Source organism: Gouania willdenowi, chromosome 10 (genome assembly GCF_900634775.1).
Source record: "Gouania willdenowi chromosome 10, fGouWil2.1, whole genome shotgun sequence".
In the NCBI taxonomy this organism is placed as follows: Eukaryota; Metazoa; Chordata; class Actinopteri; order Blenniiformes; family Gobiesocidae; genus Gouania; species Gouania willdenowi.
In genome coordinates, this window is record NC_041053.1 from 20004594 (window position 1) to 20129241 (window position 124648).

At 39.9% G+C, this 124648-nt stretch overlaps 2 protein-coding genes across 3 annotated transcripts; one reads left to right on the forward strand and one right to left on the reverse strand.

The window, feature by feature from the left end:
- The first annotated feature begins 17278 nt into the window (after positions 1-17278).
- On the forward strand, positions 17279-60656 carry atrx (ATRX chromatin remodeler). The gene is made up of 34 exons (XM_028459003.1): positions 17279-17473; positions 21154-21215; positions 22175-22224; positions 22323-22444; positions 22537-22617; positions 23316-23425; positions 23552-23619; positions 23803-26543; positions 27318-27387; positions 30867-31042; positions 31126-31290; positions 31394-31511; positions 31672-31774; positions 32667-32837; positions 33101-33242; positions 33343-33452; positions 33673-33819; positions 33908-34085; positions 36601-36738; positions 36854-37029; positions 37121-37238; positions 38111-38241; positions 38494-38588; positions 38752-38897; positions 39131-39281; positions 39387-39487; positions 45632-45740; positions 45900-46077; positions 46913-47104; positions 55248-55397; positions 56830-56943; positions 57486-57581; positions 57662-57790; positions 59157-60656. The coding sequence occupies exons 2-34, from the start codon at positions 21195-21197 to the stop codon at positions 59376-59378; spliced, it is 6819 nt and encodes a 2272-aa protein (XP_028314804.1). The 5' UTR covers positions 17279-17473; positions 21154-21194; the 3' UTR covers positions 59379-60656.
- A 4446-nt stretch (positions 60657-65102) lies between these two features.
- Positions 65103-75903, reverse strand: fgf16 (fibroblast growth factor 16). 2 transcript variants are annotated; one of them, XM_028459589.1, is made up of 3 exons: positions 74828-75903; positions 68997-69100; positions 65103-67339 (listed from the first exon to the last, which is right to left on the reverse strand). In XM_028459589.1, exons 1-3 carry the CDS (start codon positions 75123-75125, stop codon positions 67097-67099), a joined length of 645 nt encoding a protein of 214 aa, XP_028315390.1. In that variant the 5' UTR covers positions 75126-75903; the 3' UTR covers positions 65103-67096. The 2 variants fall into 2 exon arrangements, with proteins under 2 accessions (XP_028315390.1, XP_028315389.1); XM_028459588.1 differs by having other exon boundaries at positions 65103-67342.
- Between the last annotated feature and the right edge of the window lie 48745 nt (positions 75904-124648).

Sequence of the window (124648 nt, forward strand, 5' to 3'; positions counted from 1 at the left end):
CCTTTTTTGCAATCTTTTTTTTTTTTGCCACTCTTGACTGCTTTTGGCCCATTTTTAGTCACTTTTCACTCTTTTCTTGCCAAGTTTTGGCCACTTTTGGACCATTCTTTGCCACCTGTTACACTTTACGAGCAACTTCCTCTAATGACTGGCTGTGATTGGCTTGATCATCAGTCAATCAAAACTGGACCAATCTGTTTTCAATAATGAATCTCTCTGTGAAAAGTGAGGGGGATGAACTTTTGTTTTCATAAAAGTGTGGGTGTCGTACCCCCGCATCCCTCACGGGTGAGACGTGCCTGGTAGATTGTGTTTTAATTTGAAAAAAGAACATTTTAAAATGTATTATTTATTTTTCTAATCAACCTCTAGACATTTCAGGTGTCCCCACATGTGATCACGACCCCAATTTCGATTATAATTGAGCTGTTTTTATGATTTTAAAATGCAATTATAAATCCTTTTATTTTAATCCTATTTTTCATTATTTTAATTTGTGCCCTTTTTCCACATTTTGTGAATAAATGTGCTCCATATTGTTGCCTTGCTTTCTTGGACAAAATACAAAAAAATGACTATTCTGAATAAATACAGTTTTAAACACATAAACAGTATTGCCTTTATTGTTAATAGTATTCCTTTAAGCCATGTTTGTGAGATATTTTGGACGTGCTTCGTCTGCAACACTGAAGTCAGAGTTTCAAACTCGAAATGCAGAGTTCCGAGGGTCCTGGAACGCAGCATGAGTGAGTAGATTACCAGCAGCACCTGTTACAGCAGGTGATGCTCATTTCCAAACCTGATTGGCCAAACCTACTTAAGCTGTGGATGCGCAGTATCGCGTTTTTTTCTGAGCTGCAACGGACTGCTGCGTGACCTCGGTCGGGCGACCAACTAATGTCGCGGTTGTCAGAGTTACGTTCTGTGTCCTCGTTGATGCCGCTGACAAAAGACCATTGACGTCGTCAAACAGTCGTCGATCGACCCTAGACGTGGGTCAACGCTGGTCGTGGGTCAACGCTGGTCGTGGGTCAACGCTGGTCGTGGGTCAACGCTGGTCGTGGGTCAGCTCTTGCCGTGGGTCAACGCTGGACGTGGGTCAACGCTGGACGTGGGTCAACGCTGGACGTGGGTCAACGCTGGACGTGGGTCAATCCTGGTCTTCGTTCTCAATTCGTCGCATAGTGAGAATCGTTTTTATTAAACCAAGGGTGTCAAACTAATTTCACATCAGGGCCAGATGTATAAAAAAAATTCTGTAAATCAATTTAATTTTTAAATGCACAATATTACCAATTTAAGATGTTTAGGGTCTTTTAACTCAAAAGTTAACTTCAAGTTTGACACTCTTGGTTTTGCGGTTTAAATCTTCACCCTCTGACCCCATTTAATAATAAATAATTCATTTTATTTAAAAAGTGCCTTTCAGGCCACTTAAACTCAAAAATAAAAACAGGATAATAAAATAAGTAAATGATATTAGTTTGTAGTGTACACTAATTTAGTTGCATACTGTGTTGCTGGGTCATGGTTTGAGTAGCAAAAAAAATCCAAACATTGTCTTAGTTATTTATAGATGCCATAATGTTCATTTTTAATTTAGTGTTGACGAATTTATACCAAAACTTGACAAATTTTTATTGCGCGCCAACAAAATGGAGTCATGACTTGTTCATTCAAAAATAAGTCTTTATAAACCTTTATTTAAAAAACAAACACCTGTAAGGGTAAAACTGATTTAGCACAAACTAATTAATCTGAACAACCTATAAAATTTATAAAAAGTGGGAAAATGCTAAGTCATGCGAACAAAAAAAACTGCGAATTTTATGAATTGCGAAGTTGACAGTTTACGAATTTTCCATTTGAAGAATTTTCCATTTGAAGAATTTTCCATTTGAAGAATTTTCCATTTGAAGAATTTTCCATTTGAAGAATTTTCCATTTGAAGAATTTTTACAAAGCCACGTATGAAGATTACAATTTAACTACAAAAATCCAAAAGCCATCACAGCATCCAGACCAGAGATGGGAGCAAAACCCCATCCACTGAGAAGGACCAGGACCAGCCTCTCCAAGACCTGAGTCACATGGGATGTAGATTAATCTATTGTGCTGGTTTTATTATTGTAGTGTACCTATGTTGATTTTCTGTTCTAATGTTTAATATTTCTGTTGTACAAACAAATATTACTGTTCCAGCTAATGTTAAAATACTGTCAGCTGATGTTAAAACTAACTATTTTGCCAGCAAATGTTATATTCTGCATGAGGTAAGGTTTTATATTTCTATTGTGCTAGCTAAAACTACAATCTGCTCTAAGATTAAAATCTATTTTGCCGGCAGATGTTAAAATCTGCTCCGGCTGGGGTCAAATATAACGTTTTTGCCGGCAGATGTTAAAATTTGCTCCGGCTGGGGTCAAATATTTGTTATGGCGCAGATAATAAAATCTGCTCTGGCTGGGGTTAAATATTTATATTTTTCCGCAGATGTTAAAATCTGCTCCGGCTGGGGTCAAATATTTATTTTATGTTTTTGCCGGCAGATGTTAAAATCTGCTCCGGCTGTGGTTAAATTTACTTATTTTTTTTGCCGGCAGATGTTAAAATCTGCTTTGGCTGGGGTTAAATTTTTGTTTTGCCACAGATGTTAAAATCTGCTCTGGCTGGGGTCAAATATTTATATTTTGCCGGCAGATCTTAAAATCTGCTCTGGCTGGGGTCAAATATTTATATTTTGCCGGCAGATGTTAAAATCTGCTCTGGCTGGGGTCAAATATTTATTTTATTTTTTTGCCGGAATGTTAAAATGTGCTCCGGCTGGGGTCAAATATAACGTTTTTGCCGACAGATGTTAAAATCTGCTCCGGCTGGGGTCAAATATTTGTTATGGCGCAGATAATAAAATCTGCTCTGGCTGGGGTTAAATATTTATATTTTTCCGCAGATGTTAAAATCTGCTCCGGCTGGGGTCAAATATTTATTTTATGTTTTTGCCGGCAGATGTTAAAATCTGCTCCGGCTGTGGTTAAATTTACTTATTTTTTTTGCCGGCAGATGTTAAAATCTGCTTTGGCTGGGGTTAAATTTTTGTTTTGCCACAGATGTTAAAATCTGCTCTGGCTGGGGTCAAATATTTATATTTTGCCGGCAGATCTTAAAATCTGCTCTGGCTGGGGTCAAATATTTATATTTTGCCGGCAGATGTTAAAATCTGCTCCGGCTGGGGTCAAATATTTATTTTATTTTTTTGCCGGAATGTTAAAATGTGCTCCGGCTGGGGTCAAATATAACGTTTTTGCCGACAGATGTTAAAATCTGCTCCGGCTGGGGTCAAATATTTGTTTTGCCACAGATGTTAAAATCTGCTCTGGCTGGGGTTAAATATTTATATTTTTCCGCAGATGTTAAAATCTGCTCCGGCTGGGGTCAAATATTTATTTTATTTTTTTGCCGGCAGATGTTAAAATCTGCTCCGGCTGGGGTCAAATATTTATATTTTGCCGGCAGATGTTAAAATCTGCTCCGGCTGGGGTCAAATATTTATATTTTGCCGGCAGATGTTAAAATCTGCTCCGGCTGGGGTCAAATATTTATTTTATTCTTTTGCCGGCAGATGTTAAAATCTGCTCCGGCTGGGGTCAAATATTTATATTTTGCCGGCAGATCTTAAAATCTGCTCCGGCTGGGGTCAAATATTTATATTTTGCCGGCAGATGTTAAAATCTGCTCCGGCTGGGGTCAAATATTTATTTATTTTTGCCGGCAGATGTTAAAATCTGCTCCGGCTGGGGTCAAACATTTGTTTTGCCACAGATGTTAAAATCTGCTCTGGCTGGGGTTAAATATTTATTTTATTTTTTTGCCGGAATGTTAAAATGTGCTCCGGCTGGGGTCAAATATTTATTTTATTTTTTTGCCGGCAGATGTTAAAATCTGCTCCGGCTGGGGTCAAATATTTATTTTTTTTGCCGACAGATGTTAAAATCTGCTCCGGCTGGAGTCAAATATTTGTTTTGCCACAGATGTTAAAATCTGCTCTGGCTGGGGTTAAATATTTATATTTTTCCGCAGATGTTAAAATCTGCTCCGGCTGGGGTCAAATATTTATTTTATTTTTTTGCCGGCAGATATTAAAATCTGCTCCGGCTGGGGTCAAATATTTATATTTTGCCGGCAGATCTTAAAATCTGCTCTGGCTGGGGTCAAATATTTAGTTTTGCCGGCAGATGTTAAAATCTGCTCTGGCTGGGGTCAAACATCTGTTTTGCCGCAGATGTTAAAATCTGCTCCGGCTGGGGTCAAATATTTATATTTTGCCGGCAGATGTTAAAATCTGCTCCGGCTGGGGTCAAATATTTATTTATTTTTGCCGGCAGATGTTAAAATCTGCTCCGGCTGGGGTCAAATATTTATTTTATTTTTTTGCCGGCAGATGTTAAAATGTGCTCCGGCTGGGGTCAAATATTTGTTTTGCCACAGATGTTAAAATCTGCTCTGGCTGGGGTTAAATATTTATATTTTTCCGCAGATGTTAAAATCTGCTCCGGCTGGGGTCAAATATTTATTTTATTTTTTTGCCGGCAGATGTTAAAATCTGCTCCGGCTGGGGTCAAATATTTATATTTTGCCGGCAGATGTTAAAATCTGCTCTGGCTGGGGTCAAATATCTGTTTTGCCGCAGATGTAAAAATCTGCTCCGGCTGGGGTCAAATATTTATATTTTGCCGGCAGATGTTAAAATCTGCTCCGGCTGGGGTCAAATATTTTATTTTTTTGCCGGCTGATGTTAAAATCTGCTCCGGCTGGGGTCAAATATTTATATTTTGCCGGCAGATGTTAAAATCTGCTCCGGCTGGGGTCAAATATTTATTTATTTTTGCCGGCAGATGTTAAAATCTGCTCCGGCTGGGGTCAAATATTTGTTTTGCCACAGATGTTAAAATCTGCTCTGGCTGGGGTTAAATATTTATATTTTTCCGCAGATGTTAAAATCTGCTCCGGCTGGGGTCAAATATTTATTTTATTTTTTTGCCGGCAGATGTTAAAATCTGCTCCGGCTGGGGTCAAATATTTATATTTTGCCGGCAGATGTTAAAATCTGCTCCGGCTGGGGTCAAATATTTATTTATTTTTGCCGGCAGATGTTAAAATCTGCTCCGGCTGGGGTCAAATATTTGTTTTGCCACAGATGTTAAAATCTGCTCTGGCTGGGGTTAAATATTTATATTTTTCCGCAGATGTTAAAATCTGCTCCGGCTGGGGTCAAATATTTATTTTATTTTTTTGCCGGTAGATGTTAAAATTTGCTCCGGCTGGGGTCAAATATTTATATTTTGCCGGCAGATGTTAAAATCTGCTCCGGCTGTGGTTAAATTTACTTATTTTTTTGCCGGCAGATGTTAAAATCTGCTTTGGCTGGGGTTAAATTTACTTATTTTTTTTGCCGGAATGTTAAAATGTGATCCGGCTGGGGTCAAATATAACGTTTTTGCCGACAGATGTTAAAATCTGCTCTGGCTGGGGTCAAATATTTGTTTTGCCACAGATGTTAAAATCTGCTCTGGCTGGGGTTAAATATTTATTTTTTTGCCGGCAGATGTTAAAATCTGCTCCGGCTGGGGTCAAATATTTATTTTTTTTTGCCGGTAGATGTTAAAATTTGCTCCGGCTGGGGTCAAATATTTATATTTTGCCAGCAGATGTTAAAATCTGCTCCGGCTGTGGTTAAATTTACTTATTTTTTTGCCGGAATGTTAAAATGTGCTCCGCTGGGGTCATTTATTTATTGATTATTTTTTTTTTGCCGGCAGGTGTTAAAATCTGCTCTGGCTGGGGTCAAATATAATGTTTTTGCCGGCAGATGTTAAAATCTGCTCTGGCTGGGGTCATTTATTTATGTTTTGCTGGCAGATGTTAAAATCTGCTCTGGCTGGAATCATTTATTTATATTTTGCCACAGATGTTAAAATCTGCTCTGGCTGGGGTCAAATGTTTGTTTTGCCACAGATGTTAAAATCTGCTCCGGCTGGGGTCAAATATTTGTTTTTCCGCAGATGTTAAAATCTGCTCCGGCTGGGGTCAAATATTTATTTATTTTTTTGCTGGCAGATGTTAAAATCTGCTCTGGCTGGGGTCAAATATTTGTTTTGGCGCAGATGTTAAAATCTGCTCTGGCTGGGGTCAAATATTTATATTTTTCCACAGATGTTAAAATCTGCTCCGGCTTGGGTCAAATATTTATTTATTTTTTGCCGGCAGATGTTAAAATTTCCTCCGGCTGGGGTCAAAAAGTAATATTTTGCCGGCAGATGTTAAAATCTGCTCTGGCTGGGGTCAAATATTTGTTTTGCTGGCAGATGTTAAAATCTGCTCTGGCAGGGGTGACATATTTGTTTCGCGGCAGATGTTAAAATCTGCTCTGGCTGGGATTAAATACGTTTTTGCCGGCAGATGTTAAAATCTGCTCCGGCTGGGGTCAAATATTTATGTTTTGCCGGCAGATGTTCAAATCTGCTCTGGCTGGGGTCAAATATCTGTTTTGCCGCAGATGTTAAAATCTGCTCTGCCTGGGGTCAAATATTTATTTTTATTTTGCTGGCAGATGTTAAAATCTGCTTTGGCTGGGGTCAAATAGTTAATTATGCCGGCAGATGTTAAAATCTGCTCCGGCTGGGGTCAAATATAACGTTTTTGCCGGCAGATGTTAAAATCTGCTCCGGCTGTGGTTAAATTTACTTATGTTTTTTGCCGGAATGTTAAAATGTGCTCCGGCTGGGGTCAAATATAACGTTTTTGCCGACAGATGTTAAAATCTGCTCCGGCTGGGGTCATTTATTTATTAATTTTTTTGCCGGCAGGTGGTAAAATCTGCTCCGGCTGGGGTCAAATAGTTAATTATGCTGGCAGATGTTAAAATCAGCTTTGTCTGGGGTCAAATAGTTAATTTCGCCGGCAGATGTTTAAATCTGCTCTGGCTGGGGTCAAATATTTATTTTTTTTGCCGGCAGATGTTAAAATCTGCTCTGGCTGGAATCATTTATTTATATTTTGCCAGCAGATGATAAAATCTGCTCTGGCTGGGGTCAGATACTTATATTTTTCCAGATGTTAAAATCTGCTCCGGCTGTGGTCAAATATTTATTTATTTTTTTGCCGGCAGATGTTCAAATCTGCTTTGTTGGGGTCAAATAGTTATATTTTGCTGGCAGATGTTAAAACCTGCTCCGGCTGGGGTCAAACATTTATTTTTTTTGCCGGCAGATGTTAAAATCTGCTCCGGCTGGGGTCATATTTGTTTTGCCGCAGATGTTAAAATCTGCTCTGCCTGTGGTCAAATATTTGTTTTGCGGCAGATGTTAAAATCTGCTCTGGCTGGGATCAAATACAACGTTTTTGCCGGCAGATGTTAAAATTTGCTCCGGCTGGGGTCAAAGATAACGTTTTTGCTGGCAGATGTTAAAAGCTGCTCTGGCTGGGGTCAAATATTTATATTTTGCCGGCAGATCTTAAAATCTGCTCTGGCTGGGGTCAAATATTTATATTTTGCCGGCAGATGTTAAAATCTGCTCCGGCTGGGGTCAAATATTTATATTTTGCCGGCAGATCTTAAAATCTGCTCTGGCTGGGGTGAAATATTTATATTTTGCCGGCAGATGTTAAAATCTGCTCCGGCTGGGGTCAAATATTTATATTTTGCCGGCAGATCTTAAAATCTGCTCCGGCTGGGGTCAAATATTTATATTTTGCCAGCAGATCTTAAAATCTGCTCTGGCTGGGGTCAAATATTTATATTTTGCCGGCAGATCTTAAAATCTGCTCCGGCTGGGGTCAAATATTTATATTTTGCCGGCAGATCTTAAAATCTGCTCTGGCTGGGGTGAAATATTTATATTTTGCCGGCAGATGTTAAAATCTGCTCCGGCTGGGGTCAAATATTTATATTTTGCCGGCAGATCTTAAAATCTGCTCCGGCTGGGGTCAAATATTTATATTTTGCCAGCAGATCTTAAAATCAGCTCTGGCTGGGGTCATATTTATATTTTGCCAGCAGATGTTAAAATCTGCTCCGGCTGGGATCAAACATAATGTTTTTGCCGGCAGATGTTAAAATCTGCTCTGGCTGGGGTCAAATATTTATATTTTGCCGGCAGATGTTAAAATCTGCTCTGCCTGGGGTCAAATATTTATTTTTTTGCTGGCAGATGTTAAAATCTGCTTTGGCTGGGGTCAAATAGTTAATTATGCCGGCAGATGTTAAAATCTACTCTGGCTGGGGTCATTCATTTATATTTTGCCGGCAGATGTTAAAATCTGCTCTGGTTGGGGTCAAATAGTTATATTTTGCCGGCAGATGTTAAAATCTGCTCCGGCTGGGGTCATTCATTTATATTTTGCCGGCAGATGTTAAAATCTGCTCTGGCTGGGGTCAAATGTTTGTTTTGCCGGCAGATGTTAAATCTGCTTTGGCTGGGGTCAAATAGTTTATTTTGCCGGCAGATGTTAAAATCTGCTCTGGCCGGGGTCATATTTACCCACAGTGTTGACCATGTGGGTCTTGAACACGGATCCTGCATCCTTCTTTGACTCTGATTCCACCTGTTACGTAAAGTGGATCACCTGCATAGCTACAGAATCGACTGATGCACCCTTGCTAACCCTGATTTTTATTGTTTTAGATTTTGCTGATACAGACCTGCTGCTTTTGCTGTCAACGTCTCCTGTGCTCTTCGTTCAATCTACAACCAGGTCATTTTTCCCTTGTTCTGATCACTACTCGTGTCCTTTTTGCATTGACCAGGTCAGTAACGCAGGTTCTTTTTGCTTTTTTTCGGATTTACAAGCAGATCTTTTTCAATTGTTGCAATCCAGGTTGTTTTTGCATTGATCTTATCACTAATCAAGGTTGTTTTTGCTTTGATCTCATCACTAATCCAGGTCATCTTTGCATTGATCTGATCACTAATCCAGGTTGTTTTTTGCATTGATCCAATATAACCGGGTCAATTGTACAATGTTCTGGTTACTAACCCGGGTCCTTTTTGCATTGATCAATCAATAACCTCGGTTGGTTTTTTTTTTTTTTTTTTTTGCGTTGATCTGATCACTAACCCAGGTCCTTTTTACTTTGTTCTGGTTTACAAGCAGGTAATTTTTCAATTGTTGCAATTACAAACCCAGGTCGTTTTTGCTTTGATTTGTCACTAATCCAGGTTGTTTTTGCTTTCATCTGATTCCTAATCCAGGTTCTTTTTGCTTTTTCGGATTTACAAGCCGATCTTTTTCAATTGTTGCAATCCAGGTTGTTTTTGCATTGATCTTATCACTAATCAAGGTTGTTTTTGCTTTGATCTCATCACTAATCCAGGTCATCTTTGCTTTGATCTGATCACTAATCCAGGTTGTTTTTTGCATCGATCCAATATAACCAGGTCAATCGTACAATGTTCTGGTTACTAACCCGGGTCCTTTTTGCATTGATCAATCAATAACCTAGGTTGTTCGTTTTTTTTTTTTTGCGTTGATCTGATCACTAACCCAGGTCCTTTTTACTTTGTTCTGGTTTACAAGCAGGTAATTTTTCAATTGTTGCAATCACAAAACCAGGGCATCTTTGCTTTGATCTGATCACTAATCCAGGTTGTTTTTGCATTGATAGAAAAAATAAAACCAGGTCAATTGTGCATTGTTCTGGTCACTAACCCGGGTCTTTCTACATTTATCAATCAATAACTAAGGTCATTGTTGTATTGATTGATCAATATTACCCAGGTCATTATTACATTGATCGATCAATAACTGAGGTGTTATTTTTGCATTGAACTGATCACTAACCCACGTCGTTTTTGCATTTTTCCAATGTACAAGGTCATTTTAACGTTCTGATCACCAACCTATGTCTTTATGATTTGTTTTGATAACTAACCCAGATCCTTTTTGCATTGAACAGATCATTAACCCAGGTTATTTTTGCATTGTTCTGATCACTAACCCAAGTCTTTCATTGTTCCCATCATAAACCCAAGTCCTCTTTTTTTTAAATTACGATCACTAATCCAGGTCTTTTTTACATTATGGTTACCAACATCTTTTTTGCATTGCTCTGATCACTAACTCGGGTCCTTTTTGCATTGGTCCCATATGTAGCAAATCCTTTTTTGCGTTGTTCCAATGTACAACCAGGTCTTTTTTGCATTTATTTGAATCATAACAGCGTAGCATCAACTCACTAACAGAGAAAGCATCTGTTGATTTTTGTTAACAATCTTGAGGATTGCAGCAAAAGTGCAAACTGTAGAGTCTGGATGAGGTTCAAACGTTCCTGTTGCTTGCTGATCATTGCATTCCAAGAGCTGGATTGCTGTACTCTAGCAATTATACCAGCAGCAAATGGGAGCAAATGCATGCTCAAGGCTTCCACCGAACTTCTCTACGGTGTCGAAGTTGGACAAACTTAAGACTACCACTCAAGACCACAACGACTGGAATGGCGCTAACTGTAAGAATGTCACAGCTCTGTTTGTTTGAATTTTCATTAACCATTTGGCAATTAACTTTCTCTTTTAAAAAGTGACTTGAAAACCAGGGAGGGTGCCACCGAGTCGACCCCATCACCACAGTCGGATGCTCCAACAGCTTGACCACGTGCTTCCGATCACCTTCAGTGTCTGACACGTCCAGAGGTAGGTGCAGCCCCTTCCCTTGGAGTCTGTTCTTGGCAATACCACTAGAACCAAAAGAATGTTGATTGTAAGTAAACGAAGTCCCAAATTGGTTTCTTTTTAACATTGTCTTCCAGTCATAAAAATGTCATCACCATGATGCTCCAGATGCAAACATCTGATGTGAAGCAGCAGGAGCTGAATCGTGCACAGCGGGTAAGGCTCTAATGTTTCTCAATGTTGCTTACATTTCCACTGCTGAATCCCACAGCCCAGAGTAACATTTGTATTCTCATAAACAAACACCTAAGTATATATAAAGTTTTTATAGGCTAAGAATATATCTATTCTTTAAACGTTAATTTAGATTGTATGTGTATATTTCTATTTATAGCCTCTATGTTGTATTATATCTCCGTCATTGCGCTATTTTCTGTTGTATTTTGTTTTATTTTTTTGCACTTTATCTGAGCTGTAATGAGACATTTTCCCCACAGCAGATCAATAGTTACTCTGCTTTAAACTATTTGACAATTAAATGTATTCATATCTCTTTTCAAAGATGACTTTCAAACAAGTGAACACTAATGAGTTAACACCATCACTGCCGTCCAATGCCCCACCAGGTGCTTCACCTTCAGTGTGACACACCCAGAGGTTGGTACTGCCCCTTCTGTTGTAGTCTGTTCTTGGTAATACCACGAGAACCAGAGAAATGTTAACTGAAACTAATCAAAGTCCCAAAATAGGTGTTTTAATGAGACCTTTTTCTGTTTTCCAGTCAAAAGAAAGAAGACATCATGGTGATGCAGGCAGTAGACAACAGTGGATTAGGCTTCTTACTTTTGTAAATGTTTCTATATTTACCAGTTTGCTTTTTTTAATAAAAACACAATGGTGTAGTTTTTTCAAAGACTAATCTTCATGCATGTTTACTCAAATACTCTGGGTCAAAAATAAAAAACGCTTTATTTAAAATAGTTTAAGAATTACATTTTCTTTTAAACTATTTTTCATTCTCTGCCATAGATGCATGACATGTAACACTTAATACAATAAAATATTACAATTAACGATTGGCTAAAAGAAATACAGACTAAGCAGTGAAATACTCAATAGCACTCAAACACTTTCATATGATTACGGTAGATAAATACAATATAAAACTGTTAAGCATTAATTAGCATAAAATACATTTCATCAACCTAAAGCAATTCTGAATACTTTAATTTTGAAATCAATTTGCACATAAACCTTGATGAATTCTACCCAACAAGTATGATGTAAACATAAGTATATTAATCGGTAATCACACACTTCTGTGCACACTACAAACTAATCTGTGGCTTTACCACTAATGTGATTTTTCATATTCAGTGGAAAAATGATCAGCAAACATGTCAACTGCACTAAAGATTAAAATATAGGATAATTTATTAAAAAAAAAACATACAATGCATTTTTTACAATTTTCAATTATTGCACAAAATAACCTCAGAAATAATCAACCCGGAAAACCATGGATGACTAAGACTCACTTGACAATCTAAAAAAAATAAAAATAAAACATGGAACGTTCTAAACATTAAAAAAAGGAAATGAAATGCATACTATGCATACTAAGCTTAATGATGAGAGAAACTTATTTTGGTACTAGTAGAAGACCAAGAAACTTAAGTTTATAACTGTAAAACCGTGACATTGACTAAACATAAAGATCATAGATGCAAGTCACCTATGATTTTTTTAATTACTGATTAAAATGTTTTAGTTGTGTTTTTATCTATTTTGCACAATAAAAAACAATACATAATGCAGAAATAAACAGTGCTGAAAGGGCTTAAATATTGTTTTTCAAATTAAAACACAACACCCAACTGTATTCTAAATTTTCACAAATATAAATCTAGTTCAAATAAAATGCATTATAAAAATATCTGAGCTGGTGTATTTTGTCACAAATAGAGTAGATTAATGAACACAAATCAAACTAATTTTAGAAAAAAAAAAGTCTGAGGTCACCAGAAATTTGTAATGTAAAATTTGGGTCATGATCTGGAAAAGGTTGGGAACCACTAAAATCTGATTTACTAGGCTTCAAACTAACAAAGATAAATACAGATTTGATATGTTTTTGTATTAACTATCATAAATGTTTATTTTCACTGAAACATTGAGACAATTGTTTGAGTATCACAGATAGGATTTCATTAAAGATGCTGCAGATTTGGTGTTTACATTTTGATTTTTTTTTTCTAAAAAATAGTTTTAAAATAGTAAGTGTAGTTTTATAAAACCTTGAATAATTGTTCTATTGTAAGAACGTTTGTTGGTTAGTAAAAGAGTAGTTGATGGCTAGTGAAACGGAACATGATGATTCCCAATTAAATGTTTCAGAAGTGGTCATTTAAAAATGAAACAATGGCATAAATTAAAGAGTTTTGCTGTTGAAACAAATTTCCTAACTTTCTAAGTAGATCCAACTACTTCATTATCTTTCCCTCTAATTAAAGTGAAACTGGGAAAATGTAGTGGTATTTCTGTGTATCAACTTCAAAGTAGCTCACGATTTCAATAAGACCCCTAACTTAAACCAATCAATGACTACACACCAAGCCAGTGGTGGACTGGTCATCTGACATATCAGGCATTGTCCAGAAGTTGGTCCGTCTGGTTTGCTACGTTTCTTTTTTTTTTTTTGACGAGCGAGTGGAGGCAGACATGTTAAACAGTGGTAAAAAAAAATGGTGTAAGTGGCAAAAACATGGCAAGATAAGTTTAAGTAACTAAAATGGGCCAAAAGCAGTCGAGTGGCCAAAAATAAAGAGGAACCAGGAGGTATGTAATGGTAGAGTAGTTTAAATGGGCAAAATGTGGCAAACAATAGTGAAAAGGAACAAAATGTTCCAAAGAAAAGTGAAAAAAGCAAAGTTCTGGAACAAGAAGAGGCAAAACAAAGGAAAAAAGAGGAAACAATATTTATTGGTATTTAATTAGTTTATAGCTCATTTAGAGGAAAAGTGGCCAAACATTTTTAAGGAAGTACAAAAATTGGATGTCAAAAAAAATTTGCAAAAATATACAAATATAAAAAAAATTATATTTATTGTCAAAATAGCTCAAATCTGAAGGAAAAAAGTGTCAGAACTTTTTGAAAATGGGACAAATTAAGTGGCAAAAAGGTCAAATGAAGAGGGGTTAAAAAGTTTCCCCCCTTAAGGTTTTCTGATGGAATAATATTTAAAATTAAGACAAAGAGCCACATGTTGAGCATCTCATTTGTTTTTTTTTATATATTTATTTACTTTTTAATGTGTTTACTGTTTTCTTGTTGTTCTCCTTGGGTTAAAAAATAAACTGTTTTTTTGTTTGTCTCCTTGTTAAAAAAAAAAACAATTTACTGTTTTTTTAAATGTACTGTATTTGCTGTTTGTTTTCCTGTTTGTCTCTTGTTCTTTTTTTGTAATTTATTTTCTTTATTTGCTGATGCACCAGGCTATATTTTCCATAGACACAACTAAGTGATGGTGAACTCACCGTTTTAAATAGGGATTGACTGAAAAATTTTCTGTTCTACAACTGAATACAAGAAAGAACAAGACAAACAAAAAAATACAAAAGTCCAGTAACAAACGTGAAGCAAAAAGAGAAAATGTAAGTAACTTCCAACCAGTAAAATGTACCTAATCACATGATTAATTGGTGGGAATAGGACTTATCTACGACCACACATTATTTACGTAGACGCCGCATCGACCGTTGATGGACACGTCAACAGCGCCGCCATCATGGACCGGTGGTGGTGGAGGCAGCGGTGCATGGACATTATACGACATAAAGAGGTATTTCTCAATCTCTAAGTAAAATTATTCGTTGAATTTTGAACTGATTTCCAAACTTAAAATTTTTAAAACGTCTCACATGTAGCTATGATACAAGGTGCTTGGATATATTTAAAATGCTGGTTTTACCACTCAACACTTAATCTATTCTCCACACCCACGTTCTTGAATATTTTAGTTCTTTGGCTACAATAATTAATGATGATATAATAGTAATAGTGATACTAATAATATAAGAATCCAGTACCTATAATACAATACTAAAACAATATTAGTAATAAACAATATTTATTAATGATAATAACAATATAATAGTAATAGTAAAAACAGCAATAATACAATGAGAATACCACCACCTATAATATAAAGAATTAATGTTAATAAAAATACAATAATATAATATAATAAGAATAGCAATAACAATAATACAGTAGTACAATTATACAAGAATAATTGTCAAACGCAATATATAGCCTTAAAAAATGTAAATAAAAACCTGAGCACATCTGAACATTTTCTAGGTTCCTTTTGTTCTATTTATGTCTATCATGTGTGACGTTTGAAAGTGTCAGCATTTTGTGCGTTTCATAGCCCAAATTACTAAACGGCGCTATTTCCTGGAACGGCTGCACAGTCTCACTCCGCTGTAAGGCAGGAGGAGGCCACGCCCCCTCCCAAAAGCACATTGCTGCTGGAAGATAGCATAGCGTGTTTTTACGTGTTTGCGCTAGCGCATCAATGTTCGTATTTCCACAATGAGCTGGTTTAGGGCCGGGAGTTTCACAACTGAGTCACATTTGACGCAAATCTGACTGTATGATTCTGGACTTTCTGTGTGTATTCGTCGGCTCAAGTGGTACGATGCCTCATGAGGCCTAATCTCCCCATCAATACTTTTGTGCTGCCCAAAATCATGAGTCGAGTGTCCAACAGTTAGACAAAATGAGGTCATGACCACAGTAGGGGTGGGAACCTCATAACGATTCTCACAATATGACGATACTGCGATTATCGATGTATTTGTCAGAAATCAATCTACGATAATCTGACATAAGAAAAAAAAAAAAAAGATGAAGTGGAAAAATACAAATTTTATTTTATATCTCTGAAAGACAATAAATTGAAAGTGTCCTATGAACAGTGACACTATTTTAGTGCAATATTTCTGTAAATAAGTGTCAACATATCAATGTAAACGAATAAGTATCTCCAATAGTGCTTTATGTAAACAAAAAATAGGGTCTTTCTTACCAGTGACACCATTATAGTGCAATATTCCAGTCAACAATATATTGGTTCCTTCAACAGTGACAACATTTCTGTGAAGAAGTACCTGCACATTTTAGTGAAAAAGCAGAAAAGGTTTTAAAAAAATTTTAAAAAAAAATACGGGAGCATATCGATAATCGATCGTAAAAATATTGCGATACATCGCCGTATCAAGATATCGTCACACCCCTAGACCACAGTGATTTTGTCAATTAAAGTAATTTTTGCTGTGATTTACCATTTGGTTAGCCGGCAGTGATGCTGTCAGTGTTGCCAGATAGGTTGAGCAATTTCAGAGATTTCTTAAATGGTACCTGAGCTGAAAATCTTTAGGAACCCTGGCCTGTTCTACGTTAATGTGAGGACACTTTGTGAACCTCAGGTTATGAGATTTCCAAAGAATGACTATAAGACTGGCATGGTGAGCATTGAATCGTCTGAGAAAAATGGTTAGTTATGTGTATAAAATTAAAAATTTGAATCAGTTACAGGCAGGTGAAAGTGCCAGATTTAAATGCCTTTAGAAAAAGCTAATTTATTTAGAAATGACAATAAAACTCTATGCCATCTTTAGCATTGTGCACTTGGGTAGCTCAGAGAGAGACGTAAGGTCAATAGACTTTGTGGAGCAGGATTGAAAACAAGCCACCTTGAAAATGTGTTTCAACAGACAACTTAGAGACCAGAGGTATAAGTAATGGATTAGTATAGTTCTAATTCAGTAATTTTAATTGTACTTAAGTGAGTTTTAAAGAAGTAATTTGTTACATTTCTACACCCAACTGTTCCTGAGTAAATTATTATTGTTTGGTGATAATTCACTCCGTTTCATGGTCTCTTCATAAACTAGTTAATGAAGAGACATTGAACATAATCCATATGTTCTTAGTCGTGCCATTTCTGATCAACTCCCAGCCACTTTCTTGGATTTATATTGTTTCTACCTATTATATTGTTACCCACATAGCCCATTTGTCATGGCACTGAATTAGAGTTCATAAATGTATCCATACAGCCTGAGAATGTTTTTTTATTTTGAATTTAATTTATTGGCATTATTTTATTCTAAAAAATAATTTAAAATTTTGACAAACCTTTTATTTTATACAGATGCCTTTGTGGGAAATAAATTAAATTCCAATTGTGCAATATTTAGTTTATACATGATGTTTACTGTATGGGGTGGGGGGGTACTATTTAAGTGAGCTATAAGTTTTTTACTTGTACTTGAGTATTTTATGTATGACTTCATTGTACTTGAGTACAAATTCAATCAAGTAACTGTACTTGAGAAGGATGTATTAGTACTCATTACACCTCTGTTAGAAACTTATGCACCCGTAAAAGCTTCTTTGTTCTTTCAGACCAAGAAATACATGTTCTTTGCCCGCAAATTGAACGTGAAAACCGTCGAATTTAGGCCGGCTGCCGCCCAACCTGGCAACGCTGCATGCATTGCCTGTGGAGCTGATCAGCCAATGAGAAGGCGCAGAGGGTTGAGGCAAGATGCGCCATTTTACTGCGTCCGCCGCCATCCGGTAAGATGGTCCCCTCGCTTTGTCTGCCCTGACCGGAGCTTTTCTGCATCCATCGTGTATTTCCATCATCAGGTCGTGAACGAGCTGGTTCGAGCTGCTTCGCCCGTATTCCAACCTTTCAACTGTTAGTCAATGAAGACATGAGGATATTGATCAGCAGGTAAGAGTTCTGCCAGCGGTGTTTGTTTAGGAAACGCTTCGGCGGCGGTTGCTGCGCTGCACTCGCTACTTAGCAAGCTAGGCTAGCTTTGCTGGGGCTAACGGATACGCAGCCGGCAATCTTCAAGTACAGCAGACACAAAGCGTGTCATGTCATTCCCACTGATTAAAAAGGGATAAACTGGGAAACCTGGTGTGCCGTGCGTTTCTCAGCTTACTAACCGGCGTTGGAGGTGTGCGGATGCCGTGGAACGGTTCCAGGCTGCAGCTGGTCGGTGGTCCGTGCCCGCGAAGGAAAGGCCCATGCATGCAGCGGTGCATGAGCATGCAGCCGGTATTGCAATGTTGCCGAGGCAACATGTGTTAATGAGAGAATAAGTACTGTAGCGATAGTGGCTGTTCATCCAGCTACGGTTAGCAAATTGGACTTGGCATCCGCGAGTTCCCGTGTTGTCTAAACACAAGGAAAAGCTTTGAAGCGGATAGAAACAAGACTAAGCTTTTACTGATGGTGTGACCGTGCTGCTGTTTTCCAGGGCACTGAATGAACTGTCTGTGCCCTACATGTGTTGGAGGAGCAGACAGAGTCAGTGATGGGCTAATCAGCACATCATGATGACGCAAAACTCCTCAATAAACAGCGCTGCTGCGCGCTCTCACCAACAAAACAATGCGCTTAAAGAAACATGGGATTAAAACATAGCCTCACTCGATCGACCTAAAATTAGCTTTTAACGTGCATTTGTCACTGTGCCCTTTGTTTGCGGATCATGGTTCATGGTTCACAGGGCTTTGTGATGGTGAAGATGCTATCATATGAGGGCATGCTCATGGCTTCATGTGTTTAGGAACAGTGTATATGGATGTAGTCTTAGATGACCCAATGTATGAAACATTTTGGAAATTTAGTGCTCTTATTCCGAAAGTAAATATCTCCTTTTTTTCGTCTTGACTCATTTTGCACGTTATAATCTCATACAGAGAAAATGTATAAAGCTGCACCTCTTTTAATTAGTTTTAAGTTAAGTGTGTTAAATATTTTTTTTCTGCTGATTTTAACATTCTTATTGATTTTTAAGCTGTTGAATGTTTTCTGTTACACTTTTTGATCATGTAAAAATTATGCAAGAATTATTATACACTTAAAACTCAGTGTAATATATCTCAGCAGTTTTTTGTAATTGTGAATTATTTCCTTCTGTTTATTTTCTGTAAGGTCATGGCTTTTTTTTTTTTAGGGGGAGGGGGATGGGTGAGCAGTACAGTTACATAACAAATGTTTTCTCTCCTATATAACAGGAGTAAATACTTTAATTCTTATTATAATGAACACATGCATGTCCAGGGTTTATTAATTTTGATTTAGGTACTTGCTCTAGCCCTAGGGATTTTTTTTTCTCTTAACCTTAACCTTAATCAAAAATTCAATTTCTCTTTTGTTCCTCCAGTACTTTTGTTCCTGTTTTTACGTTGTTCTTTTAATATGGGAAAATGGAATAATGTAATTTTTTTTTTCTTCAACTGTTTTGTGTATTTGTGATGTATTTAGAGCAAAAAAAAAAATCCCAATAGAGTGTTTTCACAGCGCGTCATCAACCTGGAAGTCGCCATTTTGGAGATAAGCAGCCGGGTTACAAACAGCACACAAAGGAGCAAATCCCGAATATTGAGAGGAAATGGTGAACTATTGCCGTGTTTTTGGCTGTACTATCGCTGTATCGGTCAGACCGTGAAAAACGTGGAGTTTTATAGACTGCCAAAAGTTATAACAGATCAGGGAAGAACAATGTCTGCATTTAATAGTCAGTAGTTCTACATCTGGAGAGCAGTGACATGAGACTAGCTCACCATTGTTATTGATGTACATGCAAACACCGCCGCCCTCATCTCCCATCTTGCATTTAAATTCAGCTTCAGGTAGTCGAGTTTGTTCTCCAGGGAGCGGACATTAGAACACAGGATGGAAGGAAGTGACGTTCTCTGAGGATTAGCTTTTAGCTTGGTTGCTAGCCCCACTCCTGCTTCTGATCACACCGCTTATGTCTCCTCCGCTGGCGCACACCGCTGGTATGAGGCTTTGCTACTTTGTAGGCTGCTGGAGTAGCGGAGCCTCATACCAGTGGTATTCATTACAAAGTAGCGGAGTCTCGTACCAGCGGTGTACGCCAGCGGAGGAGGAGACGTAAGCGGTATGTAGGGATGGGCGATATTGACACAAAAAAAATCCCAATAATTCCTGGTATTTATCATGATAACGATAAAAATCACGATAAATTAAGCTGATGATTTAATCATTCAGTATATTTAGGTGTAATAATCTCAATAGTTGCATTAGTCTAATGGGACCAGCTTTATCTGTGAACACGTGAATTATAATTAGAAAATATTGCGTTTCACAAATTTGGACAGATGAATAGTGACATTGTTGTTTATGCTAATTTATTTCACACAATGTGTGACATGTTAGTTTTTATTTTTGCATACAAGTGTTAAATCTGACCATAAACAAGTCGGTGGCTCTTTGTGGCTTTATGACAGTAAGACATGTTCTTTTTACTTGGTCTATTATTCCTTATATGGAGTGGTTAGCATTAGCTCTAAGCCCCGTTTGTGTGTCGGTGGGTTAGCTTAGCATAGTTAGCTTTAGTTGAGTTTCCAGTTCATAATCATTGCTACAGGTTCATCTCTGTCCCCGTGTTTGTGGAACATTTGGTGGATTTGACAAAAAAACTTGAGTCGGTTCCCTTTGTCGGATGGTTGTCTGGTTTTAACCAAGTAGCGGTCCATGATGTATTGCAGCTTCAGGTAGCCATGACGAGCACCTCACACAGACAGACGGTGGTGTGTGAAGGTGGCGGTGTACGTCAGAGCTTCCGTATACAAAGTTTCGCTCCAGAGAATAATAAGTTGACAACAAACGGGCAGTTTTGGCCCGTGGAACAGTTTTTTTTTTTTTTTTTTTTTTTGGGGAGGGGGGGCATTCTTAGCTAAATTGAGGGACACGTGGCCCTCACTAATTTCCAACATGGGAATTTATTGTTTATATCGTGGGATGACAAAATCTTACCGAGGAGAATGTTTTTGACGATAAATAATAAACGATAAAATATCGCACATTTCTAGCAATGTGATCAGAAGCAGGAGCGGGGCGAGCAACCAAGCTAAAAGCTAATCCTCAGAGAACGCCACTTCCTTCCATCCTGTGTTCTAATGTCAGCTCCCTGGAGAACAATGTGGACGACCTGAAGATGGATTTAAATGCAAGAAACTCCACATGTTTTTCACGGTCTGACCAATTAGTACAGCCAAAAACACGGCAATAGTTCACCATTTCCTCTCAAAATTCGGGATTTGCTCGTTTGTGTGCTGTTTGTAACCCGGCTGCTTACCCATAAATTGGTGCCTTCCGGGTTGATAACGCGCCGTGAAAACCCTCTGTCTTATGAGTTCTGTATGAAGTGAGTCTGCTGGCTTAGCTGTCGTTTTTGCAGGCTTGTAGTTACACACTAATTATGATTAATGTGCTCTAGTTGATATTACTACCATGTATAATGTTGTTTGTAACCCTGTTCATCTCATCTAGACATTGTCACATACATTATCCAACTACACTTTTTTTGCCTATGTACCAAAATGAGCCTTCAGAAACTAATTGTGTGGTTTGTGACTTTTTTTATTTAGGTAGAATAATTTTGGTGTCCTCTGAAATAAATCGGGATCAAATGGCAGAAAAGGAGGAGGAGGTAAGTGTGTAATCCCACCTGTTGTCAATTTGTTTCTAATAAGGATGGATGTAATTGTGATAGGGATGTGAATCTTTGGGTATCTCACGATACGATTTGATTCTGATTCTTATGGTCGCGATTCGATTAAAAATCGATTCTTGATCTAACCGATTCGCGATTCAAAAATTGATTCAGTGCATAGTGTGTTGAGGCAAATTATGGCATCAAAACAATGCAGTTTTTATAAGATTTTAAATAAACTGATTTCAATAATGTAATCACACAAAGGCAAACTTAAGACAAAAGGTAACATTTACACACACACTTCTTGTGCTGTCTATGTAATACTTAGTAATTTGGGGTCACTGTTGTTTCTTTTTTTTTTTTTTTTTTTTAAAAAGTCACTGTTGTTTCCTGTTGAGATCGTGTCATCGCCTGTAAAGGTCTGGGTGACTTTGTGTGTTTTGGCCTAACGCTGTTGCTTGCCGTAGTAGTTGGAAATCACCATCTTGAAAGCTCATGGCCTACTGGTCTCTACTAACTAAGTTGTTGTGTTTTCGGCTTGAAAAGACATATGCTTATGAGTATATTTAAGTGTACTGTTTGATAACACTCCTAAGACTGCGTTTGTGAAAGTTAAGCATAAACGGTGTGTTACATAAATCACAGTCGATCGCGGTAAATGTTAACATGAGCATATATACGTGGTTTTTCCCATAGATGTTAGTATGAACCTACCAGACTTTTTGTAAAGTGGTATTTTCTATTTATGAGAACACTAATATGTATTTTTATGTCCAGTTTACAGTGTTTACTGAGTAAAGACTAAGTGGATTTACTGAATCAGTTTAAAAAAAAATAGTTTTTTCAAATTCATGAATCGATGAATTGTGGATGATGAGAATCGCGATTCTTTTTTCTTCTTTCCCCCGCCCCCATGTGATACGAACCTAAAATGTTTCTCTTTGCCGGCCCAGCCTTGTAGCTCAGCAGAAAGTATGAAAGCGTCTTGTTCTCGCAGCAAGAGGTGAGCATTTAACTTTTTTTTGCTGGTAACATTTTTCTGCTCTCTTAAAACAATGGACTTATATTATAATGAAAAACTTTGACATAAACCCCTTTTAGGAAGCCTAGCACTGCAACAATGCATGGAGCTCTGAATGACTCCGCCTCTTCAGTTGAAAGTGATGGTGAGAATTCCAGTTCTGATGATCCATCCGACAGGAATACAGGCAGCAGATCGAAAGGTATCAACCACATGCATGTATTCTGTGATTTTAGTGGTGACATTGATTCTGAAATTGGAGCTGATATGGAAAGCAATGTCTCTATTCCTCAGGCACTTTGGTGATCCGACCTGCTGGGAACGATAACAAAGGAGCCATGAAGCTCAAAGTGGATTTTAAACAGAAAAAAACAGGTAAGTTTAGAACTTTTATTAGGGCCCTATAAAATTTGCGTTAACAGAATCGTTTATATTATAATACTTTATTTTTTACATACATTTAGTTTTATTATTATTAGTATTTAGTTTCCTCACAGGAGTTAAAAACGAATTTTCTGAAAAAAAGATTGTTTCTTAAAAAAAAAAGGAATTTTAGGTGGAAAACATGGAATTTGAGGAAAAATAAAACAGATTTCATAGGGCCTTATTGTACCAATTTCTGTGCCAGTCTGACTATTTCCGTTTCAATGGCTTTACATGATTAGATGTGATGACTGGCCATTAAACTTCCCAAAATGGTGTCAAACATGCTTAGGAAGGTTAATTGAGTTAACTATTGTTATTAATTTCATATTTCTTTGCTGGAAGTAGGCGAGATCACGATGTAGTGCTAGATTTGATGTCCTGTTTTTGCTAGACTTCCTAGAGATTAGGCCATCTGTTTTAAAGTGAAGGATTGGGTGAAAATGCTTGAAAAATATGCCTGTGGGGGTATATTCAATACTGTATTGCAAACCCTGATTTTATTCCAAAATGTATTTAAAATAATTTTAGAAAATGGTCAATTTTGCCATTTTCGCTTCAGAAAGTGAATTCCGTAATTTCTGGAAAACAGAGGCCCTATACCTTTATTTTAAAGGAACTAAATGTGATTCTGATGTCTTCAATTTCAGATGATACCCTGCAAAAGAAGGTCAGCTGTACTGCGTGTGGTAAACAAGTAAACCAGTTTAACCCCAACACTGTGCATGAGCACCCTGCACTTAAAGTGCTAATTTGCAAGGTAAAAACTTCCTATGAACTTATATAATGCAATTACTTTAAATACCATTGTACTTTAAGTTGCATGTTACGTTTTTTTGATTGGAATTTATTTTTAGCTGTTTGTTGTTATTCTCTCATTCTCCAGGCATGCCACAAGTATTACACGAGTGATGACATCAGTAGGGACTCTGACGGGATGGATGAGCAGTGCCGGTAATACATTGTATTTTGTAAAACAATGTTATTTTCATAACAATGTACAATCACTTGTTGAAATATGTTTTGCAGGCAATTAAAGCATATAATTGAGCGTTATTTCTCTTTCTGTACCCAACATGCATACTGTTTTTTTTAATTTATTTATTTTTTACTACTGTGTTTATTTTCCCTCCCAAGATGGTGTGCTGAGGGTGGCAACCTGATCTGCTGTGATTACTGCAACAATGCCTTCTGCAAGAAGTGTATTTTACGAAACTTGGGCAGAAAAGAGCTCTCGGTCATCACTGACGAGAACTCTAAGTGGCACTGCTACGTCTGCAGGTCAGAGCCCCTCCAGGACCTGGTCTCCAAATGCCTCAAAGTTATGAAGAATCAGCAAACCAAGGGGTCGAAGGTGGAAAAAAACACAGAACGAGACTCTAAAAGGCACAAGGTCAAAGAGGCTAAAGAGCACAAAACAGTTGTCAATGGAAAAGAACACACTGAAAGCTCAGGGACAATGACGTTCTCCTACAAAAAACTGCATGTACCCAAAGAACTTATAAAGAGAGTTAAAAAACTTGTAGAGACCACAACTGGTTTAAACACTACATTCATCCAGTTCATCCAGCAGGCAGCTGATGACCAGGCAGAAAAGTCTATTAGATATCGCCATTTAAGAGCCTTTAAGGCCGTGCTTTCTGACTTACAAAAAGCCCACAGTGCTCTGGAGGAGGCTTTGGAGCCTGAGTTTAAAAACATGGAACTTCAAAATGGAAATGAAGGCCAGCATGTGGTAAAAAAGGACACTAATGCCGAGGCTCCTTCTGACAATGATGTTGCAAATTGTATGGCAGTTAATGATGATGCGGTTGATAAGGCTTTTAAGGAAGATCAGTGTGAACTGGACAAGACGGATTATGTGGAGTCTGACATGGACAGTGGGCCTACTGAAGACCTGAACATAAATATGGAACATCATAAAGAGACAGAGAATCAAGATGATCCAGATGAGAAAAAAGCGCTGTGTGAGGTGGTAGAAGCAGTTGAGGGGCTGAACACAAAGAAGGAACGTCTTGATGAGTTGGACAAGCAATGTCTCGAGAAGCCAAAAGCAGACAGTGAGAGTCCCACTAAAAATGAAAATCATCTTCATCCAGATTTGGATATGGAGCAAGAAGCTGACCCAGAAACTGACCCGGAGCCAGTGTCAAACAAGGTTGAAATGAAAGACCATGTGACCGAAACAGATTCCCCTATAAAAATTATCAAAACTGAAGTTGAAGATGATGATCTTGTGACACAGTGTGAACTGTCATTAGATCAAGACATAATGTCTGTGCCCCCTTCAGTTCCAGAGGAGCTTTTTCAGATGGTGGAGAGCCTTGCAGACTCATCCTTACTCTCAGAGAACAACACAGATGCAGACGTAGATACTGATGCCAAGTCCGGTGAGAAGGACAGGCGCACTCGGCCTAAAGTAAAGAACCTCATTGTCAAGCTGACTCCTGTACCTGTTGTGACAACTCGCAAGTCCAGGTCTAAACGCAAAGGTAAGGAAGGTCAGAAGAAATCTGACACAGAATGTGATGAGGAAAACCAGCAGCAGGAGGAGGACAATGACTCTGATTCAGGGAAAGGGCCTGACAGTCCACTGCCCAGTCGTCGCCCAAGTCGAGTGAAGACGACTCCTTTGAGGAAACAGGCTGGGACTAAAGACGAGAATGAGTCTTCTGAGTCAGAGTTGGAAGAGAACAACAAGGAGAAGGCAAAATCATCCAAGAAACTCAGTGATGCTCAAAAGAAAGGTGCTAAAGAGAAGGATGAGTCCTCTGAGTCAGAGTCAGAAGAGGACAACAAGGAAAAGGCTAAATCCTCCAGGAAACCCAGGGTTGCTCAAAAGAAAGGTGCTAAAGAGAAAAATGAGTCTAAAGATAAGAATGAATCCTCTGAGTCAGAGTCAGAAGAGGACAATAAGGAAAAGGCAAAATCATCCAGGAAAGCCAGGGGTACTCAAAAGAAAGATGCTAAAGATAAGAATGGGTCTTCTGGGTCAGAGTCAGAAGAGTACAACAAGGATGAGGCTAAATCCTCCAGGAAATTCAGGGTTGCTCAAAAGAAAGGTGCTAAAGAGAAAAATGAGTCTAAAGATAAGAATGAATCCTCTGAGTCAGAGTCAGAAGAGGACAATAAGGAAAAGGCAAAATCATCGGGGAAAGCCAGGGGTACTCAAAAGAAAGATGCTAAAGATAGGAATGAGTCCTCTGAGTCAGAGTCAGAAGAGGACAATAAGGAAAAGGCAAAATCATCCATAAAATCCAGGGGTACTCAAAAGAAAGATGCTAAACAGGACAAGGCTTCAGAGGAAAAAGATTCTGATTCAGATGAAGTTCCTCAAGTGTTGCTTGAAAAGGCTGCAGCAGGCCAAAGCACAGATGAAGAATCAGAAAGAAAGCCTGAGAAAAAAAGCTCATCCAAATCAAACGCAATCAAACAAGCTACAGAGAAGGCATCAAAACGCAAAAGGAAGTCTGGAAGCTCCGAGTCAGATTGTGATAGCAAAGGCAAGCAAACATTCAAGAAGAAAAAGCAAAAAGCTTCGAGCTCCTCAGAGTCAGATTCTGACAAGGAGATGAAGAAAAGTAGTAAAGTAAGCCCAGTGAAGAGGAGATCCAGTCGTGTGAAGAAACAAACATCTAAAGATGAAGACAGAAGCTCACCTGAGAAGAGGAGGGAACACAAGAGGTCCTATGAAAAGAAGCGCAAGGGCCGTAGTTCTAAGACCTCCCCCAAGCTCCAGTCCTCTAGCGAGGAGGATGATGATGCTGCTGAGCAACAGACTGAAGGTGACTCTGGAGAGGACAGCGACACACAAAAAATCAAACCCCTTGTGGAGGGAAATGTAGTGGGAGGCAGTGGACACTTCCACCAGTCCTCAGGTAACTTTGTCTGATGCTTACCATTTTACAAATGGTCGATGGAGGTGTTAACCATGATCTGTGTAGAAAATATACAGCTGTAGCCACTTTCAATACTATTGAGTTTCTGTCACTGTGAAATTCAGAATAACGAAATCCAGAACAACAGGAAAACTTGTACTTGACCAATACTATTATTGTTGTTTCATTGATGCCAGACCAGGCTAAAGAGAAGAATGAAAGAAATTACGGATGAGACATGTCATCAGATTTCAATGGGCAGTGCCTTTATATAAACACTGTTCACGCAGCATTTGGCATAGTGTGAAATTAAGGAAAAGTGTAACTAAGGGTCCAGAAATATTGTGCTGCGCATTTATTTATCAAGAAGCACCTGATTATTTATCATTGTTTTAATTTTTTCAGGAATGCTTTTTAAATGGCCATACAGTAATGTGGTTAAAAGTGCGTAGATACTTGAAGTACTTATCGTTTTGAACCTCAATGAAAAGTGTCTAAGTTTTATAACATTATTTCTTACAGAACTTCAGTATGTGTTTTTAGTTAAAATACTAAACTGAAATATATACTCAAAGATATCAGTAGAAAACGCTTCTGACTGAGAAGCAAAATAAATTGCTAGCTACACGAGTTAAATTGGTAACTGATAGTTTCATGTAAATTAAACAGTGGTTACATTTGTATCTTGGCTAAACTCATCCTAGATAATGGGAAAATCCTGGCTTAGTCCACTATGAAGGTTTTATGAAATGCTTCTTTAAATCTGTTGTGTAGGAGATGAGGTGGATACAAAAGGTGAAGTCTCTGGTGTTGGTGAAGATGAGGACGACGATCCTGAAAACAGGTACTTGTAATCCAGCCTCTGCAGCACCTATTTAGCAGACAAGATAGGCAGTGTCTCACTTCACTTTGCACCTACATGTATTGAGTAGTTGATCAATCTTCACATTAAAGGTCCAGTATTATGCCATTTATCACTAATCTTCATTTGTTCTAAGAACCTACAACATAATATTTGAGATTTATTTTCCCAAACTTGCCTGTTTTTCAGTTACAGCCCTTAGAAAAGTCCCTTTTATGACGCTTCTAAAAACAGGCTGTTTTGGGGCCTTCTCACATTCATGAGTAGGCGTGTCTGTAGACACTGACTTCATGCCTCGCCCTTGCAAAAGAGATCAATGATCACTAGGGGTGTGTATTGCCTGGCATCTGGCGATACAATTCGTATCGCGATACGTCACGATACGATATATCCTGATATTGAAGTATAAGGCGATTATTGTGATTTTTTTTTAATATATATATATGATTTAAGCAACAACTAATCTGTAAATGTGTACACTTTCATGATAACATTATGTATGAAATATATTTTATTGGCATATTTTACACTCAAAACATTGGCTTTAACATGCCATGTGCCAACAACTTAAAATAAAAAAAAATGACTTACAATCTGCCTGTGGCTTTTAAACCAACTTTGACTTTAGTGCAACATAGCTTTAGAGCAACTTAACTTTAGTGCAACTTAACTGAGGTGTATGCCTAGAGCAACAAATAAATGCAGAAAGTTAGTACTTGGAAAAAACAAAAATCAATATGGATGCATCGAGAATCGCGCGACGTAATATCGCAATATATCTCCGACTCGATTTTTTTCAACACCCCTAATGATCACCCAACCAATTTTCTTTTGCTATCCACACAGTTATTGTTTTCAGCCAAAAAACTACATATTACAGTAAAACGCATGGCTATTTAAGCGCCTATTGTGATTGTGAGTCCGTCTCAGTGCTTCTGAGACTTATTACAGCAGCAGCAGGGCAGTCAGTCAAACACTAACCAGTATTAAGTTGCTAAGTCGCTTTCTTCTCCTGTCTTCTTCTAACTACAGGAATAGTGATTTAAGGTGATAATTTGTTTTGTCCAACCGCTGCGTCACATTGGATCACAAACGTGTCAGATCAAGTCAAAGGTGATACAAGGCAATATAACGGATACTAAAAATGGAACTGCTCTGGGTGCACATTTTGTTTGTTGCTTTACATATACGACAATAAAGTACAATATACACTACCGAACAATACACTTTTTTCAGTTTTCACTGAAAATTATTCAGTTCATTGTGTCATTGCGCTCTGAAATAAAAGCATAGAACAAATAAGCAATTTGAATTGAAAAATAAATCATGGAATCAATTTGTATACCAAAATGTATTCTAGACTTTTGACTCATCAAAGTAGCCACTTTTGGCAGATATAACAGCTAAACACACTTGTGGCATTCATTCAAGAAAAGTTGGAACACCTGTAGGAATTAGTAGCACCAGCTTTCAAGGCTGATTCAACCTTCATTGCTGCAGAACAGCTTTAAATTGTTAACCCACTTTGTGTTCCCTGAAAAAGGCCTGTTTGGATCATTCTGAAATGTACGTTATTTTTCAGTTTTTTTTTTAATCTCTGGCTGTTCAGTACTTACCTTTGTACCATTTCAAGCTATGCGTTGGACTTACACGATTTGAATTGCAATAAAAAAACTGCAAAAATGAGGGTGTTCTAAAACATTTGACCGGTAGTGTATATTCTATATGAAACCGCAGTGTTAGTTTTACCTGTGAGGTAGTTTGAGAGGTAGGAGCTCACGTTCTTATATAGGGTAGGAGGAGCCAGGATTGTCAGGGGGAGGAATTTCCGCAATGTGACATCACATGCGACAAAAATCCAAATTGCCCGTTTGGAGCTGACTTTTTACAAAATGTGGAATAGCAATTGAGGGAGGAAACAGAACTTGTTCAGCTTTGGTCCTCTGGATGAGACTAAAGGGATGTATATCACTATAGCAAATCAATTATAAAGTGATTTTTTTTTTCTTCATAATACTGCCCCTTTAAAGCTGAGGTTTGCACAATTTTGCCTTCTGAATATGATTCACAGTACATAATCATTCCCTTTCACACATTCACAGTGTTCACATTAACCTAAACTTGGATATGTTTTCACCAGTGCAGTGTTGGAGTTTTATATAGGAGAGATCAAATAAGTCAATTTGAAAATGTCTCTGTGTCACAACCGCGTCAGCATCATTGGATTTCAGCTGAAGCCGAATGATTAATTGCATTTGTGATTAAATCTCACTGATAAAACGGTTTGACCGGTCACGTGATCTGTTGACGTGAGTTGTAGGCCAGCAGAGCGTCTGGCATTGTGCAGAACCTGTCTTGCTATTGTTGCTACCTGACCAGCCCTCGCTCACTACTCTCCCTCCCAGTGCAGCGGCAACATGACGGACTGATGGCAGAGTCTGATGAACTGTGATGACTTTCTGTGTGAGCGGCTGCCTGTCTTAGGCATAATGCAGATGTCCAGTTGTCACTCGTATAAGTTCCTCAGTTCTGAATGTTAGAAGCAGCCATTTGCTGTGTTTGAGTCTCACCGCTTCAAAGATTCTGTACGCTCCGTATTCTCTCCGTTCCACACAGGGAACGAGGCCCCTCCTTTCTTAAATGGGCTACATACTAGACCTGCCCTCAAAGAAGCCACACTACAGAATTTACTCAACCTGTCCCTACTAAGAGCAAAAGCTGAAAGTGGCACTACACGTGCTGCTGGTGAATATTAAAAGGGCATTTGTGGCATTTCACCCAGTATTGCTTTTCTTAAGACTTAATTGAGAAAATAAATTGAGTTTATAATCATCTATTGCCATTTTGAGGGAAAATATCAAGTTATGAATTTTGGTCTATATTGTAGGGTGAAATTCAGACTGTTTAAGATGTGCAATCCACAGGTTTACATATTTTGTTTCATGAAACATGTACATTTAGACATTTTGAAGTGATACAGCCACAGATTTGTTAGCAATTTTGTTGCAATCTACTCTTTATTTTGCACGATTATTACTGACATATACTTATGTTTACACCACACTACTCTGGCAGAAAATTAAGTTGTTTTGCAAATACTTTAATTCATGCTTCATTTGCCTTTATCTTAACCTATGCCTAGCCTAGAAGAAAGAACAATTTATGTAAAATCAATTTGATCTCATTTCTTAGAATACAAAAATATTTATTGCTTGTGTTTGTTGAAAAACACGAGAAGAGGACCTTGGGAAAAAAATCTCTTCATTTACCTAATCATTCAGCCCTAATTTCAGCAACAGTTTAATTTACATAATATTGTACTTCCAATTCTCAATAATATAATCTGTCAATTGTTTATTGCTGATGAAGAGAAATATTGTTATCTTTAGTACTGAACAGCTGTTCTGCACCATGAAAGTTATCCTTTTTTAATGTCTTTTTTCCTCTTCTTTGTCCTGTAGGGTTGCTAAGAAAATGCTTCTCGCCCAAATAAAATCTAACTATTCTTCGGGGGCTGAAAGCTCCTCTGACGATGACGAAGAGGCAGACAAAGAAGAAAAACCACGGAAAAGAGCAACAAAGAAAGAGGCGGAGGAAGACGATCCTGACAACGAAGAAGAGGACGATAATGAGCAAGGTAATTTGAAAAGTGCCATTTATTGTTTCTATCCAGATTTACTTTACTTTGCATCATTTGACTGGTTGTTCCTCTCTCTAAAGACAACGAGCTTACCGATGACTCCGGTTCTGACATTGACGTAAAGAAGAGTAGCAGACGCCACAAGTTGCTTCGCCACAAACTCTCACTAAGTGAGGGTGAATCCGGGGAGGAGAAAACCTCCAAGAAGAACAAGAAAGGAGAGAAGAAGAAAGCGAAGCGAAAAGGTGAACTATTTAAATCAGTGTTGATATTTTCTCTGTGTTGGTTAATGTATGTTTTTTTTTTTTTAACACTTATAATGTCAAGTAACACTATTTTGTATTTCAGTGGGCAGTGATGACTCTGAAGACTCAGATTTTGAAAAATCTGAATCTAGTGAAGAAGAGTCGGGAGTGAGTGAAGTGCTGAGTGACTCGGATAATGACAAGAAGCGCAGAAAAACACGGTAAGTTGTTACATGCATGCCAAGGCGGTACTATCCCTTAATGGGAAATTACCTCAGAACACCAAAAAACACAAGTGCCAGTGGTACCATGTTGTTACAGTTGTACAAATTTTTTCACCGCCTGAATTTTAATTGTGTATGTTTGGTTTTGGGCTTCCAGTTCTTCAAAGAAAAAGGAAAATGAGAAAAATGAGAGGAGCTACAAGCAGAAGAAGAAGCGACGCAGGATCAAAGTTCAGGACTCCTCTTCCAGCAATGAGAAGGTGCATGAAACCTATTTCAGTTGGTGGATCTTTTGACGTTTCCATCAGGCCGAGGAAAGGATTCTACGTCAAGTTCGCCAGTCAAGTCATGCTTGATTAGAGCCTCTGATTTTTTTCATTTCAAACTTTCAGAGTTTAACCATTTCTGTGTTTCATTTCCATTTCATCAGCTTTCCCTAATTAGAGGTCATTACAGGCTTTATCTAACTTCTGAATTGTGCCAAACGTGCTTAATATGATTATTGATTACTTTTATCATTAATTTCATATTTATACACGGCATGATTTTGCATGAGATTTGATGTCCAGCCGTTTGGTACACTTACTGAAGCTAAACATTAGACCAGCTGTTTTATGGTGAAGAATATTTTGTGTAAATGTGTGATGTTCTCCCAAGACATGTTGATCTTGTCCATGTCTTATAGCTATTTCCATTTCAGAAATCAGAGTCCATATTATGTCAGATTATGCTTGAGAATTGACATTTCTGTCTCTCTGACCCCCTTTTAATGAAGACTTGTATTAACGGGTTCAGTGCGTAATATTTTCACAAAACATGCATGTCATGGTATATTTTGTCACATTGCAATTCCTGCTTGACTTAGAAAACAAAACAAAAGCAACAACAACCTGAAAACAATAACGATATTGCAGTTTCAGGAAGTAAATTCCGTATTTTTTGTCCGTTTTCTACTATCACAGAAAATCATAGGCCCAAGATGATGCGTAAAAGGAACTTCTATTAGAGCTCCCTTATTGCCACCTAACACCTGAGTGGATGGTTGCGATCAGACAAATTGTGATTTTCCACTTCAAGTTGGTGGAGAGGATGTTTCATTTTCCTTAGCCCCTAAGATATGAAGGCTGAACTTAAATCTCTTTTTTTTTACAGAGTGGAGAGGAAGAGGGTGAGGATGGAGAGGATCGCAAAGCCCGGAAAAAGATCCGAAAAATCCTGAAGGATGACAAGCTGCGGACAGAGACTAGGGACGCCCTGAAAGAGGAAGAGGACAGGAGGAAGCGCATAGCTGAGAGAGAAGCACTTAAAACAAAACTTCGAGAGGTAAAACACTGGTCTGGATACGTCTTTACAGTCCCTTAGAAGCTTCAATGAAATGTCATTAGGATGGTATTTCAGTTGATAATAGCATTGTCAAAAAACAACCACAATTTTTCTACAAATAACATAGTAACTGGGGTACAATACGCTCACAGGATTTATCGTAGCGAAATCTACTCATGTCATGAACTGTAGAATGCTTTTTTTACTTAATCAGTGTATTTTTGTGTGTGGCTCCCCTCTCCCTGCTTCCAAACCTGTATTAGGTGATTGAAGTTGGGGAGTCTTCTCAGATCGCTTGTCCCATCACCACCAAACTGGTGCTTGATGAAGATGAAGAGACCAAGGAGCCGTTGGTGCAGGTGCACAGGAACCTGGTCACAAAGCTCAAACCTCACCAGGTCGATGGTAAGAAGACATTTTGTAAAAGATTCAGTCTTTTCCGTGACGTCTTCTAAACATATTTTCAATTATGCTCCATCCCATCATCTACCTTCATTTTTTTTAGGTGTTCAGTTTATGTGGGACTGCTGCTGTGAGTCAGTGAAAAAGGTTCAGAAGTCCTCAGGCTCTGGGTGCATCCTTGCTCACTGTATGGGCCTGGGAAAAACCCTACAGGTAATAGAGACAGCAATGTGGTCCTTTCCTGTTGAGAATATGCTGTGAATTACTGGATAAAGACCAAGTATTGGTTAAACCATTGCACACGCGGTGTCTGCGTTAGGTGAAACTGCTCACATGATCTCAGTCAGTTTAATGTAATGAAGCGTTTAAGCTAAGTCCACCTAATCCCAATCACGTAAATCATTGTAACTGCATTTCTCCCTTTGTCCTGTAGGTGGTAGCCTTTCTACATACGTTGTTGCTCTGTGAGAAATTAGACTTCAGCACAGCACTGGTGGTTTGTCCTCTCAACACTGTCCTGAACTGGGTCAATGAGTTCGAGAAGTGGCAGGAAGGCATGGAGGATGATGAGAGTTTAGAGGTGATGAGTGGCTTCTGAAATCTTTAAAGGTGGAAGCATTCCACTGCTGTGCTGCACCTCAGATGTTGACCTGTCCTGTGATTAACAGGTGATTGAGCTGGCCACGGTGAAGAGACCACAGGAGCGATCTTATGCCCTGCAGCGATGGCAAGAGTCAGGCGGTGTGATGATCATTGGCTATGAGATGTACCGTAACCTGACACAGGGAAGAAACACCAAGAGCAAGAAGCTCAAAGAGATCTTTCAGAAGACACTGGTTGAACCAGGTAAACTAACGACTCATGCTCATTTTGTTGTTTTTTGTTTTGGCAGTGAGATAACCTTCAAGAAAGACCTATTAAGACATGTAATGTTTTAAAAATGTTCATTGCTGTCATAAGAGTTATGGGAAGAGCATTGATGTTGTGATGCTATTAGAACAACACAAGATGCCAAGCTTCCTGTTTCTACTTTCCATATCCTCTCAATAGAATTAACAGTTTTTTTTGTTTTCATGACATCCATGATAGCTCAAAATTAGTGACTAAATATTGTGTTAACTGATATGGATTTTCCAAACAATACATTAACCAATATATTTGAAATAATGTGATACAGTAAATAACCAATTACATTTCCACATTACATGATGAGCAAAACAAATGGATTAGTTGATCAATCATGAACTAATCAGTAATTAAATCTAATTTAAATGAAATGCAATAATTCATCAAATCAAACAATACATATTACTTTTTGTCTACAAGATATTTCTTTCAATGGTGAATTACATAATAAACTAGAACCAAATAAACCATTAAAAGGCACATGACACCAGTTTGGACATTTTAAGTTTTTAACATCTTTTTATATGAAAAAATCTGGTAAAAAAAAAAAAGTGCCAATCTGATTTGGGTCACAATTGCCGGCAGTCTGAATGTAGCGTAAGCATGAGTTGCAGATAGACATTCTGTTTACAGGTTTCTTTATTGTTTACACCGTAGTGATTACAGACGTCTGTTACATAATCGGACGGGGAGTGATACATGGTGCTTATTTGAGAAGTTCCTGCAGTTCCTTTAATAATGGGCTTTCCACGCAAACCAGGGCTGTACACTAACTTTTACACTGGTAGCACTGGTGCTACCAATTTTCTCAATTGAACGCACCTGCACATGAAATGTTGGCACCCATTTTTTTCCCCCCAGAAGAGACGTTGCCCCCCCTTAAGCTGAGAGCATTTTAGTCATTTTCAACCTATTTAGAGTAGAGTTGGACGTTATCCAAATTTTGATACCGTCAAACCACCCTATTTTTACCGTGGTATACGGTATTATCGTGACTAATTAAAAATTATGACGTAAGGCTCAGGGTGCGTTCACACAATTTATCATTTACGATGCCGCTTTTACTGTTTAAATGATCAGTTTACGGAGATACTAAAGGATGAGTTCACTCAAAATGTAGGCTTATTCAAGGAGTTAACCGCTTTAATTTTGCCCTGGTACGTTGAGGAAGAGTCTATCGGCAGCCTTCTGCTGCAGCCGTCTCTGTAGCGGGAGGGAGGAGCTGCTGCCTTGGCTATACAGACAATGAAGGACAGGGAAGTTGTCACTTGAAAAGTTCAAATTTTTCAACTTTGAGCAAAAACCCATTCAACACATAAGTGCTCCTGGATGTAGAATCATGTTTAGGCATTAAATAAATTATATTTAATAATCAATCATTATGTCCTATACATACATATTGCATTTTTTTTTTTAATGGCAGCATTGAAACTGATAACATTATTTTTATGACCCCGCGGTATAGGGTATTACTTTATTGCCGCCCAAGCCTAATATAATGATATTATTGATGAGAAAAAAAATACAAAGACCCAAAAGAAGCAGAAATATTTTAATGAACAGTCAACTTACTATATTGAAAATATTTGGCCACTGTTTTTTTTAATGTTTTTCACTGGTTCTTATAATCTCACCACACTCACCTCAACTCTATCATGTGTCTGCAGTAACTAAGAATTGAATCAATTTATTGGTGTTTTCCACACAAATTCCCAGTCCAAGGCAAGAAAGACTGTTAATAATGCGAGCATCACTTTACACCTAAAAACCATTTAATTTACTCTCTGAAAAGCAGAACAGAAAAGCAACAGTAAAATGCTAAATTTAACATTAATATGAACATGATATTGGAAAATATTTTGTGCACGCTTTATTTAGGGTGTGTTCTTGCATTTTGCATCAATATGACTTTTGGTATCATGAGCCCTTTAAGGCACATTTGACATGCAGCTGTTCGACTGCAATGATGAGAACTGCAATGATTGCCATTTCTAAAACTGAAACAGTTCTCCACATCTTTCACTGCTTTAATCACCTCATTGTCATTTTCATGGCAGCTTTTCACTAGGTAATGGTACACTTGGTAGATGTTTTCTCTCTTCTCAAATCTTTGTCTTTACAAATGGTAAACATGCCGCCTGACTCAAATTGTGACGAAACTCCAGACTGATCTAAGAGTCAGACATATACAGGACAATGGGGTAGAGCTATGGTATTGGATCACATTTTTAATTCAAATGGTTTCATGGGGTCAATATTAATACAAGTCTTATATTAAAAATCATTCTAGGCAGATGCCGTCCCCTGATGATCCTTGAATTCACTTTCATTTTAACATTTGAGCAACAGAAAGTATTTTTGTTTTTGTTCTGTTAATCGTGCCAGGCTGTTTTATTAGAGCAACTCTTCTGAAGTTGTTTTTAAAAAAGTTGTTTTGGATATTTTTTCCTTTCAGGTCCAGACTTGGTGATTTGTGACGAAGGGCACATCCTGAAAAACGAGGCCTCTGCAGTGTCCAAAGCCATGAACTCCATCAGGACGAGGAGGAGGATCGTGCTGACTGGAACACCTCTGCAAAACAACCTTATTGAGTGTACGATTTCCCATTGTGATCAGAACACAAAACAAGCACTATTTAAACTTTTCTGTATTTACATGGGACTGTATTTTTGATTTTGCTTTGGTTTTAACTTAATTCCTTTCACTAGACCACTGCATGGTGAACTTCATCAAAGAGAACCTGCTGGGGTCTGTCAAGGAGTTCAGGAACCGCTTTATTAACCCCATTCAGAATGGCCAGTGTGCCGACTCCACGCTCCAGGATGTCCGAATCATGAAGAAGAGGGCGCACATCCTCTATGAAATGCTGGCTGGCTGTGTCCAGGTTGGACAGAGCATTCAAAAGCTTTCGAACTCCATAAAAACTGAATCTTTATAGTCCATTGAAGATGATTATTTTTCTTCTTTCTTCACAGAGGAAAGACTACACAGCCCTCACTAAGTTCCTGCCTCCCAAGCACGAATATGTGCTGTCACTTCGGATAACTCCGATTCAGTGTAAACTTTACAAATACTACCTGGAGAACTTCACAGGTGGGAGTTTTTTCATCTCAGGGTTGTGGAGTATGAGTAAACTACTTGTCTGGCTCAAAGGTGTCTGGCTTCCTGGGTGTTATGGTAGGCGGGACCTCTAGAGGCAGAAAGTAGTCGTTTTTTTTCTCTTTCTTGTCTTGTTTCACACACCCATGGTTAGCTCTCAGGCTGAAAATTGGAATGAGAATTTCCACTGGAAAATGCTTGTAGTCCAGTCTGAGGTGAAATCCTTCTGGCTGAGTGTTCTCTTTACTGCGTGTCATTTGCTGTGAACAGGTTTTCAGATGAATGGAAGGCCTCTCTGGTCCCTTACTTACTTCTGGTGTATTGTTAAGTCATTTGGTGGACTCTCCTTCAAGAATGTGCCTTAGTGTGTGTGTGTACGAATGGCAGCTGGCACCGTGCCGCAGGCAGAGTTTAAGCCCAGTTTCCCACATTTCCCTAATGAAGAGCTCTGGGAGAGAGGGAGTGGAGGGCGTGGGGTAAGAAGGGGGTGAAGGAGTAGGGTGTGTCCGGCATAAATGAAAGGGAAAGAAAACTTTGTCGTAGAAGGGCCAACCCAAAGCAAAGACAAAGAAAAGCAGAGTTATGTCAGACTGAGGTGGTGAGATGTGTTGTGGTCTAAAATCTACCACTCAATGAAGATTAACATGCAGGACAGATAATTGAACAGATAATCAGATATAATTTGGTGTGCAAAACTAATGCAGTTTCATAAGTAAAAAAAAAAACATTTCCATAAAACTTGTTTTAAAATATTATTCTCTGTCTCTAAAGGTTTGTGTATGACCAGAGTCAGAGCTTGTGGTCTTAACATTTAGCAAGTGCACTCATCAATCTTTCTCTTCATACACTTTATCCCTTGTGAGCAGGTGTGGGGAATGCTTTGGAGGGGGGCCGAGGCCGCTCGGGGACCAAACTCTTCCAGGATTTCCAGATGCTCAGCAGAATCTGGACTCATCCTTGGTGTCTTCAGCTGGATTACATCAGTAAAGAAAACAGGGTAGGTCCAACAAAGACGAGACTAATCCACACACCAAACACTATCCAAAAAGCTGGGAATATGTTTGCCCAAAACACACAATCTCTGTGGGAAACACAAATGGGAATGTGTGCTGACAGGTCGTACGTACATATTGCCACTGCAGCAGATTTAATTTATGTATGCATTGTTTCTCCAAGCGTTGGCCCGGCTCTGTCTTAGCAGATCTGTTTGATTGCACGTTAAGCTTCATGTCAGCACACTCTCTTCCAGGGTTTCTTTGATGAGGACAGCATGGAAGAGTTCATTGCTTCAGAAACTGAAGAATCCGAAATGAGTATGACTTCTGAGGATGAAAAAGCCAAAAAGTAAATCCACTCATTTTCTTTTATTCTTTTATTCCCACATATTTTCAATCCAGTACTATTTGTGTTGTGCCAAATAGAACAGAGTTGTCTCATGACCCTTTATATATGATCTTCATTTTGTTCTTTCTTTCATGTATCTGTGATGTTTTCTCTTTCTCGATAGGAAAAAGAAGAAAGGAAAAGGAAAAAAGAGAGGCTCTGAGGACTCGGACAGTGATGAGGTGGAGGTCATCAAGGAGTGGAACACTATCTCTCGAGGCAGAAATGGAGAAGGGGGAGGTCGAAACAGACCAGAGCCTGTCGAGGAACGTAAGTTCATACACACTTATTAAGGTCACTGGTTCAGTTAGGGAAGCTAATCGAGATGCATTTGCACCTCTAAATAAGCAAGTTATTTCAAAACAAGCATATCATTATTTATTGACATGCCATAACCCTATATTGTTAATATAATGATGTCCAATAATGGTCAACAATAATAGTCTGATCATGGATCTAGCAGTTCTGCCTGTAAGATGCTTAACCCTCTCCTTCTTGAACAGCACGGCCCACAAACTCTACACCCGGGAGTCCTGCTTTTGACTGGCACAGAGAGTTTGTCACTGATGCTGATGCTGAGATCCTGGAACACTCCGGAAAGATGACGGTCCTCTTTGAGATCCTGCGCATGGCTGAAGAAGTGGATGATAAAGTGTAGGATGGCCTGTGCTGCTATTGTTTTAGTAGAGTTGCTGGAGGAAATGGTGAATTAATTGAGACTGACTTGTTTCTTCTAAAATTGTTGTGTTTTTTCTTTAGGTTAGTATTTAGTCAGTCTCTAATCTCTCTGGACTTGATCGAGGATTTCCTGGAATTGGCTTGCAGAGCTAAAGATGAGGAGAAAGTATCTCCATACAAAGGTGTGCTTTGCAGGCTGTAGATGCTTTTGGTTTACTAATGTACTCATGCCTCTCTTAGGGCGTATTCACACCTGTCTGTTTGTTCCGACACAGAGAGCATTTTCTCCAAAGGTAGATTTGTTTGACGTAAAACAAGCGGCCTGAGATTGACTAGAAGAGGTGGTCTCGGCTCGCATCCTTATGACACCTGTAGCGGTTTGTTTGCAATGAGAACATAGCTGACCCAGAAACTGACTCGTAACTGTGGTTCATCCACCAATGATTAGGTGCGGTGATACACCTGGCTGTCAACCAAAACAAGAATGTCATGTGAATATGTTACGTGCAGAAAGTTGCCCATCACAGCCCATTGTCTGTGAATATTTAAGGCGGTACCTGTCCTTTTCATTAGATGGGGTAAGTCAATACTTCCATGTGCATTGTGCAGTTTTGATTCACGGCAAAACTAGATATTTTCATCATTTATGTAACACTGATGGAGTAATCATAGAACAAACTAGCCACACAAACACTGTTGTTGTTCCATAGAGATCCGGACGTCACGTAACTAGTTTTGTTTACATCGCCATGTTTTCAGGAGAAGCAGCAGCTACGATGAATGACGTCCGCTTCAAGCATTTTTAATTAACTGCTGTGGCGGTCCACTAGGGGCACTCATCGCCAGATTGGCCAGGGTATGTGTCACGGTGGGATTGGTTGCACAATCAGGAAGTCTTGTATATATGGTGGTGTTGTCTTGTAGTGAAGTCCTACAATAAACCGCTGGCATCTACTCCGTTCTCTCCGCGCCTCTGTCTTGCCTTGCCTTCCACATTGGTGACCTCGACGTGATTTTCTTTTTCCGCTCTCGACCATGTCGCTTGCCGCTGGCGATGCCGTTCCGCTTGCGCCGGTTGTTGCTCCTGCGGTCTATGCGGCTACTGTTAAGCTTCCGGAGTTTTGGCAGCACGACCCCGAGCCCTGGTTTCAGCATATCGAGGCTCAGTTTCGGCTTCGTGGGATTACTGTGGATGACACCCGCTACTACCATGTTGTCGCTGCTCTGGATGCTCAGACTACGCGTCGGGCGATGTGCGTGTTGCGGGAACCCCCGGCGGACGGTAAATATGCCGCTATTAAGGCTTTGCTTTTAAGGCTGTATCAGCTGTCGGATGCCGAGCGGGCCGACCGGCTCCTGTCCCTCAACGGTTTGGGGGATGGTAAGCCGACGGAGCTGATGGAGAACATGCTGGCGTTGCTCGGTTCGGGGGATGCTTCCTTTTTGTTTGTGCAGCTTTTCCTCCGTCAGCTGCCGCCTCCTGTACGTACTGCGCTGGCGAGCTCGCCGCTGGTTGCTACCAAGGACTACAGGGGTTTGGCGGAGGAGGCGGACCGGATTCTGCTGGCTAACCGGCCGTGCGGCGTGCATGCCCTGCTTCCTGAGCCTTCCTGGTCGGCGCCGGACGAGGTGGGCGCTGTGGCCGCGGTGACGGACCGTCGCCGGCGGGAGGACGCGCTTTGTTTTTACCATCGGCGGTTCGGTGCTAAGGCTAAGCGCTGCGTGCCGCCGTGTGCTTTTCTGGCTCAGGGAAACGCCAGGGCCAGTGCTCAGTAGCGGCTGTGGGCGCTGGCGGGGTGGCCAAGCTGCTGTTTGTCGTGGATGACGTGTCGGGACGGCGTTGGTTGGTGGATTCCGGCGCCCAGAGGAGCATCCTGCCTGCGTCTGCCGTCGATGTGCTGAGTGACAGCCGGGGACTCCCGCTGAGTGCGGCTAATGGTACTACCATCCGTACGTTTGGCTCCAGGTCAGTGACTGTTTCTTTTTCTGGACGTCAGTTTTTGTGGGATTTTGTGGTTGCCTCAGTCGCTGTGCCTATTTTGGGTGCAGATTTTTTGTGTGCTCATGGGCTGCTCGTTGATGTGTCTAATGGCCGTTTGATTGACCCTGTCTCGTTCTCCACCTACCCCTGCTCTTTGGGGGGGGCTGAACCGGTGGCCCTGCCCCGGGTTCTCGCTGTTGGGGATGTATATCAGCGCCTCCTCGCTGAGTTTCCTGATCTGACTGTGCCGACGTTTTCGGCAGCAGTCGCTAAGCACGGCGTGGAGCACTTCATCCCTACAGTTGGGCCGCCCGTCTTTGCTCGTTCGCGGCGTCTGGACTCTGCTAAACTGTCCCTGGCGAAGGAGGAGTTTGCAACTATGGAGCGCTTGGGGATCGTACGGCGCTCCGACAGTCCATGGGCCTCGCCTCTGCACATGGTGCCCAAGCCGGGGGGGCGGTGGCGGCCGTGTGGTGATTTCCGGCGGCTGAATGCTGTCACCACACCAGACCGCTATCCTATCCCGCACATTCAGGATTTCTCTGCGCAGCTCGCTGGAGCTTCCGTTTTTTCCAAAGTGGATTTAGTGCGGGGCTACCATCAGGTGCCTGTGCATGAAGCGGATGTTTCCAAAACTGCTATTATAACCCCATTTGGATTATTCGAATTTTTGCGGATGCCCTTTGGCCTGCGGGGGGCCGCGCAGACCTTTCAACGACTCATGGACTCTGTGTTACGGGATTTACCTTTTCTGTTTGTTTATTTGGATGACATTTTGGTTGCCAGTGCTTCGGCAGCCGAACATCTGGAGCATCTGCGTCTGTTGTTTAGGCGGCTGAGTTCTCATGGCCTGATTGTCAACCCAGCAAAGTGTCAGTTTGGGCTCTCTGACATTGATTTCCTCGGCCACCGGGTTTCCTCGCTGGGGGCTGCTCCGCTACCTGCACGGGTGGAGGCAGTTACGGGTTTTCCACGCCCGTCTACTGTCAAGCAGCTCCAGGAGTTCCTGGGCATGGTGAACTTTTATAATCGGTTCATCCCTCGTGCTGCTCACCTCATGCATCCCCTGTATGAGGCTCTTCGCGGGATGAAGGGGTCGCAGGAAGTGGCCTGGTCCTCTGACAGGTTGCAGGCGTTCGAGGCGGCCAGGGCCGCTCTGGCGGGGGCTGCCTTGTTGGCGCATCCCTCTCCCTCGGCTCCACTGGCTCTCACTACAGATGCGTCGGACATTGCTGTGGGCGCGGTGTGTGAGCAGTGGGTGGCTGGAGCATGGCAGCCCCTCGCTTTCTTCAGCAGGCAGCTCCGCACTGCAGAGAGGAGATACAGCACGTTCGACAGGGAGCTCCTGGCTCTTTTCCTCGCCACTCGTCATTTCCGTTTCCTGTTGGAGGGCCGCCGGTTCACGGCGTTTGTGGATCATAAGCCGTTGACCTTTGCCCTGGTCAAAGTCTCGGATCCTTGGTCTGCCCGCCAGCAGCGGCAGCTGGCCGCAATCTCAGAGTTTACCACGGACATTCAACACGTTGCTGGTAAGCACAATGGGGTGGCGGACTGTCTGTCTCGTGTGTTGGTTTCCTCTGTACATCTAGGCTTGGATTATTCGGCTATGGCGGTGGATCAGGACGGCGATGCAGATCTCCAGGCCTGTCGTTCTGCTGTGACGGGTTTGCAGCTCGTGGACGTGCCCTGCCATGAGGATGGGACCACTCTGCTGTGCGACGTGGCCACCGGACAGCCGCGGCCTCTGGTTCCTGTAGGCTGGCGTCGCAGGATCTTCGATGCTGTTCACGCCTTGTCTCATCCCGGTGTTAAGGCGTCTGTGAAGCTGGTGAGCGCTAAGTTCGTCTGGCCAAGGTTGCGCAGAGACGTCAAAGGATGGGCCGCTGCCTGCGTGCCTTGTCAGCGGGCTAAGGTCCACCAACACGTCAGGGCTCCGCTGGAGCCTTTTCTGGTGCCGGAAAGGCGTTTTGACCACGTGCACGTGGATTTGGTCGGTCCTTTGCCCCCTTCTCGTGGCTGCACGCATCTCCTGACTATGGTGGATAGAACCACTCGGTGGCCGGAGGTGGTGCCCCTGGAATCTACGTCGACGGACGTGGTGGGCCGGGCCTTCATCTCTGCTTGGGTCTCGCGGTTCGGCACACCTGCGGATTTGACTTCGGACAGGGGGGCCCAATTCACATCGGGGCTGTGGGACGCCATGGCTGTGGGCCTGGGGGTGCGGCTCCATCGCACTACAGCCTACAACCCCCAGGCGAATGGCCTCTGTGAGCGTTTCCATCGCTCCCTCAAGGCCGCTCTTCGGGCCAGCCTCACGGATGGGGGCTGGGTTGACCGTTTGCCGTGGGTCATGTTGGGCCTGCGCTCTGCTCCCAAAGAGGATCTTCAGTCTTCTGTCGCTGAACTGGTGTATGGGCAGCCTCTGAGGGTCCCGGGGGATTTCCTGCCTGCTGCCTCGGCTCCGGCGGTCCCGATGGCCCCTCGTCTGCCCATTGAGGGGGCCGCAGGGGCGCTGGCTCCAGTTCCTGTGCACCACTGTTTGCCTCGTTTCCGAGTGCCGAGGGATCTCCTGTCATCGAGATTTGTGTTTCTCCGGCGTGGTGGCCACCGCTCCCCGCTCCAACCTCCATACGATGGGCCCTTTCGGGTTGTGGAGGCGGGGCCTAAGAACTTTGTCATTGACTTTGGTGGTCGCCTGGAGCGGGTCTCTGTTGATCGTCTGAAGCCTGCTCACCAGGACCCCGACGGGTTGATGGTTCCGGCCCTGCCTCCTCGCCGGGGTCGTCCTCCTGCTGCTGCTGCTACTGCTCCTGCTGCTGTTCCTGCTTCTGCTGCTCCTGCTGCTGCTACGGACTCTGTTCCCCGCCTGGTTTTGTTGCCGGGTGTGCCCCCTCGTCCGGGTCGAGCCCGCCGCCGTCGTGGTCGCCCCCCGCGCCTGCTGGTGTCTGACCCTCCTGGGACTTTGCGAGTCAGCCGTTATGGTCGTCCTATTAGACCTCCTCGGGGGACTTGAGGTGCTTTTGCCCGTTCTGGGTTCATGTTTTGTTTTTTGATATGTTGTCCTTTCTTTGACGTGTTGGTGCTGGGTTTTGTTGTGCCTGGTGCCCATTCTGTCGTTTCGGGGGGGGCCTGTGTGGCGGTCCACTAGGGGCACTCATCGCCAGATTGGCCAGGGTATGTGTCACGGTGGGATTGGTTGCACAATCAGGAAGTCTTGTATATATGGTGGTGTTGTCTTGTAGTGAAGTCCTACAATAAACCGCTGGCATCTACTCCGTTCTCTCCGCGCCTCTGTCTTGCCTTGCCTTCCACACTGCGCATTTTAATCCAGTCAATCTTGAACGATGCCGCACTAAACTTCATAGGTTAAATACACCTGATTCATCTAGTGAGTCAGCCATAGGGACAAAGATCTACGGTACCCGAACCTAATCAACTACTTCATTGACTTTCCGTCGTTTCTTCTGGGATTTCTTACCAATGATGGAACAGCTGCTCTACAAGCACCGTTTGTTTACAACTTTTGCTGATACAGGCTGTTGTGGTGTGAACACAAACAACCCAAATGAAATATGCAAATATTGTATCGATTTAGTTTCTGAATCGGAACAAAGCAAACAAGCCACAGATGTGAATACACCCTTATATTAATTTTGTTCAACTTTATTGATGTCTCTCGGTTTTGTGATGTTTTGAGTCATCTTGAATGATTTCCTACTAAACCTGCCACTAACTGAAGGTTAGCTAGTTTGACAGTCGAGGTTCTTGGTACTTTTTGTTTGCTGCCCAAATTTGTTTAAGGTTGTCTCAAATTTGGGAAAAGACTGAAGTGTTTTAAGAGACGCCGCATTCAGACTGACAAGACAGCCCACATGCAACATGTAATCCTGTACATGCTGTTGTGCTTATTACCCTTAAACACACACAGACCCACACACGTACACATTGCCGCTAGTGTAAGGTCATGTTCCTAATTAAACTTCAGCAGCTGTTTTTGCTTTCTTTTTGAAAATGATTAGACCATGACTTTTTATTCTACAAAAAAAAATGTTTGCTCAAGGGTTTGTAATTTGTAATGAAAAGATCACAGCGCCGTAATTGGAAACATACCGAGATGTTAGTTATGAGGACTGCTGAGGGGGGTTGGCAATTCTGAGGGTTTAAAATGGCTGACCCCCTACCCAGCCCAGCCATCAATCTGCAGTGCGCTAATGCCCACACCAAGTCCTTATGACGAGAAAGAGGCCAAGCAAATGATGGCCTGCAGCATTTGGAAGGGTCTTTTGCAGCTTAAATGATCTAAAAAGGCTTAAATAAAGTTCTTAGCTGTCTTGTGCTTGTTTAGGTGAAGGCAAGTGGTTCAGGAACATTGACTATTATCGTCTGGATGGCTCAACCAACGCCACCACCAGGAAGAAGTGGGCTGAGGAGTTCAATGACTCCACTAACATAAGGTGATGTGCCATCACTCACGCAAGCATCTTAAAAAAATACAGGAGTAGACAAACTACCTGAATAGCTTTTAGTTGTGCATGTTCAAACCGAACACACTGGACAAAAATAATCCTGAATGACATAAAACTAACTTTTGTTATTGTTCTTTGTGCTCACAGAGGCCGTTTGTTCCTTATTTCTACACGAGCTGGTTCTCTTGGCATCAACCTGGTGGGAGCTAACAGGGTCATCATCTTTGATGCCTCCTGGAATCCTTCATACGACATCCAGAGTATCTTTAGGGTTTACCGCTTTGGTCAGATTAAGACCGTCTATGTCTACAGGTTTTTGGCCCAGGTGAGCTGTTCTCCTTACGTCACAGCATATGTTCACATGTTCAGCACATAGCCGCTTGTAATTTGTGATTGACCTGTTGAACTTGAAAGGTCACTTTACATGGATGGTCTCATCCACATTAGCTGCCAGATTGCTCAGTAGTCAATCTTAGACTTGTTTTGATTGACTTTATGTAAAGTATAAAATGTTTTTTGCACAAACTTTGAGAACCATGACTTCTTCATGACTTTTTCTTGTTGTGAGCAGTGACACAAATTCCAGCATCTGCCTTCATTCTTAATGTTACTACTACAGATTAACCCAGCATGTCCTAAACCACCGGGTGGCAGCCCATAGCAGGGACAATAGACACACCGCCCCAAAAAAAAGAAAGGATTAGCACTTTCTAATCCATGTTTTTTTTATTTATTTTTTTTTTTATTTGCTTGGTTCTTGTGTACTAATAACCTTGATTATTTTCAATCGTAATTTTAAACATGTGCATACATACAGATAAGCCATTTTAAAAGTAGATGGTGCGTCAAAAAACCTGAGGACACTCTTGCTCTAGAGTAGGGGTTTGCAAAGTGTTTTCAGAGAATGTATATTTGTTTGCCGCAATTAGTTTCTGGTTCTTTTTTTCTTGCACGGGGCCACAGCATGCCCCACACTTTGAAAACCCTTGCTCTACAGTATAATTTGCTCATGACTTTTAACATGTGCTATGTTTTAAGAACAGTTTTTCTTTTTATGTAAAAGTTAACCATCTCTAAATACCACAAAGGGAGAGCCTTTAATGTCTTGGTGAAGTTAGTGTTACTTTGTTCCTTCTCATATGGTAATCTTTTTCCTTTAGGGTACAATGGAGGAGAAGATCTATGACCGTCAGGTTACCAAACAGTCTCTGTCATACCGAGTTGTGGACCAGCAGCAGATCGAGAGGCACTTTACAATGAATGAGCTGGCCGAACTCTACACCTTTGAGCCAGATATGCTGGATGATCCGTCAGGAAAGAAGAGCAAGAAGGCTACACCTATGCTTCCTAAGGTAAGAGGCCATTTCTCCAGTGTTTCATGCATCATTGCTGAGTCAACATGTTTTCGCAAATTAAATTGGGACAAAATCAAATGCACAACTGATCTTTGACATGCCACTGAGTTTTAACTGTTTGCCTCTGCCACATACCTTAAACAGCAGTTGTTTTCACCTTTCACAAACATGGCACACATTGACACTAGAAAAGCCACGCTTGTTTTTTTTTTTTACCTTTTTACTGGTATTATGTTCCTTTTGATGTTCTGCACTTCAGTGATAAATACTTTTTTTTTTCAGACACAATGCCAGCTTGTGTTCTGCCTTGCCTTTCCCAGATCATTTTGTTTATTCTTGTTTCCTTTCATAACATTTTCATCTTTTAATGCAGATGCTGTGTCACTCTTTGGGCTCCCTGGAGTTTAATAGGCGCACAAAAGCTTTTGCATAGGCCATCCAAATCAGCACAGCTGCACTGATCTGTCTGTTTACTGCTATTTACTAAATAGTCTTCTCATTACAACACTACTGGTGCACCGCCGTAAAGCTGCTTGACATTCTTTCTTTGTAATTTCATTTATTATTCAATGTTTTTTTTAAACTTTGTTAATATTTAAACTTTCCACTGCCCTTTGGCACTCGTTGGGTTGGCTCAGCTCAGTTACATCTGAACTGCTTTTCCCTATTTGTTTGGTGAAACATGGGTTACTCTACTGAAAGGTGGTAACTAGAAAAGAGTAGTACCAGTTATTCATCATTGTTTCTGATTGCTCACTAAAGAGGCCGTGCTTTACATCGTCATTGGAAATCTGTTTTTCATTAAAACTGACAAGTATTTGCAATTGGTATTCCCTGTTGAACTTTACGGGTTGGAGCGCAGCATGAATCAACTCAGTGGGACCGCTCGTAGCTTTGCTTTGAACTAGGGCTGCAATAACGATTGTTTTAGTCATTGATTTTTTTTTTAAAACCCGCATTAATCGATTAATCATCTAAGAGAAATCGCATGTTTTGCACTTTTAATAAGTTTTGATCTTATTCCATAACAAAATTACATGACACAACAATCCTCTTAAGCTCTTTTTATTGCACAAAACAAATTAAAAAAAATAATAATACTTTCACATGACCTTTTAAAAAGACATTACTTAAAGGCCTAAGAAGCAACGTTGCCTAAATAAACACAACCTTTCACAAATTGAGGTAAAACAAAACTTTTTTCCCCCAAAATGTTTAACAATAAACAATCAAATGTTATATTATAATATAAGTTAACTGTAATACATTTATATTACAATTTAAATATAATGTGTAATGCTTGTAACTATGTTTTAACACCAATATCTCTTGGGGGCGTGTCCAACCAGAAAATAATTCAATAACAAACAGCCTAGTTTAAACATTAAGCTAAATAACATTATTTTGCATTTTATTTCCAAGTGGTTATTTATGTTCACATAGTTAACTTTCTGTTTTTTCTTTTTCACATTTTGATTTTTATTCATATATCAACATGTGAAATATGTTATTTTATACTATTAAATTGACAAGCATATTGTTTTCAATACATATTCCTAATCAAGGCACAGATACACAGCAATGAAACTATTTTGTGTTAAATGTTAAACATGACCTGGCGTTCCCCTTTGATAAGTCAGCTGCTTTAAATAGATCCTCCTGTTGAGCTGCTGCTATGAAATGTACTGACTTTTTGTTCATCGTGTAATGATCCCTCACTGTATTTCTTTTCGGTAAACGGACGACACGCTGTGCGATGGGTACGAAAATGAGACCCCCTGGCTCCAGTAAAACAAATTACCGTACTCCAACCCCATATTCATCTGAAACAGTTGTTACCGTCACGAACTACAGTGAAGCCCATTTAAAGACGAGAAGAGGAAAGATCTGTTCCTTTAATTGCAGCATGTGTATGATCTTTTTATGAGCCCAGTGACATTTACACAATATTACAGGCTGAGGCTGGCAACATGCTTCACAGGCTGACTTGTTTGGGCCACAGTTTCGGAAGGAATCTTTAAAATTAGTCAGAAATGGTCCAGAGAGAGAAAGAAGAACCTTTTACACTTCTCCACCTACCCAAAACTCTAGTTTATTTGCCAGTGGGGGTGTGTGGGTTTTAAACTTTTATCAGTGCTTCAGTGGCTGAGACATGGGAGGTGGAGGACAGAACTCAGGTTTTTATAGCATCGCTATTCTCTTGTAGATTAGATTAGAATTGACTTTTACTTTGTGTCTTGTCTTGACTCATTTCTATGATCATTCATTCAGGCATCTACGCATCCTACTGTCTCTGTTAAGCTCTTTTTGCCATTACTCATCATTCATCTCCCCTATGTTCAAAGTGAGGTCTGTGTAGTTGTTTTCATTTTACCCCCTGGCCTTCTATTCACGATGAAGGGTCATTATTGAAACCCCTTTCTTTGAAGATGTCTTGTTGCTTTTCAGACGAAAAAAAACTAATTTTAGACAAAGGTAGCTGAAGCGCTTCCTGCTAATGACAAAGAAGGTCCTTGGAGCTCAGACATGAAATGGTGGACTATTCACTCACCCTGCTATGACATTGATTCTTCTCTGACTCTCCAGTGATTTCACTACAGGGCAATGATGGCTACAATGATCATTGAGATTAGTCAATCTCTGAGCATGCTGCAATTTAGAAGCATGTAGATGTTAATTGCATTCGTGATTAAGGCTGAAAGATAATTGCATTTGCGATGGTAGCGAGATATCATAAAACCCGATTTTCTAATCGCAAAGGCTGCAGTTTTTATTTATTTTTTATTAATTTTTTTTTTTTTTTAGTAATTCATTTTAAGTTTGTTAGGAGTTTGATTTACCTAAAAAAACGTCCAGTTGGTTAAAGCAGATATTAGTTCTCCTTACTTTTCCTGCACTTTAGTATGTGTGGTGTTACTGACTGGGTATTAGTAAGCTTTATTTTTTTTATATCTGTTTATTTTATGTATTTATTTATAGACTGTCCTGTTAAGTTCAGAGAGTGTTTAAGAAATGCACACATGTTAACATGTTTCATGAAATGTGAAGTTAGTTAGATATGTTGAAGAGGTAAAGCCACAGATTTGTTTGCTTTATTGTTGTAATCTGTGCTTTAAAATGTATATTTTATATTTATTTAAAGTTTAAATAAATCTGAAATTGTTTATTATGAAACAGAATGATTTAATTGCTAGTGTTCATTGAAAAATACATGACAAGAGGCCCTTGAAAAACTTAACGCATATTAAATCGCAATCGCAATATTGAGTAGAGAAAAATCGCAATTACATTATTTTCCAAAATCATTCAGCCCTATTAGTGATCCATGTCACTCTGACCTCAGGAACTGTGTCTTGTGAGTACTTTTAAAAAGTGTCACCAACAAGTGTGTTCTTGTCATTTTGTCACACTGGCATTGTTTTTCACACATACACTTATTCTTAGCCAGCTGTAGTTGTTCTGGTGTTAAAGCTGTTTTACTTCACTGGATGACAAGTTTCAGGAAGCATGTGTCAGCTTGTTGTGGTGTCCGTGGACAGAGCCTTAATGACCGTAACGTCACTGCAGGTGAGAAAAGGCAAGAAACATCAGTTGCTGCTGTCATTTCCACAGGGACACACGCAACCTCCCTTTTTTCTGTCCACTCTTTAAATGACTTTTGTGTTGACGGCTCCTGTTTTAGTGTAGAATTGTTATTGTCATCAGTGTATTGTGAAAGGGTATTGTCTCATAGTGTGCAGACAGGAGCTGCTATGACCGGTTACTCAAGGATATTTTTATTTTTAAATCGAGCATTATTTAGTCTTGGTAAGTTAAGCAAAACTCTTGATTTGTCAATGAAAAAATCTGAGCACTTCTGACTTGTAGGAATAGATTGTGTTTTCCAGGTCAGCATGACATGTGTATGTGTAGCAAATAGAATTGAGAATTTCTGACAGACATGACAGTTGAAGAAGGAAAATTCACTTTAGCTGAAGTCCTGATCATATCAGTAGTAATGCATAGGATCTCTAAGAGATGGATTGACATTTGGAATTGATCAACTCACAGATTTTTCTACTAATACTCTACTACTACTACTAACAAATCCACATGAGCATGCATCAACAACAGTGGGGAGAAAAACTCCCTTTTAACAGGAAAAAAAATATCTTTTTGTTGCGTCTTTAGCCATTAACAATCCCCCCCTTCCCTAAATGGACCAGGAGGTCATTCAGTGAAGTGTCATGGTCATCCTTGTGATGTCTTACTAAAAATATGACGGCTAGAATTCAAGCTATTTCTGATGGCTTAATCTGGTATAACATGAGTATGCACGTCATTTGTTGTGATTTTAGCATAAGTGACATAAAAACAGTTAAAACCTACAGCAGAACAATTTAAAACACTTGAAACTGATTTTGATCAACTTTTACGTGTACCCTTCATTGCATGCAAATAACATGAACAAATTAAACCAAAACAATAACTTTATTGTAAGTAGTAGCATAGATTCAATTAATAGAATCGTATTTTAGAACAATATGGAAGTCTCCACTGGCAGCTCGTGAGTCTGTTCACACTGCGTTCCTGCTGGTTCTTGTTGCTAACTCCTGAGTAGACCCCTTCCTCGCTTCCTGCTGCTAGCTGAGGCTTGTTTTTATAGGAATGCGGTATGTTTATTTTTTTTTTGTTCATCCTTTGTGACATGTGTGATGTAGTTTCTTTGTTAATTGATGGACAGCTTGATAAACCCTCGGACTTGTACAGAAGCCTGGGGGATGTGTGTGTATGAAGATGCAAAGAAAGTGTGGTCCTGAGGGCTGTTGGGGCTTTTTGGTATCGAGCTTAGTGCCCGGCCCACTGTTCAGCGCATTACTGTTTGAGTGGCCCACCAGAGCGTCACAATGTATCACTGCTGTGCAGCTGGGCTGGGAGAGTTTTGACTGGCTATGTTAAGGTATTACAAATATCTTAGACGCTTGCATTCCTGCTGTCTGGATCCCATCTTGGCCCCTTGGTTGCTATGGTTAGCACACCTGTACGTCAGAGTTCGTTTTTGGCAGACATACTCAAACAAATACGGTCAAAAATACCTAAACAGAGGGCAGGAAAAGCATCATTTTTATTATTATTTTTTTTATATATATATATATATATATATATATATATATATAAATCAAATTTCCATTTTTTCCAAGTCTTTTAATACTCAGTCCTGGCTGGATAGTGTTGGTATAGGTTTACTGAGCAATGGCACGGTAATAAAATGTTAGCACATTGAAGTGCTTACTAGGATGCCAGAAATTGGGTTAACCCACCTGAATGTTGTTGATTAGACGGTGTCTTCATGATGTCATCAAAAACATTGCCTATTGATAATGATAGGTGGTGGTTAATTATGTGCCACCTAAAATCTATTGGCAATGTGAATTTTGGTGCTTATCTTTATGGCCTTTGTTGTAGTTTTTAACTCCGATGTGGGAGCTGCTGAGTCTGATCATTGCTGGCAGGAGAGTTTGGCCTGAAGGTAGCATAAATTGTTTTCTTAGATGAAAGAATTGGGATGCTTTTCCTAAAGCGTGAGTGTATGCATGTTGGATGCCTCGTCTGTTAATTGTGCCAATTGTAACACTGGAGCTGCAGCACTAAAACTTGAGCACATTCTCCTGGTCTCACTATGCAGTCTGGTTTATTTACTCACTTATCAGGCCAGGAGAGTTTACACAAAGCAGCTGTGTACTAAGAAAATCACACATTATCAAGATTGCTTGTGCTCTATTAGACAAAAGAATCAAAATACTTTGTTGGAAATGTCCACTGTCAAGAAAATTGACTGTGATGCAGTTGCATGGACAATTTATATGTAATCAGATCAAATGTTGACCTGATTAAAATTCTATCATTAATTTAGCCATCTGTTTGGGATTGCATTCAGATTGGAGAAGGTGGTACAACCATGTTTATGAGCTCCATGTGACCGGAATATCTAATTGATTGATTGATTTTTGCTGGTGAAGCTCTATGTATTCCTGTCTGTTAAAATCACAAGCTGGATGTGAGATCTCATGCACTTGCCACAAATGGCCAACATCATTATAAATAAAAAATTATGGGATCAACCGATTAACTGCAGCTGATCACTTTTTCTTATTTCATTCAGTGTTCATGTATAAAGTCCAACTAGCAATCTGAAAGAATTCAATGCAACCATTATTACCACAACTCAGCTGTTAAATTAGTATATTACCTAGATGATATATAAAAAATTTTAAAATTCAGATATTTACAAATGTAGAAGTTTATATTGAAGTATTCAAATAAAAATAATGTAAATGGATTAATACATTTATTTCCAAGTCCTAAATTTAGGAATTCTGATTTTCTGTCTTTGTGATTTTGAGGATGAAGCCAAATTTTAATAATGGAAACTTTAGATCAGGAGAAAAAGCATCTGCAAGGTCATCATATGCTAAGAGTGGGAATTTGTTTTTTGAAATTTTTATTACACTAGAATTTTATGCAAAATAAATAATCAACCTATAAAGACAACACAACTGTGTTTTGTCTCTAATTCAGTGATAATTAAAGTATTGAATTAGTTTTGCTGCTACTGTTATAGCTTCTGCCCACCTGGTGCCTTCTGCCTCTGCAGTAAAGTGATAGGCTTCCCCATGCAGCTTTAAGAGGAAGACAATGGCATAGGTCAGGTTACCTGCAGTCATTAGTGCTGCTTCAGAACACACACACACACACAGTGCCCCCAGGATGGGAGATGGACTGGACCACCCCAGAGGTATCACTTAAAAGGATTGCTTGGGAAATCCAGAATTTTCTACTGGGATCATTCATGCTGTCATTTGAACTGCAGCTAACACCAGCTTAATGTCATTAATGTACCTTTTTATGTCATTTACAATCTTATTCACACAAGTTCCATGTGGACACCAGATACTTTTAATAAAACAATTTTTTATTTATTTATCCAAAATGTTATCTAACGAGGACTCCTTTTTACGGGTCATATTTTGTTCCTGTCTGGCACTAGAGCGGTAAGGCTAGGACCTAATACTACACACCGACACTGGGTGTTCTTTACGCTCCCAGTTTTATTGACAAAAATCACTATTTTGTTTGCTTGCATTGTCATGTTGGACTGAAAAGGGCGGGAGAATAGAGGCCCCTTCGTGTATCGCCAGTGACGTAACTCCTGCATGACGTGGTTTCCAGATCGCATCGTTTCAGAGTAATGTAAAGCTAAGTTGACACACAAATGTGCTGCAACAAGAGTAATTCATACCATGTTTGTGCAAGTGGGACTGACCCAGCGCTCTTGATTTTGCACAGGTGTTGTTATTCTCAACAACATCGCCATGGGAACCACTAATCCCACAGGAAAAAAAAGATGCAATTACACAGTTTGTTGGTAAAACTGATGGTCTGCTTTATTTGATAATGAACATAGTTGTGTGTTGTCATGGTTTAAACCTTACTGATATGTTTTTGTTATGAGGGCAGAATATCCTTCTGCAGCTGAGGTATTGAATGAAGACATTTAAAGTCTTAATTGTTCTCACTCCTCCACAAACTCTTTGTAGAGTTAAATGTACACTAAGACCTGAAGTGTTGTAAGCAACACTGATTATCAGAAAATGCGTGTGAATAGTTTGTAGTGTATTGCATCGAACACGGTTGTGAAAAAGGACTTAAAGGTTGGACTTCTGACAAAGCAATTAACATCAGCTTCTTGCTGCCTGGCCTTTCATCATCAACCCCACTGCTCCTCCACCCCTACATGTTTTCTGTGGTATAGACTGCACCGCTGTATTGGCCACTTTCCAAGGAATTTACGATATACCTGGAAAAAGCCATAAATAGGCCACTCCGTCACATTAGCTGCATTCTATTGACTGGTGAGGGGGTTATTCAAAAGCTGAGCCAATCAGAACGTGCAGGTAGGCGTCTGCTACTCTGGTTCACATTAACATAGATTCACATGTATTCTGATGAGTTTCAACTGATGTTTTCATCCAGAAATCTACACCTGCAGCTCTCTGCCTCAAATCCTCAAATTTAAAAGATAAAAATGTTAGCCTATATGATAGAAAACGATCACCACTGGTTCAAAATCCATATTACCGTGTTTTCTGTCCTCTCACAGGATCCCATTCTGGCTGAGCTCCTTCAGATAAATAAGGATCAGATTGTGTGCTACCACGAGCACGACTCCCTTCTGGATCACAAAGAGGAGGAAGCCCTGAGCGAAGAGGATCGCAAGGCAGCGTGGGCCGAGTATGAAGCAGAGAAAAAGGTGGGCTCTCACTCACTTGAAAGATCATCACTTCCACTATACATCAAATCAGAAGTGATGTTGTTGAACACTGGGCTCTTTCAAAGCATTGACCAGTTTGTCAAAACCCTCGCTTTTGTTTTGAAGGACATGTAAGTTGTCGACTCCGTAATCCTTTCATCACCTGCAGGGCCTCCCTGGCCATCAATGACAGTCTGTTAAACAAATCAGTGTGGATGTTTGAGTAGCACCAGGGTTACTAGACTAAGCATGTGGTTCCACCAAGGGTTATGGACCCCTGCGCCCGTGCACACACACAGAGTTGTCTTCTCTTCCATCTCCTTCATGGTCGGGCAATTAAAGAGTTTATTTGAAGTGTAGAGTATAGAGGTATGTGTGTGTTGGTGGGGGTGTGATGTTATAAGACAGCAGGTCTCTGTCTCTTCTGTGTAATCCCAGATTCTAATTCACCCTAATGATTTTTTTTTTTCAACACACACCCCCTCCTCTGATCTTTCTGTCATAAGTAGCTTTTCCCTGTGAGCTCTTCTGTTGGAGGGAGAACAGTGCTGTGGACCTCAGCTGTGTTCACTCTGCTAGCAAAAAGCTTTACCCATGCACTGAGCTTTGTGGGAGAAACTGCTGGAAGCTAACTTAACTTCTGCTAATGTCTTCACAAGTTAGGATTGGCTGGCGGTGGTCAGTCAGGAAATGCTGTGTGTGAAAGTCTGAATTGAGACTCTGGGAAATGAGGAAAAACTGAGACTACCATCAGGTGCTCAAAATGAAACGGAACATACAAGTCTTTCCTGGGGAGGAATTGGGTTTGGGAAAAAGCTTAGCAAGCCTCCTGTCATCGATTGGGATTGCAGTCACCGATAGTTGGAAATAAAACAGGGTCTACAGTCTGTTTGCCTTCACCACAGCTCAGGGATTCAGATGAAGCTGGAAGTGGCTTCAGACGCTGTCCTCTGAGGTTGTGAGTTTGTTTTGAGGTTTTGTAGTGTTTCACTTAGCACACCTGTCTCTGACCAAGTTAAAGTCCCTTCACTCACAAAAACACACACACACAGCTACATACCGGATGGCCAGATTACAGGGCACAGGCACAACCATCTGCAGCGGAGACGTAATTACATACGAACATCAGCATCCTGCTGACTTCAACTGAGAGAAGACTGTTTACTTCAGGTCACTCTTTTCTATCCAATACACACACAGACGCACACATACAAACAGAATACATAAATGCTGGCATTAGAAAAACATCAAACTCTATTTTCTTCTTTGACAAAAGGAGACTAGTCCCATGATTAAATGAGGCTGACATGAGAAGTCTGTGCTGACCAACCACTGTGAATGTTTATGTCCTCCCCCATCCTGGCCTTGCTGGGTCTTAACACCTGTCTAATTGGGGTTCGTCTCCTCTCTTTCTTTGTCTTTCATGCGTAAGGGCCTGTCCATGAGGACCAACTACCAGGCATCCTACCAACAAATGAACAATCCCAATGCCTACTTCTCCTACAATGTGGCCGCTTTGGCCTCTATGTCCAACCAGCAGCTGGAGGTAAGTAATGAGCTACACATGTCACCACCACTACCCCCCACCCCCATAACGTGCCTGCAGCAGTGTCTTATCAATGAAAATATCAATTGCTTAAATTCCTCTCATCACATTGGACATGTGATGTAGTGTCGTTTGAACTCATTAAAGTTATTTGAGGTGAAATTCAGTAATCAACGCAGCATTCGAGCACTGTCTGTTGACCTGCTGCACAGAGGTAATCAGTCCCAGGTGTTGATGTTGTTGGTAGTTGCTGGAAGTGGTGAGACTAAACAACACCAAGTATGCAGGCTGTAAAAATCGGAATAATGAGCTGGAAGAATTTGTGTGGAGCTACACAGGTGGAGATAATTCTCTGTGGGTTTGCTTCAAACGGTGATAGCTTTTACTTTTGTTCATTTAAAATAGCCTTTAATGCCTGTTAAGGATAATTTGTGCAAGTCCTGGAAAATTACCGTAAATATTTGCCTTTGATTACCCATAAATAAATTCCCGTGGTGATAATAAAATGCCTCGCTCACGTTTTTTTGTTCTTCTGTTTTCAGGACCTCATCAACCAAGGACGTCAGAAAGTCATTGATGCAACAAATGCTCTGAAAACGTTGGCCAGAGAGTCACTAGAAGATACCATTGCCACTGTGGTGAGTGTCAACCCCCCAACTCTATTATTGACAAGTTTTTAGTTTTAGGATATGTATATTAATTTATCTTTCACCCACAGTGGAAGGAGAACCCATCCCTGACTGAGGGTCAAGTCCGAGGCATGGCTCTGGGGCGACAGGCCAGTGTGGAGCTGGAGGTGAAACGCAGAGAGGCCGTTTACAGGGACGTCCTGACCAGACAGCAGTCGGTAAGAGCTGCTCTGGAACGCTGGGGAAAGCTGCAGTCATTTTATAAAAAACAAAAAAACAAAACTGGCATTCTTAAGCAGTCATCACAACACCTTTTAATGAACCAGGTTATCAGTAATCTGAATAATTGTAATTTGTTTGTCTGCTGCAGGATCTCGTCAAAAGCACCTAATGGATTTTGACAAAATTTTAATCAAGGATAAACATTATGCCATGAAAGATTCCATTAAGTTACTGATTCTGACCAGTTTGAAAAATTCTTCTCTCTCATCATTGGCAAACTTACAAAAATTCTACTCTTTGTAGGTAATTGATCAATCTTTATCAAATTTGACTCAGTTATGTTGGGTTGGTTCCTCAAATATCCCACGAGTTTCATCCTGATCAAACCCCGATTGTGCATTTCATCATGATTTTTTGATAAAATGGAGTGACCTTATATTATTTAATTCATTTATTTATATATTTGAATTAGGACATTACATTATAATCATTGTCATCAAACAGCGTCAACATAAATATGCTGGTTAGCACAATAGCTACATTTTATTCGTTGTCCTAAGGCAGGTAAACGTGATATAACATACAGTTAAACAATAATATTTTAACATACAGTTAAACAATAATATTTAACATACAGTTAAGCAGCATGGCACAATGAGACAAACATTAAACTGATTAACGACAGAAAACATGAAACCACATACACTATTTACAAAAAAACCACAGTCAGACGTTGAAAGAGCCCCAGAAAAAAGTATAATAGTATCTATGGTTGCATGACTGGTTTGTTTTCAACCAATTTTTGAAAACTGCTTTGAAGATTGGGTGATTGACACAGTTTCTGATTTTTCTGAAAGTGTATTCCATCATTTTTACATCTGATTAACACAATCATTGGCTAAATTTAGTCCGGTGCCTTTGTACTACTATTAATAGTACTACTTTGTGCTATTTAGACCTACTGTATGGTTATTAATGGAGGTAGAAAATTCTTACATCAAAGTGTGAACGATCATGGTACCATGACCAGAATCACTGATTCAGATTAATGCCAATATCTGGCAAAGAGGATATTTAGCACTTGGCAGAGGTTTGTGCTCCCTTAATGCTATGGTAATTAGTAATTCTTTAGTTCTAGTGTATTTCTAAGGCACTGGTGCACATCAGCAAGGGTTTGATTAAGTAAAGATTTAGAAATAATATCACCAACCACAGAGATCTGGTTAATTGTGTTTTAGTTTTGCAGACGCTGCTGTGTGTTGTGAAGTGTTCTCTGACTTTATCTGGGTTTTGATTTTATCTTGTTTGAAGTTTTGAGTGTGTTGTTTCTATAATTAATCCTCACTGTTTGTATTTGCACAGCTGATGATGTTCGTGCAGAAGCTGGTGACTGACAGGAAGGTCCAGGAGCAGCAGATGGCCATGGCCAACCAGGCCAAGTACCTGAACCAGCTGGCCTTTCAGAAAGGCATGATGGGAGGCAATCTCAGCCAGATGGAATTACTGGGGCTCTACCAGCAGCTCCATGGCCTCGGCCCTCACCAGAACATGGGCAAGAACCCCGGCCCCTCTAAGGGTCTATAGGTCCGACCGACTCAGTGCCCCTCAGCTGTCTAGCTCCCTGTGGTTCTGCTTTCTGTTAAAGAAGTGCACTGCGGGGCCTCTGGTCTGGAAACAAGGCGGTGTACCAAGCAGAGGGTAAAGCTGTTCTCTGACTAACTGCTGTCTACTGGGGGTCGACTCTGCTGCTGATCCTGTAATTCTCTGACAAAAAGTGGGAGTTCATGTATAAAATAATACTGTTTGAGACCTCTGTTGGCAGCAGAAGAAAATGTATATATCGCCTTAATGTTATTCAAGTATTCTATCTTCATTTTTCATGTATTTAAAGAAGTTCTTCTCAGTGCTGGAAAGCATTGGACTTTTTCCCCTTAAAGAGGCGGAGCTCCTCTTTATTTAAGCTTGATTAGTTTTTATACTGTTTTAAATGCCCAGCCACAGCTGAAGGGGACCAGAACCATTGATGACAGGAGTCTGCTGAATAAAACCCAAATAGATTCCTGCACCAAATATCCAGTGAAGCAGTTGGTGCCGAGGTGTCCTGCTCTTTTTGAAAAATAAAAACAAGTTGTAACAAAAAAAAAAAACAACAAAATGTCCAACAAGTGACAAAAACAGATATGGCCTTATATTGATTTGCTACAAAAGGATCCCGTGTAAAGATTTGAGATTACATTTAAAATTTTTCTATGCTACTTTTCAGTGTTTACATTAGTTCATGGTGAAGGAATGCTTGTGCTGTTCAAACTGCCTGCCGGTTCTTCTGATCATTTTTGTATCATTGCTTCCATTGTCACGTGTTGTCTAGCATAGCTCCGAGCACCTTGTTCACCATTTATGTTCCACTTGTTTTGATCCAGGTTCTGAGTGGGTGTCACAAAGCACACTTGGCTAAGGCGGGTGTCACAGGCCAAAAAATAAAAAACATGCCCTCCACTGTGTTTATTATTTTAAATGCGTCACATAGAATATCAGACATATTTCCTCCTGCCGTTTATGAACCATCCCTTCCTAAATTCTACACTCTAAAAACTACTTGTTAGTTTTTGTTGGCACATTTTTGCTTCTAATTGGTGAAACTGTTAAACACGAGAAAAGTTATTCCTCCTCTCAGAGACGCTCAATGTCTCAGGTTGATTCCTGCGTTTGCACATTGTTCATTTCAAAAGTTTAATGGATTTTTTTTTTTTTTTTTTTTGCCCTTCATTAAAGAATGTTATTAACAAAAACACCATCACAATTTGCCATGAATTTATTATCTTGTATTGAATAGAACATTTAATAAAGTGACCAAAACAAAGAGCGTTTGCAGTGTTATTTGTACATTAAAACGGCGATTCTCAACTGGTGGGTTGTGGACAGCTGGTCAAAAATAAATACTTAATGTCTCTCATTTTGGACTTGTCTTATTTTGACAGGCATACTGTGAAATGCATGTTGCACAGGAAAATATATGGATAGATGTGTTTTCAACAGCTATTTTTGAAAAGCTGGATTGGTTGGTTGAATTCTGAAAAGAAAAGTGGGTCACCAGTGGAGAACCCATGCATTAAAATATACAAGTATTAAATGCAAACTGGAAATTTTGGTTCTACAAATGTAACCTCACCATTTATACCCCAGTTCACCAGTTTGTATCACCTTGTAAGATTGGACACGCATTGATTTCAAATTGACACCGCTCCTGAACCCTGATACACTGACATCCTTCAATCCAGTGCAGGCTGTTGGTTTAATATATCCACTCTATTTACATTCAATATGTTCTCTGTGTCGTCTCTTTCTTTAGCACAATTTCTAGAAACAACTTTTTCGCTTTTTGATTTCCCTTGGAATGGGAAATGAAAATCTGTCTTATTTTGGTAAGAAGCTTAAGATGGGTGAATATTGAACATCAGTGTTTAAAGTTGGGATTCAGTTGGATAGGATTTTTCTAGGTTTTAATTTTTTATTTTCTTACTTTGATGCACATTTTTAAATATGCTTTTAAAACAGCCACTCTGCATTTTTTTCTTTCTTTCTGTGTATATTTGATCTTCCACTGAATTATCACATTAAATGGGGAGAGACTGTAAAGTGGTCACGCTCTGGTCAGCCTGTAGAGTTTATGAGACTGGGTTTTTCCTCCTGGTGCTCCAGTTACATCCCCAACAGGTGTGTTGGCTTGGTTCATTTGAACAAGCGTGTGGAGTGTGTGATTGCTCTTGAGAGTTGTTCAACACTCTTAATTAATAAATATATATATATGTATTAATAAATGCAGTTCAATTTTAAGTGGGCCGCAAATTATTGTGCCCTAGTTTACACATATACATAGAATACAAAATATGTAACAAACTGACAATAGCCAAGCAATAAGTGACCGATATCTGTTCAAACAGGATATTTACTTTAAATTTCCTAGATTTTGTGACCAAATTCTACTTAATTAAAGGAAATATTATGAAATAATTTGAGGAAATTTGAAGTATGTTTTCTCTGGCATTTTTACTTTCTCGTGTGGGCCGAATTGGATGGTCTAAAGCAGTGGTTCTCAACCAGTGGTACGTGTACCCCTAGGGGTACTTGAACACATTGTAGGGGGTACTTGGAAACATTGATGAATCTATTTCCAACATGCTGAGTCATTTTTAAGCCTATTTCAGACACTGTACATGCTCATCCAACAGCTTTTCCACCTGTTGACAATAAACTGCATTAATGTAATAAACAATATTGTGGCCTTAATAACCTACTAAATTGTTACATGTGATGCACATTATTAAAAATTGAGGTAAATATAGTCTCTGCTATATAATAATGGTAATGCACAAAATTGATATTTAGTGTGCGTTAAACGTACAGATTGACATTTTCATGCTATTAACATGTAAATAAAACAAGAAAGGTTTCTAAGTTGGAGTGACGAAGAGGTTCTCTTCATCTGAAGAGAGGCCTCTGGGGGTACATGAGAAAAAAAAGGTTGGAAAACACTGGTCTAAAGGGCCTGATTTGGCCCCCGGCCCATAAGTTTGACTCATGGGCCTTATATTGTTGATGCACAAAAATGATCACACTGAAAACGATTTTGTCCATTTTTGGTTCTGATTCTGCTTGTGTACAGACAGGGTCAGGCTAAGTGTTACCACACACACAGTGCAGTGAGGAAGGGCTGGACTGGACTTTTCCTCTATCACTGGAAAACTGAGCGGAAATCTACTGACAGCGTCCCAGTGTTTCACACCCACTCCACTAAGTGCCTTTGTCCTTGCCTTCTCTCTTGAATCTTTCATCTACAGTATTTGTCCCTCTGCTGGTATTGTTTTCATTTCTCACTCTGCCAGGGTTTTCCCCTGCACGCCTTTGACTTTTCCATTGCCCCCCCCCCTCAGGGGAGCTCACTCTCACAGCTTAGAGATATCTGCCAGTGGAGAAACATGACAACTATTGCAGATGTTGAAATGTTGATCCCAACCCCTCTTCTGTCTACATCCACACCAACAGGTCTGCAGCACATCCCCAGTGCACTGCTGGTGTGAGCAGCTGTTTCTGTCCATTCAGGAGAGGCTCCTGCAATGAGCAGCCAATCACTGCTCCTAATCCATGCTGATGTGAAAAGCCAATTAGGAGTCGGGATCCTGTTGCATAAGGAATCTGATTTTGTACGGTGGATGTAGCTTGGCTAAGACCCAGTGGAGACAGAGGGAGCTTGTGCACATTACTGGACAACGTAACCCCTGCTTGGTGAAGGCTTTATGGGAGCAAATTGGCATGAGATTGTATGAATGCACTCCTCTGGGAAAGAATCTGCATCAGCTTTTCATCCTCCCTGTTACAGGCTATAGGAGAGGTTCTCAAAGAGTGGGTCAGAACCCAAATGGGGTCTCAGACCTGTTTTCAATGGGTTATTTACATTTCATTGCATGGAAAAAAAGATTATTGGTTTTGAAAATTGGCAACACTTTACTTGAAGTTGTATACATAAAGGCTGACATTACGCGGTCATTATTATGACATAACACCTGTCATCCCTCATCCTTTATATTTACCATTATTATTATTATTGTTGCTGGGTTGTTCTTTGTTTTTTTAATTTTTTGTTGTTTGTTTTGTGCACCAACGACCAAGACAAATTCCTTGTACTGTCCTTAAAACTGTACATGGCCATTAAAAACATTTCTGATTCTGATTCTGATTAGCATGAATCAGGTTTCATGAAGGCTGTCATTAAGTGTTGTTCGTTACCCTCACCCCACTAGATCCCTCCACTTAACCCAAAGAATGCCAACATAGCTCCAAGGGTGTCATGTGCTATGTCCTCAAAGGAGTTTTTTTTCTCCTAATCCCACCCTGTGCCCCTAAAGGAGCACAGGGTGGGACCTGCCTTTTACCCCTCTTTTTACCTCATGTTTTCCACTTCTCATCTAAGATAAGGGGCGCTGCCTTTGTGGTGACCCACACTTCTCTCCACTCCTGTCCTCCCATGTTATATGTGATTGTCTTTTCATGTTTCTTGAAATGGATGTATCTGAAATGCAAATTTCCCCTTTGTGTGAGAAATAAAGGCTATCTCATCTCATCTCATAGTTTATCAAACGCCACTAGATGACAGCCTTCATGACCCTTTAATCATGCTAATGACAGCGTAATGTCAGCCTTAAAACGTAAAGTAAAAGTAACCTGAAAATGATCAAAATAGAAGGGAACAAGGGAGTTTATTTAAGCACTGCAGAGGGCCAGTGGATTCCTATTGTAACAACGGGAGACAGTGATTTGTTGTCTGTCTTTTATTTTACTGACAAGGCTAAATTGGTGTACATATTTCTTTTGAATTTATTTTTTTCCAATTACCACCTTCTTGTCACTGTTTTTATTCATTTAACCTTTCCATCACGCTGCCTTTTTGGTTCAAACAGCCTTTTTAATGAATACAGTTGACAAAGCAAAAGGTTTTTCTTGAATTTGTTCCCAGATTAGAATCCAGAAGGGATTCCTTTTTAACATCTTTCAAACTGTCTTACATCTTCACCCCTTCTCTCTTTTTTCTGCTTCTAACAAATCCACTTACTATGCAGACTTGTCACCTGTCAGTGGTCAAAAATATGGTTGCTATTTTTTTTTTTTTTTTACTTAAAAACTACTCAAAGGTTTTATTCTTATTTATTTTTACTATAATTAAAATGCACTTTGGGGTTCTTTTTAATAAATCTGCAGGATCTTGTAAGTCTGATTGGGCTGTTTTCTTTCAGTGTCACTGGTTTTTTCTATTGGTAGTGGGAATATTAGCCGCTTTTAAGAAAATACTAGAAACAATGAACTTATCCAGGCATGTAGATACGATCAAGATAAATTATCTGATTCTTTCATCAGTGTTTATGTAGCTAAGAAAATGTAACAGTCAATGTAACCGCGCCCACAGTGTTCAGTGTGTTTAAAGGACTGTGTGCTAATGCTAATGCTAACAAAGACACGACAGTGTTTTGAACTGTCAAAACTCGCTTTATGTTGAATGAAATGACAACAACTTTATCTATAGTGTTCTACAATGTGTAATGGAGTGATGATGTTTTCTATCCACTTACTTGGTAGTTACAGATGTAAAGAAATGGAAAAACGTGCAACATTCACGTGACATCGGACACAAAGAAAAAGTCTCTCACCGTGAATTTGGTAGCAAGACAATTTTATTGTCATGTTCTTTGCAGTTCTTCTTTTTTTGTTTGCTTTTTTTTATGTCATTTCAGTAGAATCTGCAATCCAGATACCTTCAAGTTCATTACAAAATAAAGTCTTTGTAATAAATAAATATATAGCTTTACATTTATACTTTATATGTAGAAAATAAATATATTGTACATCTCATAAATAGGATCACCCATATGTACACCTCAGCTGCTTGTATTTTTAATAATGTTCCTGTCGTAATCTGAACATTACAAGTCACCATCCAATAGGGAAAAAAAATAAAAAATAGTCTTACTGTTTATTTGTTTGCAACCACAGTCAGAGAAGTGCTTTTCATCCCCAGGCAGCTCATTAAACTCCACCAGACACTGTCCAATGCTTTGTTTAAAGACGTGATGTTTGGGGTTCAGCCTGTAGCTTGGACTCATTATGTGCAGTAAGTGCAGTGTCATCGATCGTCTCCCACACATTATGATTCCACTCATTCAACGACCTCCGCTGTGCAGGCTAACACCATCTGATGCTAATCAAACGCCTCCTTTTACTCATGTACCACATAATCTAACCGTTATCTGCTGTATGTGACATGCAGTGGTTCTCAAACTGGGGTCTGTACTTCCTTCACTTCTAAAGCTATAGAGTAGAGACGGGCAACTTTGATCACAGGGAAAAATGTGACTGTCTGATTTTTTTTAAAGGTTATTGTTGTTTTGTGTCATTTTACGGTCATTACAGATTTTTTTCCTCTCAATTTGTGTGTTTTCAGTGTCATTTTGTGTGTTTTTGAGTCCTTGGTATCATTTAGTGTATTTATCTTTCATTTCGTGTGTTTTTAAGTTATTTTGTTTTTGACGCCGCACAAAATTAGAAGCCTGTTTCTCGTGTCTGATCCAGAGGAGCGGAATTTAATTCACGCCACCACGGTAAATAGTTTAAGGTCTTCTTTTAATAGCACTCTGCCTATGTTTTCCCCCAAAAGTGGTGAGGATTATAATGCAGGCTCTAGAGGAGGTTATGATATAAATATGATGTTAGGTGTTTTCTGATGCCGGAGTGAGAATGAAATGTTTCCCACTTATCTGAAGCAGACAGTTTGAGAATCACTGCAGAGCATCAACACACTGCGGTCAATATCTGGTCTGCTGACTCCACCTAAAGCTGCAGAATCAACACACAGGCTGTGTTCGAAATCACATACTACTGGACTACTCATATAAGTCTGACATCAAAATGAGTATGTATTGTGTTCCAATTAAATAGTATGGAAAGATTGAGTATGTGAGAAATATCAGGATGTGTACTACATCGGGACATTTTTAAAGTATTACAAGGTGGGCCTACTAGTCATATTCAACCGCCCCATGATGCATTGCGAGCAGAGCGTAAAGTCATCCTGGAACCGGGTTCAAGCTAAAAGTCAAACATCCTCTTTTCAAAACAAAGGCATCTCTTCATGTCTTCCATTAGTTTTTAACGCTTTTGTAAATGGGGCTCTTGGTTTAAAGTTAACAAAATTGCTCAAAAAATTGGTCACTTTCTCACTTAAAATGCTTTCAGAACTTTCAAACTAATGGAGATATTTAGCCTCAGTGTGCTTCTGATTTTTGTCATTGTGATTCGAAATGCATCTTGGGAAACTTGGAATTATACTTCAGTGGAAACGGTCCATCCTTGAGTGTATAGCGTATATACGTTAGTATGTGATTTTAAACACAGCCACAGACTTTGAAAACTGATGGAAAAACATGACACCTGGTTAGACATTTACCACAACTAGCCCCCCCACCCCCATAATAGTCCAGCTAAGAGTATTTCCTTGGTCAGTGGTTTCATAGTAAAGTCCCAATGATTTGCTGAGTTGGCAAATAAAGCAGAAATATCTCGGGACAATGTTTGTGTCGTTGGGGGCTGTTGCTTTGGCAGCGGCTTGAGGTGAACACAAAGGGTCCGCACATGGACGGGAGGGTCCACAGTTTTGCACCAGGTCCAAAAACATGTCCAACATCCCCAACTTCATCTTCGTCCCTATTCCTTGCTGTGCGTCTGATTGTAACCAGTCCTCCCAGCAAAGGCACTGGTCACCTGTACTGGAATAAATCCCTGTATGCCTGTGGGATTTTCTCTATTTCCACAGGTCGGGGTAAAAAGTGGGTGAGTTTCTGATGTTTCTTAGTCCTGTTGCCCTCTCTGGGCGAGCCGTCCTTGTTTAAAGCCACATAGTAGAAGCGTCCCGTGTCCGTGTGCTTGTACAGAGTTGAAGCGTAGGTGTTGTACCAGTTCTCCTCAAACTGCTCCCTAAACACACATTCTGCCGTCAGCTTCTTCTGTGGGAGAAAACATCATGTCAGTGCATGTGAGTCTGACAACGTCAAAAGGTTTTTTTTTTTTCCGCCAAAAAACAATGAAAATGAATGATGACATACATTGTAAACAGTTTATGTTTGTCTTGAGTTTCATTTGAGAGGATGTCCTTTGGCTTTTTTTTGCTTTATCTTCCACAAATACTTTTAGAGCAGTGAACCTCTCATCGTGCCACAGAGAATGATTTCCCTCCCTGTGATGTGACAGAAGCAGTGAAGCTCAGTGAGAACAATGAGGGACACATCAGGGTCAAATCCCCTCTCCTGCCAACATCACTCAGCCTCTGATTTCCTGTGTGAGGCCCAAGTTCTACCAAATTAACAGGGTGTCTCCTAGAACTGAGAGCGAAGACATCCAACCACACCACGAACTACGTCCTCTGTTCCAACGCTTTCTATGTAGTGGCTGCAGAGAAACAACAATGTACACGGTTCAAAGCGTGGGTCTTTATTGTAAACACACCTCACAGCTCAGCCAAGTGTTTGTGTCAATGTTGTGCGGAACTCCAAAAGCAATTTTGTTGATTGGCTTTCAGGTTGTGCTCGACTGCTGCTGTGTGGTGAGACTGTTGTGTGTAAACACAGCCCAGAGGGCACATGACTGGGCCAGCTCTGTCCTCTCACACACACACACACACACACACACACACACTCACACACACACATACACACACATTCACAAAGACACACCTCATTGCATCAAAAGGCCGTCAACGTCCGGTAGCTGTGGGACGGAAGCACATATCTCCCTGTTATCCTCCCCTCACTTCTACCTCCTGGCCTCTCAGATTCAGACAGAAATGTCTACATAGCCCTCTATGTCAGTCAGGTGACTCAGTCAGGTGTGCAATTACCCCCCACACCCCCAAATCACCACCTCCTGCCATCATCCGCCCCCTTTCCCCCCAGGGTCGAACCTCCAGGATGCCAGACTCTGATAGCGTGCAGTAACAATACCTGCACTTTCAACATAATGGTCGCTCTTAAAAGTCGCCTCTGTTCAGGTCCAGAGCTTGGGGTGGGGAAGCGGGGGGTGAGACCCAACAGGAGGCCCCCAGGTAATGCCCTGGGACACCTGATACAGGTAGCCTTTGCATACTTCCCCTGCATTGTCTGTATCTCTTCCCAGGTTCCCATTGTGGGAAGAAATCAGCGAGGCATGTTGTAGATGTTCCCAAGAAAAGCAAGAATCCTTTCTAATACATTTCACTGAACATCCACAGCATGTTCCAGCCCTGCCTGGCTCCACTTTAGGGAAATATGTAAATACCTCTGCATGTCCCAAAACTAAATGAAGGGCTTTTCCTTTTCTCTCATAAAGTTGATTTTCCTTGAAGCGTCTCCAATGCATAACAAATATGAAGAATAAGAAACACGCACTTGTTTGGTCTCTCTGTGGTTTTCCCATCTGCCACGTATGGGAACCTTGATAACAAATCGTCTGATAGCTCACTTCTGACGTACATTGTTTGAAACAAGTTTCATTTTCCTGGGAATGGTGAGAGGATACTGCATACTTTAAAACAGGTCATGTGTATCCAGAGCCAGACATGTTGTGAGTGAGGCCCTGTGGATTGCATGGCGAAGGCGGGGTTAAATGGAGGTGTTTTTGACTCACCGACCCGTAGAGCTCTCCTTTCTCATTCATGCCGAGGTACAGTCCGGCGTCCACTCCTCTGATGCTGACCAGTCCAACGGCCAGACTGATGAACTCTAAGATACCTGTGGACAAACATACACAGTGCAAAATGATCAGGACAAAACCAGTGGCATGTTTAGAGTTTAAATTACCAGGCTGGAACCAAGAGAAGTCAGTCATTGATGAAAAGCAGGATTTGGTGACACATCAATCACAAAAGTAAACCTCATAGTACTTTTTACAATCTTTAGAATTGATAGACTTTGATCGTTGGATCTTTTCTGTGTGTGTTATTACCTTTGCCAAGTAGGTTATATTTTCACCAGCGTTTATTTGTTTATTTGTTTGGCTGTTAGCAGGATTACGTCTAAAGTACTAAACAGATTTTGACCAAAGATGGACCTTACGCCATGGAAGATTCCAATAAAATTTGGAGGTGATCCGGATTAATATACAGATTCTGGATCACTTTCAAAAATGGAAAAATCCATATCTCTCATCATTGGCGAAATTTAAAAAATTCACATCTTTATGAAATTTGACTCACTTATGTTGGGTTTGTTCCTCACTTAGACCACCAAGATTATGCTGGATCGTATCCAAATGGCACATTTCTTTACGATTTTCTAAAAGAAAATGTGTTTGGTGCCCATACGATTGCACATACTGTATTGTTATTAATGGGGATATAAATTCCTTACAAGCCTTTAAAGTGTGAATGATCATGATACCAGATAACTGTGAACTGGGTATGAATTGTGTATGAATGTTTGTGGTGGTCGGAGGGGCTGTTGGCACAAATTTGCAGCCGTGCTTCTGCCAGTACGCTCCAGGGCAGCTATGGCTACAATGTAGCTTACCACCACTTATAAGACTAGTGTGAATTAATAATGGTTTCTGTAAAGCGCTATAGAAAACCTCATAAAACTCAGAGAAAGGTGTCTTCAATGCCACAGATAAAAGTAAAAAAGCTACACATTGTCATCTGTGAAAGATGAATACCAACACACACAAAGCACTATGTAAATCCAAGCCATTATTATGATTAAGAGTAAAGAGGATATTTGGTGCTTGGTTGAGGTTTGCGCTCCTTTGTTTAAACTACTTTGGATGAATACTGCCCCATCAGGAGAGAAATCTAATTGCACCAGAACTTGATAAACTCATTGAAGCAACTGGGGGTGATTGTACGAGGGTGGCACCTGTTATGGTCGATCAGACAGTCCTTGGCCTTAGACACACCCATAGAACCAAAACACAGATTTAAAAAGCCCAGACAGGTGTCTGAGGCTGTTTTCTGTGTAGATAGAGATGAAAATCCCTGAAAGCATCTCTCTTCATTTTCAGCTTTAATTACACTATCGTGTCAAGTAGAGTGCATTAGCTGTTGCTACCATTGTAGTCCTGCCAAAAATAACCTGTATTACTTTACTCTACAATAATATATTATGGTTTCCTATAAAAGCTGTCTTTGGAGTTCCCCACTGGCTCCTAAAACAGAGAAGAGAAATCACTTTTATGAAGCTGAGAAGCGACTAACTTGTTTAGAGAACTGCTGACTTACAGGAAGCTGCAGTGAGGCGAACCGCCTCTTCAAAGGCAGAGAAACAAGTGGGGAAATTAAAAGCCATTGGCTGTTGTGATGCTGAGGTTAGTCAGAGAGGATCCAGCTGGCTGCACTGACTGGCAGGAGCCAGGTTACAGCCACCTGGTCCTCATCTCAGCGACCTCATCTCCTGCCAGAGGATGACAGAGAAGATCCCTCTAATTTTTAGTGGGGTTAAGAGTGTGTTTCATATCCCTCTAATCAAAGCCTGCTTGAAGCTTTGACAAAAGACCTTGCATTTTAAAGCTAAGTGGAGCCAGAGACAAACATACGGACCACCCATCCCTATAAACGGGCTTGTTTTGGCTCATGTCTGAACGCTAACCCTTCTCTGAATTCCTTACTGGTCACGCTTTAATTCAGAGTTATTCCCTTTTTTTCCAATGTGAGCAAGCCGGCCTGCACCTGCGATGAGACTGACTGCGTGGATACACGGCGTGCGCACGTCTGCCTTTTGACCTCCTTTGTTTAGGCTGACGGTCTCCCACGAGTCATACACTGCTCCACAGATGTGTTATCTTTGCAATGGAGAGATTTTGATCTTGGCAAGTCATAGGTTCAAATCCCAGCATCGTCCCACTATTATCTAACGCTGTGTCCTTGGACGTGAGTCATTTGCACAGTTGTTCTTTGGCATGTAAGTTGTGCTGCAAAAAAGAATTGCATGCATAAATTGTCCATTGTGTGGCTCCTTGCCTATGAAAGCATAATGAAACTTTTAAGTCACAGGAAATACAAACATCTGTCCGTCCACCCTGTGAGTCACTTTGAAAAAGTAAAAATGTCTTTTTCAACTCAAAAACAGGCTTGGTCATATGATCGAGGCTCTTTAGAGGACAACACTCATCCTATCACTCGAAATGTACTCACGGTTCTGACCTTTACTTATTGTCTGATGTAATATACTGTAATTGTGACTTTACAAAGAAAGTTGGAGATCACAAAATATAATTGAGTTTATTAAGAAGTAATCATGCTTTTCAGGTGCATTACCTTAGAAGACCCCACATCCACCCCGAAGACTGAGGAGTTTTGTTTACATTGGCTAGAGTTACAAACAAACCTCTCAACCTTTTGTTGCATTTATGTTGATGCATGAAAAATTATTTATGAGCAGAATAAATAGGTACTGTATATATAAATGGTAAATGGACTTGATTTATACAGCGCTTTATCCCTACACTGAAGTAGTCTCATATCAGCTCATTCACCCATTCACACACCAAAAGAACTGAGCTGCCATGCAAGGCGCTGGTCAACCACTGGGAGCAACTTAGGGTTCAGTGTCTTGCCCAAGGACACTTTGACAGGTATAGACTGGGATCAAACCCCCAACTTCTTGACCAGAAGACAACCCCTCTACCACCTGATCCACCCGTAACTATCTGTACAGTGTCTACCACATCCCACTCTGTATAATGTAACATATTAATATTAAAAAGAGAAATCACTTGGATTCATGTATTTAGTGTTTTATAGCAGACAGAAACATTTATCCATTCTCACTAATAAAGGTAAGCTACATCTGTAGCCACAGCTGTGGCTGTCTGAAAGAAGCTTGACTGTAGATTTGCACCAAAAGAACCTCTTTGTGCATTAGCATGATTTAGAAAGTTCAGCAATTCAAAATGTACGTTATCAGCAAATAAGATGTTGATTCTTTCCAATGTTTGTACTTATTCTATATTTCTAAGTCTGATTTAGGAGAAATGTAAATGTGGGTTCCCTCATTAACAATATATATAAAAAAGCATGATTAAAATTTCAGGTCAGAACAAATGTGTTGATCTTGAGGCCCTTATAGAATACTTGCTTAGCACTTGAGAACTGAGTGAAGAAAACCCTACCACACTTGAGAACCTGCAAACTCATACACCCAAAGGTTCCAGATCTAACCCAGGGATTTGAACCCTTGCAGGACATTTTTGTCTCAACCTTGTGCAGCTCCGACCAAATTTTTTGTTGAGCATCTTAATTTTGGCATTGTAGAGGAGAACAAAGAAATAACAGTTTGTTTACACTTGAAAATAAATGCTTTTTTTCTTTGAGGAGAGACATTTAGTCATGCAAAGGGTGGGAAAGTTGCCTCATAGCATGACGATCAAAGGTTCGACTCGACATTGACATTGGTATTTCTAAACAGTTAAAGTTTTCAGCTACGTACTTCTCAGGGTACTCGGGTTTCTTCAGTCCAAAATCATGCATGTTGGGTAATTGGAGTCTCTAGACTGGCTGAAAGTCTCTGTATGTGTGTGATTTTTTTTCTCTCCGGGTTATGGCTCTAGGATTGATAGCAGACCAGTCTGAGGTGTACTGACTTGCACCCTGCATAGCTGGGACAAGCTTCCATGGGCAACCACCCTGTTTATGAGAAGCTGGTACAGAAGGTGGAGGGATGAAGGAGGAAAGTCTACTTATGACTGTTGCAGGATTTAAACCTGTGACTTTCTGATCCTTGATTCTACTATTCTATTATTTCTGCCCTAAAGGATACATGTATAGCAAATTTTAATTGCAAGCTCTATTAAAAGATTAAAAGATACCCTCGGTTAGTCGTTTCTCTGACTGCTGGCTGTGGCTGCTTCAATGTGCAACAAGAGCTCACGTTGACACCTTCATACATGTCTAAATTAGCTCCAATCTCGAATTGTCATTGACCAAACTTTATGAAATTTGACTCAGGCATGTTGGGTTGGTTCCTCAGTTGCCTCACTGAGTTTCATCGAGATCAGATCTGGATTGTGCATTTCATTGCAGTTTTTCAAAAAACTGGCGGTACCCATACATTTGGACCTACTTTATCATTATTAATGGGGATGAATATTTATTCTAAGCCTTTAAAGTGTGAAGTCTAATGGTACCATGATCAGGATCACTGATCCAGTTAACAACCAATATCTGGCAATGACGGTATTTGGTTCTTGGTAGAGGTTTCCGCTCTCTAAGTAAAGATGTGTAAAGCATTGTCAATGTGCTTTTATTGTCATTATATGTGCAATCCAAAGACAAATCACAGATTAAAGTGCAGTTATGACCTCCCTCTCCACATTAACCATGATGATCGTGAGGAGAATATAATCCCTGAGAATCAAACTCAGGATATTATTGCATTGAGACCAAAGTGCTGACTCCATTTGGCCAAGTGGCAAATGTGTAATCTGTGAATCATGTGAAAAACCTCTTCAGCATGAAGCAGCAAACATATCAGTGACCTTGCTACTTGAACAAGTCGACCAAAAGGCCAACGGGACGCGCACGCCACTTGGTTGCCGTGGCTGCGGGATGTGCATGCTTTGTTTGATTGTAGCTGTGGTGAAACACCTGCGGCCCACGATCTTGAGGGATCACTGTGACACAAATAAGACAAGGTGATGTTCCATATCGCTTGTTCCCTGATGCTTACAGGTTTGCTCACCAGAGAGACGGCAGGAAAAGAACTCCTTCATTAAACTCAGTAAGATGACATTCTACCAATCTAACATGAGAATACATACCAGCTATAGTTAATTTAGAACAGTTACAGCAAAGTCTAAATATGTCATTTCTTTTTTTTTAGGGGATCACAACATTTTAAGGCAAACACTCATCAGTGCTCCTGTGACACACACTTGGATGTTTATTGTCAGTCTGTGTTAAAGAAACTGACACTAGTCACTTAAAAATTAATCAAAAGAACCATTACAGAGAAATACATCTACAGGACACATGATCAATGTGTCTGATAAACACATTTTTTTGCCATGTAAATAAAAATTCAGGTTTGACAGTGTAAAAAACTTTGAAATTGTTTGAAAGTTGTCAATTTATCAACTTTAAAGTCAAGTTAAGAATAGGCTACACTTGTGCAAGATATAGAAATAACTATGTGCAGTGATGCAGTGCCTGATAGGACGGGTTCGAATCCCAGTGTGTACTCTATGATCTTTATTGAGCGTCTGTGGGTATTTTCTTGATCACTGGCTTTTCAGTAAATTGACCATGTTAATAAACGTGTATCTTTGCAGGGTGTGCACTGAATAAAGTTTCATTTCAACTCTGATAATTATAGGAAAATGATAGAAGTCAAACCCATTTTTCCACTTTAATATTGTATTAGGCATGGGTTTGGCCCTGCCTAAAGTGTTGCTCTATAAATCACAGTATATATGTCACCATGTTTGACATTTAACTGCAGACAAAGTGAATAACAAAGCAATGCACTCACCAAATCTGCTGTGGTCCTGTCTTGTCCCATGCACTGTGCCATTGGGAAATATCTCCAGCTGAAAGCCGGTCCTGCAGTACAGCTGCCTCCGCCTCAGGATCCCTTTAAGGTGGGTGAAGTCAGTGGGCGACCCCCGCTGCAGCCTGCCTTCTATCTGCCCCAGACGCTCACTCAGCCCCACCGGAGACTCCGGTAAGGGGATGTTCCCCAGAGCAGGAAAGCTTTGTAAATCCAAGTCCAGCGTCCCTAGAAGAGTGCCGACCTCTGCCATTGTGTGCACAGCTGTCAGATTAAGCATTGGAGATGTTCGGTGAGTCTAAGGAGGGAGAAATAGTTCACACCAGTGCGGTCCATGCACGCTCAGGCACAGTTTATCGATAGTCCTCCGCTGCGATCATCAGTTTGATATCTGTGTTTATCAAATGGACACACTCTATTATATATACATACTCCCCACGCATCCTCACATTGGACATTCAGCCACAAGCCACGCCTGGCTGGCATCCCTTCGTGCGCGCATCAGTTTGCCTCAGTCTGTGTCCAACTTTTACAACTGTCTGTGCCCTCCTGTCTATAAAGTGTAGATCTATTTTTTCCTGATCAGATCAGATCAGTCCAAGTCCTGTGCGCGCGGCTCTGGTGCTGCGGTGCGCGCTCTGTGCGTGCGCTCCGTGGCGCGCAAGGGAAACACTCTGTGCTGCGTAAAAACGCGACACAGACGCAGAAGCGAAAAGCATCATGGTTCAAACACAAATGACAGCTGACATAAAAGCCGAGAAACTGCACTGATCGTATAAACTCTACCAAGCCCTTCACCACAAAGGGAATCCACAAAGTACTGAGACTGATCTTTGGTCACACCACAGGATCCTGGAGGGGAGAAGAAACCACAGAACAACAAACGCCCCACAAGATTATCAAAACACCCTGCGTGTAATCTCAGAGTCATCCAACCTCCTGCATGTGTTTCACTGCCAACCACTGCAGTTCATGGACCTGCATGACCATGAGACAGTTTTTTCCACCTCCCTGTTGGAAGCAGGTGCTTCCTCAGCCCTCTGCACAGCACAACGTTTGCAAAGTGCTCCAGTAAACCAGCAAAATACAAGCAGAGAGAGACAAAAGCTCAAAGTGCTGATGAGGCGTGGTACCAAATCTGAGGGTTGCGCTGGGACAGAGGACATTGGGAGTCATCAGATGTAACCCCTCCTACAATGGGCAATATTATACTCTCAGACATACACATGGACTTATTATGACACTGATTCAAGAAGCCATTCAATGCAAAGTGTCAAAATTACTGGGACACATTTTCCAATCTTACATTAGGAGCTCCAGTCCTTTGCATGAGTTAAGTTTACACACACACACACACACACACACACACACACACACACACACACACACACACACACACACACACACACACACACACACACACACACCAGGTTCATTGGTCAGCAGAGTGGTAAGAAAACATCCAAAGGATGAATTAGAGATGGGCAACTTTTATTGCAGCAGGGGCCACATTGTCTGATTCAAGGGCCATATTTTCAACATTCGTGTCAGCATTTAGAATAATGACCAGTCTGAGCATTTATACAGGAAAGAACAAATATGTGTGTTTTTGTTGTGATTTTTGGAGTTCATTTTGTGTTTGTGGTGTCATTATGTCATTTTGTGCATGTTTTTTTTATTTTTGGCCCTATATACTGTATATATATATGTTGGTTCTATATTATTGTTTATATATATATATATATATATAAATATATAAATATAATTTATTTTTTAATATTATATCAATATCTGCACAAATAACACAAAGGTTATTAAAGAACAGCTATAATTCTTTCAATTGCATCTAAAGGCTTTCTGCATATTTTAGGGCTTTGGACAACAAACGTGGCCTATTCCTTTAAAATTCCTTTAAAATCACATTAAATGTAGACACTCAAAGCGCTTTACAGAATCAAGGCATTATTCTTTCACTCCACACTTAGTGGTGGTAAGCTACTATTGTAGCCACAGCTGCCCTGGGGCAGTGACTGACAGAAGCGAAGCTGCCATAGTGCACCTGCTTTGCTTCCGAGATCTAACGAGATCGGGCAATGACAAGCTGGTATAACCATACAATAGGTTGAAATGTATGGGTACCCCCATTTTCTAGAAACATTGTGATGAAATGTTCAATCCGGACTCAATCCCAGTGAACCTCAGTCGGGTAATTGAAGAACCAAAAGAGTGAAATTTAATAAATATCTGTCAGAAAAAATTAAATGAATAAATAACATTTTTCAGTGATAAACCGAGATACACATTTTTGAGTTTTTGCCAATAATGAGAGACAGGGATTCTTCAATTTTTTAAACTGATCCAGAATCAGTATATTGATCCAGATCCCCTTCAAAAATGTTATGCCATCCTCTATCGTTGGTTAAAAGTTGCTTTTGAGGTAATCCTGCTATCAGACAATAAATAATAATAATAATACATAATAATAAACACCGGCGAAAATATTACTTCCTTGGTTGGAGCAAAAAACATGGATGAGTATGTTTGATGTGGAGGAATGTGACTGGCCTGCACAGATTATTGATTATTCCCCTTTAGGATGAATTAGAGACTAAACTGTGCTGGGGAACATCAGTGACTGTCCAGTCACTGCCCCAGGGCAGCTGTGGCTACAATAGTAGCTTACCACCACTAAGTGTGGGGTGAAAGAATAATGCCTTGATTCTGTAAAGCGCTTTGAGCATCTACATTTAATGTGATTTTAAAGGAATAGGCCACGTTTGTTGTCCAAAGCCCTAAAATATGCAGAAAGCCTTTAGATGCAATTGAAAGAATTATAGCTGTTCTTTAATAACCTTTGTGTTATTTGTGCAGATATTGATACAATATTCACCCAGAAAAGTCTGTGTTTATGCAACAATCAAAAACAAGCCCCATAAAGTCTTAAAAAAGTGGCTGTTATATAAATCAACTGGAGTGAAACACTTTCATTTGATCTGTGCAATCAAACCCATGAAAGAGAAGACTAAAGAAGCCCTAACAGGACTAATGAATAATAGGTGTAATTTATGACACAGTGGGGATTTTGCATCTCTCTTATGCACAATGGTGCTGCAGGTCCCGACTTGTGCGTACGCAGGGAAGAAAAAAGGAAAACACAGCTGTTTGGTGTGGACTTTATTTCTGTGTGAAGATGGAAATGAAAACAAACTGCAGGAGTGTTTTAATTAGTCGACTGTTCCTGAGCTATCAGTGACAGCTGGATGGGTGGGAGAGGAGGGCATGATTACATCAATAGCAGTGTTTAGGCGTGTTATTTCAGACCTCCTCCAAGCTGTTTGCAGAAAGCCCCGTCCTGAGGGAGCCTTCTCACCTCAGAGCTGCTCAGTGGCTGCTTCCCAGTAGGAAACGGATTTATGATTTTTTTTTGCTTCCAATGAATGATGACAGATAGTGTGTTTCTGATTGTTCTGATTTCTCAGCTTCTAGAGTTCATCAGCTTTGGCGGTTTCACTCTAAGGCAGATGTTTTTGGCTCTGGAGGTTCCTCTGAGTGGGATCCAGTATAGATTTGACCCTCCAAAGCACGTATAGGCCTTTTTCACTGCTACTAATTATGCTACTATAAATCTTATGGGTGTGTCATGGCTGCATTGAAGTCAGAGGAGGGACAGTGGCTTTCAGCTGGTGCGGGATATGAAAGGTGGTGGGCTGATGAATGCCCATGGGCCTCCGCTTGATGAATTGGGCACTGGGGTTGATGAGGAGTCACTGATGGCGGAGCTTTGTGTGAGCAGACACCAGGGCCCTCGCTGCAGCCGGGGATGAAAAGAGGATTCGTCTCAGCTAAAGGCTGGAAGGAGAGGGATTAAAGGGAGGAGATGAGAGGAGAAAATAAGATATTGAGAGAGAGCGAAACTTGGTAACAGAAAATCAAAAGGAAACATCCAATCCACTTGACTCCTTCCCCATGAGCACGCTCCGACTTTCACACACTGTCAGTCACCTTTACACAAAACTCAAATCAATCTTGGGCAAGAAAGAAACATTTAGGGGTGGTACAATTTTTTTTGATTTCTTTTTATTTTGGTAGCTATTAGAGCTACATCTGCTGCTTCAGTCATATTTTAAAGTTGACACGGCAGATTTATGGCTGCAGAAGCAAAAAAAAAAAAAGAATAAAAAGGAGTGAAAAAAAAAATCAAAATGTTACCATATGCTGAGAACCTGCAGAGGATATAGAAATGAAGATAATGACCTCAAGTGCATGGCTGCAGCTTTGAAGTTGCTCCCCCATGAGGCTTTGTGTGTGTGTGCGTGAGTGCGTGCGAGAATGAAGGAGGATGGAAATTGAAAATGAAGTTACACTTGTGTTGGGAGCTTGGGGCTAATAAGAGCCTCGCCTGTTTATTTGGATTAGACAAACTTCATATGTGAGGGGCGAGCAAAGGTCCGTCTGGACAAATAAAGCCAGTATGTTCTACAGACATGAGACATGCTTGATTGGATTATTCTGGAGGTACATGCTGGTACTTTGCAAAGATTATTTATGTTTTTTGGTGATAAATGAATAGATTGAAGTATGCGTAGTCCATGGCTGTGTTTGAAATGGCATACTAACGTACTTGTCAGGTTCTGTTTTGTTGTTGTTTAGCCCTTGTGGTCCTCTTTTAGTTGAACAATGCGTTTGTTCCCTGCTCTCTGGTTTTCCTTGTGCCCTGTTGGATTTTGTACCTTGGAATGAAATAAACTCTTATGAACGCTAGTCTGCCTGCTGCCTCCAGGTCTCCCTGCATTTGGGTCTACACCACCTCCACACCGTGACAGTACTACTCATACTAAGTCTGATGTAAAAATGAGTATGTAGTGCGTTCACATTAGATAGTATGGAAAGAAGGAATACTCGGATGTATAGCGGGACATTTTTAAAGTATGCACGGTGGGCACACTAGTCATACTCAACCGCCCCATGATGCATCGCAAGCAGAACGTAAAATCATCCTAGAACTGGCTTTAAGCTAAAAATCAAACATCGCCTTTTCAAAACAAAAGCATCTCTTCGTGTCTTCCATTAGTTTTTTTTAATGCTTTTGTAAATAGGGCTCTTGTTTTGCAGTGAACCTGAAGTTTTGTCAGTAGCACAATGGTGAGTCTCAGAAAATCTCATTAAATGTTTTTCCACGAGATTTATGGATCAAAATAACACATGTTGATATTCTACTGGGTCACTTTCTTGCTTAAAATGTTTTCAGAACTTTCAAAGGTGGAGCATCAACAGAGATATTTAGCCTTAGTGTGCTTCAGGTTTTTTTTTGTTGTGGGTTCAAAATGCATGTTGAGAAACTTGGGATTATACTTTAGTGGGAACTGTCAGCCTCCTAATCATCCTAACCATACTTATAGTACAGTATATAGTAAACCAGGGGTCTCCAACCTTTTTAGGATTAGAGCTTTTTTCAAAAAATAAAACAAATTGCGAGCTACTGCTACTTCCCTTTTTTTGTTTTGTTTTTGCAGTGTATATTAGCACATTTTGATATTATTATAAATTACATGCTTCACTTTAATATGATTTCTGACACTGCATGCTGTTGACTAGGTCATTGTAATCTGGTATGTATCCCGAGAGGTTCACTCTGATGCAGTCATCCTGGCGTGCATCCGTGAGAAAAGTTCGGAACTTGGACTTGATAAAGTTTATGTCAGAAAAGGCAGATTTGCACAGGTATGTTGAGCCAAACAGGGTAGCACACTTCATGGCTCCTGTGCTAATGTTTGGGTCCTTCTTTGCGTCCACAAGCTTCCAGAAGACTTATGTCTTCTTTCCATCTTCAAATTAACAGCACAGAGACTGAACACCTCATCTGTTCAGAAATGACAGATATGTCCAAATCCATGAGGGGGTTTGAAACACCCAGCCTGATTAAGAGGTCTATGTATTTCTGGATGTCCATGGCCACAGATGCAACATGATTTTCATCCAGGATTTTGAGCACAGAAGGGAAGTGCTGCATCTTCCTATTCTTCACTTGTTGGAGAAAGCCTTGACAGCACTAATCATGTCACTGATTGTCTTCTCCTTGCCTTGCAATTCACAGTTCAGGTTGTTTCATTTCTCTGTCGCATCTGCTAATAATGCCAGGTCCAGTAACCATTCAGTGTCAGACAGCAAAGTTGTATCTTCATTTCTTGCTCCCATGAAAGCTTTGATCTCAGTCAGAAGTGCTAAAAAAATGATGCAGGACTTTTCCTCTGCTAATCCATCTGATCTCTGTATGCAGCAAAAGATTGCCATATTCTAATGACTGTTTTTCCAAAAATAACTCAAAGCTTCGGTGTTGTTTGGCCTTTGCTCAGATATCATTTATTATCTTTATAGAAGGTGTCATAACATGTTCAAACCCCATGACTTTGGCACAAATGGACTGTTGGTCGATGATGCAATGAAATTAAAATCCGGGTCTTCTTTGCAGTTTCCATTGAAGCCATTATGCCTCCCTGTCATGGCCGGGCATCCATCAGTTGTTATTGACACCAAGTATTCTAATGGCACATTCTTTTTTGGCAAAGTAGTTCTTCACAACGTTATAAATGTCCAGACCTCTTGTTGTTGTTTTCAAAGGTAGAAATGTGAGAAATTCCTCTTTATCGAAAAAATCATCAAGCACCATTCTTATGAAAACCGCCAACTGAGCTGTGTCGCTTGAGTCCACTGATTTGTTTGCTCGCTTCAGTCCTGTTAAAATAAAAACCACAATTGTTCTTTAATTGTGTTCACGTTCTGCTCACAAATATTAGTAATAGCCGCCGACTTGTGTTACTGTTACTCAGACGTGATAGATCGATATTCATTTTGGGATGGGCGAGGGGGTGGTGGTGGTGGTTAGATAGATCTAGAGTTGTAGTAAGTAGAGTTTGCTGTGAGTGAGGTTTTGTTTATGCATAGGGTAGATTCTTTTTATTTTCTTTTTTTATATTTTAGATTTGCTTGGCGAGCTTCTTATTGAGGGCCTGCGAGCTACCGGTAGCTTGCGAGCCCCCTGTTGGGGAGCCCTGCAGTAGTAAGGTTAAAAGTATTGGAGATTTTATTCTGAGTAAGAAATAAAAGCCTTTCTTTGGGTATTATATGATTTTTAAACAAAGTATAATTTAAGAGGGGTTAATTTTTTTTTCAACAAAGTAAATTTGGAACAAATGTTAAAAGAAGATGCATTTCTATTTACGGTGTTAAAGTCTGGAATGATCTTGAGGATCACTTTGAGTTAATAAGTTCACTGTCTATGTTCAAAAAATATTTAAAAGAATGAAATAATTTGCTCCTTTTGATAAGCTGATGAATACCGCTGTTATTGAGTTGTTTCTATTTTGATTTTTATAATGATGTTTGGGTATGGGTTCTGATAAGCAGTTAATGCTTCAGCCCATTCCATTTGTGGTTGTTAAAATGAAAGTGTATTTGTGTTTGATGACGTCCAAGAACAAATATCTATCTATCTATCTATCTATCTATCTATCTATCTATCTATCTATCTATCTATCTATCTATCTATCTATCTATCTATCTATCTGTCTGTCTGTCTGTCTGTCTGTCTGTCTGTCTGTCTGTCTCCTCATTGAGTTTGTAGTGCATAGTGTGGAGAATGCCATATCTGTACATCACAAAGTTTAACAGGAGGCTTTACTGCAGGCCTCATCATGAAACACAGCTCACCCTCTTTCCCAGTTCAGTCATAATGGAGTCAATGTATAGCCACTATTCCCAGTGATATGTGCTTATTTTAGAGACGGAAGTTTGCTGCTGTTTCTGGGCTCTCACACGTCATCATCACATCTGCGGTCCATAGCTCCTCAAACTCCGCTTAACCTCAGCGTAGTGAGAGGCAGTAAAAAAGAAAAGGGCTGACTGAGTGTCAGCGGCTACCAGAGACGAGAGCTCGTATCTCATACCAGTGGGTTAACAAGGCTGCTGAACAGGTTAAAGTCCCAGTATGTAAAAGGCCGCCGAGCAGAGCTGCTAACTCCCAGAGAGAGAGCGTGGATATCATCTGTTCTTATTTTACCTTTTGTCAAGCAGCATGTGGAAAATGATCTTCACTGTGAGTTATTTGCAGAGCTGGATTCCATGTTATTTCATTCCCTAGCAGAGACATAACAGAGAGGGTCTCCTCTTTCACGCAGGTGGTCCTTCGGTCTTGTTCAAGGGCACAGTGCTCACTGGGGCAGGGTTGGGAGGGTACGGCAGGGCGGGGTGGGGTGGGGTGGGGGGCTGGGCGGGTGGGGGCACAAAGACAGATGCATGCGAATTTAGGTGATGGTGTAACATTTCACCGCCTGTTTTCTATAGGCCACTCCATGCAAAGATAGTGTTAATTAATTGGTTTCCATTGCTTTCAAGCACTGACGGATGCAGCTTCTCTGCCTTTGAAGGAGTTCACCGTATACAGGACACACACGGCCTAAAACCAACATTTGTTGTGCAAATTGCTTGCATGTGTTCCTGGAAGAGGGAAAAGATTGCTGTCATAACACTAGCAGAGATGTCCCTCCATTTGTTTTCTTGGTGGAAGATCTGCTCTGCAGGGTGTACCAGGTGGATTTTACATTGCTACTTAACTATCCAAACACTGTTTTTGTGGTTTCTCTGTTTTGGTTTGTTAGCCAAAGCAGGAACACTATGTTCTTACCTATCCGTGATAAAAGTCGTTTTTTGAAAGCTTTTCTCTTCCTCGTTTTCTGAAGCTGCTTGACTCCACCGCCTGAAGAATCTGGTTGTGCAATCAGCAGACATTTATAGCATTAAACAGGCACTTAACTCCCACTAATTACAGCCTAAGATTAGTCTACTTTAGTTTTATGAGGCCCTCACTATCTGAGTGATGTTCCACCTGTGTGTCCACCACACTGCCGTGGTGGTGAAGCAACAGTTGCACCGGCTGGTTCTCGGCTCTGTTGTTGGCGAGCGCATGTGTATGTGTGATCATCATGATCCTGTCTGATGAGGGAACAGGCTCTCAGAGTGAGACTATTATTCTTACTACAGTACAGAACAGGAATCTACCCTCAAACAGATGTTAGCAGCCCTTTGTAGAGCCTTTGGCAGCGAGCCCAACCCTACCTATCTGCACAGCTATTTACATGGCAGTCCAGCTGCTCAACCCTCTCACTCTTTTCTTCCTCCAACCCTTCGCTTTCTGCCCTCCGTCCTATATTGCTCTCCGAGCCGTTTGAAATCAAATACTTGCTCTCGTGTAAACTTTGATCAATCAAATGCACTAATTTGTTTAGCCAAGGAGACAGTGACATACTGATGCAGTTCTGGTTACACCAAAATGAAAAAGGCCAGACGTACTGCATCTTAAAATATCTCAGTACTGATTTATATTTACCCTAGGTCAGTGGTTCCCAATCTTTTTTGTTCTGTGTACCCCCTCTTCATATCAGAAGTACCTCTCTATAATTACATATGCTTTTTCATTTGCGGAAGAACAGGCTCTCCTAAACCCCTGTGTCTCAAACATTGGTTGAATGAGTGGAATTTAAAGTGGAATTTATTAAGTATATATACTTAATAAATTCCATATCCATATATATATATATATATATACTTACCATTTATGTGGTTACTTCAATAGTACCGTCAGTATATATGGTCTCCTTTGTAAAATGTTGCTAATTATTGTTTCCTGTTGTCAGAAGTGTGATAAAATGACCTCTGCAAAATAAAGACATTTCAGTAAATTACAAGACAATACAGTATTTTGTTAAGCAATACACTGTTTGTTTGTGGTGAATTTGTCCAAGAAATAGCCTAAAAATGAACTAGGATCATTTCCCCATTCATTTTTAAATTACTTGACATTAATTCTTTCTGAGAAAAGCCAAATATAACCAAAACCATTTCTACCTGCTACACTGACTTGTTGTTTTCTCACACATGTAAGAGAAAAGGATTCATAATCAGCAATTTTCCAAGACAAAGATGCCTCCCACTTCTAAAGATATTTTTTCAAGTGTGTATTTCATTTTTTTTTTTCTCTTTAAGGTCATCTGTTAAATTAACAGCCCTTTTGGGGCTTTTAGTACAAACCCATAATTCTTTGGAGAAGATGGACTCATTGTTGTTGTTTTTTCTTCCAGAACATGTTTTGGCAGTGTAGCAGATATGTGTGTAATAGTTTAAATGTAAATCATTGGAAAACATAAAAAAAACCCATCAGTCACTGACTCACTATATCATCTCCAAGACAGGATTTATCGAGGAAACACAACAAACGGCCTAAGTTTACCCACTGCTGTAATATCATACCGTGCCACAAGGAGGTGTATTGGGTAATTATAACGAAGAGTATTTCAAAAGGTTAAAAAATAATAAGCAATAGTTCCAGGATCTTTTGATGATAAAGTCAGAGTTTGTTATATAACATGTTAGGGCTGCTTTATAGCTAGGAGGCTGTTTTGGGTTCTTGGAGTTGGCATCGTCTCCGTGAGCATGAGCGAGTTTCCTCCCACAGCACAAAAACTAATCCTTTGATGTCAGTGTGTGTCTGTGGTTGTCTGTGGTTTGGCATCATTATCAGTTTGAAGTTCTAACCAATTTCTTACACTGTGTGTATATATTCTATATTAAAAAAAAAACATGCATGTTAGCACGTATAATCTCAAAGTTAACTTATATGTTGGATATGTAATGAACTGTTTTAGTCATATTTACTCAAGGTTGAAGGCTGAAAATTACACAAAAGACAAACACAAAGAGGCAAAAACCGGTGTAGTGGAAACATCTTCATGGGTGACCTACTGCCCCCTGATGACCTGGAGGAGTGCTTACATACACTACGCCAGAGAGGGGCAACTTTAATCACAGCAGGGGTCACAATTAACCGTTAATACAGATAAGAACAAAAGTGTTTGAATGTTTTTCTGTAATTTTGTGTGTGAGTGTGTTTTTTTTTGTCATTTTGCATACTTTTCTTGTTGATCTATCAGTCAATCAATCAAGGCAGTGGCTATCCGTATGGTTGCTGTATCAATATACCGACATTCTATCCGTACGCAGCGCCACTATTTGGCCAGTTTAGGTCATGTGACTAAGACTAAACCTTACCCTAACACTGGCCCTAAAAATTGTTGCAATATTGGGTTATAACCTAACCCTAAGCCTAAAACGCTACGTACTTGTACTTCGGTTACCGTACCAATTGCACCAGGGGTTGTCCGTACGGCAACTGTACAAATAGACACTTTCATCAATCAATCAATCAATGTTTATTCATAAAAAGCACTTTTCATACAAATAGATGCAGCTCAAAGTGCTTTTACATCTCTGTTATTGTTTTCTATTTTCTTTTGTTTCTTTTGCATATTTTTGTGTCTTCTGAGTTTTTGAAATCTTGTGTATTTTTGTTGTCGTTTTGTGAGTTTTGGCAGTCATTTAAAAAATTTTTTTTTTTTGAGTTTTTGGTCGAATTTGGTGTATTTGAAGTTGAGTTTATTGATGATTAAAAATGGATGATGCACATTCATAAACAGACATGCTGTAAATGAGCCAGAATTAGCCAAAAGAGGCTAGTTTTCTTCCGATGTCCCTGGTTAGATTTTTAAAGGGCAACCTAATATGTAAATGTATTAAAATACAGAAGGAGAATACAACATGACAAGAAGAGAACAGGTATGACAAATCACAAAATAATTACTGATAAAACAAAGCACCAACAGGACTAAAACTCTCAGAATTGCCTCACAGTAAATTACAACTGGAACACATTTCAAACAAAATAGTTAATTCATACTTAACACCAGAGAAACAATGTAAAAAAAAATCTAAATAAAATAAAAGTGGTCAAGAAGCCATATTTTTTAGCTTTGTTGTCTGATGTGGTCTGGTATTTGATTCCATTCCTGTGAAGCCTTGACTTTTTTGGGGCTTTTGTTACCCTTTTGTGTATTTATTATTTTGTGTTTTCACTGCCGGTTGCCCATCGATGCACTACTCACAATAACATCACTGATGCACATGACAGAAAAAAAGGCAAGTAATGTTTTTGGACCAGGTCGGTGAACACTCATTGCTTGTGAACTTGAACCTCTGACCCCAGCTTTCCTCCGAGGCCTCATCCTTTGTGCTGTCAGGGTGAGATTGATCATCTGTCACTCATTGTCTGGAGCTGGTACCTTTGATGTTAGGGATGCACATTTGTGAACAGAGCTGGGTGAGGCAGGTGAAAGACCCCGCCTGTTGTTATCCTTATCACAACCAATTAGGACTCTTGAGCAAGGCAGTTAACCCTTAAATGCTCCCCCGGTTTCTTCCTCTTTGATCCTGAGGGATGTGATGTAGACAGAAAAAAAGATTGATCAGGTAGGCAGCAAGTGTGTGTGTGTGTGTGTGTGTGTGTGTGTGTGAAGAGAGAGAGGGGGCGAGTGCGAGACAGAGAGGATAAGAAAGCAATCATGTTCTGAGAATTTCCATGATGGTACTGGGTTAATAAGAGTAACAATGACTTCATTGATGTAAAACGTGTTAAGTTTTCACGGTGAGGGATGAACCCACTCCTCATTGGCAGTCAGCTCAGTGGCTGCGTTATCATGAGACAATAATTAGACACGCAATCTTTATGTAGATGAATGGAAATGAAAATGAAGTCCACTGGGGCCCTGGAGCTGGCTGGCCTGTCAGTAGAGGGTGCTGATGTTTTCCCCTCCCAGAGACCGGCCAACATCTCACATTGCCTCTGAATCATGCAATGTCACGCTATGACAAATGGAGATCCATGAGTTAATTAATGAGCGGAGTTCACAACGGGGTGATGCAGGTCATGCTCATTTTCTCATACGTTTGTTCCTAACAACATTCCTTAATGTCACGACGGATGTGAAAGCCGTCCAACTCTCTGACTCTCCTGGTTGGATTCTTTCTCCGTGTCTATAATCAAGGACTTCTCAGCTGCTGACGTAGCTTAGCTGGTATTCTCATCTCTGGTTGTTGACTTGGTGAACAATGAAATCACATTAAATAGTGGAAGTCTTTTACCTTAGCATGATTAAGCGTATGTCTGAGAACTCACACTGTGTTTATCAAATGGGATGAAAACAACACACGCCTGCTGTCTGGCATTAAACAGTTCTTTATTTTTAATGAATGACAACCTGCCAATGGGACAAATGGGAGCAGAGGGTTCACTTGTCTGTAGAGGCTAAAATGGAAAAGAAAGGAGGGGAAAATGACTCCTTTTATCCAAAGTCTTCAAACTGTTTTGTCTTTGATGTTGCAAGGGCAAATAGTTGTTGGGTTGAGACAGTCTTTCTGCTGCCAGAAACCAGGCTGGAGGCTGAGACAGGTGCACTACGTTCATCACATCCTGATAGAGGAGATAGAGGGCCAAGATGTTGTTTTCAACATATTGGAAGTGTTTGTTAACAGATGGAAGCATCTGCTGGCAAAAGTTACCTCACTTTGTCTTGAAAGAAGGGAGAAGAACGGACATGGGAAGGAGAGCAACTTTTAATTTCCGACAGCACAAAGCAGATGGAGAGAGAAACATGCGGAGAAATAATGGAGAATTCACATGAAATTCAACTTAATATTTGAATGTCCATGATTGTCAGTCTATTATCAAAGAAAATGTGAGAGTCTTTGTTTATTTTCAAGTTTTAAATGCAACATCCAGCTGCAAATTGTGCAAAACCACAGGCAGGTTAAATACTTTTTTTTTTTTAATCCAGCATCTGTCATTATTTTCTTTTCTTTTTCTTTTAAATGTCCATTCGCACATGTTCCTCCAACATGCCCTCCTCTATCTGTGTTTGTATCACAGCTTTATTCCTCTTGTAAGGTCATGCTGCTACAGCTGGCATCAATATGGCAGGACCTTTTTCTGTCTGAGCCCAGTGCTGGAAACTTATATTCATCCACCTAATCAGTTTAAAAGATAATGAAAACAGAGATTGTTTACAGAGATTAGGGCTTTGCAAATGGAGTAATCAGTGCTTTGAAAGGGCACTGACAGCGGCTGGCTGGATTGCTGTCTGAAGGAACGGAGCAAATTCGCTGTAACTCTCCATCTTTACCAGGCTTTCCGAACCCTGATGTCATCACAGATAGAAGATAGAGTACCTTCATCCTCTGCCGCTCTGTTTGCTCCTCTTTGCTGGAATGAAGTTACTATTTAACAGACCAAACACCTGTAAGCCAGATGTGTTTGAGTAATGAATAAAGTTTAGGATGAAGTAAGCGTTTTGACAAAAATGTTCAGAGAAAAATTTAATCAAGAGCTTAATTTCTTTCAAACCTTCGCTTTGATTCACATGACACGTTGATTGGTTTCAGTGCAGAACTTTGACAACAACAGGTTCAAAGACAAGGTCTACAAGCTAAAATTGATTAGGGATTGTGGCTCACCTTGTGTAGTTTGTGAGCCACCCTTTAAAAAGTGCACTTCACATTTTATCCAGACACATGAGGCCCCATGTTTAACTGTGGAAAGGATCCCTCATCAGAGTTCGCCCTCCCCACAGAAACCATGAGAGTAATTATCAGTATCTAAGATCTGATCCCAGGATGGGGGAACATATGTTCAGGATTTGGACATACAGGGGTGCCCCCTCCACCAGCCAAACACAACCTGTACTGTCTCCTGACGTGTGAGTGCGTATTTATCAACATGTCTTCTGACAGAAATAAAGATCTGGGACAGAGATCGATGGTATTGATGCTCGTGTCCATAGATGGAGCGCCTGATGTGCCAGGAGAGGTGGTAGGGCAGCTTGTTTTGGCTGAAGATTTGAAGACTTTGGCTGTTCTCAGGCCTTTTGTTGAGAGGAAGGTGACCTCTCTCCTTTTGTCTAAGGACTTGCTTCAGTTTGAGTGTGTGATCCATTGCAATGATTATACATGTGTTTAAAGCTTCAAGAACTGGGAGGAATCAGAGAAGTGTGGAGCATTTAGGAGCAGTGTTTGCCTTGTGACTGATCGGCAAGCCTTTGGAGAAGAGAGGATGGGTGTGAAGCTTTTGTCTGAGTCTGCTCTTGGCAACGGTTTGCTGACAGTTGATCGGTCCAGGAAGGCTAAGCTCTGGTCCTCCGCCTCTGACCAATGGCTCTGGTATCCTCCGCTCTGGCACAGTGAGGACTCGGGGAGAATCTATTTTGATTGGACTACAGAACAGAAACGTCCTGCTGAGTCCCACTGTACAGTGAAACTTGGGGCTGTACAGAGAAATCAAAGGCGACAGTTGCACATAAAAATGTCATGATCCTACACGATCATGCCTCCCTAGTTTTCCTACAAGATACATTTCTGTGCTCCAACAAAAAGTGAGGAAAAAATGTGTTTTTGTTGTTACAAATGCTGTCACACTTCAAGAGACTTATGTGAGGAGTTTGCAAAGCACTGAAAGCAGTTCAGCGGTATCCATTGGTGCAGTGCGGGCTGTTTGATTCTGTACGAGACCCTGACAATGTACTTGACAAACAGTCGGCTGATCTATTTCCTTCCTAAAGGAGAATGACAGGGGACTGCCTTTAAAGCGAGCGGCCCCACTGTGGGTCTATAAGGGCTGAAAGTTGGGTGGTCTGTCCGTCAACGGCAGATCTGGGGTTAGGTCTGAGAAAAGCAGCTCTCCCGGTATCACTTTCAAAGAATGAAACTCTAAGCGCTGACTGCTTTCTGCTCGCTAAAGCCTCATATGCACAAAGACACCTGTTGTTTCACTCTCATGCAAAATCCTGATCAATGTGAAGGTTTGCTGCCAAATAAATACAGATGCCATCTTGTTTCAAATTTATCTAATTTATTGTGATTTTAAAAACTTGCACGTGTTGTACTTGGCTGGCTGAAAATGTAGCTGGATGCCAAAGCACTGATTACACATGATTTAGTTTTTCATATTCGACTTTAGGGTTTAAAAAGCTTTTGGAAGGTTTCTAAAAGTAAGATATTCTACATGTGAGGAACAAAAAGAAACCATCAGCCAGCAGGGACACTTATTGCCAACTTAGCAATATAATGCTAAATCTCACACTCTCAGATTTCTGAGTGCCCCCACTTTTTTCTTTTTGTTTTAAAGTAACGCTCACAGAGCTCTAGTGCATCTATGATTGGTTCAGCAGCACATGAGCTTGAGCTTGTGGATGACTCAAAGGAGTTGACAGAGGTCTACAAATACACACAGCAGCAGCGGATCAAAAACGGGCTGCACTTGTGCTGTAACAAAAACTCCTGCCATCCTAATCCCAAACTTGTGTTATGTTACAAACCCAAGTTTAGCAACTTTATTGGTTAGGGCACATGCTAATAGATTTTCCCACTATTAGAAAATGATACAATCAATATGTCAATTATTGCATTTTGTCATCTGGGGTCATCTAGCACCATTTGCAATCAATGCAGTGCATTGCCATCAAGAATAGTTAGAAATACTGTGTGGGACGTCAAATTGCATTGCTGCTCTGTGAGTTGACACAATGCAGTAAAATATTTCCTTTTGTTTCTTTGGGCCTATATTAAAATGGAAAAATATGTTTTTCAAATGGAACCTGCATGCAGTCTTTAAACTCAAATTAGGTCATTGGTTTGTTGTGGTTTGAAAGGTTCTGAGACTTATGAACTAATACCTGCAGGCTGCCCAAAGCCTGCAGACCTCCATGAGTGAGGACATACCTTTAATAGCTGCCAATGAACTTCTCACTATTCCATTGATTCTTAACCAAAGAATAAATCCTCAAGTGTATTTTTTACTAATAATTTACTAAGAATGTTAAACTTTATTCTTTCTAAACTCAGTGTTCGGTTTCAAATATTGAGTTGAAACTGAATGCAAATAAATGGAGGTAATGTTTTTAGAAAATGTCTTTGCCACTATGCATGCTTTATTCTTTCAAAAAATAAAATAATACGTTCATTATATTGCTTTGTTGTGACCATCACCAGTCTTCCCTAAGGCAGAGTAAGCAAAACTTTATTTACGGTAAAGATATAAAAATAGAGGGTGATATAAGCCTAGTGAAGGGGAAGAATCAAGGGAGAAGGAGTAAGGGTGGTGGGGGTGACATTAAAATGAAGGATTAGAGTAAAGCCCTTATGGTTGTGCTGAAAGTATATTATGATGGTATTTATTTATTTTTTAACAGGATTACATCAAAAGTACTAAACAGATTTTGACAAAATTTTAGATTCTTGTTTTACACCATAGAAGATTCTATGGGGGATCTGGATCAATTTCAAAATTGGAAAAACATCTATCTGTCATCATTGGCAAAATTTCAAAAGTTCACATCTAGGTTTGTAATTGACAGATCTTTATGACTCCGTTATGTCGGGTTGGTTCCTCAATTACCCTAGTGAAAGCATTTCTTTAAATTAAATTAAACTGGGCTTTAAGCCTTTATTCGTCATATGTTGTTACACATATATATTGAAATTTGTCCTCTGCAATTTAACCCATCCCTCTGATTCAAGGCCAACATCCTTAACCACTAGGTCACCACTCCTCTTCATAAAGATTTGGGGGAAAATGGGGGTGTCCGTACATTTGGACCTACTGAATTGTTATTGATCCAACCCTTTAAAGTGTGAAGGATCATGGTACAATAATCATGTTCACTGATCCAGATGACTGCTAATATCTGGCAAATATGATATTTGGCGCTTGGCGGAGGTTCACGCTCTCCGGAGTTTTGCTAAAGGTCCCTAGGAAAAGTTTAGCCTTGGGAAAAGACCACAACCTGCTTTTTGGAAAGTTATTCACACTCTAATTTAAACCATCAAGATGATGTAGATGTATGTGTTCAATGCTATCTGTGAGGATGGGTGAATGTCAGCATACGTGCTTTTCCAGACTTTAAAAGGACACTTAGGTCTGCAAGGGGCTTGATCTCTCTCTCCTCGATTTTATGTTCTGTAAGCCTGAAAACATCCCTTAAATCATCCCCTGATATCATCAACTTCGTTTTGTGTTTCCATAATCTTAAAACAAATCAATCCAGAGTTTACATCAATTTTCTGCCAGCTTTAACAGACAGATATGAAGCGCAGCTGGCCATTGCAAACTTGGAATAAATATAACATTATGTGCCATGGCATTGTGTGTACATTAAGTTTAAACTTACCTTTTAGGGTTTAAGTGTGCAATTTATCTCAGTTGATCACTGACCACAGTCTCTCCAGTAAAGGCAGCAGCTGTATTTCATGGAGGACTGGCAGGTTTATGTTTGAAGAGAATGTAAAAAAAAAATCGACTGTTGTGCTTCACGATGATGTATTCCAGTGGTTTCCAAACTGCGGTACGTGTACCTCTTGGGGGTACTTGAACACCTCTCTGGAGGTACACAGAAACACACGCACAACTCTATAAAATACACCAAAAGGTGAAGTTAAAATTCTAAAACCAGTAAAACATCATAAATACATGAATAAAATAGCCTAAATTGAAGGTTAATGTTGGACGAGGCACAGGAAAGAGTTTAGACGAGCCTGCACACACAAATAAATAACGCATAACATTATTTAAGGTGTACTTGTGATAAGAAATAAAGGCTATGGGATACATAGGGCAATAAAGTTTGGGAAACACTGATGTAATCCATGCATACCATCCCTTTATTACAGGGATGCAGGAATACATGAATTTTGCATGCAAATCTATGCTCTCAATGCAAGTCAATTGTGATACACAAAGTTATTTGAAAAATAGGGAAAAGAAAGGTAAAGATGATGTACAGTTTGATCTGCTATAAACACAACAGCAGTCATATGAAGGTAAGTTTCCAACACAGCATTAGCATATCACATTGAATAATGCACAATTGTTTGTTTGTTTCCATGTTGTAGGAAATGTAGTATTGTTATTGTATTTATCAGACGTTATATGCTTAGCTCTCGGAACAATTCTAGTAGCTCATGTTTATCACAAATGACCATGTGACCCCTAATGTCACTATCAAATTATCAAAGTTCGTATTTCACTGCCGGTGCATCGTGCAATTTCATGAACCAATTCACCAAGGGGTCTATTCTCCCATATGGACTCAAGTGCTTTTTTACGCGTTTCTCTCTTGCGCATATTCTCCGATCCAGGTTCCTGACACGCCCACCACGCGTAAATCAACCAAAAGCGCGTAGTCTGTCAATGAAGGCTGTCTGAAGCAAAAGAGGCGGACTGTTCCGTGATGTCATTATTTTTGGGGCTGTCAAGAAATCGCGGAACATGGAGTTTTCCTAACCCTTGTAAATGTCATTGAAATCTGTGAAAATGATAAAGCACACTTTTAATTTGAAATGCCTTTGTTGAAAAACAATGTAACAGGTTGACTAGATCAGATTACTTCATTGTGAAAATGTGACACATTTTTCTGTCTGAACCACAGTTAAAATCTCTCTCTTTCCCTTCGTATTAATGCCAGATTAACATTTGTTTGTGTGGAAAGCCTGACTTTATTAACTTCTTACATTCCTGCGTTCAGAAATGATCAGTGCGCATCATCATCATCATCTGTCATCAATGTTTCACTTGTTATTGACCCTTGTAGTGGATCAAACTGTTTGCTTTAAGTTATACACAGTGTTAAAATAGTTAGACATCAGTCTTACGTCTGTCAGAGTTTCATTGTAACAAACAGCAGCAGCTGAGGGGCGCACATTCAGCACAGCTAAACTGCTCCGCAACGCTGCTAAAATATAATTAGATGTAACACATTTTATCCCATTTAGAACTAGTAAATGTTGACATATTAGAAATGCTGATGGTCAATCCTTTGGGGTGCTTGTGTGACTCCCCCAACCCCCGTGACACTGTCGCTTTGGATAGATTCTTCCTGGTAGTCTCTTCTGCAATATTATGAGTCTGTGTGGCTTAAATTGTAACACACTTCTAGTGCAATATAATGTTTCACCTTATCGGGGCGCTGCACTTATTCCAGGTTCAGAAGCGAGTAGAGGAAAATAACTTAAGCAGATGGGAGAACACGCGCAAGGACAGATTTGAATGGGAACGCCCACATTTCAGGGCCGCTCCACCCAGAGTGCGTAACTGGGATGAAGACGCGCAGTGACTGACTTAAGCACTGGGGGAGAATAGCGCGCAGCCAAAAACAGCGCTACTGCGTGGCTTTTTTGACTTACGTGCATGGGAGAATAGAGCCCCAAGCGCCTATCAATGTTGACCTAAAATTAGGCCTGGTGAGGAATGTTTTTCCTGACACAATGCTAGTTTGACACTAGCTAAAGTGGCAGAAAAGTGTTTGCCCCTTAGACTTACCAAAAGGTGGGTTATGACAAAAATAAATATCCATGTCACTGATATTTTGAGAAGACAGTGCCATTTACCTGAAGTGTCCAATCAGACCACAGAGGTGCACACCTGACCACCCACGAGCACCGCCTCTCTTTTTTAAGCAAATAAGAATGAATAAGAAGATAAATTGACCTAATAAAGGTCCCAGGCAAAGAAGAAACATGTAAAACAAAATACCTATTAAAATGTTATTGTCAATACATTTTGGAGGTTAGAATGGCCTGCCAGCTTCTATTTGCAGTGATGAGTACTTTTCTTTCTGCTTAATTTAACATTAGGATGATGGAACAGGAACAGCTTCTTCTGAAGACATGATCATAACGTTTGAGAGGAATTGTGACAGTAGTTGATATATCTGGCCATGCTTCTGTCAGGTGGATGGATGTCTATAAACACATTCCAGAGGTCCACATGTGAGACATTTTCCAAAGAAGCTGAGAAGTGCAATGTGAAATTCACAGGCACACCGGCATGTTTAGCTTTTTAAAGCCAAGTGAAGTGATCACTCCGTTATAAAACTTAACATCTCTGACAAGGGGATCTGGAACTACCTACGGACACATGGTTTTTTCATCGCCCACACAAAGCCCATCTTTTGTCTGCCTCCAGATTCTGGGCCTCAATCAGAAGTCCCAGTCTGTTCTGTGGCTGCACCTGGACCATAAGGTTTCACTCATAAGTCCACTGCCTTATAATATTAAAAGGCTGACACCAAGTTAAAGTGAGTGGTCTTTTAGCAGACTTTTCTGCCAGGGCAGTATGAGGTGTCATTGTGCCGGCAATGACATTCAAAAACAGCTTGTCCTATATTGGTTGAAATTGTGTTTCTGTGGGTCTATTAGAGCTGGATGGGCGGCGATGAGGAGGCGAGGTGTTGGAAAAGCCTGATGTGACTGTAAATTGTGCTTTTAGTCTTTGCTCTAGTGTGAGACAGACTTGATGTGGACTGGCCCAGTCATGAGCCTAACAGATGTTGTCCTTCCTCTGTTCCTCGTCCAGGCTTCCATGGCAGTCGTTCAGTTATTCTCTGTCGGAGGTTCAGTCCAGGGAGCACAGGTTCAGTCCTTGCGTGCACCATCTTTAGTGTTTACCCTTCATGCTGTCAGCATGAATGGATACTGGCTAAGAACAGCCATAGCTAATGATGTCCAGGGCTGATAGAGAACTCTGTTTTCATTTAAAGAAGACTCCACTCACCAATGGTGCAAATTTAAGGTTTTCTCTTCAAGGCCAAGTCCGAGATAAATGAAGGGTTATCTATAGCTCACTTATTGGAACCACCTTGATTCTTGTTTCTCTCTCTCTCTCTCTCTCCCTTTTTCTCTCTTTCTCTCTCTCTCTCTCTCTCTCTTTCTCTTTCTCTCTCTCTCTCTCCCTTCCTCGTGAGTGATTTCATGACATTTGTCTATTGGCGTCACAAGAAACAGATGTGAGCAAGATTCCTGCTGGCCGCTGGTTTTAATAAAAAAAGCTGGTAGTTGGTCAGATTGATGACATTTTGTTTGCCTGTGAACATACTCTTCATTGTATTTATGGAGTGTCATTCTGACTACAAAACACCTGCTACAATTCTGAGAAAGTTAAACTAGAGCTGATGCTTGTTTCAGAGTTTGCTGCAGAGGGAAAATAGATGCCACGGTAAAGCTTTTAGTAAAAGGAATGAACTAATGATTTAAGGACAAGTGATGCCTAGTCTCAGGCCTGGAGTACCTTAATCCCATGGGATTGTGAGGGTAACTTGTTTGCATGTGACCCATAGCTAACCAATCTTTAGCTTGAAGTGTATTGGAGCACATTTAGGCATACTGACTTGAGTCTTACAACTGTGTTTTAATTGGTTTAAAACAGATACATTTATACCACAGAGGCTATGCTACAGTTTGAACTTGAGCTGAGATAAAATAGTTAACGTTGCTTGTGCTATTCAGAGATTGACAGTTGGCTGAGTTAAGATGAGTTAAGATGCAGTTACGTTAGCTTTCCCTTGACTTGATCAAAAAGGGCCTATGAGAGTAAATAATTTAGGATTGACTCAGATTAGGGTTTATATGGTACTTACAAACAAGTGTTAAAACATTTACCAGCCCAACAATAAGTCACGGTCAGGATGTATCGCAAATCCTCCCATCAATGAAGTTGAACAGTTTGTAGAGATTATATTCATGGTGATTTGGTGTAGCCTTCCAAGCAGTCCACAAAAATTTATTTATCTTTACAACAGTAGGACTCCAGGTTGGTTTTGACAGAACACTTCATGTATCAGACCTCTGCCATCTTGCATGTCCCTGGTGGCATTTTTCTCCTCGTGTGTGATCATCACTATATATGTGATAATCACACCCCACACAAGCGTTCTACCGATTGTATTAATCTGAAAAACAAATTATACAGTTGTAAACAAACTGCACTGTAATTCTTCTTCATGTATTTGTGTCTGTTCTTCCCTCTATATTTGTTGTGTAAACTATGCCTGGAAATAAAACTGTTTCTGATTCCAAAACATGTAAAAAAATGGAGCGTGCATACTTTAGCCTACATGCATCACAGTAATCAAATTGTGTCACTGACCCAAAAGAAACACTGAGTACATTTAAAACCAGAGAACATGAATGGTTTATATTACTAATCAGCTAAATGTGAATCAAAGTCACAAAACATGTCTGCACACGTGGATTTTCTGTATGTTTCAGTAAGAAATCCAGTGCTTTGTAATGAAGTCTCATTTAGTGTAAGTGTTTTACCTAATATGCATTTAACCTGATCGCTCACAGCGCTGCTCATGAAAGTAAAACGATTCCTTATTGTTTCCAGCATCAGAGTCCTGTCACTACACATTACAGCAAACAGGCCGCTGCACTGCAGCCTCCTCTGTCTGGCATTCATCTTGAGAGTCTGAAACACCTGCTCATGTTCAGCACTTTCCATGGAATATTGTAATCCCATCCGGAATTGATTGGAGCACGGGAAAGAAAAGAGAAAGGAAAAACAAATATTCGCCCACACACAGTAGACTTGATTGGATAGGAAAGTTTTTTGTTTTTTTTATCAAAAGGAGAATAAAAAAAATTGATATTCATACAACAACTAAAGTGCACTTGACAACCTTTTTATAAAAGTCATTAATAATGATTGTATTTGTCTTATTAAAAAAAAACAAAAAAAAATACTTGTTTGTTTAAAGGATGGGTTTTCGGAGGACAGGGAGACAAGTAACATAGTTAATTAGGTTTTTTTGCACCAAGAGATCTAGCTCTATCTCCTTCCCTATTGATCCTGATCATTACAACACTCATCCATCTTTGTCAGCCTCTAACTACATGGACAAACCTCTTGGGTTTTCCCTCTTTCCTTCATACCTTGCAGCTCCATCTGTAACATTGTTTGTCCACTTTAGCTCTTCCTTGGATGATCTTACTTTGCATTCTGTGCTACAGCATCTTCAGTTCTGCCACCTCAAGCTTAATATTTCTTGGACATCATAGCAGCTCTCACTTACATCTTATCAATGTTTTCATTCAGTCTGGGTGCCATTAGATTCATTCTAGACATTAAGCTCTACTCACTTTGTTCGCTGCTTTAGATGGTTTGAAACCAATCATCTTTACGTTATCTGTACCTTATATTTTATTTATTTTACTTAGCTCGTTTTGCTTACTGTGATTCAGACACATTCAGAGTGCTCCAAACTGATTCCTGCTTTTTTTTCTTTTTTCATTCTCTAGGTCCACAAAGAAGACACATTTTCACTCCTGATATTATCTAAAATTGTCAAATAGTAATCTTACAGTATTCTGCACCGTCTCATCTCTGGGGACATGTCCAAACGCTTAATCCTCTAGAATTCCTCCCCTACCCTTGACCGACTTGCGTAATGTGGGTTTAACCATTGGGCCATAGCGGTTCTCTTAACCATGAAGCCTAATTGTCACGTTGGGAAACTGCAAACTTGAGGAATCTGAGCAAAACATATATGTTGCAAGACTCATTAAGTGACAATATTGTAGTGCTCTGATCCAGTGGAATATTGATGCATCTTGGTTATTCTGTTCTCTGTATTCTCCATATTGTTCTAATGTCAAAGATCTATCCAGTCACGTATTGTGTAATTGCCTGTTTGTTTAATATCGTGTGTTTGTGGCTTCTGTTTATCTGTTTGCTGGTTTAAACTTTCATTTAATGGCTCTTTAACCTTATTATTGTGCTTTGAGGATGAGGAGGAAGAATAATTATGTTTCCTATCTCCAGTGGCTGCATCAAATTAGTTACATTTCAGACTGGAAATCCATCACATTTGTTGGTCAGCCATTCAGCATTTAGTCATCAATATGGCAATGTTTGCTGTTTGCATTATGTCTTCCACCTGCTTAAACATTAAATATTATTTTACAACTTACCGATATTGTACAAGACGTCCTGCAAATGCACAATTACTTAAATATTTATTGCTGAGTGAGAAAAACATTCTTTAACTCCTACCCCTGAAGGATTGTGTGTGTGTGTGTGTGCACACACTGCAGGGGCCCACTTCTGCTGCTGAGTGAGGCCAGGTGGATTACATCAGGACTTGGGTATTGCTTCAGGTGATGCCTTGTCATTTGCAGGGTGTTGTACACGAACTTACAGAGTGAACTGCAGGGAGAGACATGTTGACGGGTCCAAGTCAAAACTGCTAAGAAATAAACATGTTGCCATGGTAATAATATCAAGCATGCTCCCTCATGCCTGTGACATTGCATGTTGCGAAGCCTTTGCTGTTGTTTCTGTTCCTCAGCGTGGTGCTGGGAGCAGCATTCTTGTCGTGTGCATTGGGACGTTAGGTGAGGTTAGAGAAAGAGTTGCCATACAGTCCAATGTGAGTTCAGCTGGGCTTGCAGGATGTTTTTAAAAGGGCAGGGGGGATTTCAGCACTTATACAGGTGCTAACAGGTTTTAGGTTTGATGGCAACAGGTCATGTGTTCAGTGCATTGTGCGTCACTGTGAACCAGCGCAGCGGCAAGGCCTTTCCTGTAGTAGCCTGTGTCTGAAATCAGCTTCATGCAGCCGGGCTCACACGCTCTCTCTTCACTGCCATCAACCAATAAGAAAGCTTGTTTCAAAACCAGAAGGTCTGCTTAGACTGGCCAGGCCTCAGAGGGACCACCACTCATAGGTTTCCCACAGGCAGCAGCAGCAGCAGGAGGAGGAGGAGGAGGAGGGGTTGGTGGAGGTAAACCAACACTCACAGGCAGAGTTGTGCGGTTATTGTAACTGTCTAGGTTTTCCCTGCATAGTGGAATAAATACATAAATAAATAAACTCTACTTCATAACATTTTAATTGACTGTGGAGGCCTGGCTGTGGCTCGCCTGTGGTTACTGTGGTCAGCCACAGCGCTCCATTGGAAACACACACATAAACTACAGCCTTTCTGTTTCACAGTCTGCAGGCAACAAGTGCTGTTGGCTTTTCTTTTGTCTGAACCACTTGTCAAAATTCAACCACTTTTTTTTATTACATTTGAAACTTCTTTGTGAACCAACAGGGAGCTCAAACACCTGCTGAAAACGGAGCCTGGTGTGTGTTTGTGTGTGATTCTGTGTCATTTAGAGCAGCATTACATAGGATCCTGTCAACATGGGGCTTTGAAGCCCACTAATGACTTCTGATGATGTCATCATCCAAAGCCGCCCCGGAGACGTATGTTTTTAAGAGTGCGTGCGCCTTTTGTTTGGTTGTGAAGGGGATTAAGTGAGTTGCCCCTCAGTTTAGATGAGACAATACAAACGTTTACACAAGTGACAAATTGTCTTGTAAAAATCTTTCCTGCTTCCTCGTACCTCGGAGCGAGTTTTTCAAAATTCCTCCAATTAGAGCTCATGTCACACATCTGCTGATCCCATCCACTCTGCTCCAGGAGTTTCCTACCTATTTATGAGAAAGCCATCCATCTGCATTCACGCCTCCTAATCCCCCAGCCTCCATTATTCCTGGGAAACACACTGTCACCATAGAAATCAGATGTGAATAACAGAGAAATAACACAACAGACATGGAAGGGAAATTATAGTAGAAAGATGGAGCGAAAGGAAACAGCGAGTGAGACAGGAAATAATTGTGAAAATTCTCCAAAGGTCACGGCACTGGTGAATGATTATTTATACATAAATAGATACAGAAGGGAGGAGAACGAAGTGAAAAGCATCAGCTGTGAAAGTGTCAATGTGGAGTGTGTGACGCATTGTCGGAGCAGAGTAGGCCTGCTCAGGCGAATGGCTCTCTGGGGCTCTTTATATTTGAAGCTTGACTGCAATTTGGATTTTTTTTTTTTAAAAACCAGTCTTCCCAAGCAGGGAGCCTCCAGCCCAGACTTGCCGCTGGAGGAACTTGTGTGCAGGGTCACCAGGCGTACCCTGATCCTCCATACGCATACACTGTAGGAAAGTGTGCACACTTTTTCACACTGTACTTCGTTCTGATTTCTGCACATCCTCATTAAACAAAGTAGGAATGCCTCGATGAGGAAGGTGGTCATGGAAACAAACAAATAACAACTTTGTGGCGGCAAGATGGCCTCAAACAACCTGTTTCCAATCTAAAATGCTGCAAAATTGCATTTAGAGACACATATGAATCGTTCACCGAGTCCTTTTCTATGCTTGTGCGACTTTATCAGGCTTCATCACGTCAAACAGCGCCATGAGAAAAGTTAACGCAGTAGATGTGAGGAACCTGGAATGTGGGGATTCGATTAACTATGGCAAAAGGTTGAACCTGTAGCAGGCAGGACAGGATTACAGAGTGCATAATTGTTCAATAGACACATGTGTCATAAAATGATATGCCAAACCCTTTATAATGGGGATTGTGTGTCTTTTCCATGGATTCATTTCCCTGTGCAGTGACATTATTATGTGAGCTGAGGCGGCCTCTATCGCTCCCATCCTGACTGTCTCTGTCTGATTACACTACCTTGACTTTCCATTGTGCTCTTTGGGGCTTTTACTGCTCAGGGTGGACCCAGAGCTCCACTGTCCAAAACTCTTAAAGCTAGCACAAGCATGTTTCATTACACTACAAGGTGTGAACTAAAAGACTGTCAGTGTTTTGCAGCAAAGGAAAACTCCATATAAATCTTTGGTCCTCGAATAACCTTGACCGATTTTAAAGTGGCTTTTAAAAACCCAACGAGTTCCGGTTCCGTGTCAATGACGAGGATTGAGATGATCTTTTGTTAAGGTGTTAACTGAGTGTGAAAATTACATTAATTGACCTGAAAATGTGTGACAGATAGAAAGAGAATGAGATAAAAACCATGAAAACAATTCTATCCATCCATATCCTTTCATCCAGTCTGTTATGACTTAGGGTACAGGGCACACCCTGAATGGGTTGTTAGTAATGTATATGCTTTGGCTACACTCTAAAAATCGCTGTCTTAAAGGATCCCTACCAATTGCTTTGTTAACACAGACAGAAACAAAGTGTAGGCCTCATAGATAGATGACTGTAAGGTATTTCTTTGGAAAACTGGGAGGATTTACTCACAAACAAATGTTGAAGGTTGAAATTGCCCCTCGCAAGTTTGTTTTTGGCTCCATCACAAACAATGGGTTTGTTGAATTTTGGAAAAATGTTGTGCATTGCATTGTAGGATTGGGAATCTCCTAGGGTGTTCAAACTTACATTTCTCATATTTAAGAAGTGGTTTTACTTCATTCTTACTGTGATTTCTTGTGTTTCTTTACCAGACAAAGAAGACTGTAATTTGCTTAACTCCACTTTTCTTCTGGTTTGCTCTGTTATCCCCATGATTTGATGTCCCTCTGAAAGACATTAATGACTGCTTTTGGGTGTCTTCCGTGAAAAGCCACAAGATCAACACCCTCCATTGTTTCAGTACAACTTTCAATCTGTGCAAACACCAAAAATGTGGCTTATGGTCACACTGACATCACTAGTGGATGAGAACAACTTTTGGATGAAATACAGATACAGGTAAAAAAAAAAAAAATGTTGGGGATTGTCCCCATCAGCTTTAAATTTAGAAGCTTAATTTTACCTACATGTTTGAAGATTTTGAGAGGAAACATGATAACATCTCAACATGTTACAGAGCAGCATTGAGAGTAAGACTTTATGCAGAAGTAAGAACCGAGATGGATTAAAGAGAGACCTGCAAGACCTTTAATTTAGCAAGTGGCCTCGGCTGCCAGAGTTGATGAAGTATAAGTTGAGGTTTATTAAGACCCAGGGGACTCATCAGAACGTCTCTGCTGCTTTAACCTGGGCCCTTTTTTGATGCAAGAATGCTTTGATTCGGTCATTTTACAACCTTTTCTCACCATGTATGTGGATCTTTTGAGTCAAAACAGTCTCAGTGTGTGAATGTGTATCTGGACCCTAGAGTTGCTGTGTGTAAATGCAAAGTGATTACTTGAGCATGAACTGAAAAGACTTGGCGGTGGGCAAAGGAAACATTAAGTCTTACTCCGAGCAGCAAACATCAGAAACAGCACTAAACGTTACAGTCCCATTGTAATTTTACAGCCTGTTAAAGAATTGCTCTTGATTCTTGAATAACACTGAAGAAATCACCATGTGTGAAGCTCTCAAACCAAATAAAATTTTTATTTGCACATTAAGTTATGAAGTTTTTCTCTATTAATGCCAGGTAGTTAAAAGGTTTGTTCCTCTGATCTCTGAAATGACTGCTTATCAGGAAAAAGGAGCTTCTTCAAAAACCATGATCAAAGTTTGGTGTGAAACATGTTGCGTGGACTTAAAGCTTGGAGAAGTTGGCTTAAATAAACTGTGAGGCAGAGGATCAAATCCAAATGAATATTGTTTTCCTCACTCTTTAATCCTGCATTTATGAGTGGTCTGTCCTTTCTGAAACCCTGCAGCACAACAACAACAACAACAACAACAACAACATAACCTGCTTCTTACTTAATGTTCAGCTTTGTAGGCCCAAGAACACAAAATCCAGCTCAAGGTTTCATTACAAATTTTATAATGTTAGGAGTGGTGATTGATTTATTTTGTGCATGATTCTGGATTAGTGACTACTCAGTAATGTGAAGCTTCGCGTTACTGTAGTAACTGTAATACTGTGTAACATGAGTTTTGAAAAGTGCTCTATAAATAAAGTTTATTATTATTATTATTATTATTATTATTATTATTATTATTATTATTATAATAATAATAATAATAATAATAATAATAATAATAAAGTGCAGATCTTATGTCATCAAGACTTGTCTCATGTTTTTGTTCTTGTACAGATCACACCCGAGCCACAAACTAAACTTCCCTGCAATGCTGTACAGGATAGAGGATAAATTAGTTATTGCTCTACATTATTCCACCAAGGAGGTGATATTTTCACCAAAGATAGCCCTTACGTCACGGAAAATTCCATTAAATTTTGGAGGGGATTCGGATCAATATGGCTTTCAAAAATCAAGAAAATCCCTAGCTTTTATCAATGGCAAAAATTTGGATCAGGATTTTTTTTAGAAATACAATTTTTGTGATTAAATGTGTTGATTAAAATGCATTTTAGACAATCAGTATTCAGAAAATAAGTGTCTGTCCATTGTGCACGTGACAAAGCTTTTCACCTTAAACTTGAGAATGTTCTATTCAGCAGAAATGTTTGTATGTATTGCTAGTTGTTGGGAGTCAAATTGTGAGTAATTGTATTATTTAAGAAATAAATCCAATACGTGAAGTTGATCTTCAGGTTATTCGGTATGTTTATTTCTGAACACCTGAGCACAGCATCTGTGTTTGCATGAGAAGAAAAGAGAACAAGATGTGGAGTGTGTGCGGTCCTGCTCCTCTACTTCTTCGACGCCCTGAAAAAACCATAAAATGATCCTCGGTGGAGCGAGCCTTCACAATGCCTATCACTCCATTACCAGCCGCGCTGCTCCACTCAGGTCAATGTGCAAACCAGCTGTGGAAAAGGCCTCATGCCTGTTCTTTAATAGAGTGTCCCTTCAGAAATGTTTTCCTACTCTCCCAATTTTTATCAGAAGTACAGAAACACCCACCCACTTCTGTCATGTACGATTGGTTCGCCTCCAACTATGACATGATGGAGCTCATCTGGATCGAGTTAGGGTGGGGCACCCTGAGGAGATAGAGTGGACCACAATGTCTATGCTGAATCGATAAAGCCTGGTTAGCATGTTCAGGCTCAGGATTTGCAACAAACACACATCCCTCTAAGAATAAAACCAATGTTCAAACGGAGCCACTGTAAAAGGACGGAGCACCATGCTGCTACCCACACCCTCCCGTTCTCGTCTCCACTCTTGCTCCTGGTATGATATTTGTGAACCACATGTTGCGCAAATTTAGAAACCGTAAAAGTGCTCTCTGTTGCTATTTGGGCCATAAAACATGGTTCATGTTGGAAGGAGGAAGCAGGTTTGTGATCTTGATTATTCCAGGATTATTAGAAAAGAAGGCCTCAAATCTTTTGTCAATGATTTAGCATATTTAAAACCTTATTCATTTCCATTTACAAGTACAACTAAGTATCTTCTCTCTGTGGCTGCACATAAATCTTTGCAAGTACTAAAAGCCTAAATCTGCATGTTTGCTGCAAGTGCCACTTCTTGTTGAGGTGAAGGAAGTATTCCATTTGAACACATAGACCTGGAATGCATGACTTATTTTGCAACGTATCATTAAACCATCATTACTTGGTTTTTTATAAATGATTAATTGGTCAGTTGAACACACACAGGCCTGGGTAACAAATGTGTAAATTTCATTAAAAGAAGACTTCAACCAAAATAGCTCCAGTTGTGAATCAGTGTTGTTAACTATACTCTATGAATGTAAAGTAAACAACAGTTTCTCATGAGCCACGCACTCCTCACCTGCACAGAAGCAAAGATAACTTTATGCGTCCCATAGGCACCTGCAGCCAGTTGGTGTGTGTGCTATGTTAATGTGTGCGGTGGGACACTAAAAAGATCACAGTTTGCAAACACAGCTGGTATAAGCACTGTAAGGTAGTCCATAACAGCTCATGGCCGAACACCTCCCACACTATAGTCTGTCATCAGGTTCATTTAATGGCAACTCAAAATCATATTTTGTAAAAATGACATTTTGCAGATTTTGCAGGTTCTCCATTAGTATGCGGGTAGGTGTGGACCTTGTCTTCTTACAGTTACAAAAATGTGTATATCAGATTTATTCGTGTTTCTAAACTTGCTGTGGGAGTGAATGTGATGGTCACCTGTCTCCAGTGCATCCCCCACCTTAGGCACTGAAAAGCATGATAAGCAAATATTGATTTGGATATAGTTTCAGTCTTTGGATGAAAATGAATAGTTGATGAAATTACCACTGCTGGGGGAGATTTCAGAGCCTCCTACAATCTGTATAGGATTAAATGAGAACACTTGATAAATGAATGAATGATTAAAGTGTATGTGTGTGCACATGAAGTCCACACTGTGGGCTTCTTTTGAGTGAAAACAAGGAAACAAAACAAGGGGGGGGCAAACGAGTATTTAGTCAGCCACCAATTGTGCAAGTTCTCCCAATTAAAAAGATGAGAGAGGCCTGTAATTTTCATCATAGGTATACCTCAACTATGAGAGACAAAATGAGAAAAAAAAAATAATCCAGAAAATCACATTGTAGGATATTTAATGAATTTATTTGCAAATTATGGTGGAAAATAAGTATTTGGTCAATAAGAAAAGTTAATCTCAATACTTTGTAATGTACCCTTTGTTGGTAATGACAGACGTTAAACGTTTTCTGTAAGTCTTCACAAGGTTTTCACACTGTTGCTGGTATTTTGGCCCATTCCTCTATGCAGATTTCCTCTAGAGCAGTGATGTTTTGGGGCTGTCGGTGGGCAACACAGACTTTCAACTCCCTTCAAAGACTTTCTATGGGGTTGTGATCTGGAGACTGGCTTGGCCACTCCAGGACCTTGAAATGCTTCTTGCGAAGCCACTCCTTCGTTGCTGGGCGGCATGTTTGGGATCATTGACGTGGTGAAAGACCCAGTCATGTTTCATCTTCAATGCCCTTGGAGGTTTTCACTCAAAATCTCACGATACATGGCCTCATTCATTCTTTCCTTTATACTGATCAGTCGTCCTGGTCCCTTTGCAGAGAAACAGCCCCAAAGCATGATGTTAACACCCCCATGCTTTACAGTAGGTATGGTGTTCTTTCTCCTTAAAACACGAGTTTTTATCAAAAAGTTCTATTTTGGTTTCATCTGACCATATGACATTCACCTAATCCTCTTCTGGATCATCCATATGCTCTTTGGCAAACTTCAGACAGGCCCGGACATGTACTGGCTTAAGCAGGGGGACATGTCTGGCACTGCAGGATTTGAGTCCCTGGTGGCGTAGTGTGTTACTGATGGTAGCCTTTGTTACTTTGGTCCCAGCTCTCTGCAGGTTATTCACTAGGTCCCCCCGTGTGGTTCTGGGATTTTTTCTTGTGATCATTTTGACCCCACGGGGGTGAGATCTTGCGTGGAGCCCCAGATTGAGGGAGATTATCAGTGGTCTTATATGTCTTCCATTTTCTGATAATTGCTCCCACAGTTGATTTCTTCACACCAAGCTGTTTACCGATTGTAGATTCAGTCTTCCCAGCCTGGTGCAGGTCTACAATGTTGCTTCTGGTGTCTTTTGACAACTCTTTGGTCTTGACCATAGTGGAGTTTGGAGTGTGACGGTTTGAGATTGTGGACGGGTGTCTTTTATACTGATAAGGAGTTCAAACAGGTGCCATTAATACAGCTAACGAGTGGAGGACAGAGGAGCCTCTTAAAGAAGAAGTTACAGGTCTGTGAGAGACAGAAATCTTGCTTGTTTGTAGGTGACCAAATACTTATTTTACCGAGGGATTTAACAAATAAATCATTAAAAATCCTACAATCCTTTTTTTTTTCATTTTGTCTCTCATAGTTGAGGTATACCTATGATGAAAAATTACAGGCTTCTCTCATCTTTTTAAGTGGGAGTACTTCCACAATTGTGCACTGTATATATACCTTTAAACTGAAAGCTAATAAATACACATTTATCTTGTATTTTTAAGACTAAATTATAAAGTAAGAATTAATTTTTTCAGTAACGACTGATTACCTGCATAGCTGGCTTTTTCATCTTGTTGGGCCCATTTTAATGAGAAAATAATTTTTCCATTAATTCTAAGCTACACTATTATCCCTCAGGGAGTGAATGTGCATTGGAATGGTACATTTTCTTGATGGATTGTGTGGACAGTGGGAGGAAAAGTTGACCTTTGAGTTTCATTGTCCCTGCCTCTTTTTGCTCTCAATAGTTTTGAAACCTGATGGAATCTAAGGTTGGATTTTTGTAGATAGATGAAGAGATCCATGGATGTCGCTCTGGACACACAGCTCCGTTGAGCTCCTGTGTTTTTCTCTCCATGTTTTGACAGTAAAACTCTTGTGTCGCGTTGATAGCAGGAGCGTCAGGCCAGAATCAACTGAGCAGCGTGCGTGATTTAAGCAGCAATGGCACAATATTCACAAATGAAAGCATGCATGACGACTCAGGAGCCAGACCTTCTGGGTGATGGTCAGTAGATCATCTTCAAATGGTGCAGACTGAATGACAGACTGTGTTGCTGCATTAACTTGGATCAATGGCAGATCAATAAGACGGTTTCTGTCCAAGTCTGCCTTATTTTCATGGACAGATCAGAGCAAAGTTACAGGACCTAATGGAGCAGCCATATTAAATTAGGCAGAAAAATATCATTAGGTTTTAAAGATGTTTTTTGAATGAGCAAAACGCTCATTTAAATAGGTCGATCTCCACCACTTCTGCATGCTTGCTGCAATCTTAGTGAATTCCTTGCAGCAGGTGAGGACACTGCGTCACCAAAGGATTTAGGGACGACCCATCAGACATCTTGTCCTAGCCAGCTTTGTTTCCTATGCAAAGCAATCAGACTGATTGACTCTGGCCTCACAGATTAACTGTTTCAGTAGAAGAAAATGAGGAAAAACATAGGCCTGGAAAACACAATCAATATCTTGAATCAGAAATGGGAATCTCTTGTTAATGGTGTCTGCACTCCATTAGCTGGCATACACTCAGATGTCAAGGACGTGTCTTATCATGTGTGGGCTGTGACCTCAGATGTCCTAAATTACGTATGTTTACAGCTGAATTCACATATACTACAGTGCTAACACAACAACACAGCCTGCTCCTTATCTCCCAAGGCTGCAGGTGCACTGCAGAGCCTTTTTTTCATACATTTATTTTATATTAACACTTTATTGCACTAAGCGTTTATTATTTGCTATTATTATAATAGTATTTGACAGTATTATTTGATTGTCAATTTAAGCTACTGTGTGGGGTTCAACAGGGGTCCATTCTAGGACTCATCTAAATTTTTGCTCATTGATGCACAATGCTAATGCTGATTTATGTACCTACGTTAAATGGTTTAAGATAAACAAGCAGTCCTTGAATGTAAAGAAATCCTACTTTTTTGTTTTTAGTGCAACAAATTATACGCTGTGTCTGTGAATATGTTAAAAATTACATTTGATTCTGTTGAAATGCTTTAAGTATCATTCACAAGATTCCTGGGAGTTTATGTGGATGATGATGATGATTTGGTATCATAAAAAAGATTGTCCATCTTGTCAACACTAGTTGTCTTCTTATTCTTTATTGCAGGCTGATCTGCCCTTTTCTTTCTTACCGTAGTTTACGTAAATAAAAAACTCCAAATTCTGAACATTTATGATATAAATATGTATGTGTTTTTATCTATTCCATAGCATATGAAAATAAAATCATAGAGAGCACTTAAAGCAGTTTTCAAACAGACTACAGGTTAATTTACATTCAACACGTCAAGCTCTACATCCTCATCGTCTTAAATGTCTTGCGAGCATAGGCAAACTTGCATTAAAATATATATAGAGGCACTAAATTATGGAACAATTATTCCCACCTTGCAAAAAAATGTCAGACTAAAATGTTAAAAAGATGTCTGAGGAAACCTTTGGCTTCATCTTTGTTGTGTTGTTTCACCTTTGAACTTTATCGCTGTTGAATTCAAGTTTTTTGCTGTTATATTTGTATTCTGGTGATGAATTACCGTACATTCAGATATTAATAATGATTAATAAACCCCTTACAATCACTTTTACCCTTTTGATATATTTTTAACGTTATTGAATGTTCAGTCATTTTAATCGTTGTTTATATTGCTTTTTGTAGTTCAATTTTGAGTTTATTTGTTTTTGTGTTGTACAGTATTGTGTTGATTGATTAGGTGAAGGCTTCAAATAAGCTCTCCTAACAGAAAAGCCAACCTAATGGCACTGAAATGTTAAATGGACTTGATTTATATAGCACTTTATAAGCACCAAGGTACTCCCAAAGTCCCAATATAAGATCATTCACTCATTCACACACCAATGGGACTGAGCTTCCATGCAAGGCGCTAATCAACAATTGGGAGAAACTTAGGGTTCAGTGTCTTGCCCAAGGACACTTCGACAGGTATAGAACCCCCAACCTCTGGTTCAGAAGACAACCCCTCTACCACTTAAGCCATCATGCTACCTTGGTCTATGTGAGAGGGTGGGATGAAGGGGTACACAGGAGCAGCCTGAACCCTCCCCCTCCTCTCAACACCTTTGTCTCTCCTCTGACTTTGATGTAGCACTGCTCCCTAAGCCATATTTTTCTTGGATATAGAGTCTAAATGGAAAACACAGAATAAGAAAGTTTTTGTTGCTCCCCGAGTACAGAGATTTAGATTTTTGTAAATATGGATTATTATTCATGGTTTCTTTTTTCTTTTTTAACATACTATAAATAAATGTCCAGGAAGAGATTCAAATTCTGATGTAGATGGTTATGATTTACAGTCCTCATAAACAGGACTGAATCATAACATAACCTAACAGCAAGAGCGGACATGGGCTCGTCGGTGAACAGTCGCATTTACAGACCTTGGAGTCGCTGTTAGCTTACCAATAAATAGAAAGAGATTTGATACTTTTACAATAAGTGTTGACTAGACCACTGCGAGTGAGGCCCAAGGCCAAGGCAGGCTGACTTGATAATACTGTATCATGTTTTTATGCAGTCAGTGCCTTCTCCTTGCTTTAATCTCTCTGCTCTGTTTCAGGTGTCATGAAGCTGATGATGACAGTTCCTGTTCTGTGGTTCACGGCTCAACTAGTCTGAGACACTCTGATGTTCTCTCTCTCTATCCTGTTCTGTTGGTCCTTCTGTCCACTAACCCCAACCAGTCACAGCAGATGACTGCCACCTCTGAACCTGGTTCTGCTGGAGATTTCTTCCTGTTAAAAGAGAGCTGTTTCTTCCCACTGTTGCTAAATGCTTGTTCATGTGGGGTTTTCTCTTTCTTATTATGAATTTTATATTTTGATAAGCGCATTGAGATGGCTTTGTTGTAAATTGCGCTTTACAAATAAAGTTGAATTGAATTGAATTAATCATAACAAAAGAAAATACATGTCCCAGCCATGTGCCAGCCAAAGGAGGAGAAACAACAACATAGAATAAAAATGCTGAGGAAACTACATTGGAGGCCTAGGGAGTGAGCCTAGATGAGTGCCTGTTATATTCTGATGACTTGATATTGTTGTTGATTCATTTTCTGTTCATCTGTAATAGATTGATAGATTCAGCAAAGCAAAACCTCTGACTCTGTCTCTCTTAATGCAATCTGAAGTACTGATACGAGAGTATCTCAAAACTCTAACACTTTAAAAGATGGAAGAGCTCTTTAGAGGTGACACTGGCGCTCTAATCCTCCTAATCCCAAACTCAACATGGAGCTCTTTTGCCAATGAAACGTCTTGTCCACACTCTATTTAATGCTTTGTATAGAGGTGGTGACATCATCACTACAATGATCATTATCAACCACTTGATGACACACGGGTTAGTTGAAACTGTTGTCACGGAGACCAAAACACTGCTGTATATACATTACATATCTCCTTCTGAGGAGAAAAACTTTTTTACTGGCAGTGTGACTCCTGCTCCGTGCACATACCAGAGTTTTACTGTCTGTTTATCACCTAACATAATATCTAATGACTAAATCAACTGAAGATCAAATGAGGCAAGACAGCAGCAGCAGTGCCAACGTCTGCTGCCTGATTCAGAGCCAAGCCAGATGTACGCCACTTGCTCATTTTATTAAGATTACATGATGATCCAAGAGAAACCTGTTTCTACCCATTTAGTCACTGCTTTCCATCAAAGTAAGAAGACTTTGTGTTTGCACTCTCTCCACACTCCACAGTAATTACTTGTGTTGTCAAAAAGGTGATAGGGTTACTCGAGGTGTGCTCTTCCAGACGAGTCATTGTATTGGAGCTAATGGGAAGATTTGGGATTGTAGGCAAGGTTTTCATGTATTATTAAGAGCCAAAGAGTCCAGACTCGGGTTCTGTTCTGTTTGCAGTCATGAGAGTCGCAGTCCAGGCATCTGTCATTGTGGCCGGTGGCTCCTGTCAGCAGTCCGGCTGTAACACTGGATCTAATGCAGGAGAGACTAAAGTCAGCTGCCAGGGTCCACATTGACTGCCAATGGAAAAATGGAGCATTTTGAGTAAAATACATCAGTGGAAAGACCTTTAAAAAACCAGCATGGCCTTTATGATAACAACTGGTGCCTGTCTACACAAAAAAAGACTATGGGAAGATGAACAAATACTTTATGTTGTCAAGATTATTATTAAAATTGATTGATATTGTAATTGTAAATTGTTTTCTATGGCAGCATCAAAAGAAAAGAAAAGATGAAATATACTAATGAATAAAAAAAATCCAACAGTTGATTTTTGTACCCTTGAGTTTAACAAGCATTGTGAGTCGTGTGCTCTCCTTTAAGAACAAATTGAATATTTAGGTTTTTACTCAGGGCTGGATGATACGATGAATTGACAATATAATACGATAGATGATAATGGGCTCACAATAATGATACGATACAATGTTTTTTGAAAGGGGAAAAAAGGCAACAAAAATTGCAATTGGAAAAATATCCATGTATGTATTAGAATTTACTTACATGCTTACTCTGGATATAACTTATTAACTCAATGAGGAATATGAGACAATAAAAACAAACCATAATAAACTGCTGTGCAGTAGTTAATGTAAATTGTTTTATCTGACCCGTTCTTACCTTCGACAATACATCTTGTGACAATTCAATATCGCGATATCTAGTCGTGATATATCGTCCCACTAATAGTGAAGCGGTGCATTGCCCTTTGCTAAAAATGCTAACCCTCCAATATAGGTTAAATAATTTCTGCTTCTCAGGATTGAAAAATTATCATTTTAAAGATTGTTTTCAGTCTTAAAATTTGTGTTGATGTTGATCTTGTGTAATGCTCGAAAACTAATCCAGTTCCTCAAAAAAAAAATAAAAGATAAAAATTTGATTGAAAACCTAATAAACCAAAGGGATAAAGTTGAACAAAGAAAATATTCCTCTTTTTCAACATAGGATGGCGACTGATAACTTAATGATGTCTTATGAACGTGTCAGGGTTTATGATCCTATTTGTGGTTCACATTAAATGAAAGAGACAAGCATTAATTATTGTAAAAGAGAGTCTACACATTGGCAATATTGACAGATAAAGCTGATGATTCTCTTTGTGAAAACCCTCCCAAAAGTGAATCGCTCCAAATGAAATCTGTACTTCATTAATTAATACAGCTACAGTTACTGCAATTAACCTCCTAAACAGAGAGCTCTACTTTTGCAGTTCTGTTTCCAAACAACTTTGCTTTATTGAATACTTACCTTTGAAACATCCAGGACATTAAACATTATTTACTGTAAGAAAACTGTGATCAGATGTGTTTTATTGATAAATTGAACTTTTATTCAGGAGATTTTGGGTCACCCTGCCTGATTTCTCTGATTCAAGTTGATGAAATAATGTTTATCATCCATCCAGGTTGAATTCCAATGCTTGTATTTATTTGATCATTATAAATTCATGTTACCAAAATCTTATCTTTTATTCACCACACACCTTAGAAACTTCATTCACAACCTTATTAAGCAACTGAACGTCGATTCTTTGGATTCTTTTTTTGTTCTCTACTGATCCGCCTTCACAGCTTCTCGTATTCTGTTTAATTTCTTCATCAATAAGGTATTCCAGATTCAGACACTGCTCCATTAACATTGTAAGTTTCTGTTGGCAATGTGGATGTTTCTGCTCGTGTAATTTTCTGTCATCACACCTGATGACACGCTGTAAATTCTAGGCAGGATTGTACAAGCTGAGGGGAAATTTAGTTGCAAAACGTAATATGCAACACTTTGCAAGACACATGGTTTATGTATTCATTTCTGCTTTTTTAAAACAAGTGTCAAACTCCTCTCTCTAGTAAGAGCTGTGATTTGAAAATGACATATTGGTCCAATGTACATGCTTGTCAGTTTGCTTATGTGTCCGTGTGCACTTCAAAGTCATGCATGTATCAAAAACAGCAACTGGTCCAGGTTTCTTGTGAGTGCAGACAAGGTCAAAAACCTGTGCTATGACTGCTAACCAGCTCCCCCGTGGCTTCAGACTGCATCTGTAACATTCCTGGTGAAAAAAGACGAGAGACATTCACCTCCGTTTGTTTTGGTAACCTGGGGCATGAAACACACCAGTGCGTACATGAGGAGGCTTTGAACATAAAGGTTTGGGATTATTTAATGCTCAGCAACCAGGCCACTATCGGCCACCTTCTTTCACCGCGCTGGAAGCTTTGACTGCATGAATAAATCTGCAAGCTCCTTTATTCCTCCACATGCTTTTGATTTACTCCATGTACCTGGATTTTTCTCTGTCAGTGCTGTGGCATTCGTGTATCTTCTTAATCTCCTTCACCTAAGCTTTGTTTACTCTCCTGTCTGCATTACTTTGTCCTTTTTTCATCTCTCTCTGTATTCTTTATTCTATAATCGCCAGTATGGCTCAGAATTTCTGCCCTTATGTGTTAATTGGAGCTCGGAAACATATTCCCTTATGTACCTGCTCTAGAATCCTCTACAGGATTATATCTCCAGACCATTTCCATGCAGGACTGGGAAAACTGAGCTCAAGCCCAAATATTCAGTGAGGGAACGCAAGGTGGAAAGAAGTGAAGCCATTGTTGTTAACTGTTGTCATAGATTGAGTCACTTCTTTATTCAAGACATTCATCTGAATATTTATGAGCATTTGATCTTGGAGAGCATTTGTTTTTGTATGGTTCAAACGGAGTGCTCATAAATTACCGGTTGGTTCTATTGCAGGAGACAGATGAGCTGTTGTCACCCAGACTTTCTTCATGCCATATTATGGCTCTGTCAGAGTGCAGTTTTCTGATGTGGGCCTGATAAAGTTGTACACATCTGGAACTAGAATGCTTACACTTAAGTTGACCTCTGATCCCCTGAAAGAAGGGCCCCAGGTGAACAGGCTTCTCCAAATAGCAACAAGACAGGACAATCAAATGGTAGGTAAGGGGAAAAAAAAGATTTAGTTTTTTGGGACGTGCGACTTGAAGGCTTTATTTCTACCTGTCACACAGATGGAAAACAGTCCAGAAAGTTTATGTATGCTCAAATAGATCCATATCATTAATCCTGAGAGTGACTGGTTGGTACAAGACCATCATTCTGTGTGTATATAGGCATACACAGTACACAGTTGCGTCATTAGGAATGGATCATAAGAACCTAATGAGGCCTTACCCGTTCTCGGGCTATTCCCGGCTGCTCCATCAGAAACTAATCTGTTTTCTGATTCAGCAAGGGAAGGAAAGAAGCAGCAGCTAAACAACAATGCAGCCTGTGCTCCTGTTAGAAAGTGTCCTGCATTACCAAACCCATTATACTGTGATCTATAGGTTGAGATCATTCTTAGAAGCCTCATGCCGTAGTCTTCAGTAAACAATGCTTAAAATGCTAAGTTCAAGGGCCATGTCTTATTTGAGTGCTTGATTCTTTTTCATGGGGCAGAACATGAGATGTGGTCACATCGTACAATGCTGCAAATGACTTTAAGTGCTCACAAGACAAAGGAGTCCATCTTGCAAATGATAGGACAAGATTGTTTGCTCCTTTAACCAATGAAATTATCTCTGGGGTTTGAAAGCATATAAAGGGGAGAACATCTTCTTCCAACTGCCTGTCAAAAATCCCACATGGACGTGGCCTTTTCCAAAGTCAAGAACATGTTGGTCTCTATCTAACCTATTATCTATTGGTCTTGAAGAATAACTGCTCAATTCTATTTTCATTTGGACCAAATTTTAAAGTCAACCGAGAGGCCAGATGCGTTCCATAGACATAGACCCTAATTCAAATCAATTTAATCACCAATACAAGGTACATAAAAGACATATTCAATTTTTATTCAGCTGTAATATATATCAAAAGCTTGAAAAATAGTCATGAATCAACGTTACATTAGGCTACACCAGATAATGGTGCATTAAAAAAGGCTTTGCACAGATTTTGAAAAGCTCTCTTTTGGTCTTTCTGAATAGCTTTATTAATGAACATAGGCTGCAGATCTTCTGGTTTTGTGTATTTTTGTCAAATACACTCTGAGCAAGCAATAAAACATGACTGCGATAGTTGAAACACAAATATATGTTTTTATTACTATATTTGTCCTCTGGTGCACCTGTGTGGGGTTAGTCAAACAGTGGCCCACAGGCCACATACAACCCAAGAAATAAACACATTTAATAAAGGTTCAGTTTTTTTTCAGAATGTCAGATATACAACACACATCTATGTAGGGGTTTTCATTACTCCAACAAGGTCATGTTGCTACTACTGTTACCTTTTTAACACATGTCACAGGTGGACACAAATGCAGAGTAGAAAGGAGTCAGCAGGCTAGAGTAGCACTTATAAACCCAGTCTATTTTTTAACAGTAAAACTTCAAAACAACAAGGTACACAATAAAAATAAATCAAAGACAGGTTCAGAGAATAAATAACAATGACCCAACAAACACACAGTGACCAAACACTCATATAAAGGCAGGCATACACTGTGCGATGTGCGTCTATTTTTTGGGATCGTGCAAGTCTCTGCTACATCGTGTGTCACGCATCATGTAGTATACATGGGCTCACGAGAAGCGTTTAACACCTCATGGCCAGCTCCTGATCAGCAATTGTATGGTCGTAAGGAAATCAAACATGTTTGAAATCCAGTCGCTCCTCATGAGGGTATCTCACAGTTAAAGCAGTGCCACGGACCGGCTTACCTTAAACTCACACTGCGCATGCGCGAAAACTGTAGGACCGCGTTAAAATTGATGGACTGTACTGCCCACGTCTGTCCAGCCAGCTCCTGGTCCATTACATTTCCGTCTTTTCTTTTTTAAAGCTCTTTTTGTGTCTCTCCACTTCCGGGTTCTTCTTCTTCGTCTGTTTTAATGGTGACGCTTCAGAGCTCTTCTTCTCCTTCCAATTTGTACGTTGCATTTCCGGAAACAAAACCCTGACGTGTCGTGTATGAACGTACCGTGTGAGCAGTCAGATCGTGTCAGACTGTCGGTCCGTATAGTGTGAGAACATGCATCGTGAGCTGCGCACATTGTTTTGCACGAGTGCCACAGTTTGAGCTGAAGCTGAGTACAAAGATTAAAAAAATCAGACAGTGTATCTCAGCGTTAGCTAATCGGGGAGGATGAGACTCACCTGTGTAGGAATGGAAGAGCAACTCAATGTCCCTAACACCACCCCCACACACACACACACATAATGACAAGACAGGGTTGAAGACAGACAGTAACTCATACCAACAAAGATCATAGCGAGAACAACTAAAAAAAAACCGAGCACAATACAGACAAAAAAACCTAAACCTTCTAAAACATGAACAGAACCAGATTAAAAACTCACCTTACCAGGCTTACACAGATCATGACAGTACAGAGGCCACTGACGCTTTCAGAGGAAGTCCCATAATGCAAAGCAAACCACTCACTATAGACTTTCCACTCGCCTCTGTCCACTGCAGCACTTCCTTGTGTCTTTGTTTCTCACAAGTGGAACTTGACAACCTTTACCATTTACTTAACCAGGTAACTCATTCTGTTTCAATCAATTCAATTATAATGGAGTCCTCTGAGGGTGATGAAAATGAGGCTTAGTGAGAGGACTTGCCTTTATTCTTACTATCCCTGAGGACAAAGGAGACATCCCCAGGTCACTTTTTCCATGAGTGATGTTAAGCAGGGACAAGGCGGCAAAGTTTGACAGTGTTTTTACTTGGAAAAAGACTCCTTTGATATTTTTTCCAAATGATATCATGCAGTTAAACACAATCTGTTTTCCTATCGCTGAACGGAATGTGATTAATCTCTGACAAGCACAAGAACAATGCTGCTGATGAAATACATTTTAAATCCTGATGGCTTTGAGAGTTGTTAAGCCTAAAAGTGGCCTTCAAGTAAATTATATGCACACAGTGTGTTGAAATGTATTTCCATTTCAATGCATATAGTCCTGTTTCCATGATTGTTGAGGACACACAGGTCTCCATGCTGATTTATTTCCACACACGCTGAGTGAGATGTGTGCAGTTCCTCCCTGCCCTGCCATTACTTTCTCTGCTATTGAGTGTGAATAAAAGCAGTGGCTACGCAGAAGAAACATAGATTTGTTTAGGGGCTTCTCCGCTGAGACTTCTTAAGATCATTATCAATAGGGTGCGCAGCAAAAGCAAGGCCTTGAAGTCATTATCATAGGCTGAAAATTAGCCTGTACGATGTCAAATATGCAGAAATGCATAACTTTACTCTGGATCCCAATTGGACTTATTCAGACATGCATAATGAATGAACACAAGTTCCTTGACATTTCACACTGCAGCGCATTAGTGGTAACAGGTTTATGATAGATTTAGACTTTTTCTGCATTTTGTTAGGCTAAATTGCAAATGACGTGTGTGTAACCATGCTCTCTTAAGTCATAGCCGTATTTTCTCATAATGGTCTGTCTCTGTAATTACTCCTCCTCTTGTGTGATTTTTCCACTCAGACTTTTCTGTTTATATGCAACTTAAACAGCATTTTTTTTTTTCATCACTTGGATACACCCCAATAACAATACACTTAGATGAAGGCTGACTTTCCAGTATGCGCTCCATAGTGACTTCAAACGGATGTGCACACATGATGAATTCTCCCAGCAGACACAAAAGCATGCAAAGAATGAAATGGAAATCCCATCAAGATCGACACTCCATCATTTTGTGGTCTTTCAAAAAAACATAGTCAGACGGGCAAGCGGGCGGACAGACTGTGTCCTTATTTTGTTGGCGCAAAACCAAATGAAAAGCAAAAATTTTGGGAAAAAAATATCTTCAATTGCTTGTTTTGAGTAAGACCGCAAACACGTCAGTAAACTTGCAAATTCATCTACTGGACATGCTGGGGGAAGAACTGTATCATGTATTGTTTGATATTGAGGAAGAGTGGAAAACAAGTTCTTCAAAGAAGCAATTTTAGGGCAAAGGGCCAAATAATCAGTGTGTAAAGCTATTCCTGGGGGGCACTCTACACTTACTGTCCAAATTGTCAGCTCACAACAGGCTATATCTATGACCACAAGCATGTCTTTATTTATAGTCTCACATCAAAACCCACTCCTACTCAAGTGCAGAGGTTGACCTTACTTTTGTTTAAAATCTAGTTCAGGGGTCACCAACACAGTGCCTGCGGGCACCAGATAGCCCGCAGGCACCATGTGAGGTGCCCTCAGGAGCTCTAGTCACCAATGAGCTCCATTTTTAATCTGATTTACTTTCCAGGATTCAAAATCGCAAAGATGAATACATCTGACAGATGCATTTAGTTCTTAGAGTTAAATACTGCTGCACTTGATAAAGTTTTAGTATCAAATTTTGCATTTATTGTATTGAATTACCCAGTATTAAATGTTCATTTTCACTGGAACATTGTGACAAATGTTTTCAACTGTTGCAGATTGGGTGTATGGGTTGTGGTATGTTATATATAATATAATATATAAGATTTTTTTTCTTTTTAAACACGGTATATTTTCGCAAAATATGACATAATTGTTACATTTTACAAATGTTATATGTTATATGAATAGTTAAAAGTTGTTTGTTAGTAGCTAGTAAAATAGGAAGATGATAATTTTCAATGAAGTGTAAAATTAGGAAAAATAAAGTGTTTCATGTTGAAACTTAAACATTTCCTACCTTTTTCAGTTACTGCTAGCCTTCCTTATTATCTTTCCCTCTAATTAAAGTGAAACTGTGAACATTCGGTATTTAAGACGTGCTTTTTAAACTGTTAACCCTTTGGACTATTAAGTAAATATGAAGTAGCTCACAGTTTCAGTAAGGTTGGTGACCCCTGAACTAGTTCCTCTGTCAATCGAATTTGATTTTTGAAATTTAATTTTATAATTTCAACTTTTCTGGAATAGTTCAAGTAAATTTTGTACTGTCGATGAGGATTTAAATTATGCTTTTTTTTTTTTTTTTTTTTTAGTTATTATTATTGGTGTTGCGCATTATCTTATTCTGGTTTTGTTCTGACTTTTCTTGCTTTGTTGTGTTTGCAGGCGAAGTAAGGAAAATATCATCAGACTTAAGTCTAATATAATGGAAAGTACCATGTAAGATGTTCTTATAACGTTGTTTTCTTATGACAAAAATAGACTGGTTTGTCCTGCTAAAACTTCAGTTAAAACCAATTGAAAATAACTTATTATTAGATTATTCGAATATGTAAGAAATCAAATTCAAGAGCTCACTTTATCTTTCAAGGCAGCAGCTAAAGAGCAAACTCAAATAGCTCTTGGTCAGCCATTGTGCCCTTCCTGTGCCCTGAGTGGCCACAGTTAAAACTGAGGTTCTTCTGCACTTTTCTACAGCTATGCATGACTTCTCTCTGGGCATTTCATCCAGCTGCTACTTTCTGCTTATATAGAACACCGCCAGGGCGGCAAGGAATGCACTTCCATCATGATGCACTCGCACACATCATGAAGATGAGGGTTCTGCCCTGACCTGCTGATAGAAGCTGTTTGTATTTAACTTTTACAGAGAGGTAAATGTTTTGATTGAAAGGCCGTTACTATTTTGCTAGTCACAATAACGTTTATAGTGGATGGGTTTGCTGCTGATGGATGAAGGGCCACTCCCCGCCTTCAGCAAGTGGTTGAATGAGAGAAGATCTGTCATCAAAGGGCAGAGAGAGGATGGCTGGTGGGTGGATAGAGGGGGGCACGGAGAGCAAGGAATGGATGCAGAACAGCAGAGGATGCCGTGTTCACATTGTTAAAGATATCAGGGAAAGGAAAAGGAGGCCCAGAGGTAGAATGAACTGATGGTAAAAGAGGAGGTCAAAACTGGATGAAGTTAGCCTCACACCCCATCCCAGAAGGCCGTGTAGAGGAACACTGGTATGCGTAAACAGGGAAACCCTGTGATACTGGGAAGAGCTCTCAGGTGCAACAACTAGGGGTCCAATGACGTGATGCAAGGTTTCATATTAGCACCCATAGAGGACAGATTGTTCCGCATTGTGTGGAATGTCCACGTCAGATAATGACGACATGCCATAAATTTCACGAAGACAAAACAGCACCAAAGGAAGCAAATCTATCTGAGGGTAGCAGAGGTGTGGAAGCCTCAGAGGAGAGTTTAGCTCTCACACATACACATGAGTGACATTAGAAGGAGACTAAATCATGTAGAAAGGAAAAGCAGACTCATCTGATTCCTGCAGGGCCTTTCTTTTTGCTCCCTTTGACTCTTATTTTGTCTCGATAAATGCCTCGGAGCCAGAAAAACACAAGCCTGCGTTCAAACAAGTCTAATTACACGTGTAATTAGACACATGTTCACATATAAATCATTAAACGTAAACTGAAGCAGATATAATGCCTTACAGCTATAACAGCCTCATGATAAACTAGCTGTGGGCCACATGCAGGTTGGAGAATCTACATGAAGCCATCAATCAAAGCTCTCAGGATGTCTGGGCCTGCAAGGTTTTCAGTATCTGTGCAGTATTACACTGCCTCCTGCTGGGGACTACTGCAGGAAAAAAAATCAGAGGTCACATAAATGTATCAGGTGAAAGTAGCTAAGCTGCTTATACATTTCTAAAGAACACAATTTTCTTGTTATAAATCAGTTTTGGTTTTCATCTTTTGGTGGTTGACCTCACTGATTGAAATGTAATGTGTGGATATCACTGATTTCATCCATTAGTTATAGACTACTCTTAAGTCGTTCAGGGTCATTTAGGAGCCCTAAGCAAAATCAGTATATGGGGCCCATATACAAATTCTTTGTTTTACCAAAGAATTTTGGTCAAACAAAAACATTTTGGTGGATATACAGCTATATTTTTTGTCATTCCTGTTGGTTGAACCTTATATTAGATGGTTCCAAAACTCAAGACAAATTAATTCTGCAATTCCTGCTTTTATTTTTTGTAACATGCAGTCATTAAGTGTCAAAAGTCAAGTAAAATAGTAAAGTGCTTTTAAATTCAAGTAAAGCAAACAGAGAACACAGGTAAATACTTTAAATGTAAGTGTTGAACAAAAAGTTAACTGAAATATTTCAATCTCGCTGCAGACCAAACACACCCGAGTCAATTAAAAAACAAACACAATGTCTGTGTCGTGCATACAAAGTAAAACAGCAGTGGTGGTAGAGAAGCCCACTGATATTTTGTAAAAAAAAAAAAAAAAAATGTTAAAAGTTGACAGGAATTTTGAAATTATTACTGTTATGTGTTATTATAAGCCATTTATTAACTATACTTACATGTAGAGTCTTACAAAAAGGCACAATATTGAAATACAGTTTTAACAAACACACACACAAAAAAAAAAAATACAATTAAAATAAATATAATCAATTGTTTTCACTTAAGTTAAATCCTAGTGAATCTTAAAACAAGCCATTGCTGGTCACATTTAAAAGTAAAATAAATTAACATAAATAAAAAAGTGCAAACATGGCCAAGGGGTAAAACCAGGAAACTTTAGTGGTTGACAAACCTACAACATGAAAAACGTGAAAACTATTAGTTATTTTCATAATGGATTTTCCATTTTAGTCAGTGTACTGTATTTACATCAGATATTAGTTTTTCGACCAGCAGAGGGCGCTGGTAACCCAGTGGTCGGTTGGCATGCAGCTATTCTAGCAGCGTATAGACTGGGCAGACTCTAAGAAACTGAACAAAACTATTTTTTTGCACTTTGTGCAAAACAAAAAAAAATAAATAATAATAAATTGTCAACATTCATCATATGAAGTAAAGCTCACAAAAAAAAGAAACAATATATTTCTCTTGGAACATTGAATTTGTTGTATTATTATTATTATATTGTCACCGATTATTGTAGCTTACACAGCCTGGAAAATTTGTATAATTATATTATGTAATAAATAGTATTAACATCCAATAATACTGTGCAATTTGATCTTTATTCTATCCATTGGCCCAACCACAACATTACAAAAATGTGTGATCCATTTTGAGTTGTTGAGTGAAATGTTCATCATGGTGTGAAGTGTGTTTAGGGTTAGTAAGAAAAAGGGAATGTGTTGAAAAAACATGTCCAAAAATCAGAAATGTGTTAACGGTTTGACCAAAATTGTGTTTGTTTGGAAAAATGAGCTCAAGAGAATTGAGTTTACTAACACTCAAGAAAAAAAGTTTAAGGGGTAAGAGGAAGAGCAATTTCTTGAGCATCTGGAGATGCTAATTCAAAGAGGCTGACAAGAGAATGCGTCATATGTTAATTATAGGTAGCAGGCTTGTAAATGACCCGCAATTTCTTTGCAAACATTTCTTGTGTTTGGATTACAAGTAATCAGAACCAATGCAGCAGAAAAAAACACGATACAGAGAGCAGTAGGTGCAGACATCCAATCCTTTTTACTCTTCCATGTACAGGAATGAGTCATTCATCTTTTTTAGACAGAAAAAGGCCAAATTTTGCCAAAATATTTGACATTACTTTAATTAAGTTGTCAAAGAGGAATATTCAGTATTACATATATATATATATATAAATATATGAAACAAGAAATCGCTGTCTGTCTGTCTGTCTGTCTGTGTGTGGGTGTGGCTCAAATATCTGCGGTTCAGGGCCGGAGAGAGCTGAAACTTTCAACATGGCTGCTGCTTGGTTCAAGGGTGTGCAACGTCAAATTTGTTTGGACTGCAATGATACGTTAATACGTTAATATCCCGTCTTGGCCGTGAAACTCCCGTATTTTACCCCTCTTTCCCGTCATCTTCCCGTATTACTATTTTCCTGTAAATATCCCGTATTTTAATGTAATATAATTAAAAGATGCCTTACTAATCTGAACGCCGTCACTAGCCTCGCAAGAACTTCCACCTGAAATGTCCTGGGCGGCAGTTCTCGTGAGATTAGTGCCGACAGCGGCAACAAACCCGGA

Coding starts and splice junctions, on each gene's coding strand:
- atrx (XM_028459003.1), top strand. CDS start 21,195: ATGGCAGAAAAGGAGGAGGAG. Junction 31,775..32,666: donor CCTCTTCCAGCAATGAGAAG/GTGCATGAAACC, acceptor TTTTTTTTACAG/AGTGGAGAGGAAGAGGGTGA. Junction 37,030..37,120: donor TGCTGGCTGGCTGTGTCCAG/GTTGGACAGAGC, acceptor CTTTCTTCACAG/AGGAAAGACTACACAGCCCT.
- fgf16 (XM_028459588.1), bottom strand. CDS start 75,125: ATGCTTAATCTGACAGCTGTGCACACAATGGCAGAGGTCGGCACTCTT. Junction 69,101..74,827: donor ACAGGACCACAGCAGATTTG/GTGAGTGCATTG, acceptor GTTTGTCCACAG/GTATCTTAGAGTTCATCAGT. Junction 67,343..68,996: donor AAGGAGAGCTCTACGGGTCG/GTGAGTCAAAAA, acceptor TTTCTCCCACAG/AAGAAGCTGACGGCAGAATG.